The sequence below is a fragment of the Leptodactylus fuscus genome, chromosome 4 (assembly GCF_031893055.1).
Source record: "Leptodactylus fuscus isolate aLepFus1 chromosome 4, aLepFus1.hap2, whole genome shotgun sequence".
Lineage (NCBI taxonomy): Eukaryota > Metazoa > Chordata > Amphibia > Anura > Leptodactylidae > Leptodactylus > Leptodactylus fuscus.
In genome coordinates this window covers 96,559,899-96,694,252 of record NC_134268.1, presented here as the reverse complement: position 1 = coordinate 96,694,252, position 134,354 = coordinate 96,559,899, and the positions used below count along the sequence as shown (strand labels likewise).

Genomic DNA, 134,354 nt, shown 5'->3' with positions numbered 1-134,354 from the left:
AATCTTCACCAAATTTAGCACACAGATACATCAGGTGTCCTGGAAAATTTTAGACCGGGCCTCAACTCTTTTGGACGTATTCCCAAAACAATGACCTGCATTAGCCAGTACATGCCTGCAAGTCTTTAGCCGGGTTCACACAGAGTATTGTGGCTCGTCATTTGGTATGTACACACCGCGGGATCTTTTGCGGGCCATATACGCTCCCATTGTTTTCAATGGGAGCCGGTACCGTACACGCAGCGCTATTTTGCGGCCATGCGGCCGCAAAATAGCGCCACATGTACGGTACCGGCTCCCATTGAAAACAATGGGAGCGTATACGGACCGCAAAAGATCCCGCGGCGTTTACGTACCAAATGACGAGCCTCAATACTCCGTGTGAACCCGGCCTTTCACTGATATTCCAACTGTCATACACATGGTCACTCTACACGCACAATCTAACACTGATATCCAAACTGAGATACACGCATCAGAGGATTAGATACACGGCTCAGAACACACCAACACACAGATAATTAGATGCACAGTATCGCACATCAGAGGATTAGATACTCAGGTCAGCAAACAGTATCACACATTAGATACACAGCTCAGCACACAGTATCACACATCAAAGGATTAGATACACAGATCAGCACACATCAGATGATTATATATATTATAATATATTATATAGATACATTATATATATATATAATATTCTTATACATTATAGATTATTATATATAGATACACAGCTCAGCATACACCATCACACATCAGGGAATTAGATACACAGCTCAGCACACACTATCACACATCAGAGGATGAGATACACAGCTCAGCACACAGTATCACACATCAGAAGATTAGATACACAGCTCAGCACACAGTATCACACATCAAAGGGAGGTGACTGAAAATAAGAAATTCTTATACTCACCTATCCTGGGCTTCTGACAGCCCACAACCTCTTGTCCAGGGCTCTTCCAGTACCTGACTGAGGCATAATGACATCATTGCGTCATCTCAGTCAGAAGAGGAACCAAAGAAGATGATGAAGACAGAGTGAGGATGCCCAGGAGAGGTGAGGGAAGGTGAGTATACATGAAAAGTGTTTGTTCTACTTATTATACTCTGGGGTCTGAGGAGTCCCCAGAGTATAATAATACCACCAAAACGGAGGGCCCAACCTCACGAAACAGAGCCATCAGCTTAGAACTGTACCCCACTATCAGTGTTTGGGTTTGTTCCCCAAAGAAGTAGGATTAGTTGGGGTCATAGGAGGTCATAAGGGGGTCATAGGAAGAAGATGGGTCCATGCATTGTTTTGCTTATGTGTCTGAGTAGAAGGAGCACAACAGTCAGCTGAGGGTCTTTGCCCCCTTTGTTTCTGCAGTGGGCGTGGGTCAACATTAGGGTCAACACCAATCAAAATTTCACTTTATCACCATAGCTCCCAACTGTCCCGGATCCGGCAGCACATGCCCGATTTTACACTTCTGTCCCGCCGTCCTGGATAGCTTACGGTTTGTCCCGCTATGTCCCTGAACTGTTTTGCTGTTAACAAACTTTGTTAGGGTAGGGTAAAGGCTAAATGGTAGATGCTAAAGCCTAGTGGGTTACAGGACCTTTGATGATGTCATGACCATGTAACCAGACTCTTGTGTGGGCGTAGCTATTCTGGATGCTACAGGACTGTGCGGTGTTACACAGAAAGAGGAAGCTGCTGGGAATGGAGACTGATGGAAGGTAAGGAGGAGAAAAGAGACAGCAAGCGTGAGCAAGAGAGGGGAACTAGAGGCAGATGTAGGGGGCAATTAAACTGAAGGCAGATGAAGGATGAAATTAAACTGGGGGCAGATAAAAGGAGACATTAAGCTGGTGACAGATGGAGGGGGACATTAAATGGGTGGCAGATGAAGGGTGCATTAAGCTGGTGGCAGATGAAGGGGGACATTAAACGGGACAGATGGAGGGGGGCATTAAATTGGTGGCAGATGAAGGGGATATTAAACTGGGGACAGATGGAGGGGGGCATTAAAATGGGAACAGATGGAGGGGGGACAGTAAACTGGGGAGGGCAGATGAAGGGTGACATGAAACTTGGGGCAACTGGAGGAGGACATTAAACCATGGGGGTAGCTGGAGGGGGACGTCTGCCTCCATTTGCCCTATAGTTTAAGGTCCCCCTCCAGCTAACCAAGTTTAATGTGGGACAATTGGAGGAGAACATTATAATGTGGGGGCATATAATGTTAGGGTGAGTGTAGGAGAAATATATTGTATGGAGGCACATGGAAAACTGGATGAGAATGGGCAGAGTCAACGTAGAAGTAAGTGGAGCTAAATTTCCTGAGGCGCACATAGAGCACCACGTACTTGCCCCCCTTTCTCTCCTTTGAAAGATGGGAGGTACACTATTTGATCAAAAGTATCCGGACCCCTGGCTGAAAATGACATTGTGGCGCCCTCCATCGGTAATGCTGGAATTCAATATGGTGTTGGCCCACCCTTAGCCTTGATGACAGCTTCCACTCTCGCAGGCATACGTTCAATCAGGTGCTGGAAGGTTTCTTAGGGAATGGCAGCCCATTCTTCACGGAGTGCTGCACTGAGGAGAGGTATCGATGTAGGTCGGTGAGGCCTGGCACGAAGTCGGCGTTCCAAAAGATCCCAAAGGTGTTTTATAGGATTCAAGTCAGAACTCTGTGCAGGCCAGTTCATTACAGAGATGTTATTGTCGTGTAACCACTCCGCCACAGGCCGTGCAGTATGAACAGGTGCTCAATCGTGTGGAAAGATGCAATCCCCATCCCCGAATTGCTCTTCAACAGTGGGAAGCAAGAAGGTGTTTAAAACATCAATGTAGACCTGTGCTGTGATAGTGCCACACAAAGCAGCAAGGGGTGCAAGCCCCCTCCATGAAAAACACGACCACACCATAACACCACCGCCTCCGAATTTTACTGCTGGCACTACACACGCTGGCAGATGACGTTTACCGGGCATTCGCCATACCCACACTCTGCCATCGGATCACCACATTGTGTACCGTGCTTCGTCACTCCACACAGCATTTTTCCACTTTTCAATCGTCCAATGTTTACGCTCCTTACACCAAGCGAGGAGTCGTTTGGCATTGACCTGTGTGATGTGTGGCGCCCAATCACCTGACCACGTTCGAAGTCCGTGAGTTCCGCAGAGCACCCCATTCTGCTCTCTCACGATGTCTAATGTCTATTGAGGTCGCTGATTTGGAGTACCTGGCAGTAGGTGGCAGCACAATGCACCTAATATGAAAAACGTATGTTTTTGGGGGTGTCTGGATACTTTTGATCACATAGTGTATGTATCACTATGAAAGTTCACAACCTTTTGATTGTACGGTATAGAGACTGCGAACAGTCACTGTACCTCTGTTCTTTTGTTAGTGTGGTCCTAGCGATTGAGGCAGCATAAATCAGGAAATAAGGCAAATTTAGTATCTACAGCTATTGTGTGTGGTGAACAATGCAAAATCCAGTCCAAACAAAGAACAAGAGTGCCATCTAGTGGAGCAACCGCAGACTGCAAAACAGTGGATTATGTAACCTCTTATTGTAAATCACATATTAGCTAATGTGCCTACTTCTGTAATCTATAAGAATAGCTGTCACCAAGAATTTCTGCAATTATATAGATTCATACAGGGCTTGTTCATTTATAAGGATAAGGATATCTGAGGTGCCTTCTGATACTGGTATAATTTTATGTAGGGCAGCATGTGTGTAACTAGCAGGATAGCAGACATAGCAGCTGTTTGCGGTTTGCATTGTCCCAGTAATATGACCTCACTGTGTGCATTATCTCCATACTGTGACATCACTGTGTATATTATCTGTACTGTAAAATCACTTTGTGTGTTATCCCTGTGTGTAAAAGAGGAATAAATAATACACTTTTCAATTCTTGCTGTTTAAGGTGGCCCCTCTACAAATTTTGCTATAGGGCCCCATGCAGGGCCATCTTAACATATTGGAAGGCCTAGTGCAATATGGAGTGGACACCTCTTACTTCACCACATTCTTCTCCCTATGCTCTGGCCCTGTCACTCACATCATGCCTGCAGCCCCCTGTACACTCCAGGTGAAAGGACAGAGCAGCAGGGAAGCGAGGAGAGGTGAGCATCAGTGATTTTATTATGTTAAACATTTTGGGGGATATTAGACTGAGGATAGATGGAGGACATTAAACTCATGGCATATGAAGGGAGACATTAAACTGGGACAGATGAAGAGGCAATTAAACTGGGGACAGATGAATGGGGCATTGAACTGGGGCAGATGTAGGGGGAAATTAAATTAGGCAGATAAAGGGGGACATTAAGATGATGGCAGATGAAGGGGGATATTAAGTTGGTGGGAGATGAAGGGGGACATTAAACTGGGGACAGATGTCAAGGACATTAAACTGGGGACAGATGGATGAAGAGACATTAAACTGGGGACAGATGAAGGAATGGACATTAAACTGGAGGGGCAGATGGAGGGTGACATTAAACTGGGGGCAACTGGAGGAAGACGTTAAACTGTGTGGGTAGCTGGGGGAGACATGTCTGTCTCTAGTTGCCCCCAGTTTACAGTCCCCCTTCAACTTCCCCAGTTATTGCCCCCCTCCAGCTACCCTAGTTTAATGTCCCTCTCAATTTGCCCCCAGTTTAAACTGGGGCATGAGAAGAAGGACTTCATACAGTGGGGCAATTGGAGCGGAACATTATAATTTGGGTGCTTATAATGTTAGGGAAACTGTAGGAGCATTATACTGTCTGGGGGCAGAAAGAAAAATGGGTGAGAATGGGCGGAGTCAACATAGAAGTGGGCGGAGCTGATTTTGCTATGACATGCATATCATCCCACCCATTTTGTCCCTCTTTCTCTCCTTTGAAAGTTGGAAGGTATGGATATATGGCTATGCAAGGATGCAAGAAAGCCCTATTACAGTATATGATAGAGCAGAAAGCACAGGTGCAAAATGCGAATAGAGCACCCACTCACGCACCTTCAATCCATGAGGGGGGTGGATGATAGCACTTGAAATGCACACAAATGAGACTTATACATGACACTGTCACATGATAATATGAGGCACACTGTTACATAGTTACATAGTAGATGAGGTTGGATGAAGACATCAGTCCATCAGATCCAACCTATAACCCTACACCACGGCTGCCGATAGGCCAGTATTACTGCTACTGGCGTCAGGGGCCCCGCCAAATTGAAAAATGGAGGGGGCCCGGCCCCCTGGCGCCCGCAGCAGTCATTGTATGTCCGATTTCAACTCAGATCTGCGTCCAGAGGACGCAGATCTGAGTTGAACACATACGCGGGCCGCGGCTACAGCAAGGAGCTGACACAGTTCAGCTCCTTGCTTTGCCGCGGTGTCTACACTAGTCGCTGTGTAGACGCGATGTGATGACGTCACATCGCGTCTACAACTGTGTGCGAATGAGAGGCGCGCAGAGAGCGGCCACGGCGAGGGAACGAGGAGAAGGTAAGTGTAATGTGTACAGTACATTGAGGTGGAACGTGAAACTGGGGGCAGATGAAGGAGAGGACGGCATGACACTGGGGGCAGAGATGTAGAGACATGAATCTGGGGGCAGAGATGGAGGGGCATGAATCTGGGGGCAGAGATGTGGAGACATGAATCTGGGGGCAGAGATGGAGGGGACATGAAGCTGGGGGCAGAGATGTGGGGACATGAATCTGGGGGCAGAGATGGGGGGACATGAATCTGGGGGCAGAGATGGGGGGACATGAATCTGGGGGCAGAGATGGAGAGGACATGAATCTGGGGGCAGAGATGTGGGGACATGAATCTGGAGGCAGAGATGTGGGGACATGAATCTGGGGGCAGAGATGGGGGGGACATGAATCTGGGGGCAGAGATGGAGGGACATGAATCTGGGGCAGAGATGTGGGGACATGAATCTGGGAGCAGAGATGGGGGGGACATGAAACTGGGACAGAGATGGGGGGCATGAATCTGGGGTAGAGATGGGGGACATGAAACTGTGGGCAGAAATGGGGGACATGAATCTGGGGACAGAGATGGAGGGGACATGAATCTGGGGACAGAGATGGAGGGGACATGAATCTGGAGACAGAGATGGAGGGGACATGAAACTGGAGACAGAGATGGAGGGGACATGAAACTGGGGGCAGAAATGGAGGGGGAGACATGAAACTGGGGGCAGATGAAGGGTGTATATGAAGCTGGGGGAGAGATAGATGGGGGACATATAATTTACGGGTGACTGTAGGAGGATTATACTGTGTGCGGGCACATGGAAAATGAATGAGAATGGGTGGAGTCAACATAAAACTGGGCGGGGCTAAACTTGCCACACCGCACATTTTGTCCCTCTTTTGGTTCTTCAAAAGTTGGGAGGTATAGGTACAGGGGTCAATGGAAAGATGTTAGAAGGGGGGGGGATTGTTTGGGACATCGGGTGTGCGGCACTGCGAAGAGGGAACTGGAGCAATAATATATAATATATAAGTTTTTAGCTGGAGAACTACAAAGCACACAATACCTCCAAAGGTATGTGTGCTTTGTATTAATAATGATGTAGACTGCTATGCTACTAGCATAGCAGCCTGTTTGGGGGTGGGACTTTCACTTTAAAGGAGTGTTCACATTGCGTTTTTGGCCTCCCTTGCCGGGATACGTTGGTAACCAGTCACAATCAGCTACCCACTTATCCCTGCACAGAGAATTGCAGGCCCCCCTTTTTTTTATTGGCCAGTTCTTCATGCAGGGATAAGTTGACAGCTGATTCTGACTGGTTACCAACGTATCCCGGCAAGAGAGGCCAAAAACGCAATGTGAATAAGCCCTGAGGATTTATTAAGAGGGCTCTTTTAAATTGTTTTGGCTCTCTATAGGCGCTTTCACACGTAGCAGATTTTACGTGCAAATAGAATCTGATTAAGCCTTGTAATGCTGCTAAATAAAGGGAAATGTAATACAGAATTGGTATGTCGCAAAATAAAGTAGTTTGCCGGGGGGGGGGGGGGCAGACACTTAGGCTGTATGGGGCCCCAAAATTCCTGATGGCAGGGGCCCTACACTCCCCTACAATGTTGATAAAGGGGAAGGCAAAAAACCCCATGAGCCTTATGCCAATTGCCCCATTTCAGGGGAAAAAATTCCTTCCCGACCCCAATCTGGCAGTCAGTATAAAAACCCAAAGAACACCCTACTGGTGACACACATAGATGTGTGAGTGGATGTTTCATTAGCATTTTGCACCTGTGCTTTTTCTATCATATCTAATATATTCTGCTCAGCCATGCATCATCTGGACCTGGATAAGTGTGGCCGTTTTCTGTGATATGTTTTTTTGCATATTATGTACTTTTTTACCAATATGTTTTTTAGTGTGATGCTGAAATAAATTACTGAAATGTTTTGGGACATTTCCGAAAGCTTTGAACGTTACCTTAAAGGGCAAGAGAAAAAGCAATGCTATTATATTATGCTGGTGAACAAGTCTACGATGTATTTATAAGGAGGAGGACTGTGAGTATGAGATATGCAAAGCACCGATAAACAAGCACTTTTGTCTACATGCAATTGAAACTTTTGAAGTTTTCAGGTTTGGACAGGCAAAACAGTCACCAACAGAAAGCATTCGTGAATATCAGGTATCCAGTTTCTAGTATTGATGACCTGTAAACTGTAGTGACAAGTGTAGGTACTATACTGTTGATCGGCTGTCTTGAAGAGGGTTAATGTCTGTGATCAGTGCAGGCATTGATCATGGGCATTGTTGCTAGGTCTCCACTGTATAATACAGCAGAGACCCAGCGGCTATGGCAGCTGCCATATTTAAACACTATATTTAATGGTTAAATATTGGATATGTTTTAAAAATGTCCAGATGGAATTAGTCATGAACACCCTCTATTATTTTGGTGACGCTAAAGTGAAGTGTGTGATTGCCAGTACTGCTAAGAACAAAGCACCAGAAATAGATGAGATACTTTCTGAATTTTACTGAAAATTTGTAAACATTGAAGATCTTGTGGGATTATGAAGACTTCTTTTACCAAACAAAATACTTGTTGAGATAAAATAAGGCATGGTGGTACTTCTCTTCAAAGAGGATATGAGCAGAAACTGGCGATCTATAACTTTACTAAATACGGACTATCATATTTATGCTAAACTTTGGGTGAACCATACGAGAGAAGTGGTTGAATGTGTCGCCCAAGAAGACCAAGTGTATGCTGTGCCTAGGAGAAAAACTTGTGAAGATCTGGCATTGGTAAGAGATATGTTGGATGACTGTAAGAATAGTAAGAAGAGTGTTATTGGATGTGTTGGATTTTGAAAAAGCTTTTGAACAAGTGGGACGTAAGGTTTTGAAGAGGATGGGGTTTCCTGCTAGTTTTGTGTGTCTCTAAGAAATTTATATATGGATTCAAATAGTTGTGTGCAAATCAATGTTTTTTTTTCACAAAAACTTTCAACATTTTGTCTGGCATAAGACAGGAGTGCCCATTGTCCCCCATATTATTAATTTGGTCAGACTGAGGTGCCTTGGGCACAACAGAGGAACTTGTTCTGGTGGTCCACCCAACAGCTTCCTGGTAATAGCCTACACCACGGCTCCTTCACTGAAATATTACATATGTGCCGAGTGCGCTGTCACTAGAGATGAGCGAACACTAAAATGTTCGAGGTTCGAAATTCGATTCGAACAGCCGCTCAATGTTCGTGTGTTCGAACGGGTTTCGAACCCCATTATAGTCTATGGGGAACAGATACTCGTTAAGGGGGAAACCCAAATCCGTGTCTGGAGGGTCACCAAGTCCACTATGACACCCCAGGAAATGATGCCAACACCTCTGGAATGACACTGGGACAGCAGGGGAAGCATGTCTGGGGGCATCTAACACACCAAAGACCCTCTATTACCCCAACATCACTGCCTAACAACTACACACTTTCCACATTCAAAAAAACCTCTATCAAAGTGGGAAAATACCTGGAAACCTTCTTTACTCCCCAAATGGATGGACACAAACCCCAATTTAAGCTCAACAAACAGTAACAACCACCCCTTTAAATCACGTTCCCCATGACAACCACAAATGGAATAGGCAATGGGAATTCCAAAAGCCCTCACCCTTAACTGTCATTTTGAGTGTGTGTGTGTGTGTGTGTGTGTGTGATGTGGTAAGACCTTCCAAAATTCACTTTTCTAGCCCTTAACATGAGCCCTTCCAAACAAAGTTACATGACCTTAAGCTGAGCTACCAGCAGAGATTGAGGCCCTTGGCATGAGTAGAGCCTTGCACCAGCAGTGTTTTTGGCACTTAGGGTGAGTTGAGCCTTGTACCAGCGTGTGTCCCTTAACATCAGGCGGGCCCTAAGTTCTGCGCTTTGCACAAAAGTTCCACATTAACTAGGCTGAATGGTACAAAGATTAGTAGGCCCGAGAACCAGGAACAGGTCTTGCAATGGCTGTCGGATAACGCTTAAAGCACATTGTCCACCAGCCAGTCAGCCTCTACCTCCTCTTACCCAACAGTCTTGTCCTCCTTCCACCCAAAATTCCCAATCTTCCCAGAACAATAACCCCAACTGTCCCTGCTCCCCAGAGCTGTTCTCCCTTCCTTTGACTGTACCGCAACCTGCCCCTCCATTTCGCGATTCCACGGACCTAACAGACGAGTATCTGTGTCCAGATGCTCAAACACTAGAGTCTCCTCCATTCCATCTCCGGTCGATTTGGTGGCGGATGACCAGCAACCCACCCTCATCGACGACGATGAGACGCAGTTGCTGTCAGGGCAGCCAGTTGACATGCGCATTGTGCAGGAGGAGGAGGCGAGACAGGAGTTGGAAGAGGAGGTGGTGGACGACGAGGACACCGACCCCACCTGGACAAGGCAGATGTCAAGCTGGGAAAGTAGTGTGGATGTTGAGGCAGGTGCAGCACCAAAAAGGGTAGCTAGAGGCAGAGACATGTCCAGAGGCAGAGGTCAGCTGCTTTGCCGAAGCCAGGCCAGACCCGGAATGTCCGAAGATGTTCCCTTTTGTACCCAGCCCAGAAAAACTCCCCCATCGAGGGCACGTTTCTTGAAGGTGTAGAGTTTTTTCAAGGAATGCGCCGAGGACAGATATAGTGTCGTCTACACAATTTGCCTCTCGAAATCGAGTAGGGGCCCTGAGAAGAGCAACCTGTCCACCACTTCAATGCACCGTCATTTGGAATCCAAGCAATGGAATCAGTGGCAGGCAGCAACGGCAGGACAAACGTCGCCCGCCGTTCATGCCACTGCCTCTGCTCACAGTGCTGGCGATGCACTCCAGAGGACGAGCCAGGACATCACTTCATCTGCCTCCGCCACTTTGTTGACTTCTCCCTCATCCTCCCCTGTTTCTGTCTTATCTCCTTCTCCTGCACCATCAAAGGCACCATCAGGCGCTTCTTTACAACAACCCACCATCTCTCAGACATTGGAGCGCCGGCAGAAATACACCGCTAACCACCCACCCACGCAAGCCTAGAACGCCAACATCGCTAAACTGCTGGCCCAGGAGAGGTTGGCGTTCCGGCTTGTTGAAACTCCCGCCTTCCCGGACCTGATGGCAACTGTGGCACCTCACTATGCCGTCCCTAGCCGTCTCAACTTCTCCCGGTGTGGCGTCCCCGCCTTGCACCAGCACGTGTCACTCAACATCAGGTGGGCCCTTAGTTCCGCGCTTTGCTGCAAGGTCCACTTGACCACCGACACTTGGACAAGCGCCTGTGGTCAGGGATGCTGCAGTGCTTATCTTTAATGACAGGCAGGGTGAATGTGGTGGAGTCTGTTCCCCGGGTGCAAACTGGGGTGGCCTATCTCCTCTCCCAGGCCAAAATTCATGGCAGGAGTAGACTGAAACCCTACGACGCTGCAACCTCCACCACAGCTACTAGCGGCAAACGCTAAAACACTGGTGTGGGGAGACGTCAGCAGGCGGTGCTGAAGCTCATCAGCTTGGGGGACAGACAGCACAGTGCCTCCGAGGTCAGGGATGCCATCCTGGCTGAGATGGCATTTTTTTTTCCCTGCTACACCTGGGGCCTGGCATTTTTACGCCTGTGATAATGGCTGGAACCTGGTAGCGGCTCTGGAGCTTGCCAGCCTCCAACACGTTCCATGTTTGGCCCACGTCTAACCTAGTGGTGCAAAGTTTTTTAAAAACATACCCAAATGTACCGAAGCTACTGTTGAAAATGCGGCGCTTGTGCGCCCACTTTTGCAAGTGCACAGGAGTCGCTGCTAGCCTAAAAACACTCTAGCAAGGCCTACATCTGTCCAAACACAGGCTGTTGTCCGTCATTCACACACGCTGAAACCCTACAATACCATATCTTGAGCAGGGTGTGTGAGCTGCACAGACCTTTGATGGAGTTCCATCTACAAAACCCAAGGGTTCCTCAAAGTCAGCAACCAAAGTTTCTGCACCATGAGTTTCCAGGGGTGGCAGAGTTATGGCTAGGGGAAGAGGCATGGATAGGGATGATGTCTAGGGGCAAAAGCAGTGTGGATGTGGAGGCAAGCTAAGCAGGAAAAACTGGGGGTACAAGCTAAGGCATGGACTGGGGTGATGTCTAGGGGCAAAAGCAGTGTGGATGTGGAGGCAAGCTAAGCAGGAAAAACTGGGGGTACAAGCTAAGGCATGGACTGGGGTGATGTCTAGGGGCAAAAGCAGTGTGGATGTGGAGGCAAGCTAAGCAGGAAAAACTGGGGGTACAAGCTAAGGCATGGACTGGGGTGATGTCTAGGGGCAAAAGCAGTGTGGATGTGGAGGCAAGCTAAGCAGGAAAAACTGGGGGTACAAGCTAAGGCATGGACTGGGGTGATGTCTAGGGGCAAAAGCAGTGTGGATGTGGAGGCAAGCAAAGCAGGGAAAATGGTGGCTAGAGGCAAAGGGATGTCCATAGGCAGCAAGGGCAAAGATGCAAAACTCTCCCGTTTCAAGAATTTTCCTGACTTGTTTCCCCACAAAACATTCCTGGGAGGAGGGCTGAAACACCACCCTCCTCCTCCTCCGCTGTTAGATTGACCCCAGCTACGAGCTGAAAACGCTGCAACACTGGTGTGGGGAGACGTCAGCAGGCTGGGCTGAAGCTCATCAGCTTGGGAGACGGACAGCACATTGCCTCTGAGGTCAGGGATGCCATCCTGGATGAGATGGCAATTTGTTTATCCCCGCTGCCCCTGGGGCCAGGTTTTTTAGCTTGTTGGAGGGCTCTGGAGCTTGCCAGCCTCCAACACGTTCCATGCCTGGCCCACATGTTCAATGTAGTGGTGCAATGATTTTTAAAAACATACCCCAAATTAGCTGAGCTAAGGGTGAAAGTGCGGCACTTGGACACCCACTTTCCCAAGTCTACAGTACCTGGAGCTAGCCGCAATACACTCCAGCAAGGCCTACATCTGCCTGAAGCACCTACTGTTGTGCGAGGTCACCACACGCTCTAACCCTAGATACCGTATGTTCAGCAGGGTGTGTGAGCAGCAGAGACCTTTGATGGAGTACCAGCTACAAAACCCAAGGGTTCCTCAGAGTCAGCTCCCTCACTTTCTGCACCATGAGTTTCCATGGGTGGCAGACTTATGGCTAGAGGCACAGGCATGGATAGGGGTGATGTGTAGGGGCAAAAGCAGTGTGGATGTGGAGGCAAGCTAAGCAGCAAAAACTGGGGGTACAAGCAGCCGGTGACATCATCACTGACAAGCACAGCTGTCTGTCAGCTGACAGGCTGACTTTCACCAAAATGAACAGACAATGGATAGACTCATCATATACATGTCAGTTACATGACAAATTTAGTGCAATTTGCAAGTCCAAGATGGTTTGGAGATCTGCGGAGAGGAATCTCACCACCTCTTGCGGGTGCCATCATTTGGAAGGCAAGCCCTGGGCTCAGTGGGTGAGAGCAAGCGCAGGATAATCGTCGTTTGGCCTGGCGGCCACTGCCTCTTCCACTGTTGACAGGGCTGGCGCTGCAGTCCAGACCAGGAGCCAGGACACCTCCACATCTGCCTCTGACACTTTGGGGAGTTCACCCTTATCCTCACCTTTTCCTGCCATTTCTCCTTTTGCCCGCGCCATCATGCGCCTCTTCCCAGCAACTCCCCATCTCCAAAGCCTTTCATTTCATGCTAAAGTACAGCGCAACCCACCCACATGCCCAAGGCTTCAACGGCCTCATCTCAAGAAATCTGGCCCAGGAGATGTTGGAATCCCGGCTGGGGGACACTCTGCCCTTTTTGGGCAGAGTGTCTACTGCGCCACCGCACTGTGCCGTCCACACCAGCACTTTCCCCCAAACATGAGGCGGTCCCTAAATTCAGCGCTTAGCCCTAAAGTTCCATGTGACCAGTTACGAATGGACAAGTGCATGCGGACAGGGACGCTAACTTTCAATTTGGGCACAGTGGTTGAATGTAGTTGAGGCGTGGACCGGGTCGCAAAATGTGGTGGCCTGACTTGTCTCCCCACACAACATTCCTGGGAGGAGGGCTGAAACACCACCCTCCTCCGCTGTTAAATTGACCCCAGCTACGAGCTGGAAACGCTGCAACACTGGTGTGGGGAGACGTCAGCGGGCCGTGCTGAAGCTCATCAGCTTGGGGGCCAGACAGCACACTGCCTACAAAGTGAGTCATGCCATCCTCGATGAGACGGCAATGTGGTTTTTGCCACTGCACCTGGGCCCAGGCATGTTGTCATGTGTGATAATGGCCGTAACCTGGGATTGGCTCTGTAGCTTGGCAGCCTGCAACATATTCCATGCCTGGGCCACGTTTTTAACTCATTGCTGCTAATCTTTTGAAAAAGGTACCCCAATGTTCCTGAGCTACTGGTGAAAGTGTGGTGCTTGTGCGGATAGTTTTTAAAGTGTATAGTTGCCGCTGCTAGCCTCTATGCACTCCTACAACGCCTGTACCTGCTGGAACAACGGCTGTTGTGCGACGTCTCCACACTGCTGGCACTAAACATATCATGTGTTGAGCAGAGTGTGTGAGCAGCACAGACCTTTGATGTAGTTCCAACTCCAAAACCCTCGGGTTCGTCAAAGTCAACTCCCTCAGTTGCTCAACCATGAGTGGCCATGGGTGGCAGACTTATGTGAAATCCCATCCATTGCACTGGACACGAAATATTAGCATGCGCTCAGCACAACTTCGGATATGGCAGATGCGTTAAGCAGGGTGCAGGGTACAACACAGACCAGGCCCGAGCACCAGGAACAGGTGTTAGAAATACTGCAGCATCTGCCATTTCCTTCCAATTTTGGGGTTTTGGACCCGCCACCGACTTGTCTGGACCTAAGTGGGGATCATGAGACACAGTTGCCATCAAGGCAAGCTGTGGTCATGTGCGGTTTGCAGTAAGGGGGCAGTGCGCAATTGGAAGAGGAGTTGGTGGATGACGAGGCCACCGACCCCACATGGACAGGGGTGATGTCTAGGGGCTAAAGCAGTGTAGATGTAGAGGGAAGCTAAATCAACAAAAAACCTGGGTAGAAGCAAAGGCATAAACTGGGGTGATGTTTAGGGGTGAAAGCAGAGTAGATGTGGAGGGAAGCTAAGCAGCAAAAACAGTGGGTAGAAGCAAAGGCATGCAAAACTCTACCCTGTTGGAAGACTTATTCCTAGGCCTGGAACACGTTAATGGCCCCCCTGGACAAATTACTGCCACTCAGGGGCCTAGTGTCACCAGGAGGGACAAGTATAGGCGCATGTTGTGGGAATACCTGGCCGACACCAGCTCTGTCCTCTCCGATCCCTCTGTGCTCTACAGCCTAAACTTATTTTCTCATCTTTTTTTCTGAACTGCACATCTCTTGCCTGCTTCCTTTGGGATCTTAGAAATGGTGGTCCACTTCCACAGATGGTAACTTCAATAGACAGTGTAACGGGAGTAGCTGAGGGATCGCTGTCTTAACCACTTTTTGGCACAAAATTAACTTCCAAAGCCAAATATGGTGCAAGTATATGATGCAAGGACACCTACACACCTATCTCTGACACATTGGGGAGTTCACCCTCATGCGCCCTTTTGGCCTGCACCATCATGCGCCTCTTCCCAGCCACTCCACATTTCCCAAGCTTTTCATTGCAGGCAGAAGTACAATACAACCCACCCCCATGCCCAAGCCTGTAACAGCCTCATCGATAAACTGCTGGCCCTGGAGATGTTGGTGTTTGTTTATGCTTCTGGAGACCCAGGCCTTCCGTCAGCAGATGGCAGCTGGGGCACCTCCCTATGCTGGGCCTAGCCGTTACTACTTCTCTTGGTGTGCTGTCTCTGCCTTGCGCCTGCATGTGTCCCATAACATCAGTCGGGCCCAGAGCTCTGCGCTTTGCTGCAAGGTCCACTTGACCACCGACACATGGACAAGCGCCTGTGGTCAGGGATGCTGCAGTGCTTATCTTTAATGACAGGCAGGGTGAATGTGGTGGAGTCTGTTCCCCGGGTGCAAACTGGGGTGGCCTATCTCCTCTCCCAGGCCAAAATTCATGGCAGGAGTAGACTGAAACCCTATGAAGCTGCAACCTCCACCCCAGCTACTAGCGGAAAACACTGTAACACTGGCATGGGGAGATGTCAGCAGGCCGTGCTGAAACTGATCAGCTTGGGGGACAGACAGCACAGTGCCTCCGAGGTCAGGGATGCCATCCTGGCTGAGATGGCATTTTTTTTTCCCTGCTACACCTGGGGCCTGGCATTTTTGCGCCTGTGATAATGGCTGGAACCTGGTAGCAGATCTGGAGCTTGCCAGACTCAAACACGGTCCACACATGGCCCACGTTTTCCAACTTGTTGGTGCCATGTTTCTTTGAAACCTACACCATTGTGCCTGATATACAGGTCAAAGTGGGGCCATTTTCGTAAGTGAGAACTAGCCTCTGCTAGGCAGAAAACATTCAGAGCACACTCCTCTCATCTTCGCACCGTTGGCTGGCGGAGGAAGACGAGGGGGTTGGAGTGGCATCTGATGTCCCTATCCCACACGAGGCTAGAGGGTGCACTTCAGTGCATCCCATTGCTTCACCACAAATGGTGTGAAGGGGAGTGGAAAATGGAGGAAATGGAGAGTGACCCTTACAGTTGGGGCCAGCAAAGGCATGCCAAGTAACACACTGGCACACATGGCTGACTTCATCTTGGGTTGCTTTTCAACACATATTTCACATCATGAAGAACAAATAATACTGGATTTTTTCAAGCCTCGAACCCCGGTCTAGGTCTAATGTCTGTTCCTTTCTTATATTAGGGGAGAGGGAAAAAAAATTACTTCAGTGATACGTTTAGCGTACATAGACTGACTATTAATGTGTATCCCACTTAGTGTTGTTAGGGTTACACACCGTCACAACCTGGCTAAAGCTTCTATAGCTGTTAATAAAGTCAACATAACTTTACGGTATCCAAAAAGACAGCTGGTACCGACAGAGAGCAAGACAAATGTCACCCAAAGCTGTGAGCTCTGAACACCCACAGTGACTTTGGCGTCATCATCATTATAAGGGAGCGGGTGGTAATAAATAACTTGGCAGTGCCTAAAACCCAAAAAGCTTATACAACTATATTTACATTAAGATACACAAATGAAACTTTTCAGTAGCATGTCATGAGACAAGCTGATAAGCTCTTCCTTTGTGCAGTGCTATTTGAAAGTTAAACGCTGCCTTTATTTTAATTCTGGAGAAGGTGCAGACATTAGATTTAGAACATGTTGTCTTCATTGTCCAAATCCTCTATATAGGTAACGTGTTTTTCGGGCCGAGCTGTCTGGGAACGAGCTGGTGCAGCACTGACAACCTGGGTGAATATGGCAAGAGCCTGAGATGTAGGGTGAATGAATCCCCAAATTATTTGTGGAATTCCCAGTGAGACAATGGCACTGTATACCAGTAGCAAAAATTGTGGGTGCACGTAACCCCCATATATTCTTTGAATTCCCAGTCAGACAATGGCACTGTATACCAGTATTAAAAATTGTGGGTGCACATAACCCCCATATATTCTTTGAATTCCCAGTCAGACAATGGCACTATATACCAGTAATAAAAATTGTGGGTGCACATAACCCCCATATATTCTTTGAATTCCCAGTCAGACAATGGCACTGTATACCAGTATTAAAAATTGTGGGTGCACATAACCCCCATATATTCTTTGAATTCCCAGTCAGACAATGGAACTGTATAGCAGTAGCAAAAATTGTGGGTGCACGTAACCCCCATATATTCTTTGAATTCCCAGTCAGACAATGGCACTGTATACCAGTAGTAAAAATTGTGGGTGCACATAACCCCAATATATTCTTTGAATTCCCAGTCAGACAATGGCACTGTATACCAGTATTAAAAATTGTGGGTGCACATAACCCCCATATATTCTTTGAATTCCCAGTCAGACAATGGCACTGTATACCAGTAGCAAAAATTGTGGGTGCACGTAACCCCCATATATTCTTTGAATTCCCAGTCAGACAATGGCACTGTATACCAGTAGTAAAAATTGTGGGTGCACATAACCCCCATATATTCTTTGAATTCCCAGTCAGACAATGGCACTGTATACCAGTAGTAAAAATTGTGGGTGCACATAACCCCCATATATTCTTTGAATTCCCAGTCAGACAATGGCACTGTATACCAGTAGTAAAAATTGTGGGTGCACATAACCCCCATATATTCTTTGAATTCCCAGTCAGACAATGGCACTGTATACCAGTATTAAAAATTGTGGGTGCACATAACCCCCATATATTCTTTGAATTCCCAGTCAGACAATGGCACTGTATACCAGTAGTAAAAATTGTGGGTGCACATAACCCCCATATTTTCTTTGAATTCCCAGTCAGACAATGGCACTGTATACCAGTATTAAAAATTGTGGGTGCACATAACCCCCATATATTCTTTGAATTCCCAGTCAGACAATGGCACTGTATACCAGTATTAAAAATTGTGGGTGCACATAACCCCCATATATTCTTTGAATTCCCAGTCAGACAATGGCACTGTATACCAGTATTAAAAATTGTGGGTGCACATAACCCCCATATATTCTTTGAATTCCCAGTCAGACAATGGCACTATATACCAGTAGTAAAAATTGTGGGTGCACATAACCCCCATATATTCTTTGAATTCCCAGTCAGACAATGGAACTGTATAGCAGTAGCAAAAATTGTGGGTGCACGTAACCCCCATATATTCTTTGAATTCCCAGTCAGACAATGGCACTGTATACCAGTAGTAAAAATTGTGGGTGCACATAACCCCAATATATTCTTTGAATTCCCAGTCAGACAATGGCACTGTATACCAGTATTAAAAATTGTGGGTGCACATAACCCCCATATATTCTTTGAATTCCCAGTCAGACAATGGCACTATATACCAGTATTAAAAATTGTGGGTGCACATAACCCCCATATATTCTTTGAATTCCCAGTCAGACAATGGCACTGTATACCAGTAGTAAAAATTGTGGGTGCACATAACCCCCATATATTCTTTGAATTCCCAGTCAGACAATGGCACTGTATACCAGTATTAAAAATTGTGGGTGCACATAACCCCCATATATTCTTTGAATTCCCAGTGAGACAATGGAACTGTATAGCAGTAGCAAAAATTGTGGGTGCACGTAACCCCCATATATTCTTTGAATTCCCAGTCAGACAATGGCACTGTATACCAGTAGTAAAAATTGTGGGTGCACATAACCCCCATATATTCTTTGAATTCCCAGTCAGACAATGGCACTGTATACCAGTAGTAAAAATTGTGGGTGCACATAACCCCCATATATTCTTTGAATTCCCAGTCAGACAATGGCACTGTATACCAGTAGTAAAAATTGTGGGTGCACATAACCCCCATATATTCTTTGAATTCCCAGTCAGACAATGGCACTGTATACCAGTATTAAAAATTGTGGGTGCACATAACCCCCATATATTCTTTGAATTCCCAGTCAGACAATGGCACTGTATACCAGTATTAAAAATTGTGGGTGCACATAACCCCAATATATTCTTTGAATTCCCAGTCAGACAATGGCACTGTATACCAGTATTAAAAATTGTGGGTGCACATAACCCCCATATATTCTTTGAATTCCCAGTCAGACAATGGCACTGTATACCAGTATTAAAAATTGTGGGTGCACATAACCCCCATATATTCTTTGAATTCCCAGTCAGACAATGGCACTGTATACCAGTAGTAAAAATTGTGGGTGCACATAACCCCCATATATTCTTTGAATTCCCAGTCAGACAATGGCACTATATACCAGTAGTAAAAATTGTGGGTGCACATAACCCCCATATATTCTTTGAATTCCCAGTCAGACAATGGCACTGTATACCAGTATTAAAAATTGTGGGTGCACATAACCCCCATATATTCTTTGAATTCCCAGTCAGACAATGGCACTGTATACCAGTATTAAAAATTGTGGGTGCACATAACCCCCATATATTCTTTGAATTCCCAGTCAGACAATGGCACTGTATACCAGTAGTAAAAATTGTGGGTGCACATAACCCCCATATATTCTTTGAATTCCCAGTCAGACAATGGCACTATATACCAGTAGTAAAAATTGTGGGTGCACATAACCCCCATATATTCTTTGAATTCCCAGTCAGACAATGGCACTGTATACCAGTATTAAAAATTGTGGGTGCACATAACCCCCATATATTCTTTGAATTCCCAGTGAGACAATGGAACTGTATAGCAGTAGCAAAAATTGTGGGTGCACGTAACCCCCATATATTCTTTGAATTCCCAGTCAGACAATGGCACTGTATACCAGTAGTAAAAATTGTGGGTGCACATAACCCCCATATATTCTTTGAATTCCCAGTCAGACAATGGCACTGTATACCAGTAGTAAAAATTGTGGGTGCACATAACCCCCATATATTCTTTGAATTCCCAGTCAGACAATGGCACTGTATACCAGTAGTAAAAATTGTGGGTGCACATAACCCCCATATATTCTTTGAATTCCCAGTCAGACAATGGCACTGTATACCAGTAGTAAAAATTGTGGGTGCACATAACCCCCATATATTCTTTGAATTCCCAGTCAGACAATGGCACTGTATACCAGTATTAAAAATTGTGGGTGCACATAACCCCCATATATTCTTTGAATTCCCAGTCAGACAATGGCACTGTATACCAGTATTAAAAATTGTGGGTGCACATAACCCCCATATATTCTTTGAATTCCCAGTCAGACAATGGCACTGTATACCAGTATTAAAAATTGTGGGTGCACATAACCCCCATATATTCTTTGAATTCCCAGTCAGACAATGGCACTATATACCAGTAGTAAAAATTGTGGGTGCACATAACCCCCATATATTCTTTGAATTCCCAGTCAGACAATGGAACTGTATAGCAGTAGCAAAAATTGTGGGTGCACGTAACCCCCATATATTCTTTGAATTCCCAGTCAGACAATGGCACTGTATACCAGTAGTAAAAATTGTGGGTGCACATAACCCCAATATATTCTTTGAATTCCCAGTCAGACAATGGCACTGTATACCAGTATTAAAAATTGTGGGTGCACATAACCCCCATATATTCTTTGAATTCCCAGTCAGACAATGGCACTATATACCAGTATTAAAAATTGTGGGTGCACATAACCCCCATATATTCTTTGAATTCCCAGTCAGACAATGGCACTGTATACCAGTATTAAAAATTGTGGGTGCACATAACCCCCATATATTCTTTGAATTCCCAGTGAGACAATGGAACTGTATAGCAGTAGCAAAAATTGTGGGTGCACGTAACCCCCATATATTCTTTGAATTCCCAGTCAGACAATGGCACTGTATACCAGTAGTAAAAATTGTGGGTGCACATAACCCCCATATATTCTTTGAATTCCCAGTCAGACAATGGCACTGTATACCAGTAGTAAAAATTGTGGGTGCACATAACCCCCATATATTCTTTGAATTCCCAGTCAGACAATGGCACTGTATACCAGTATTAAAAATTGTGGGTGCACATAACCCCCATATATTCTTTGAATTCCCAGTCAGACAATGGCACTGTATACCAGTAGTAAAAATTGTGGGTGCACATAACCCCCATATATTCTTTGAATTCCCAGTCAGACAATGGCACTGTATACCAGTATTAAAAATTGTGGGTGCACATAACCCCAATATATTCTTTGAATTCCCAGTCAGACAATGGCACTGTATACCAGTATTAAAAATTGTGGGTGCACATAACCCCCATATATTCTTTGAATTCCCAGTCAGACAATGGCACTATATACCAGTAGTAAAAATTGTGGGTGCACGTAACCCCCATATATTCTTTGAATTCCCAGTGAGACAATGGCACTGTATACCAGTATTAAAAATTGTGGGTGCACATAACCCCCATATATTCTTTGAATTCCCAGTGAGACAATGGAACTGTATAGCAGTAGCAAAAATTGTGGGTGCACGTAACCCCCATATATTCTTTGAATTCCCAGTCAGACAATGGCACTATATACCAGTAGCAAAAATTGTGGGTGTATATAGCCCCAATTCTATTGCTAGGGGACTTGCAGGGTATTTCTGAGGTGAAGGTGGGGGGGCACACCGTTGGAACGGGGATTTGGGGTGTATATATGGGGTATACGGGAATACACTGTCAGTGTGTTCCATTCAGGATCCTGGGAAAGCTGGGTTGCGGCGATTGAGCCCGTCAGTGCCACGTTACACTGACAAGCTTCTCCTTGGAATTGAAGTTATATGTAAGCCCAATATATTCTTTGAATTCCCAGTGAGACAATGGCACTATATGGCAGTAGCAAAAATAGTGGGTGTATATAGCCCCAATCCTATTGCTAGGGGACTTGCAGGGTATTTCTGGGGTGAAGGTGGGGGGGCACACCGTTGGAACGGGTATCGGGGGTATATATCGGGTATACGGGAATACACTGACAGTGTATTCCATTCAGGATCCTGGGAAAGCTGGGTTGCGGCGATTGAGCCCGTCAGTGCCACGTTACACTGACAAGCTTCTCCCTGGAATTTAGCTCTTATAAGAGCTGTTGGTTGTCTTCTCCTTCCTATCTAGCCTGTCCCTGCCTACCCAGAATCTAACCCCTAGCTAACTGGACGGAAACCTCCGTCCCCGGTGAATTGCAAGCTCAGAATGACGCGAAGCTGGGCGGCGCTGTTCTTTTAAATTAGAGGTCACATGTTTTCGGCAGCCAATGGGTTTTGCCTACTTTTTTCAACGTCACCGGTGTCGTAGTTCCTGTCCCACCTACCCTGCGCTGTTATTGGAGCAAAAAAGGCGCCAGGGAAGGTGGGAGGGGAATCGAGTAATGGCGCACTTTACCACGCGGTGTTCGATTCGATTCGAACATGCCGAACAGCCTAATATCCGATCGAACATGAGTTCGATAGAACACTGTTCGCTCATCTCTAGCTGTCACTAGCACTGCAAATTACTGGGTATTTTCTCTGTATTGTCATTGCCTATAGTACTGTGCATGACCTAATAGTTCCATTGTCACTTCATGTACAGTATTGTATGGGGAATGACCTAGTCATTCAGCACTCTACACTAGTTTTCAGGTATAGCAGTGGGTTGGCCCCAACTAGCAAAGAACTGAAGCTTTGCCCTAAGTGAAGAAAAACCTAGCTACACCTCTGGATTGGAGTACTGGTTGTCCTTCCATAACATAAAAACAGCTAATAGATAAGGTAGATGCAAACTCATCAAACCAGGATCAAACTTTAATTTTGAAAAATGAAGATTTATTGCATCAGCAATAAATGTGAAGTTATTTTATGGTGCCCACATAAAGTGCATACAAATGGTGTATAGTTTTATCTGGTTGTTCCTGTCTCTGTGTAAATCAGTTTAACCATGACTTTACCAAGCACCTGGGAGAACTGCAGCACTGAGCTGGATTACTTGTCTCTGTGCTGCTTAAAAATATATTAACCCATTAACTGCCTTTTTTTTTTCAATAATTGGGAACTGCATCGTGAAAAGACCTTGTGTGCGCAAGGCAATGCATGCATGTGATCAGTTTAGGTTTCCTATCACGGGCGACATCCTGCTGGAGCACATAAATGTCCTCTTTCTATTCCTCAATGACAGATGTCGTTTGTAGGCAGGTTAAAGTACCCGATCTCCAATTGGGGATCATGGCAGTTAATGGGTTAAATAAATAAATTTTCCATTCTTTCCTCTGTAAAGCCACCAGAAAGGGTATAGAGTACTCATTTAATTCAGCCTGATGCAGTGCCCTAAAAACACTGGCTACCACCAATCCAATTTTAACACTGGTAAGAACTATAACCATAAAAATTTACCTCTCTCCTCTCACTGGGCTCATGGTATCAGCTCGGGGATTGGAGATAGTTACTAGACGGAATAAGGACATCAACTTTTAATCTATGTTTGTATCACATTTTATGCATCTGGTAAATGGACACATTTTTATAAAGGATTATGCCTATCCAGTTGCTACTGTCTTCCATTAAAATGTATATGGCAGTGCATCTGTTTAAAGGCAGGTTTCTAGTAAAAAATGTGAAAATAAGAGTTAGTTTTCATAAAGAATGTGACTTTTTTCGTCTCCTACTATGTGTAAAACCTGGAAAATTGCTCATGTGTTGGAGTGAGGGGAAAAGAGAAGGTTCCACTCCATAAAACAGGGAGGTCCAAGGTTTGGGCTGTTTAACCAATTCCGGACCGCCCATAGAGTATATACGCCTGGATAGTGGTTGCCTAGTTCTGACAGGACGTACCTGTACGTCCATCAGAACACAGCAGCTGCACGGAGATCGTGCAGCTACTGAAGCTGGGAGCCTGCTGTAACTTCAGCCGGAGCTTCCAGAGAGATGGCAGGGAAAATTTATTACCTCCCCTGCCTTCTCGATCGCTGTGTATACAGGGCTCAATGAGCGCTGTACACACAGCTATGGGTGCCGCCATGATGCGGCCGTCCTCTGACCCGGCAGTCACGTGATCCGCCGAGAGTAGCGTCTTGCAAGAGTTGCTGGGTCCTACAGGACCCAGATCAGCTCTGCATACTGTGTATACAGCGTGCAGGAGGCTGTATTCCTCCTGCAACTGAGCCTAAATGTACCAGCCTCAGTTATAGGGGAAATCAGCCTCCAGTACAAAAAAAAAGTGATCAGATGTCCCCAAAGGTCTCTTATCACCTTATGGGGACACAATCTGTAAAATAAAATAAAATAAAAATATAATAAAAAAGTTTTTTAATTTTTTTTAAATAAAATAATAATAATAATAATAATAATATTAATAATAATAATAAATAATAATAATAATACGCTAACGGAGAGGAAAAACTATTTTATAAAATTTTTCAGTAACACTTTGTGTTATTAAATAAAAAAAAAAAATTGAAAACCAGACACAATTTCCCTCCTATTTTGTTTATATTGTCCCGGATATAAAAAAAATTAAAACACATTTGAAAATAAAAACAACATAAAAATAAAGCCCTATATGTCCCCGAAAAAAGACGCAAAAATTAGTTGACTGAGACATACGAGAAAAATGTTACTGACCTCAAAACCGCACATACAAAATAAACCTAAAATGTGTCTGGTCCTGGACCACAAATTGACCCGGTACTAAAGTGGTTAATAAACCTCACTAGGTGTCAACTGAGGAGACTCTTGAATAAAGTTGTTCAGGACTCTCAGCCTGGGGATGGAAAGAGGACATGTCTCCCTGTTGAACAAGTATATCTGGTTGCTGTTCACCTTCTGACTGTGTTTGGTCTGAGATAAGCTCAGCCCAGTCCAAGTAGTCAGGATCTACAGTATTTTCTGGACAAGGCTAGAAGTTTGTATTTATGGTTTGTTTTCATTGTACAACTTGTGGAATAAACTGGTTGAAGATGGTTTAAAGCAGAAAATGGTTTAAAGTTGAAAAAAGGAAGTAAAGCTTTATTCACCTATCTGGGCAACATTTCAGCTTTTCTACAGAGCTGGTCTGTCATATCAAAACACAGAATCCAGATAGATTTATTACACTGTCTACCAATAAGTATTTGGATACCTGTGGTCCGAGCGGCACAAGCTGCACGAGTGGCAATTACAGCCTCAACCCTCCAGGGCATGCTTTGCACAAGTCCTTGTATGACGACTAGTGGTATTTTATTCCATTGGGCTTGGAGAAGACAGGTAAGTTCTTTCACCGATTTTGGACAGCTGCTCCACCCTTTAGTTCGGCGATCCAACTCGTCCCAGAGGTGCTCGATAGAGTTCAAGTCTGGGCTCTGGGCAGGCCAGTCCAGTCGGTTAACCTGATTGTCACTGTACCAAGCCATGGTAGACCTCGCTACATGACAGCTGGCACTGTCATCCTGGAAGTAACATTGGTCTGACCCATAGAACCACCATAATGTAGGAAGCACGCTGTTATATAATAGTGCAATAGGTGGCGGCATTGAGTTTACCATGCACTGGGACCAACGCCATACCAGGAGAAACACCCCCAGAACATAACTCCATCTCCACCGAACTTTGCTGGGTATCCAAATACTTATTAGTAGACAGTGTATAAGTCAGTGGGATCATTACATCCCTTTTGAATCATGAAAAAAACAGAAGAAATTATACTAATGTGAAAACCTCATATGCTTGGACCAAACGTGCTATGAATACAGTGTTAGACATACAGCAGAGGGTAAATGGTGTAACACAAAGTGAAGAGCCACAAGTCATAAAAACTCATCTTTTTATTTTATCTTTGAGACATACATCAGATTTTTAAAGCAATGATTTTAAAAACAAATAAATTGAAGAACAGGTATCCGGTATCCACAGGTCATATAGGAGAACTTTACTGCATCATGACACTAGAATGGTCAAAGGTGCTTGTATATAACGTAAGCATCTCGCAGTGTGACACAATGATATATTAGATTTCTCTGCATTAAGTACATGAGATCTATGTTGTTCAAGCCTCCTGCTTTCAATGCCAGTTAATCTCATAGCATTCACAAATGTATATGGATAAGTTAGCTGTGCGCTTCAGATTTCGCAATCTATTGTTCTAATAAGAATTTGTTTGGTGTTGGCTACTTCCTACATGCAGAGTCTGAATTGCCATAGATCTCATACCGTAGTTGGTAGCATTGTTGCTTTTGTGTCTATGAGCAGGATTTTAATTTATTTTATCCTTTCAAATCCATCATTTCAGATAATGGTAACCATAGATATAGAGACCCCTACCCCATGCAAATACCTTAGTGTTCTTATTTTTGTTATTGGAATAATAGTTAGAAAGGGGGACATTCATGAACATATATACATCATTTTTTTCTCCATGGTAGAGTGTTCAAATTGTGAGAAATATTGTGCATTTGCTTCCCCCATGGATTTTTTTTTTTATTATAGGATATAAAGTAAGTGCAAACACTGTGGCATGTAATGGTCAGATAAATGATTGTAGCATGAATACATTTAAAATGAATAAAAGTAACCTGCATATTCACACCATTTCCACAGTGGATATTTGGTATATATTCTTGTAAAATGACTGGTAAAAATTTGTATCTTTTTCCAAGAAAATTGCAATAAAAATGTCATGTATGAGCATATCCCTTATATTCAAGCCAACAGAGCAAATATCTTTTAGATGGTACCATTGACTTAAAGGTTATCATTACTACTAATGAAATTGTCTGAATAGTTAAAAGGGTTGCCTCAACAAACCTTTTCCATATTCTCTATTACGACATATAGATGTTATAGAGTGAGCACTGGTGGGTTGAACAAATGCCCATATGTAATACCACATTCCCTTGTAAAGACCACTGCAGGGCAAATGAGCAGGTACCAGCACTTGTCCAACAAAATAACTGGTTGGCTATGGGTTCAAGCAGCCTCAGCTCATATAAAGGGGTTGTCTGTGAAGAAACAACTTCTTAAAGGGATCCTATCATTCAGACGACATTTTTTCTAAGTACCACATCGGAATAGCCTTTGTCTCCTCCGTGCCGCCGTTCGCCTACAATCCCGGTTCTTGCCGATATTTAAATTAGCTCTCTCACAGCACTTGGGGGCGAGCCCCAGCGCTCAGACAGCACTGGAGGCGTCGCCAATGCTGCGAGAGAACTTTCTCCAGCGCCACCTCCTCTTCTTCAGCAGTGTCATCTTCAGCCTCTTCTTCCGGCGGTGGCTTGTAACTTCTAAGGCCTCCGGCCTTGGGCAGAGCAGACTGTGCATGCCCATAGGCCACGAGAAAATGGCCGCTTGAATAGTATTGTAAGCGGCCATTTTCTCGGGGTCTGTGGGCATGCGCAGTCTGTTCTGCCCGAGGCCTAGAAGTAAGAAGACACCACCGGAAGAAGAGAATGAAGAGTCAGTTCCTGACGAAGATGGAGGCAGCGCTGGAGAGAGTTCTCTCGCAGCATTGGGGCTGCCCCCCAGTGCTGTCTGAGTGCTGAGGCCCGCCCCCAGTGCTGTGAGAGAGCTAATTTACATACCGACAAGAACCGGGATTGTAGGCGAACGGTGGTACAGAGAAGACAACGAAAGGTAGGAGAAGAATAGCCTTTCTTAAGGCTATTCCGACGTGGTACTTAGAAAAAATGTTGTCTGAATGATAGGATCCCTTTAAATGATCATTATTAAATCTATGGCCAGTCAAGGAAATCTTTCACAACGAAATAACATACTGTGAAAGATTTGCATTTTATTAAGGATGATGGCTACATATGAAGTCGGTGCATAAACTCTGTTGATGTCAACATCATGTGAACTATAATTTTACTTTTCAAAGGATATAAAGAAAGTGAGTTTGTATTTTTATTTATTTAGAGCAAATTTGATTTTTTTGGGGGGGGGGTTCAGCTAAAACACATAGACAGAAGACAATACAAACCGGACTGTAAGAGTAACTGGGAACCTACTATACTGACAAGATCACAACACATAGTAATCCATACATATCCTTCACATATTGTATTAGCAACTTACTCCTTTATTCTATATTTTACAGCAACAAAACGATTGTCCAACCATTTGTAAAATCCTGTATTCACCTAAAAACTTTTTATTAATGATGTAATAGTTGTTCCAAGCTTTATAATGACAGTGACCATGTGACTAGTTACTTGGCTAATATTCTAGTTATTGTATATACATTATCATAAATGTGCTAGAAATGGAATTCTACATAAATATACCTTCTCTGATTACAAAGAAATCTTATATATTGCACATTTTTGCACCTAATGATAGTTGTGTAATTTCTCATCTGGCAGAAACTTTTAACTTGCTTTTGTGTGTATCAATCATTATAGCATGTACAGTATACAGTGATACAGATCCAATGCAAACTTTGACTGTGGACCCTTACCACTTCCCAACTGTGTACTCTTGATGGCGAAGGTTATGGGTGTTGCAGAAATATCCCAGATACTTGAAAGGGATACAATTATAGCTATCAAGAATACAATGAATGAGTAGCGCAGTGCCTGTCATGGAAACAATGTTGGGAATTGCGTACTCTGGGAAACAGATGATCTGCAGGGGTCCTCGCAGTCTAAGAGATTGGCAACAGTCCAAATCACAGGCACATCATGTCTGTTGCAGGCTGGAAGAGGCCCGCAGAGGATGCTGGGACCACAGGATGCCCAGGAGAGGTGAGTATAAGTGTGTGTTGTTTTTACTCACCTTCCCTGGGAAGGCCTCTACTGGAAAGAACCCCAGTGTCGTACATACATCACATGTAACTGGGCCCCTTTCCATTAGTGGTGCTGTCCACAGACAGCAGAGATGAGTGTTAATCTCTGCTATCAGAGGTGTATGGTGGAGATTTTGGTTGGGATATCAGGCTTTCCCTGACCACTGTGATACCACTTTTGTACAGGGAGTACATTGAGGGCATTTTTAAATCAATGGCAAGGATTTTTAATTCAAATAATTTTATATAAAGAGGCCCAGTGGGGATTCTGTAACCTAGGAAATATGCTACATAGTACCTTCTTCATATAACTCCTTTTAAAAGATGGTAAAGCTTGAGGTGATATAATACCATTGACAACAGTCCCTGTAACCGACAGTAAATGTCCGGATGATGTGATGGCACTTATATAGAATGGGGCTGCATATATCCCTACAGTGAAACAAATTGCAAACATACTGTTAGCTTTCATCTGCCTTCATGGCTGACCTCATGTCAGTCGGTTCGATTCACTTGAACTGCTTTTGTATGTAGGCTCAATCTGAGGCCTATATAAGTAAGATGTGTCCACTAGAATGTACTTGCACCAATAACATAATACACTGTAATAAATTCCAGTCACACATCTGTGTTTTAGTCATATTAATAGAAATACAAAAACTGCAAATATTTAAAAAAAAATGAGCAAAATGTATGTTAACTACTGTACTGTAAGGCAAATCACAATACCTGAAGGCCACATTATATGGTGGCAACTGCAATGTATTCACTGTATATTAGGTATATATATATATATATATATATATATATATATATATATACACCCTGTACACAATCTAGTCAGATTGTCTATGCTGTTATTGAATTAAAATATATACAGAGGACATTCACCTTTAGGTACATGTATACAAATAGTATAACGAAGACCTTTACCATAAATATACTCAATGCAATAATAAACTCATATGCATTAAGGAGGATCTGTCAGCACTCCTTTATAGAACGCTGCACTATGCATCCATGTATATATGAATAAACTGACAACTAGCTGTGATCTTACACCTCGTCCATGGGGTGTGTGTTTACACAATGTAATACTGTTCAATCTGATACAGGAATGGTAGCACACAGTTGTCAATTTATTCTTATGTTTCCATAAGTCAATAACTAAGTAATAAGGGACAATACAAAGCTTTAAGAAAACTTTCTCCGGAATTGTTATTTTATTGGGAATACAGTTATTTCACTTAGACATGTCAGGAGACCTGGCACTTCTCTGTCATTTTTGAGTGTCGAAATTCTTTTTCTTGATAAACTTAATAATGTATAGTATACAAAGATAAAGCCTTTGTCTTCTGAACAGAAGCATGTGTGTATCTGATTTAGGCTGAGGCCCCACATTGTGGAAACACAGCTTTTTTTTTGTTGCAGATTTTGCTGCGGTTTTTTGAGCTAAACTCAGGAGTGGGTCTAACGGATAAGAAATGTCTAAGAGCTTCCTTCATATTTTCCATTCCTTTCCGGTCCACTCTTGGCTTTGGCTAAAAAAAAACGCAGCAAAATCTACATTGTTTCTCTAAAATGTGTTCTGTGATGCAGTGGTGCACTCATTTAACAGATATGGCCTCTGGTGGGTTATATGTAAATTAGCTTCTGTTCTCAAAGTGGTTTTTTTAGACCGATTGAGGTGCCATAGAGAGGAAGCTAACTTATGTAAGTGATACTTCACCAGAGCTGTAGCTAGCTAGGTCTTCCATCACCTGGGCCAAAGATTAGTTTCACTGCCCTTAATCTGCATCTAAATACAAAAAAGTGGCTTGTGACCCGGGGTTAACCTACTCCTTTCGCCGCCCAAGGCGAACTACAGAAAGCCGCCCCCCCCCCGGAGGAGGGGACGGAGCGAAGGGGCGTGGCGGAGCGAAGGGGGCGGGGCTTAGCGCCGTTCGCAGGCAGAGAGCAGGCACGGAGAGGACTTGCTCTCTGCCTGAGCGTGAGGGGAGGCTGCTGGAGCAGCGCTGCTCCAGTGGCCTCCCCAAACCACGGCTTGGAGCTAAGCCAGTCCAGGACAGCTTGTCCTGGACTGGCTTAGGTAATAAAAAATGCCGCCCTCCCTGGGGTCCTTACATAGCGCCGCCTGAAGCGCTCGCTTCAGGTCGCCTCATGGGAGGTGCGGCGCTGCTTGTGACACACCCCGACTATCAGCACCTGAAGAACATGCTACATTTGCCATCCCCCGGAATTCTCTTTGATCTCATAGTTGTTAAAACAATGACTTATACGGGCATACTAAAACAGTAAAGGTGTTATGTGGGGACAGACATCCTACACTGGATAATCACTCTAACTCTATAGATAAGGTATCCTGACTTTGCTCAGTGTAGAGGGGTGCCTTAAAGGGGTTTTCCCACAAAAATAAGCATATTTAACATTTTACACAATTAAAAATTAATTATTTTCGTAAATCTAAATAAACTTGAGTTGTGACTAAGTGTTTCGTCTTAATTAGTTACCAATGGATACAACTTTGGATACAGAAACTTTCTATGGTCTGGCACTAGTCAGAAACTCAGCTATGAAACTACATGCTTAACCCCTTAACGCTAAATCACGTACCTGTACGTCAGGGAATGTGGTTAGTTCCCGCATTCCCACGTACCTGTACGTGATAGAGATCGCACGGGTTCAGAAGCAGAGCCCGTGCGATCTCCATGGGAGGCCGGCTGTATCTGACAGCCAGGCTTCCCCTGTAGCAGCAGGGACGGTGATTGCACCGACCCCCGCTGTTTAACCCTTAAGGTGCCATGATCCATAGTGATCATGGCACCCTAGGGGTTTGGCCGGGCTTTAAATCATGTTGCCAGCAGCAGGAGTCTGTGTGAGCTGTAATTTACAGCTACGCTGCTCCTTAATCCCTCCCCCCATCGGAGCGAGCTCCGATGGGGGGAGGGTTAACCCCTTGGATGCCAGGACGAGGGGAAGCTAGTCTATGCATCTGCATAGCTAGCTTCCTCTATAGACTGCAATACACGTGTATTGCAGTCTGTAGTTAGTAGTCTGTAGTGATCAGAGAGGATCGCTGGTTCTAGTGTGCTTGCAGCACAAATAAAACAATGTAAAAAAGTTTAAAAAAAAAAAAAAAAAGTGTAAAAAAAAAAAAACAAACATAGTTACATTTCTTGTAAATCTGGAAAATCGCTGTTACACTTGTAAGCCTTATAACGTCCAAAATAAAATTAAAATACAATCAAAAGATGATGCCGATATAAAGCAGAGATATGGGAGATAATATTTATTACTGTATTTGGGTGGTATAACTATCTGCCTGAAAAACAGAGAATTTCACATTTTGAAAATTGTAATTTTTTCCAAATTTCCATCAAATTTCCTATTTTTTTAATAAGTAAATACAAAAATATTGATTAGTGTTTACCACTAACATGAAGTATAATGTGTTACGAGAAAATAATCCCAAAATCACTTGTGTAAATTAAAGCGTCTCAAAATTATTGCCATTTAAAGTGACACATGTCAATTTTGAAAAAAATAGGCCTGGTCCTTAACATACATTTGGGCTGTGTCCTTAAGGGGTTAAGAAGATAAACTGGCCGCAAGTGTTAGCAGGGAACGTAGGGGAACAAGATTTCCAGCCTTGTTGTGTTCTTCAAAGTTAATACTTGGGGAACCCACACCTACATATTAAGGATGTTTATCCAGTGCAGTGAATGTACTGTTAAAAGTTTTCTATCTCCACATAACCTCTTTAAGGACAAGGTATTGTGCGAGGCTGCAGGAGCGGATGTCTACTTGACACTAATACTTAATACCATAGCATCCACCAATAATAGCTCGTACAAGAAAGTAAACTGCACAGAGGTCTAGAAACTAGATTTTTGCAAAGTGTGAATACATGCTAAAAATGGAATGCACATAGAAAATGTAATCAAACACATAAGAATTTTTCATGGTAAAATGCTTTCAATACAAATTAATTTTCCATTTACATTCTTTGTAATGCAATTGATATGTATGAAGAAAAAAGTATAACAGAGAAAAAACATGGGGTACAAATCGAAATTTTGCTGATGCCTATAAAACAATCTATATTTGTGACTGGTAACAATAACAATAACCATTCTATCTATAAGTCTATTGTATTAAAAACAATAATTTCATACAGATAAAGACTTGTTCAGCTAGTCAGAATATTGTAAACCTTTCATCAGTTGTAGATTTTATTCATAGAGTAATAATAAGGATGTACTAGCAGTAGTATACAGAGATGTACACTGAAACTACGTATTGGAACCTTTGGACTCACGGCTTTCAATTGGCAGAGAACTGAAGCAAACAATGGCTCCTGCTCTGGAGAACTTAAGCTGAGGTCACATGGAGGTTTTTGGAGCGGATTTTGTCGCAGGAATCTGCTCCAAAAAAGCATTCCACGGCTCGCCGTGACTGGATGCCAGTGCAGTGGCGGAATTCTGCTCAAATTATAATGGGCCTAGTCGGAAGGGAATCTGTGGCAAGATAGGGCAGCTTGCTGGCAGGCATTTTTTGGACCGCATCCAAATCCGGTCCAAAAAACCCTGTATGAACTTACCCTTAGAGTGATAATGTGTTACATGGTTTCAATCCGCCTTTTGGTTTGGTTGAACATGTATATTTATTCCTAGAGTTTACTGGGGGCTATATAGAGCTACTTATATAAGTAAAAGAAACAAGATAGGCTGTGAGAAATGGATGAGCCTTTGCTTCTGAAAAATTTAATGTCTACGGATAGCTTTGTTACTACTTGTATTAAATCACCCCTATAAGGTCTCTAACATTTTGTAAAATATCAGAAAATGTAAACACAAAATGCATTTATTTTTCTTGTTTTTGTGAGATAGAGAAGGATTTACAATATACTTAATCGGATCCCTTGTCAGTTATTTAACATCATGAGCCCTTGATACCATGTTAAGTTTGAAGATCACTATAGAAACTCTGCTGATGTGTATTGCAATGGGCTGATCCTTTCAAATATCTCACAGTGCAGAGTACATAGACCGATACATAGAGGAAGTTAAAAAAAGCATATTAAAACTTAGACCCCAGAGAACAATAAAAAGTGCAAGGATGACGCTACTTTATTTTGTGGACATTTAAAGCGTAAAGCATCTCCTCCCATAAACAATTTAAAATAAAGACAAACTGAATAAACTCGAGCAGTGATCCTTAATTATTTCTAAGTGTGGTTTTACTAACTATCCATAATAAAAACTAGACTGAAGTGGAATTAATCAAGATTAATAAAATAAAAAAGTATTACTATTTATCTTACTTCACTGTGATATAAAAGTCCATACTAGTGTTTATTTTCTACATCTACATAAGTGAGTAAACACTATCAGATCTCAAATTACGATTACTAAAAACATGTATATAGTTGTGGTTTATTACATAGTTTTACACAAAAGTAACAAAGTAATAGTAATTATAGTAATAGTTTTACATAAAAGTAATTATAGTTCCTTATGTCTAGAGCAGTGGATCTTAACCTTGTTTGGGTACCGAACCCACCAGTTTCATTTGCCCATTCACCGAACCCTTCTTTAGTGATAAATCAAATATGATTTTTTTTCCAAATTCAAGACATAGGTTTATATGTTTTTTTACTAGTACACAAAATGAACCGTGCATATGGCCTAGGGTTCGAACCCTGGTTAAGAACCACTGGTCTAGGGTCAATGACAAACCCCTTTAAACAGTGCTGGAAATCTAACACTAGTTCACCAGTGGCCATAATATAGCACATTAAAGTAGCAGCTAGAATCTACCTTACTGATTTATATTGTCCATGTCTATATTATTAGTAAATATTTTGCTTCTGCATGTAAGCTGGGTGTACCCAGGCCATGAGAGAAATTCCACAAGTTACAAGGAACCAAAAGGACTCTAAGATATCAGATTTATTCTATTTTCTCCTTTTATTTTAAAACTGTTTTGCTTGTTGTGTCATGCCTTGTCTTTTTCATATATAGCACTGAACCCTTTGGGTATTAAATCATTAAATCTTTTGGTACTTTGTATTTTCTTTATGAACCCATTACCCTTTTGAAGTGTATAGGCGCCTGCCTGTTGCAGAGATGCGTGCGTATAAGTTAGGTTTCTTCTGAGCCTGGCATGTGGTGTGGTAGCGGCATGTATTTGGGGTGCATGGACTGTGTTGGGGTATGATTTATACTCAATTTGCAGCCTAAGTGAAGAGTGCATGCAAGACTGAGTTACTGAAGTGATTTGATCCCTGACAGCTGCACCAACGTCACGTAGAATCTATCTTATTGTGAATGGTGCCGTGTGCTGTGCCTTCTGTTGGCACACTTCAGTAATGTGCTCTCATACAATGTACAAATAGCCATAACATACAGCTCCTCATTAACAGAATCACACTGGATTGTGCAGGCATAACAGTGCCATGAACTAGCCAAATAACACATCCATGCAGCTGCCTAAGGGTAGAGCTACATGGCACCTTTGGCCACAATCAAAGATCACATGCCATCCTGGAACTCCGTAATCACTGTATGTGAATGGAGTTGCATTGTGACCCTGAGGTTCTGTGACTGCAACTTCTAGAGACAAAAAAATTCTGCAATCTTAGTTATGGTACCCTTGGGGCCACAATAGCGACTCTAATCACTTACATTAGGAAGGAGTTGCACGACAAATTGCCATGTAGACCTAGCCTGAAGAACAATGTTATACAGTGCCACTACCACCATACGCAGAAAGAATAATATACTATACAGTGTCTAAGTATAAAACAGTAATAATGTGGCACTAATCGAAATCAGATTGTAGAAACTCAGATAAGTATTAACACTGGACTACCTCATACGCAATGTGTGATATTAGTAAGTGTTTAGCTTAAACTGTGTACATCTCAGATGTCAGATTTATTATAAATTGTCTCTTGGAGGATTTTATGCCACAATAAATGCCCACTAAAATACTTTTAGGTGATTTTGTTCGGCATACTACATGGATACATGCAGTGTGCCACAAGCACAGTCAGCATTCTCCATCTGGTGAGGCTGAAGCATGTACACAATTACAGTATTACATTAGCCCATCATTTCTGCAGGTTCAGTGACCAGCTTGGAGCCATCCCATGATGTCTTAAACTGCTCAGGAACAGGAAATTCTTTCTGCAGAGACAAAACCAACAAGGATTATATAAACCCCAGGATACAATACAGAAAAAGGGGAGAATGTGAGTGAAACTGTATGAGGGATTAGGTCTTTACAAGTCAGACAAGCATGGATTACGGACCTTTGCCCATTATATCTCCCAGGAAGTTGTTGTTCTAGTGCGCAGCTATAAATCACTGGGTTCAGAGACAGTACAACCACTATAGGCAAGCATGGAGGCTCCACGTAACGAAACGTTGTGAAAAAAAGTTTTGTTTTTTTCCATAGCATTTTTCATTCCGTTTATGCTTTTTGCCGCAGCCTTACGCAAATGTATGCATTAGAAAACCGCATCATCACGGACTTTAGTGGAGAGAAATATTGCCCCGATATGAACCTGACCTTGTAGAAATTTTTGAAAAATGAATTACAAGTATGTGTTACCAGCTGCAGATCTGAGATGAGCCTGTGAGCAGATGAGCCGCCGAACAATCAGCATCATTTAATGGTGTTTCTCTTTGACTTTGTGCAGACTGCTGTGTGCTGTTATTTGTGCTGTGATTTGTGCATGTACTTGCACGGATTTTTGAGCCACATTGTACATTATATTACACTGTGCCTAAAGATTTCCATAGACTTGTACTAGACTATCGTCAGGTGGAACAGGTAGCTGCGTCTGTGGGTGCTGTAATTTTTGTTTGTAATCTGTAGTGGGCACTTTAGACTCTGGAGCCAAAAATGTACCCCAATATGCCTCAGGCTGCTGTTTATCTATTACATATCTCATCTTTTTAATAATGAAAAGTGACAGCACATGTGTAACCATCTCTCTGCTGCAAACATTGAATGAAATTGAATGCTTGTATCCAAGGCCTCCATAATGTATTGGGTCGGCCACTGCTGCTGTAAGGCTAATTTCATACCCATAGTTTTAGAGGATGGAATATTTTATTGTGATTGTTTCTATTACTAGTAATATTTATTGTATTGTGATTTAAGTAGGGCCAATGTGCAGGTCTATGTCATCTATAACCAATGTATAAATCAATACACTCTTTTAGTGCATTTAGGGTCAGTTCACACGGAGGAATTTTCCGCGGATTTGGGGGCAGATTTCCCAGAATCCACCTCCCATTGTCTTCAGTAGGAGGAAGATCATAGCAGGATGCAGAAAAAAGAAGTGTCCTGCTCAATCTTGCCGTGGATTCCGCGGCTCGAGACTCCTTCCTGATTAGGCCCATTCATCCGGGCCTAATCAGGAACGGGATGTCGCAATGGAATGCCGATGCACCGCATCAATATCCCGTCGCGGCTATACCGCAGCAAAAATGCCGGCGGTGGAAAATGAGGAGAATTCCTCTTCAATTACTGCAATGTGAACTGACCCTTAGGTGTTTTTTTTCCCCCTCTTTTTAATATTGCTCTAGATCATCATACAAAACAAGTAATACAGAGAAAAGGTTCATTATAAAAGACACACAGCATTTTTACTTACATAGTCACCATTGTGTGGGACGAGAATATTCATCTCTGATGATTTGGCACTTACGATCTCACAGTCTATTGAACTCTCACTCAGGTAAACATGGCAGCCATCTGTCTTGTTAATGGAAATTGTTGGCACTTTACCCATGACCTTTGTAGTAGTAAAAATATGGAACAGTTTATAGCAGAACAAGGACACTTTACAAGTGAATATTTTTCATAAATAACTAAAATGCACATTAAGGTTAAAGCCCCATGTTTTGGAAAAGCAGCGTTTTTTTGTTGCAGGTTTTGCTGCGTTTTTTTGAGCCACTATAGTAATGGAAAATACAAAGGAAGCACTTAAGACGTTTCCCTTCTGTTAAATCCACCGCTGACTTTGGCTACCCCCCCCCCCCCCCCCTGCAAAATCTGCAAAAATAGCTGCAATTCCGCAACATGGGGCGTTAGCCTGAATTTCCACAACCTGGGGTCTTAGCCTTAAAGTCATTTGAAACTTAAAGAAGCCATGCAAACAAGAGCAATGCATTTGGACAGTACCTAAAGAGGGCATTCCTTATTAAAGAGGACCTTTCACCACTTGGGGCACATGCGGTTTTATATAGTGCTAGAAATTCGACAGTGTGCTTAATTCAGCACACTGTTTGCTTTCATGATCGGTGCCGGTGCCGATAGCGCTTCACTGTCAAAAGGGCGTTTTTGACAGTCAATCAGGAACACCCTTCCTCACAGCAGCATCTATAGCGCTGTACTGTGAGAGTGCGGAGGAAAGCCTCCAGTAATCTATGGACGATTACTATCAGGAGGGGAGGGGGTCGTTCCTCACCGCTTTCACAGTAAAGCGCTATATGCGCTGCTGTGAAGAAGGGCGTCCCTGACTGACTGTCAGGAACGCTCTCCTGACAGTGAAGAGCTACCGTGTCAGCAAGCAATGAAAGGTCCTCTTTAACTGCACAGTTTAAATGGGTTGTCCAGTCCATGGGTTTAATCTGGTATTGTAGATCAGCTCCACTGAAATAGATAGGGCTGAGCTATTGTGCAACTCACAACCTGTGGATAGGTATGGCACTGTTCAGAAGAAAGCAGGCATATCTTAAAACCTGGACAACTCTTTAATGGACAGTGTATTCTGCAAGTGATTATTATTTTTATATGGTTGTAGATATAGGGGGAATGTATGAAGACATGTACAACAGTTTTCTAGGGTTGAGTCGTGAATCCTTGCTGTTTTACATAGGGTGCACCAATCATGGGGGAACCTCACCCGGCACCTACTGTCAGAAACTGAGAGGGGGGGGCTTTTTTTTCTTTTAAATCAGCCACTAGCTGTTTGATTCTTCCAGCAGGTGGCGCCAATATTTTCCTGACACTAAAGAACACTAGGACATAACATCCTGCCATTTTTCAGTGTAACAATGTAACGTGCAGCACCCTCTAAAGGCTGAAGCAGGGTCCAGCATGGACAGGAGTGGAGCTGGATGAGTAGAATATCAGCTGCTACCTGCTTGAATAAGACCTCCTTCACATCTACGTTCGGTATTCCGTTCAGGGAGTCCGCATGGGGACCCCCCGAATGGAATACCGAACGCAACTGTAAGCGGTGTGCCAGTGAAAGCACACAGACCCCATAGAATATAATGGGGTCCGTGTGCTTGCTGCCAGATCTCCACAGGGATCATGCGAACAGAAAAGTAGTTCACAATCTACTTTCCTGTCTGCATGATTCGTGTGGGCAGCGCGCGGCAAGCAAACGGATTATAGTCTATGGGATCCGTGTGCTTTTACTGCACAGCGCTTGCAGCTGCGTTTGGTATTCTGTTCAGGGGGTCCCCAAATGTGAACAAACGGTAAGTAAAGGGGATCTAGTAGCTAAAATGTTTTATAACCTATTGTGTATGCTTGTTCTGTGAAACTATTAATGTGCACATTTTTTATTTTTTTAGTGAGGGTGTACCTTCATACAGATGGGCCCAGGCAACAAAGAGGCTGGTTTCACCCCTGGTTTTATGAGACAATACTGCTATGATAGTGTCACAGCAAAAAAGGAAAATAGTTCAATGACACCAAGCAGTTTGATCCTTACCTGTATCTGGACATCTTTAGAATTAATAACTTCAACTATTCCCACAACATCATCAAACACCAGGCCAAGTTTTGTGCAGTTGTCTGAAACACAATACAAAGGAATCATAGAAAATTGCTATATAAATATGTACATGAATTTTTAGGCCTCATTCACACACTCATTCTCACAGATGCTGTCTGCGTTTTCAGTTATTTTTATGGAAGTATTTTATCAGTTGTTGATCTGTTTTTGTACTGTGTTGGATCTGTGAAGTGTGGATAGTAGATGGTAGGTATCTATGTTCTACCCATCATTTTCATGGACTACTAGATTACATTAGTGGTGTATGGTCTGCAAAATGGAAAACAAAAGAACATCTTGAGAGAAGCATGGAATTAAATGGATCTCTGTGCTGTTCATGCTCAACACAGATGTGTGAATGAGGCCTATGGATTCTATAACTGAGGTTGAAAGAGCCTTTGTTCAAGGGTGTTTGGCAGGGTTTGCTTTCTTTTTGATACATTGAATAGCACAATACACTGAACTATGTTGCTCCATCAAGCAAAAAAAAAAAAGTGTGTTTTTTTAACACGGGAGATGGATTTGAGACACATTTGACATGAGCTTTTCCAAAGTATTCCTTAAACTGATGTAAAATCCATGATGTGAAAGAAACCTAATTCAGTGATTGTGAGAGAAACTCTTCACCCAGTGGTGCAGTGATGGCTAACCTTTTCAGCTTGGAGTGTCAAAATTTGTAAAGAAAAATCTAGCTTAACGCAGGTGCCGTGTCACATCTTTTTGTTGCCCCCACACAGTATCTAACCCCCTTTTCTTTAACCCCCACACAGCATATGATCCCCTATATATGGACAACCACACAGTTTATTATCCCCTTTTATACCCCCAATAAAGTATACCTCTCCCTTTTTAAAGCCCACCCGCAGTATATGACATCCTTTTTTCCCCCCACACAGTGTCTGGGGCTGATAGTTTTTACTCACCTGTCCATGCTCCTGTCCTGGCTGCTCTCTGTTACCACCTCCAGGATGTGCTTTAGCCGACGCTGAAGAACGCCGGGACACTACGTAGTATCCTGGCGTTCTTCACTGTTGTGACGTAAGTCTAGCACCGCCTAGAGGATGCAATGGAGGACAGCCAGGATGGACAGGTGAATAACAATTATTGTCAGCTGCTTACGGCAATAACACAATAAGTAATAGCAGATTAATTTAAAAAATGCCGCCTCTCAGTCTATTCCATGTGTAGCCAGCCGCCGGAGGCCATCTCCTCAGGTTGTGTCATAGAGATATGCCCCTGCCCCCTGCATCTGCCACTTGGTTCGGACAATGTGTGTTACCCAAAATGTCTTGGAGTGTTACCTTTGACACGCGTGTCATAGGTTCAACATCACTGCACTATCACTGTTACCCATGAAAACACCTTTTTACTGATCTCTGATGATAGACTCCCTTACCTATTATTATGGAATTTATTTTTCCTTTAATTTGCAGTGTACTTTTCTTGCACTTGAAGATGTAAGCCACTTGCTTCAGTTCAGTCTCCGAAATCATTAAATTGTTAACTCCTTCCTGGTACTCCTACATTTCAAGGACAAAATTATTAGAAGAGGCGATTGCCTTGAGCTTTGTTGTGCCAAAAATGGCATAGATTAGAAGAATAGATCTCAGCCATGTGTTAGCGGTGAGAGAATTCTGATTCTTTCAAGAAAAACATTTCACTACAATCACAGCAAAGTCCAAGTGTTTGTGCTGCGTCCTTGATGGCAGAAGCTGCCACTGAACGGAATGGCAGTTACATAAGGGCTCCTTATTGGCAGCTCCAGAAAGCGGCATCATTACAAGACATGGAAGTAGTCTAATAATGGGCCCATTTGTATCTAAATTCACACTCTGGCAAAAAGATTTATGTCTTAGCCTTGTAGTACATGGCATACTAATACATAGAGAACAATGTACTTACTCTCCAACCACATTGTTCACTTTTTTCAATCTTTAAATGGTGACCCGACTGGTCATGTGATCATCAGACTGACCTGCTGTTTCATGCTCCAGCTGGTAGTTACAGTTTTCTATGTAAGTCTATGAAATCATAGAATCGGCGATCAGTCTGCTGATCACATTACCAACTTTGTCAATGTTCAGAGACTATATAAAGTGAACAATGCACTCGGTGAGTGGGCACAGCATATACTCTGTAAGACAATGACCCCAGTGTAATATAGTGCTAGCCATGTAATACCATGTACAGTGCTAGCCATGTATTTCCATGCACAGTGCTAGCCATTGATGACCATGTAGAGAGCTAGCCATGTATTACCATGTACAGTGCTAGCTATGTATTACTATGTACAGTGTTAGCCATGTATTTCCATGTACAGTGCTAGCCATTGATTACCATGTACAGTGCTAGCCATATATTACTATGTACAGTGCTAGTCATGTATTACCATGTACAGTACTAGCCATGTATTACCATGTACAGTGCTAGCCATGTATTACCATGTTCAGTGCTAGCCATGTATTACCATGTACAGTGCTAGCCATGTATTACCATGTACTGTGCTAGTCATGTATTTCCATGTACAGTGCTAGCCATTGATTACCATGTAAAGTTCTAGCCACTGATTACCATGTACAGTGCTAGTCATGTATTACCATGTACAGTGCTAGCCATGTATTACTATGTACAGTGTTAGCCATGTATTTCCATGTACAGTGCTAGCCATGTATTACCATGTACAGTGCTAGCCATGTATTACCATGTATAGTGCTAGCCATGTATTACCATGTTCAGTGCTAGCCATGTATTACCATGTACAGTGCTAGTCATGTATTACCATGTACAGTGCTAGCCATGTATTACTATGTACAGTGTTAGCCATGTATTACTATGTACAGTGCTAGCCATGTATTACCATGTATAGTGCTAGCCATGTATTACCATGTTCAGTGCTAGCCATGTATTACCATGTATAGTGCTAGTCATGTATTACCATGTACAGTGCTAGCCATGTATTACTATGTACAGTGCTAGCCATGTATTACCATGTATAGTGCTAGTCATGTATTACCATGTACAGTGCTAGCCATGTATTACTATGTACAGTGTTAGCCATGTATTTCCATGTACAGTGCTAGCCATGTATTACTATGTACAGTGCTAGCCATGTATTACCATGTAGAGTGCTAGCCATGTATTACCATGTTCAGTGCTAGCCATGTATTACCATGTAGAGTGCTAGCCATGTATTACCATGTTCAGTGCTAGCCATGTATTACCATGTACAGTGCTAGCCATGTATTACCATGTACAGTGCTAGCCATGTATTACCATGTACAGTGCTAGCCATGTATTACCATGTTCAGTGCTAGCCATGTATTTCCATGTTCAGTGCTAGCCATGTATTACCATGTACAGTGCTAGCCATGTATTACCATGTACAGTGCTAGTCATGTATTTCCATGTACAGTGCTAGCCATTGATTACCATGTAGAGTTCTAGCCACTGATTACCATGTACAGTGCTAGTCATGTATTACCGTGTACAGTGCTAGCCATTGATTACCGTGTACAGTGCTAGTCATGTATTACCATGTACAGTGCTAGAAATGTATTACTATGTACAGTGTTAGCCATGTATTACCATGTACAGTGCTAGCCATGTATTACCATGTACAGTGCTAGTCATGTATTTCCATGTACAGTGCTAGCCATGTATTACTATGTACAGTGTTAGCCATGTATTTCCATGTACAGTGCTAGCCATGTATTACCATGTATAGTGCTAGTCATGTATTTCCATGTACAGTGCTAGCCATGTATTACCATGTACAGTGCTAGCCATGTATTACCATGTACAGTGCTAGCCATGTATTACCATGTACAGTGCTAGTCATGTATTTCCATGTACAGTGCTAGCCATTGATTACCATGTACAGTGCTAGCCATGTATTACCATGTACAGTGCTAGTCATGTATTACCATGTACAGTGCTAGCCATTGATTACCGTGTACATTGCTAGTCATGTATTACCATGTACAGTGCTAGCCATTGATTACCGTGTACAGTGCTAGTCATGTATTACCATGTACAGTGCTAGAAATGTATTACTATGTACAGTGTTAGCCATGTATTACCATGTACAGTGCTAGCCATGTATTACCATGTACAGTGCTAGTCATGTATTTCCATGTACAGTGCTAGCCATGTATTACTATGTACAGTGTTAGCCATGTATTTCCATGTACAGTGCTAGCCATGTATTACCATGTATAGTGCTAGTCATGTATTTCCATGTACAGTGCTAGCCATGTATTACCATGTACAGTGCTAGCCATGTATTACCATGTTCAGTGCTAGCCATGTATTACCATGTACAGTGCTAGCCATGTATTACCATGTACAGTGCTAGCCATGTATTACCATGTACAGTGCTAGTCATGTATTTCCATGTACAGTGCTAGCCATGTATTACTATGTACAGTGTTAGCCATGTATTTCCATGTACAGTGCTAGCCATGTATTACCATGTACAGTGCTAGCCATGTATTACTATGTACAGTGTTAGCCGTGTATTTCCATGTACAGTGCTAGCCATGTATTACCATGTACAGTGCTAGCCATGTATTACTATGTACAGTGTTAGCCGTGTATTTCCATGTACAGTGCTAGCCATGTATTACCATGTATAGTGCTAGTCATGTATTTACATGTACAGTGCTAGCCATGTATTACTATGTACAGTGTTAGCCGTGTATTTCCATGTACAGTGCTAGCCATGTATTACCATGTATAGTGCTAGTCATGTATTTCCATGTACAGTGCTAGCCATTGATTACCATGTACAGTGCTAGCCATGTATTACCATGTATAGTGCTAGTCATGTATTTCCATGTACAGTGCTAGACATGGATTACCATGTACAGTGCTAGTCATGTATTTCCATGTACAGTGCTAGCCATGTATTACTATGTACAGTGTTAGCCATGTATTTCCATGTACAGTGCTAGCCATGTATTACCATGTATAGTGATAGTCATGTATTTCCATGTACAGTGCTAGCCATGTATTACTATGTACAGTGTTAGCCATATATTTCCATGTACAGTGCTAGCCATGTATTACCATGTATAGTGCTAGTCATGTATTTCCATGTACAGTGCTAGCCATTGATTACCATGTAAAGTTCTAGCCACTGATTACCATGTACAGTGCTAGCATGCCATGCCAGCCAATGGTTGTCAGGGCATGCTGGAAGTTGTAGTGTTAAATCAGCTGGAGAACCACAGGTTGATGAACACTGGCTTAAGTAATACTATGATGTTTTTTTAAGGGGATGAATGCCTAATTGTTATCTATAAGTCAATCTTACCACTCTCCATTTTTTTCCTTCCAGCTCTAGAAGAGGAGAATAGGATTGTTGTGGTGTAGATTTACTAGACACAGACACATGACTTTTGGTAGGCGATCGAACTGGTGCTCCCTGTCCACGCAGTTTAGGGTTTTTATGAGTCTTCTGAGCATCAGAAACATGCTTTAGCCCTATAAAAGAAAAAGGAGAGTACAATGTAATTTGCATGCAAATGTATCCTATTTCTAATTATTTGTATATCTTTCAGTGGGAAAAAAACATCTACCCATCCTTCTCTCTGCACTTATCAGACACCATTTTGATTTTCAGGCTTCACTAGCTCTCTCTTTCTTTCTGTTTTGGTGTCAGTCCCATGATTCGTCAGCACGGTACCACTTATATGGCTAGATACAGTATCGTCTTTGTCTGTTGGGAGGATAATGTGATCATTCTCCCCTCTATAGACTCCTAAATAAGCTCAGAGGCTATAGATACACAGTTTGGGAGGCTGCACTACATCTACATCATCTATATGATTAGAACTGTGTGTCAGAAGATGTTTAATCATCAGTAGTAACTGTGATAGCAGCTTGTGTTCCCCTGTGGAGAGTTTCTGTCACCAAATCCTGATTCAGACTGTTTCTATGCAAAAACCTCAGTGTAACATCATACATATGTTTTACTCACTTTGCTGTAACCAATTGTCATGTCTTAAAGAAAGTTTGATGAAAAGTTCATAGAATTGTTTCTATGAAAGCAGTAAATATGTATCCCCCCCTCCAAGGATTTCTTTTGATTAGCAGCTGTGTAAGGTTTCTTGGCCTTCTTAAATGTATCTCACTAAATTTAGAATTATAGATTGGGAATAAATGTAACAGCAACCACATTTACATTGCAGAGAAGACAATGTTCTGTGTCTAAGTAAGACACATAGGTTTTTCTTATTAGCTAACCTTTTGTAATTTCTTCTCCTTGGTTGAGCTGGGCAAACAATGCAGATCGATCTTGAGAACCATCATCTTTGGGTTTAGTATTAAATATATCACAACTGGGTGGTGGTCCTGGAGGTGGAGGAGGTGGTGGGGGATGACTTGGCATGGGTGTTGTGTTGTTATGCTGGGGTTCATCTTTTAATAGGAGCTAAAAAGAGATTAAAAAATTAATAACTTTGAAAAGTGCAAGAGATTTACTATAGAAAAAAAACTATGAGAAATGCATACTTACATAGGTTAAGACATTACATACATTATATGGAGGCTTTACAGTACATACTATAAGTATTGGATGCTGATCAAGTTATGACCTTTTACCCATTGTATTTATTCATGTGATGACCCACAGGTTCACTGTTCTCTTCTACCACCATTGCTATTGTAAAGTGAGTCTAAAAGAGGTCATATACATTAGACTAAAACTGGCCAAACCAGCTGCTTTTGGTGGGAGCAGCCAAGTATCTGCTTACATTTATACAGAAGACATCTGAGAAAAAAAGAATTTGGTTTGTTAAATTCTTAAGGGAGACAAACTGCTGTCAGAGGAGTATGGCAGAATCTTACTCTCCCCTCCTCATCTACAGCACAAGTATACTTGGCTGAATCATGCATGCATGTATATGGGGAGAACAAGAAGAACAGCCATTGAATGTCTCATTTTAGGATATGACAAACAGAATAATAAAAAAGATCATCATAAACAATAACAATGATGGAGATGGTACTCCCTGCCCATGCAGTATAGGGTTCTTATGAGCCCTGTAGAAGGAAATGGGGAGTACAATGTATATTGCAATGTATTATTTCTATTTATTTATATATTTTGAAGACTTCCAGTGGGACAAAAAACACCTTTCCATCAGTGAACCCTCCACCCGTTTATATATCACATTCTTTTATGAATACTTTACTTATTTACTTACAGTTCCGCCTCCCCTCTGCTCTTACCAGACACTATTTTGATTTTCAGGGTTCACTAACTTTCTCTTTCTTTCTGTTTTGCTGTCAGTCCCAAAGTGTCATTGTTAACCAATGATGACAATGCTATTTTATATATATGGTACAAAAATAATCTGTTCTAACTAATGGAAATTTGTTCCACTACATGTTCTAGTTCTATGTACTGGACTCTGGAGCAGAGGATTTATAATCTCCCTTTCAATCCCATCTTGTTTTTGCATTTAGCGCAGGACATTGCACTACACTGAAACTTTTACAATGACTGTGACACAAAGGGTAGGTATCTGTGTTATGAATTCATCTTCCTGCACCTTCTCGGACATGCTATAAATGTAAAAAAATATACAGTATATTGTCTATGATTAGGAATGATTCTTTTAGCAGTTATGTAGGGGAGTGTTATCTAGGCATTATACAGATATCCGCATTTTATGTACATATGGCATCTGTATTTGTTGCGCCCATACATAACTATTAACGTCAATGTGTTTATTCAGATGTCAGTGTCAAAAAGAAATGGAACCAAGTCCTGGTTTGTTTGTTTTTTTTAACATCTATATCACAGGTGCACCGCATCAAAAAAAGTCTATAGGTCCATTAAAAAAAAATGGATGACATCCATGTGCCATCCTTTTTTACAGACCCAGAGACATTCAAAATATGCAAATGAGAATACACAAAGGAAGATTGATCTGTTTTTCATGGAGGTGAAAAGAAGATCAACCACTGACCATACACCATCTGCAAATGAGCAAGGTGGGGTGCAGTCTGTGAAAAGCACGGATCATGAATGCGGATGTGTGAATAAGGCCTTAAGTAGTTCTCTAGTACTTTGTGTAAAATAACTTCACACATAATAACCTTGAGGTGGGGCCCCACGTGGCGTAAACTCCGTGGTTTGGCCAGGGGAGAAACTGCGGCATTTTACAGTCTCTGCAAAGGAAAGAGATCCCATCCACACACTGTGAAAAAATATGAACAGCAGGAACACTGCAATTTCCACAACTGTTGCGGTTTTGGAAATCGCAGCATTTCAATTATACCTATGGAAACGCCGGTGGTTTCCCTATGGGTATAATGGGAGCAGAAAGTCTGCAGAGGAAACCTCTGTGCACTTACTGTGTAAAACACTGTGGGAAAACCATGATGTGTTGCCGCCGCATTTTTTCATGCAGCGCTCTCTGGGGCCTTATCATAAGACTGTTTTATATTACCTGTGTACTTGCCAGTGCAAACGATTTTCAACTTTTTATAGTACAAAATATTTAATAGTATTTTATATAAAAGCCATAATAGATATTATATGCAAGGATGAATTTTTAGTAATTTTCTACTATAAAATAATACTTTATGCATTCACTCTTTCTACCATACTATGCTACATGTTTTCTGTGATATTATCTTTATATATGTTTTATGTTTGTAGTGCACATGTAATACAATCACAATTCACATGTCATCTGAGAAGAACAGGTGGAAAGTCGCCCAGACACTGATCCTTTGTTAAGGTGCGTCTTCTGTAAATGTACATGCTTGTCTTATTGAGCTGGATCTTACAGCCACCTGTCTGCCTGCAGCCCTTGTGTGCATTCATGTAGAGAAATTACAAGACGAAGCAGCTGACTTCAGACTTCTGCTATTGTCACTGAAAAATGAGAGCGCTGATTCTCCCTATGAAGGCAACCTTGCTTGTGTATCCAGGAGCTGGTGCTGTGTATTCGTGTTATATGGCCACAGCAATAACCTCCCCACGGCTAATGCTGTTATAGTGGTCAATTTCATCACAGGCCCTGAATATTGTCTTTCATTGTATTTGTCATATTTTTTACAAGTTATTTGTTTACCCATAACTTTAGCTCTGTTTCATACATATCCAGCACTTTTATTGATACATGTGACATCAGACAAAGCAGTTCTAAGCACCAATGCTGTTATATATGGCATCAGTTGTGATATTAATATACTTTGCATTTGATGTGGCCCAATACATGAGTTATTTGACGTGGGTTGAGACTTTTTCACTATTACATCAGGCGCAAGAAAATAACAAAAAAAACCAAAACAAAACCCCAATAATACTGTTATAATATCCATCATGGCTAACTTTTTAAAGGGATTCATGCTCCATCCTGATGTCCCATAAACCTCAAATCAATCATCATAATCATGATCATATAAGGCCCTGCTGTAACTTCAAAAATATAAGTTCATGTAGCTACTTACTTTATATATAAGTGATCTTGTAGGCTTAGACCATGTAACATATAGACATTTTTTTTTTTTAGCAAGCCCACCATTAATTCCGCTATACCGTGCTATCAGCTGTCTTTATATTTCATGGAGTGTGTTAGGTATCATAAGGCACACGTGCCTATACCAGCTAAGCCTTTGTTTTTGTATAGCTTTTTGTTCCATGAATATATCCACAAAACCGCTCTATGCTTCTACCACTACTGACTGTCATTTCCTTAACACTTGCCTTTTGGCTGACACGTGTTTAATGCTATTAAGAACCACCAATCGTCCAGTTGTCTTCTGCAAGTGTGACGATAGCCAAAATGACCAGCTCTGAAGTTTTTCTAAGCCCTTCTTGTTAGGATGTGGCCCAGCTGTTGGGTTTCTTCCTCTCTTCACTTAGCAGTCAAGCAAACTACAATTTAGTAACATCACTAAAGGAAGTCTTTTACTTTTTTGGCAGGTGCTAATAAAATAAAAGGAACAGTTGCACTGTACAGCTGTTAGTGTCTTAGGGGGGTCAGCTATGGTGAGCTATCCATCTCTTTATTTCACTGTCTGACATGTATAAACAATGCATGCTGGTACAAGAAACCTATAATGAAGTCTGCCATGATATACAAGCCATATGATATTTAATATTATAATACCTGATGAAAAATAACAAGTTAGGGTCCATTCACACGGAGTAACGCGAGGCGTTTTTTGTGCTTATTTTTACGGCCGTAAAAAGACGTTTCCATTGAGTTCTATAGTAAAATACGCCTGTATTTTTACGTCCGTAATTTTACGTCCGTGAACCAACCCTAACAATGACTGTACTTTGCTATTGTGGTGGATCACACTGTTATATTGCACATTTTGTAACATTGACTGATAGGAAATTGTATGAAATTACACATGTAAATGGATTTTGCTGTGGAATTCAGAATAATAATCACAGCGTGTCCGTAATTGCTTTTAATCTTTGCAGAGGGCGAAAGTTGCAATGAAGCCTGCAGCATAAATTGACATGAAATTGAGATAAATCTGCACTACAGTTAGTTGTTATTGTACATAGCAGCGGATTAGCTTCTGGGAAGTCTGTGGTAGCTAATATGATGAGTATGTCCCACGAGGACCTAAACATTGTGGATTTCTTTTACATTTTTTGCAGTAGAGTTCACCCTGTGTTGTGTAAAGAGTGAAGTCTGATTCAAACTTTGCAAACAGGTAACCTCACCCCACTGGAGACCGGGTAACTTACATACATCTCAGCACTATATACCAGGTATCATTTGCATCATCCGTATTGTAAAAAAAAATGTGAATTACTTTTTTTTAACCCTTTACATGATGTATAATAAGCCATTTACACAAACTGTAGTCATGAAAAAAATATAAACTTGGTAAATACTTACACTAGTCCATGCAGTTCCAGTAGTATGATACTCCTTAATGTATGCCTGAAGATCTGTCCAAATACTCAGGTATGATTTTACCCAGTCAACATGACGCACATCACTATGGTAAAATACATGGCAAATAATTATATTCAATGACTCCCCAAATTAACTATGTACATCAAAATCATGACATTATAGGAAGTCTGATATCAGAACAGTCCCTATGGATATAATGATTATAAAGCACAGTCAGATAGCTGTGGTTCATACTTTTTTCTACTTCTCGATTGGTGCTTTAGTTGCTAAGATATTACATTTTATCCTGATAGGCTAATATGAGGGTGTCACCATTGCTCTCATTGCGCCAAAGACATATACATTGCAGTGCCCAGTCCCTGCCTCCATGCTATGATTCACATGTATGTTGTCTGGCCCTGTCAATCATAGTAGGATGGTAGTTCCTGCGTGCAAACAGAGCAATGCTGACGCACTTGTTGCACTAAACAGCTTATTAGAATATCAGGATAAAAGCTAATATTTCAGCAACTGAGACACCGATCAGGAAGTAGAGGCATGTGAACGTCTACTATCTGAATATACTTATCAATAGGGAATGTTCTGTGGCAGATAGAAACTACAACAGCAAATCCATCCAAATCACATCCACCTTATGGTCAATTTTACTTACGTGTTACTACAGTGCTTAAAGATAACTGACCACTAATGAATATTAACTTAGTTTGTTTCCAAAAATACCAATTTTTCCACTGAAATCATTTAAACAGAAAACTTTGGCTAAATATTGCTGCTACTTATAGGGTCGAGCGATCAGGATCGGGAAAGATCAGATCCCGATCGAAGATCAAGCAAATTTCACGATCACGATCAGTTGGAAAATGATCGAAAATCATATTTTAAAAACGATCCTGAAATCTCAAGGTTGGCTCAACCCTACCCCATAAACATAAAGTAACTAGAGTTGAGCAATCGGGATTGGGAAAGATTGGATCCTGATTGACGATTAAGCAAATTTCACAATCGGGATCGGCTGAAAAATGATCGAAAATCGGATTTTAAAAACAGGTTTAATGGAAGCAAAAAGTCCATAGAGGAAAACTTTGTGGGCTTGGGGAAAACCATTGAAGGTCAGGGGCTCCACCGATTTGCCCCTGGTGGAAACACCGCAGAAAAAAAATTGCATCATTTTAGAGTCAGAGCACAGTGCGGATTTGGAAATCACAGCATGTCAGTTATATTTACGGAAGCCGGCGGTTTTCTTACATATATAATCGAAGCAGAAAGTCCGCAGAGGAAGCCTGTGTGAACTTTCTGTGCAAAGTGCTGCGGGAAGAACCATGATGTGTTGATGCCACGACTTTTCCCCCAGTCCTTTTTTGCTGCAGGACGCTATATGGGGCCGTAGCCTAAAGGGGTTGTACATAGTTAGAAAAACATGTGCGAGGCTTCTTTAAACAGTGCCCCACCATTCCAAGTACTGTTTCTGGTATTGCAGCTTGGCTGGAGAACCAGGAGTAACTGATGGCCAGGCTATGCTTTATAATGCTCTACAACCCCTTAGGTTATTGTGAGAACCACACGCATAGTTTGATTCTTTTTCAGAAATGCGTTTCCATAACACAAAAGTATTGTTGGCTTGCCAGAAGATAATAGAAAAAAGTTTTTTCTTGCTTGTGTGTGGCCTCCAAAACACCAAGATCCTGATATATTTTATTTGACTGAAGGTTTTAGGCAGTACTGAAATACTTTGTGTTTAAGGCTAAAGTTTTCTTTTTCTGAAGCTGAACTAACAAGATTACCAGCCTAGTGATACATCCCCATCACAATGTTTCTATATTGACGTTGCTGGGATACATCTAACACGCTACTATGATTTCTGTCTCAAACTGCTTTTACTGGAAAAGTCAGACTGTTGGCATAATGTCAAATCTTCAGTTATATACAAAGAGTAAATCTAAACTACAGTTAACTCGCGTCAGTCATAACAACTCACTTACAAAAACTTTGCTGAGAAGCTTTCCCCATTAAAAATAAAACAATTATATTCTTTTGTCTTAGTTATATCGGTGTATAAGATGGTTGCATGACAACCAATATGGCTGCTATTACTGCTATCACAGCAACTGCTAGCGGGCTTCCTCCGATGCTTGAATGGGATATCTGTTATGAAGTATTCCAGAAAAATGGGTTATAACTTGAAAGATCTGTCATTCAGAGTACTGGAAAGCTTGGTGACAAGACTTGTGTGAGATGTTATGACGTTGCATATCACACTTGCATCTTATATTCAATATTGCAAATAAATCGGTAAATATAAAATTAAAGAGAGTCTGTCACCAGTACCCAGAATATCATCCCAGCCCAGCTGATAAATAGGTTAAGGTCACCTGAATTAAACAGTATTTACCTCTTGAGAATCAGAGCCTCTGTTGCTGACATATTGCCATATTTGTCACTATACAGATTAGCTCTTTAGAGCAATGGGACCTTAGCTGCCCCCGTGTCATACCTCTTTGGTGCCACAGCAAGGACCTTATTGCTCCAAAAACAGGAGAACAACAACATCATCTGGTTCAGGCACCCTGACCTGCATGCATATAATCTATATGCAAATTGTCTTGATTTGCTGGGAACAACTCTATATAAGATGATAATTAAATTATTTATATTTGCATGTGTCTTATTTGTATTTCAGGTGGCTGTACAAATTCTATATATTTATTTTTCACTAGGATAAGCCATCACTTCCTGAACAGTGGAGATCTGACTGCCAGTGCCTCCACTCATCCATAGGCCACCATCAATTGTAGAGGGGAGCGTTTAGTAAATGGAAGACCAATTAGTAGAGTGTCAATAAAGTACCAGGTGGAAACCCACGCAAGCATGGAAAAAACTTAAAAACTCTATGTAGAGGTGACCACTGACCTACTGTGTGGCCCATATTGCCCATAGAGAGCCACCACAATAAGACAAAACTGCTGTCTGGTCACTCACTATGCAAGAAAATGCAGCATAAGCCCCATTTACTTGAATGGAGCAGTGTTGTAGTTCCTTGTAAAGTAGATGGGAGAGGGGTCCACTGTGCAGCAGAAAAGTCAAAGGGAGCCTTTGAATCTTTAGATCAGTATTGTTTAAATAGTGATCCCTACAAATTATAATGTTACAGCAAATCCTTACAAATACCTCTTTGAAGCTGTGGACATGAAGACTTTTGTTGGTGGTTCTCTAGATCTTTTTTTAACTTATAATACCTGCTCCATAAATAATTTCATTTTCTGAATGCATTAATGGTGTGCCTTGGTGACATTATCCATTTAAATGTAAGGTTGCACTACCCTACATGGCCAGCAGCTGGTGCTGTGGTGCTCACCAAGCAGGCAGTTTGTGGTATTTGGTATGCAAATAGTCAACTTACAATGTGTGTATTTTGTCTGGTAGTTACTAAACAGCCGAAGCCAAAATACACAGGTAAACGATCTGTGGAAACAGGTGCTATTGCTTACTAATACTATTCAGGTCTTATGGATACTCATACAATCCACTAGTGCTTCAAGAACATGGCCCCAATCTGCTGATTTTGCCAAGGTTTGTCTTCTTTATCCTTTTCTTTTTTTTTTTTCGGGGTTGCTGTTTATGTAAATGGGTAAACAGAGTTCAGGGTTACAAACATAACTTAAAGTGAAACTCCACTTTACTCCTGTCTCTTATAGGATTGTGGACCACTGCTACCAAACTGGTTTGGCTAACCGGTTTCACCCTTTAATTCCCACGTGGGGATCTGGGCTTTGCTGCAGGAAGTCTGCCAAGTCTGACGTGGTCCTGGTGATGGTAAGAACTGACCGGTCAGGAATTATGGTGCAGTGCACCACACCGTAGTGACAGTCAAAAACGCTTGGGTGTGAGTACAGGCTAAAATCAGGACATACAGAATACATACACAGACTAAAACAGACAGGATCACAGGGACAGGACAGAACATCAGGATAACATACACCTGTCAAAGACAGGAATCAGGGAAACAGGAACAGGACAGGTAGCAAAGATACAAACATAACAGAAGTCTGATGGCCACAGTTAGCAGAGATAAAGACATAATGGCAGGACATATGTCTAAACATGGCAGGCAGAACCTAGGATAAAGTTTAGACATGGCACACAGAAGGAAATATACATTCACATGACAGCAGAGATACAAACATGGCAGAAGGACAAAGCATACATACAGGAATAGTTAACAGAAGGACAATATGTTAATACCATAATCGATGTATACAGGGCAGACGTCATACAGAATGGAAAGACAGGCAGAGACTATGACATGGTTCAGACAAGGCAGATGAAAGCAGCATCCAAACAGCTAAAATAGATTAGAACATAGTTCAGACTTAGCATACAGAAGGACTAGTATCCAGGGCAGACAGTATAGGTTGTAGTTCAGAAATAGCAGATGGAAGGGCTAACATAACAAACAGGGCATAGGGCATCAGACAGGAGAGCAGCATATATGAATCCAATCTCTGTGGCTAGAGAAGCTGACTTATATACACACAGGAAGGCAGGGGTTGGCAGGAGAAAGCTTAGCAGGTGAACACATAAATCCTTAAAGAAACAGGAGTGCTCTCACAGAAAGAGACAAGCAGCTAGGTCTGCTGGAATGGCAATAGCAGAGTGCCAGCATTATAATTGGTGCATATTTTCAATGCAGGAAATTTTCTGCAATTGTACATAGGATAGAATAATGACAACATAAGCATTATACATGTTTAATAAAATTTTGACACAGACATGCAAGTAAAGTCTAAACTGTGCACTGGGCATTTTAATGTATAAGAGTAAGTGTGAACCAAGATGATAGGATTGGAATGAGGGGTAAATGCATATGGCATCTCCTTACAAATTAACAAGAAATAGTCTGGCCTGTTACTTTATAACCAATGGTTGCTTTCTTGAGAGCTGGAGGCTCTTTTTGGTACAGGAGGCTTGGGGAGCAGTGAGCATGGTTGGTATTACCATCCTACACTGCATTACTACCTGGCACTTCTATCTTTCTCCATAGTACTTCTGAATGACACCATCCTACAACTACTTTATCTCCCCTGAAATTAAGCAACCAGCCAAAAAAAATGTCTTAGCAGCAAAGTCTGCAGTCTTTGGGAGAAGTCATCATGGCAGTCTGAGCCAAATGGGGAAGAAAATTACTCCAATCAGAGAACTGTGAATTGTAAGTCACTAATTTTAATATTATGTCTGTATCTTTTAAAATATTTTAAAGTAACGGTGTGCGAGGTCCAAGTGATTAATATTCTTAGGGTACTAATCTAAATGGGCACAGATATACTAATACTGTCTAAAAACTATACAAACTTAGTTTGCAAACTCAGACTAGACAATCTTAAACAGGGCCAAATTTATCAGAGTGCCTGATGCTGTTTGATAAATCTGGTGTATGATTCTTAGACTGTCTAGTCTAAGTTTACACCTCTTATTAGTTGGCTTAAAAGTTCTTGGCGCATTTGTTGCACAATTTTTTCGCACAGAGGTGCAAGTTAGACCAAGTCCTATTACCACATTCCCATTTGGAAAAGTGTCTAAAACACTTGATAAATGTGACACACAGCATGCTACACAGTTTTCTGGGGCAAAATATGCCAGAATTCTGCCAAACTTTGCGTAATAAATCACCCCATTGTCTTTGCATTGCAAGCTGGATCAGTACAGTGACTTTATTGCACCAAAGCTTTTAGATATAAGGATTCTTAATATTCTAAAACAGTATTGTACATTCTGTGTAAACTAAAAGAAGTAAAATACATTCAAAATCATCATCTTTTTTTTCCTGATTTATTTGGATTTTACAAACACTTAAAATGATACAGGTGAAATGTTTTACCTATTCTTGTAGTCCTTTAATACCCTGTTTGTGTAAAATGCAGCAGCATCAGCCATCTCCTTTACAAAGGGACCTGGAGCTGGTGCCTAAACAGTGCACAGAAGTAAAAGTTATTTAATTCCTACACATAATATACAAGGCAATAAAATAAGTTTTTGTATACGTTTACTTGTCGATTTCAGACTACGTCAAATATGTACCAGAACAATGGAGGCTAAAAGGACATACATGTTTCTCCCTCAGTAAATAAATCAATATCTCTAGATATGTTTTATATATTAAGTTATTAATATGGGCTGTCAACATAAAGCCACAGTTCAAAATGGAGGCAGATTAGTAAAGCGCATGAACATCTTAGATATATGGACTTGTATACACTGCATTTTACTTTCTGTCTCATGTTTTAGTGAATACTTGAAGCACTTGGCCCAGTGTTAGGCTACATTCACACGACAGTGGTTAATGGCCGTGTGATGGCCACTTGTTTAACAGACGTCATTAGTTTCAATGTCAGTGAGTGGGAGCTATTCTCAGGAACATTAGTTTGACAGTCCATTGTCAGGGACCATTAAAATATAGGTCCTGTCCTATTGCTGGCCGATTTCACGGATCCCTCCATACACTGAAATGAATGGGGAGTCTGTGAAAGTGGCCGATCCTCGGTTGCAAGATGGCTGTGAAAAATGTATGTTTTGCATCTTGGTCATATGAACGTAGCCTTAAATTCTGTTCATTCTATGGAATTACTTCCACTAAATCTTTCTAGATCCCTCGTAGGTTTAGTAAACTGGAAAGTCATCTTTTATTTTTTTTAATTTAAAATTAGTCTGTACTAGAGATGAGTGAATATACTCGATCGAATACCTGCACCGCATAGCTCCCATTGCAAAAACACTTCCGGGGCTTCGAATTTTTACTGCCCCTCCCACCTTCTCTGGCGCCGGCAGCTATGCGGCGGAGGTATTCGATCGAGTATATTTGCCGCTCTTCTCTAGTCTGTGCTATTACCTGGATAGATCAGAGATCAAAGCACACAATTATGTGAGATATATCAAAAATTCTAATATGTCTTACCATAGTGCTTATTTTATGACGCTATAGGATTGAATTTATTAAGACTGGTGTTTCCTATACCAGTTTTAATCAATTCACCCAGAGGCGCGAGAATTAAGAGACTCCAGTCTCCAGCCAGAATGGAAATGATTAGTATAGATTTCAGTGCCAGTTTTGTTATCCCTGTCCCATTTCTTCTTCACTGTCTTAGTAAGTGGCAAGTGGGTGGGAAGATGACATTATCTTTGAAGCAAATCAGAGCTCTACGACAAAGATCTGCCACGTCTATGCCAATTTTCTGACCTATATAACATAGTAAATTCCCGCCATTTTTACCTCACTGTTAACCAGTGAGAATTTTACAATTCCTTACATTGGATGTTGAAAATAAATATATCTCACCACTGCAATCCAGCCAAGTGCTGGAATACTCTCGCTTATCGCTGAAAGGTGATTGAACATTTGACTTCCTCGATTTTTCTCTCGGAATGTCTGTACTTCAAGAATTTTTTCTGATATGGGTTTTAGTAGCAATGCCAGCTCTGCCTATTAAAAAAACAAACAAAAAAAAACATATATAGTTAAATCATGGCACACCCATTCAGTTTTCCTTTAAAGGAAATCTGTCAACAGGAAAATTGGTATTAATCTTGTAGGGCTGCTTCTACACTTTCCAAAGATGCCTTTCATATTCAACATTGCAGCTCCATTTCTGTGAAAAATCATTGTTTTATTCTTATGTAAATTAGCTGAACAGGGCAAGTGGAAAATGTCACTCGGGCAATGAAGGGCTGAGCTCGGTGGTTATTGGGGATGATTATGTAGAGCAAAGAGTGTAGCCCCAGCATGAAAAGAAAAGCCCTTTAGGCTAAGGCCCCATGCAGAAAATCCCTGCAAAAAAACCCTGTGGACAAGACTGTGGAAGAAACGCATTGTGTTTTTTTCCGAGTTTTTAACAGAAAGCCTGCATAGTTTTCCTTTGCTGACTTTCTACTTCGATTATACCTATATGGCAATGCCAGCGTTTCCATAGGTATAATTGACAGGCTGTAATTTGAAAAAAAAAAGATTTTTTCTGCAATATATAGATAGGATTAGTCAGAATCCCATCCACTTTGCAGGTAAGTTAAAACGCAACATTTTTTGCCAAGGTGTTTCCACCACAGCCAAAACGCTGTGTTTTCACAATGTGGGGCCCCAGCCTAAAACCCCTTTTAACTCATTTGCATATAGATAAAATCTGTTTTTCACAGAAATGGAGCTGTGTAGATGCAGCTCTACAAGGTTCTGTCATTAGTCTGATACTGAATTTCCTGCTGACAGACTCCCTTTAAGGGCTCCTTTGCAAACACTATAATTTCAATTGGTTTGAACTTCAAGTGTTTTTCACAATATTCATTTGTGACAATTCAGAAACCTCTGTCAGATACATTTTGTTTCTGCCATTTTTAAAGTCCAAGCGGGAAGCCTGTGTGAAAAACCCCATACCTGACATTATTTTTAAAACATGTCACTGACCCCTACCTTTGTCCATTTTGCTAGATATAGCTATGTGAATAGACCCATAGGCATTTATGGGTTTTAATGTGGCCGTTATTCACTGTTTTTTAAACAAAACATCATTCATTTACACGTGATTGTCATCCCATTGATTCTAACTTCACCTTCAAATTATCTGGTAAAGCTACAGGTTCACATATTTTTGCCAATTACAGATATGTGATATTTTAGATTATTCTCTTCTATAAATAAATGAACAAGTCTAATATTTTTGACTTATTTGACTTGGTTCTCTTTATCTACTTTCAGGATTTGTGAAAATCTGATTCAGTTTTGGGCCACATATACAGAAATACAGACAATTTAGAAGGGTTCACAAACTTATATTATTATTATTTATTTATTATGCTTACTTATATAGCGCCATCATATTCCGCAGCACTTTACAGATATTGTCAGTCACTGTCCCATATAGGGCTCACAATCTATATTCCCTATCAGTATGTCTTTGGTGTGTGGGAGGAAACCGGAGTACCCGGAGAAAACCCACACAAACACGAGCAAGATTTGAACCCAGGACTCCAGTGCTGCAAGGCTGCAGTGCTAACCACTGAGCTTATATTACTTTCGATATTTCACCATAGACAATAGCAAAATTTATATTGCACCTTTTATAGCACATGATATAGTGGTTTAGCACTGGGGTCCCAAGAGCTTCAATTTCATGTTATACATACAGATAAAGTGCTCATAACAAGTGACAAGCAATGATGTATATGTATGTTACAATAATGGTGATAAGTTTTGTATGATAGTTTGTTTCCCTCACATTAGTTTCAATTATTGTTGTCAACAGGTCCTTACGGATCAGTTTCCTAAATATCCCTATAGAAAGCCTGCCCATGCCCGTTTTTTAAAAAAGATGCATTTATATATTTCCCGAGAGACTAGTTTGATACGACTGGTGCTTTCAGCATATGCACAATACATCTCAGTGTCACCGTGTATACGTTGATCAATGGGTACTTGCATACTGTAGTCAAGGTATATTGCCCCAGCTTTACTGCAGAATTGCACATGTTCTAGGAAAATTCATCAATGGGGAAGTATAATTTTTCTAAATTACATTTTTTTAAACTGAGGATACAGCAAGACTTTCTATAGGGATATTTCAGATACTAAAGCACCACTCCATTCCTTTCTTAGTGATTAAAAATATGAATAATTATGAATAAAAGCGGGCTCATTCAAAAACGACTGAGGGGATTAACATACAAAAGGGATGTGTAGAATAGCCTTTCTAAAGGCTATGCAAGTATATGTTTAGTTAAAAATGAGTTTTCCCAATGATAGAGCCCCTTTAAGTTTTAGGTTTCTAGTCCCTCAGTGAATACTAAGGTATACATATATGACCATGTTTTATTGCTCAGTACATGATACTAAATTACATTTCTGTTTCCGTGCATTTATTTCATGGTGACTGGGCTGAGCACAGCACAGAGGTAACGTTTTCCAGGCAATGTAATGATTTAACTCCTCTAATGATGACAACTTCACGACCAAGAATTTATTTTACTACTGCTTTTCCTTCTGTTTGCATATATTCACTGTGCCAGGGTCAGACTGTTTGAACAGACAGAGGGTTGTGGTGGGAACTGTGTACACTATCCCCCCAGGTTCATTTTTAAAGAGTTTATTTGCAGCCTTAACTATATTAGGGTTCCTTGCTTTTAAACAACCAAAAAGCCATAATATTTTGGTAGTGTTGTCAATTTGATGAAGACCAAAGGCATAAAAATGATGGTGACTCTGGCCCTGAGCCACTTATCCAGGAAGAAAATTTGTCTTGAAAGCGTGCACAGAAGCATAGCTGAACACTGTGTCACTCGAAGAGAGAGAGAGTTCTTTTTCTTCTTTTAAGAAATTGTTTCTTTATAATTGTTTGATATGTTCTTTATGGCTCCTGATGAAAAAAACACTGTGTTTTCTGTTGAACAGTAGGAGAACTTCAGTTTCCCAGACATTGCTGATAAGGCCACTCTCATCACAAAACCTATTAGGGAATATTCACAGGCAGGAAATTGGAAATAGGCCAGAGGTGATATGTGTACTTGATATTAAAACAACTCCACTAACGCTAGGTTCACACCTGCGTTCAGGTTTCCGTTCGGGGGGTACACCTAATCCACTTAAAGTGGTTACCTGTGGAAAACCGCATAGGCCATAGACTATAAAGGAATTTGCCAGGTTTTGCCCTGGTTTTCGCCCAAAAAGGCTTTTTGCAATGCATTTTTTAAGCGAGTTCAGTGATGGAAACCCCAAATAGAGTTCAAGCGCTGGTGTAAACCCAGCCTTAGCTGAGTGGAACTGATTTTCAGAAATTTTTGCAACATATCTGCAACGTGTGTAAATATAACCCTATGGGGTACCCCAGCAGACCCAAACGATGGAGAACCTGGGGCAAGTGTGAAACTAACCTTATAACCTCAAATTATGACCATTATTCTAATTTCTTGTCACCATGTGATAAATTCACTGATAATGACATTTTATACATTGTGTCAAGGCCCTTAAAGTGGAGTGGAACCCCTATAACATGATTTCACTACTTGGGAATTTTCAGATCTACCTCAAAGAAGCTTCCGGTTGGTAAAACTTGTTATGATTTCACATTTATGAACGCCTGCTAGGAACTTAATTGTATAAGGGAATACTGGGTTATATGGGGATGAAGAAGTTGTTTTTTTAGGACCAGCATATTTGCACTGAGAGGCAGCATCAGTATGCAGGGCTTTGCAGGTTCACCATCCTAAATTCATGTAGATGATAATATGGTATCTGTGTCATGACACAAGTGAACTCTAGAGATAAAAAAGAAGAGGTTGTATCCATTAATACACTGCAGTACAATAGCTACTTACAGATGACAGTGACAACTGACAATCACAAGTCACCAGCAGACAGTGTAACCCAGTACAAGTGCAGGACCAACAGCTGTGACTCCAGAAAGAGCCTATCAGTGATTGATAATGAAGAGTCACTCAGCTCAATATATTCCAGTTGTAAATGAGAAATCCCAGCTGCTGCTCTTTTTATCACCGAGATGTCTATGTGTTGTACATTCTCTGCACCTGTCACGCAGTCAGAGTTTTATGGCTCAGTTTCATACCCTTGTCCCAGATTCTTTACTTAAAATAGCATGACTACAAGTGACATGGCAATTTCAGCCATTGAGCCCTGTAAGAAAACATACATTAGTGCTTGTAAGAATGGATCATTTTGCAAACTTCACCTTTTAATGCACGTACTGGAGGTCATGTGCTGAGCGTGTCTTCTGGATGTAATTTTCTTGGTGCTAATGCATCACAGTCATGTAATATCTCCTCATAAATGTAGCACAACTTATAAACATATGAGAGACCACTAAGCTGTTATTTTAACATTTTTAGTTCAGTTGGTTCCTATCACAGATCCTATTACCTCTAAAACAACATACATGATCTAATTTGGATGACAAAGAAGGGCACATGTATACCGTGTCAGATGTGTCAGTCCTTATAGGTAACATCAACCCAACCATTATTGGATGGATCATGGTTCATTGATCTAATGTAAATGGTGGACAGTAATGTGAAGCTGGCCATATACATTAGACTTTGAATAACTGACGTGGCCATATGAACGATTTCAACATTAACAACTGAACTACTGGATTGGGGGAGGGGTAAATAGTTAAAAATACAAAGTGAAATGAGTCTGCGCGAAACACTGAAATTTATGGCTTTTCGCCACTGTTGGCCATGGCAAGCATTTGCTTATGCTACTTTCAATTTGCAGCTATCAGCCATTCCAGGCAGCGGCATATTCCTCAAAGCTAGTAGTGAAACCCATCTATCATAATATATATATAACCTGGAATGTTACAGCGTATATTTTTATGTAGAACTGTGTAAAATGTTCATTTATACTACAGCTAATCTCAAGGCAAAAAGCCCATTGTAGAAGAGATGCAGAAGTGATCTGGAAAAACCTCCTGCATGACTGAGGCATGTGCTCCATGAAATGTCTTGTCATTTCAGACAGGGTACAGTTGCTTCAGATTACTTGAGGATTCTTTGAGGTAAACACTTCTGCTTTATTACAGAGTTTGTTAAGATTGTTTAGAACAAGAGGTAAGTGCTGCTCCACATGGTGACTCATTGTAACCATCCATTGATTTTTACAAATTAACCCTGAATTTTGCCCAAGCTTGTTCAATAAGTATAGGACAATTCTTTATGAACCAAAGCTGCAGCTTAGTTATAAAGGAAACAAGGTTGTAATATTTTATATCCTGATTCAGGGACAGGGAAGAATGTACTCACTAGTGTCCTGCAACCTCTTTTTTATAATGTTTAACCATATGAGTAGGTGTAGATCCTTATGAAGGTCTAGAAGTCAAGATATGCTTTATATATACATGTATGTATACACTGAATATGCATGTATAAAAAAAATATATTTATATATTGTATCTTGAATTTCATACCCTCACAAGGATATGTTCAAACATGTTGCATTTACAATTTACACTATAATACATATGAATGTTTTTAATTATCATAATCTACAAATATATAGCAATATTTGTGTACTCATGTAAAGTCCCCTTAATATGGGTGTACCTTTATTCTTCCATTCATCAGTGCAAAAAGGTTTCCCCATTGTTGCTGGATTGACCATGTTTGCAGTTTCAACAAGCAAGATCACATAATAGACACTGTAAATTCTAAAGTAAATAGGTTCACTGAAAGTACAAGATGTCAGAGCAGACAAGAGACTGACAACTACATTTCCTGATACTAAACACTGCTATTCTCAAGCAATACTTGAGATTCAGAGCTGATTTCTTTAGTTTTGATGGCATTTCTGGGTGGTCTGTCTGGATCCTAATAGTAGATAGAAGTATCTCAGACATTTGGTGACATTTATCCATCGCAGCAGAATATTTTTCATTTGTATACTACTTAGACTTTTAAGGGTGTACAGTATATAAAGGTACTACCTAGTTTGTAAAAAGTTGGATCCTGGAAGGACATGTGATAGAAGAATGGTGTACTAGCAAGCGGGTCATGTTGGGATATAACAAATGTTTTTACAAAGTGCCCTTCCACTTCTATTTATAAACCGCTTTCATTACAAGAGAGCAGCCTGATAATGATAGGAGATTATTTCATATTAAAATGTACTCGGCAGGAATGTCTGCCTTTTACAGTGCTTTATTGTAATGGCTGGGAGTATCTCTGTTTTGTACTTCAAGCAACTACTAGTTGGTACACATAAACATTTGTATCAGGTAAGAAAGCCATCTGACTGTTCCCATCGCACATACAAATATAGAACATGACCATAAAAAGTCACAGAGCAGGTCCTCTGCACAGTAACTTATTACAGTTGCTGCAGGATTGGTATGCCAGCTGGAATTATATTAGCAGCGCAGGATCATTTCGCAATGTATGCAGGACACAAGGTCTCTGACAGAGGCACACTGTACTCTTTATTCTCAAAGGCATATAAACATGTTTCATTTTATTATGAGAGAATCAGTGCATGAAAACAAAGAATGCAAAACAATTAACTAAAAGGGGTAATGTAGCTACAGAAGCCGGACAAAATAATGTGAGCACCCCTATTTAAGTTTAACACTTGCTGCCATATCAGCTTATATCACTATTGATAAATGTTGTTACTTGTTCTATTCTAAAGATCTGTTTACTTGATTTAGGGGTGTGATATGTCTGACCTGACAGAGTTCCAAAGGGGACCAATTATTGCTTGCCTAGCAGAGCCGTCTATGACCTGAGCTGATGGGTGTGTCAAGGTTACTGGTTCTTTGACCAGTTCTCTGTATGTATGTACTGGTAAAATATCCTCAGACAGAAGCAGCTGTGGTCAAAAGTCAAAGCTTGACTTTGGTTTGGCTATTGCAGCATGGATATCATCTTTGTGCAATACCTGCCTGATGCATTTCACTGTAGTAATTCGAAGGACCAACAATTCAACAAAGTGCTCTTCTGTCCCTTGCATCATCCTTTGACTTTTCACCATTAGCTACTTCTGTCTGGATATGTTTTGCCTGGCTTTGCATACTGAGATGTGATCATGGAGCCAGTGGACCTCGACACAATCATCAACTCAGGGCAGAGAAGTCCTTACCAGGTGTACAGCAACAACAAACATTCCCTGTGGAGCTCTGTAGGGTCTGACATATTACGCCCCAAAAACAAACAAACTGATTCTTAGAATGGCACAAGTAGTAAATGTTATATGAAGCAATATAGACTATGTAACTGAGAAAAAAAAGGGGTGTTACCAGTGTTGGCTGGTGTGTCATGAACAGTTACATTTGACTATGAAAAGCTAGGGGCGATCATGTTTCATCATATGTTACATGGTTTCAGCACATCAAGTGTACATTGGGGAAACTTAATAAAGACTGATATTTACATTTTTCTGGTGTAAGCTATAGTAAGGCTGGGTTCACACCAGAGCTTGGTTTCCTCTCAGAGATACTGTCCCTGAATCCACTTGAAAAAATGTGGAGAGAAAAGTCCTGCAAGCAGAATTTTTCTTTCTGCATTTTTGAGCAGAAACGCAGTGGTAACCCGTTGGAACCCACTATAGTGTAAAGGGACTGTGGGTTTCCAGGGGTAACTGCTTTTTAAGTGGATTGGGTTTGTGTTCTATGTGTCCCGAAATGGATTCAATGAACAGAAACCCAAGCCCAGGTGTGAACCTAGAGTAAATCTGTCAGGCTGAGGCATCCCAGTTCCAACCGTCCATGTTCTGCACCCTGCTGATTCCACAAAGTGGTAGGAGTGGCAGAAAAAGGACAAAGTTGCACATTTTTGGGTACAAAATGGCTGTGCAATAAAAGTGTCTCATGTGTTTATAAGTTCCCCCATTGTGATAAAATCTGGACTTTACAAGCAGTGACCTGTACAGCATAACAGACAACTTTCCGAGAAGTTGCAGGTATAGCAACCTTATATACCTCTTAATGGATGTAGTTGTGTCTGCACAGGGACAGACCTGAAGCCACTTTAGGCTAAGGCCTCAGGTAACGGGCCGCAGCAAAAAAGCACCACGGGAAAAACTGCAGCGGAATTACATCGCAGTTGTATCCACAGCGCTTTTTACAGAAAGTCTGCAGAGTTTTTCTCTGCAGACTTTCTGCTTCAATTATACCTACAGGGAAACCACCAGTCTTTCTGTCGGTATAATTGACATGCTATGATTTCAAAAAAACGCAACAGTTTTGGAAATCGCAGGATTTCTGCTGCTGGTATTTTTCTGCAATGTGTGGATGGGATTCTCTAGAACCACATCCACTTTGGAGGGACTGTAAAACGCCATTGTTTATGCCACATGGGGCCCCGGCCTTAACAACTCATTATCCAATGTACATTGTATAGCTCTGTGTTTGCATACATGGCCAGGCAGAAGTCACTAAACACTAAGGAGGACAGGGAAATTGCAGAAAAAATATTCGTGAAAACAGTGAGCATACTGGCATACATGTAAGCTATAATTTATGGCAAACTGCAGCAATTTAGATTAGATTTGGTAGGCACAGCCTATGCCTTTAGCCATCTACATTCTGTCTAATTTTCAGGACATTTGTAAATTGAAAAAAATTGTGAGAAAAAAAGGTTCCTGTAAAAATTAGAATTTTATACTCCATTTAGGGGAGATCATAAATTCCACCTATTCAGTTTTATCACTATATGGGGTCACCTACTCAAACTTAGTTATTTCATTTTCATTGTGATAGAAACAGGTTCATAAATGTTGTATATAAAGCAGCTGGTATAATCCAACATGCTCCATTGTTTGTGGCTAAAAATGAGAAGACCTTCAGAAATAAGGACTCTCACGATTCATGCTCCTAAATATACTGCATGATCTACTAAGGAATGCCATATCTAGTTACACCATTTATTATAGAAACGTGTAACATGACAAGGATGTATTTATGGGTTATCATATGCTAGTAGGTTATGTCATGTCTATGCTGTTATTATTATAGTAATGGTGGTATTACATCTGCTACATGTGATGTCTTTAAAGGGAAGAAATAAACTCTCAGCATTTCAAATGGTCAAAGAGATCTACAGATCATTATAGAAAACAATGTGAAGCAGGTCTCTATCATTTAATGTGTTTTCCTCATATGCATACTCATTTACATATTATACAGTAGATAGTAATAAGACCCACACTGGAACAATATTAAAGTATATTACTAGAGATGAGCGGACACTAAAATGTCCGAGGTTCGAAATCCGATTCGAACAGCCGCACACTGTTCGACTGTTTGAATGGATTTCGAACCCCATTATAGTCTATGGGGGGGAAAATGCTCGTTTCAGGGGTATGCAAAATTCGATAAAATTATACTTACCAAGTCCACGAGTGGCGGTCGGGCTGGATTCTCCTTGAAGTCTTCTCCCGACGCAGCGTCCCCGCGTCTTCTTCCGGCTGGAATTCACTCTGCCTAGGCATCGGGGCCTAGGCAGAGCCGACTGCGCATGCGCAGGCGGCTCTGCCCGGCCCGACGCCTGAGCAGAGCCGACTGCACATGCGAGGGCATGCCGCGCATGCGAAATCGGCTCTGCCTAGGCCGCATGCCTAGGCAGAGTGAATTCCAGCCGGAAGATGCCGCGGGGACACTGCACGGAGAAGACTTCTAAAGGTAAGAGAAGAACCAGTGTTGATTGGCAGAATGTATAGCATTCTGCCAATCAACGCTGGTTCTGCATCGAACCTTAAACTTCAAACAGCTAGTAGTGTTCGATCGAGTACGAGTATTTCGAATACCGTAGTATTCGATCGAACACCTACTCGATCGAACACTACTCGCTCATCTCTATATATTACGGTTTTTGCATATAAAGGCTATTCTTTCTAGAATAACATGTATATAATGTTTACAATTTCTGTATCAATTCCTCTGTGCTTGCAGTCATTTATGTTCAGAGAGTTTTTTACAGGCTGAAAAAATCTGCCTCAGGAATTAGGAAAGTTTTCTTAGGGTTCATTCACACGAAGTAAATGCGTAGTCATTTTGGAAAAATACATATGTAAAGAGTACACGTGTAAAAATAAGACTCCCATTGACTTCAATGACATTTTACATGTGTATTTTGACGTGTTTTTTTTTTTTTTTTTTTTTTTTTTTTTTTTTTACACATGTTAAAAAAATGTAATTGAAGTCAATGGGAGTCTTATTTTTACACGTGTATTTTGCCAAAATGAGTGCGCGTTTACTCCGTGTGAATGGACCCTGACGCTTTTTTTTTTTTTTATTTAAATGTGGTTTTTGACACTTTTTTTTTTCTCTCTAGCACACTGTACGGACCTGGAAACTTCACTTTAAAACAATATTAGTGTTTTATGATGTTTTTTGCAGAAACCGCATAAAGAAACACAACAAAAACCCATTGAAATCAATGGGATGTGGAAAAAACGTTATGTGAAATTTTTTTTTCAAGAAAGGTCCTGCTGATTTTTTTTACCCCTCTAGCTGATTTTGAAACAAATTTGCTACTGACTTGTATTGAAATGAATGAGAGGCATTATTTGAGGAAGATTGTGAGGCAGATTCTACCTCAAAATCCTTCTGCAAAAACCTCTGTTTGAACTCATCCTCAGGCTAAAGCCCCACGGGCCGCATCCACAGCACTAATGCGCTGCGGGAAGAACCGCTGCGTGAATGCATTGCGGTTCTTTCCACAGCGCTTTTAATAGAAAGTTCAGTTTTTCTCTGCGGACTTTCACTTAACATTATATCTGAGAGAAAGCCACCAGCGTTTCCGTAGATATAATTGACATGCTGCGATTTACAAAGCCGCAACGCTGCAATCTTTTCCGCAAAGTGGGGATGGGATTCGCATGAATCCTATCCACTTTGCAAGCACTGTACAACGCCGCAATTTTTCCCACAGCGTCTCTGCTGCGGGCAAATCGCGGCGTTTCCAGCCCGTGGGGCCCTGGCCTCAGGCATAACCCTTTTTCCTAGTGTGCTTTTCACAAAAAGCCTGCAGCAATTTCCTCTGCAAACTTTATGCTTCAATTATACCAATAGGGAAATTGATGGTATTTCCATAAGAATAATGACATACATTGTGATTTCCAAAACCATTGTGGTTTTGGAAATCTCAATGTAACTACTCCGCATATATTTCAACAATGTGTGGATGGGATTCACCATTCGCCATGGCCAAATTGTGGCATTTACACAACGTTGGGCCCCGGCCTTAGGGTATGTTCACACGTAGGAATTTGCTGTGGAAAAAATAAGTGTCCTGCTTGATCTTGCCACGGATTCTGCAGCCAAGGCTCCCTGCTGATTAGGCCCATTCATCTGGCCAATACCCTGCATCGGTATGCAGTCATGGCTATACTGCAGTGGAAAATGAAGTCATATACCAGGATGCATTACTGCTGTCTACTTTGCATGCTCATGTAGGAGAATCTACACAGGACATTGCTATGTTCTAGCATCTCGTGTATATTCTCATCCATCACAGGGACCATCTGGCACCCGGATTTTGTTTAGCAGATGACTCTATATATTTTAAAAAATTCTCTGCCTATTTTGCACCTCATCTCTGCCAGGACTCAATCCCTAGACCTACTGCAGGAGAGGGAGGAATATTAATAGTGAGTCACAGGCAACTGTTTGAGAAAGTTTTCAGTGCCTAAAAATCTCATTAAACTGAAAAGTAAAAACTCCAGCTTTTTGTTTAGTCACATTTATAAAAAAGATAATGGCACAATGAATTACCATAAACACATTCTTAATAATACACCTTTTAAATAGAGTTTGTTAAAGAGACATCGCAACACCATAAATAAACATATTTGTTACATTTGTTGCATTTGGTACAACCTGTACAATACAGTGAACATGGTGAACAATAAACTGCATATATAAAATTGGCGCACTTGATTTTGTGCATTTATCGCATAATAAAGGTAAATATCAAATATTTATTTCAGCTCTCCTTGTAAAATAAAAAATCCCGTATACAATGATATTGATATATAAATAAAAAAAAGTTATGGCTGCACAGGCTATGAATGTGGGAATGTAGAAATAAAATATTTTTTTTTTGTCTAAAGCACAATTTCTATCTATAAAAGTTCACTTTTGGTAGAAATGACAGTAAAATATATTCATATCAGGATGACATGGTGACCTTTTCTTGTGCAACACGTGTCCAAAACATTGTGTAACTATATAATGAGTGGATGAAGTTAATGGGGTTATCTTATTTAAAAGAGGTCGGTTAGTGCTATTACTGGATTAATATGTGCACCCAAATACCTTTAGTGGTGTTTTGAATGATTTCTGGGTTTCTCTGGGAGTTCCTGGCATCCTCTCCATTTGTTTATATGGTGTAGCTTTCTGTTGTCTTAGCTCATGCATTGCATTATGATAGTTGAAGGCTGACTCACACTACCTCCCTCTAACTTCCTCCCTCTCTCACTCTCTAACACCCCTTCCCTGTCTCCCTAGCTATCCCACCCACTACTAGACCTTCCAAACTAACCAACTCAGCTCCCCATCACACTTACCTGTCTACCTTTTCAGACTTCCTTCTGTAGAGATGGCTGCTCCTCTTCTTCGACGTCTGCCGGTGCATGCGCAATAGTCCCAGCATTGCCCTGTAGTCATTACTCTATCTTTACTATGCTGGCGTGGGAGGCAAGAAAAATGGAGTGCCGGCTACAGCACAATGCTAGGACTCTGTCTCTATTGTGTCTGCACCTACAGATGTCAGAGAAGAGAAGAAGCTATCCTCACAGAAGGAAGTCTGGATAGGAAGACAGGTAAGTATGATGGTGGGCGGAAACGGGGAAACATAACGTCACCGGATAATCAGAACATGTGCCTGGGGCAGTCACATGACCGCCCCAGGGATATGGGTAAATATACATTTTTGCTAAAGTAACTAGAAAGTAGTCAGGGGGGTCGGGGGGAGGGTGTTCAGATTACTGTAAAATTAGCATTTTATCCCGGACAACCCCTTTAAGGCATAATGTGTATATATCATACGCAAAGTGTATTGGAAAATTTTCATTCGACCAATCTTATTTTCAGCAACTATGTTAACTTATTTATATGAGGTCATGGTTTCAAATGCAAGTTTATGGTTCTTTTCCAGAGAAAAATGTAGTTCTAAAAACAGAACAGGATGGTTATACTGATAAGCTATTAACTGGAGCTGGAGTGAGGTCACACCAATGACTAATCTATTCTAAGTGGACTGGACTAGAACATGCTATTGTTAATATACAAAGAATTCAGGACAGTTGTACTGTAAATTGTAAGGTTATGGATTATATAGAGATGGTGGAAGGTCACCTTTAAGTGGATAGCCATGGTATGCAGGCTACACGTTCCGACAATAAACATTCTATTATTAATTATACTAATAATAATCTTACCGTATGTGCTGTAATAATAATCAGGGATTAAGGAATATTATTGGTCTGTCCCAAATGATGGGCTTTGAGGGCACTCTCTAAACTGTAGATGTTGGGGAAGTAATGTGATTGGGGTGCAGCACACAAAAAGCTTTGGATACTGAAATGTGAGGTTTAGACAGAATTAGAGACATATTTAGATTTGGTTTTGTTTTAATATATAATATGAAGTCACCTTGTGTGACACTGAACAGCACAGCAAATCCTCTCAGTCTCCACTCTGCTGTCTATGAATCTGTGCAAAGCTTCTCGGCCTTAGCTCTGACTCAATGGTTCATTCACAGCTTTACATTACTAAAGCAAACAGTCTAGACAGCTGAATGACAGAATTACCCCTTTTCTCTGGCATGCGCACATGTGCTGTCATCTTCATTAGCTTTTCTCATCCCTCTGAATTTTGATAAGCTAATGGTTAGTTTTCCTGTTTGGGTTCAACAAAGACTCTGTAGATTAAGCCATTAAGTTTAGGCAGAATTAATGAGATGACCATATATTTCCACATTGGCACTATACTGAGAGTGGCACATGGAAATCTGTTTCCAAAAAATAAGTATCTAGTATTAAAGGTGATGTCCATCTCTGCTCTCACCATTTGTTACCCTAAAAAGTCACAGTATAAAATATCCTAGGACTTTGTGTCTACAGCTCCTAATCAGATTTATGTGTTTCCATGGTAACAGACTATAAACACACCTTGTATTATGTGACCCTTCAGTCATACTCCCTATAGTTGTCTTCTACATTTTATTAACACATTAGATGCTGAACCTGCCCCTTATATAAATATATAACCCAGTTTTATGTGCATATATTTGTTAAATATGTCAGTCTGAAAAACGGCGGAGGAAATGCACAGAGCACTTTTTCATCCGCTGGTATCAGTTTTAAAACGACAGACACATGATGGATCCCATTATAATCAATTAACCTAGCATCATAAGTGACCCCATATCCAAAGCTTGAAGACCCTCTCCACCATGACCACCTTACAGGGAACCGGATATCGAGAAAATGCAGTCAGATCTGTAGGCAGTATATTCTACAGCAGGAGCTAACCCGAACTTCTGCAATGGATAAACTGCTGCAGCATTAAATCTTATCACAAAAGACATCAAAAACCTAAGAAAATTCATTGGAAAAACATTTTTCAAAGACTTTTTCATTGTGTTTGTTGTCTTCTGTGATATCGCACTGCAACAGTTTGACCAATTGCACAAGTTCAGGTTAGCTTAGGTTATAGCTTTGTAGAAAAAGATTCAGTTTACTTGTCATTTATTCTGAGTTGTCAAGTGGGCAGTCTTAGTAAATTTTCTTCTATAATGGCTGTATATGTGAATCTGCTTACCATCTCCTGTTGTGCAACATAATACCTGCAGATCAGCTCCAGAGAAGGGATAAAGCATTCTTTATGGGCAACCATAAGGTATGTCCCCTTAAATTATCATCACTTATCACCATCATTTATTCCCATGCTAAGGGTGATTCAGTATGTAAATGGAGGTTAAGAAGAGCTGATCGAGCACCTAACCAACAAGCTACAATTTACAGGACTATACATTGTATGTGATATCTGCAACATCCATTAACGGTCACTAGAAGGCCAATGATATCCTAATACATTAGTGCATTGCACTTGAACATATCATGGTATCTTACCTCTGGGGGCTGCTGGTGCTGGGAGGCAAAAACCAAAAATACTCGTTCAGCTTTAAAAGCATTTTCTACTAGTGTAGCCTGGAAGAGATAAGGGAAGAAGGTAACAATCACCAATGCTATTCTCTGCGTGTATCTTTCATTTTCAGGAGATAATATCACATTCTTTGAAGCATTGATGCATCTAGTATTATATTATACGTACTCTCCATTCATTATACTGATGCAACTAACTATATGGACAAATACTGTGTATGAAATGTAGCAAGATGAAAAACACTGATGTATGTTTTTTCCTATGGCATGCTGAACTCTTTTATTAGGCTTATGGCCCCATGGTGTGGAAACGCTGCTTTTTTAATGCAGATTTTGCCACTTGTTTAAAGCCAACCCAAATAGTGGCTGCAGAAAGGATGGGAAATAGTTATACTTCTCCCATCTGCTCAATTCACACCTGGCCATGGCTCAAAAAAAAAACTAAAAAAATTTGCAACAAAATCAGCTTTTCCGCAACATAGCGCCTTTACCTAAGACCCCTTGCAGACAACCATGGTGTGGGTCAGTGTGCTATCCATGCATTTCATGGATAGCACACTGACCCATTCTTTTCTATGGTCCTGCACACATGACCGTGATTTTTACGGATCTGTGTGCGGGCCAACTGTCTGGGCCAAACCAGATAGGACAGATCTTATTCCTGAACTATTTTTCAGCCCATGTTTCCATGGCTCCTATTCATTTAATTAAAGGAGCCGTGGAAGCACAGCCCGTGTATTGGCAACACACGGGGGCAGCCAACAAATCAAGTGAAGCATGAAACAAGAGGGTCAGGAGAGCTATGGGTTAACATGTTAGTTTGGTGGGGAGATATTTTGGGGGTCAAATAGATAGAGAAACATTAAAAAAAGAATAAGTAAATTCTGCCTGAACAACCCCTTTTAATAAAACCTTATAGATCAATAATCTTAATCAATTTCATTTATAGAATGAAATGCAACAAATTTATTAGGATGTGAAGATCTTTTAGTAATTTTGGGGTGGCTATTTTTCAGAAACTAAGAGTTTGTGTGGATGTCAGCAGTTAGTTACCACAGTTTTCTGAAGCAAGGTCTTATTTCCACATTGGGGTTTTGGTCAGTGACTTGAGTGAGTAGAATCTACAGTAAATAAAGTCATTTTGAAAAGATCTGCACCTGTTCTGTGTCTTCAGCCCTCTCCTGGGTTTGACTCACAATCACTGATGCAAATCACTGACCAAAACACTGAGGCCTGGTTCACATCTGCATTCAGTATTTCGTTCGGGGAGTACACTTGGGCACCCCCCGAATGGAATACCAAACGCATTGGCAAGCGGTGAGCATGAAAGCACACGCACCCCCATAGGCTATAATGGGGTCCATGTGTTTTCTGTGTGGTGTCTACACAAGTCATGTGGAGATGAAAGTAGTTTATGAAGTACTTTTCTCTCCACATTTTCCGTGCGGACACCGCGTAGAAAACACATGGACCCCGCTATAGTCTATGGGGTCCCCGAACGGAATACTGAACGCAGATGTGAACCAGACTTGACATGTGAATAAGACCTAAATAATGTTACATTTGTTTGGGTTTTCTTTTTGTAGCATTTTTGTAACATGTTGGTGCTATTTGCAATAAAATAAAAACATAGCATTTAATGTCTGTGATATATAAGTTTATATGATTTCAAACAGCAATTCTAAGTAAAACAACAAAGCGAATCCTAACAAGCCTCTTAAAAGAGACAGATAGTCCTACTTACCCTTGGTTCACATCTGCACTCGGTAATCTGTTCCGCGAGTCCACATGGGGACCCCCGAACGGACTACCGAACGCAATTGCAAGCGGTGTGCAGTGAAAGCACAGGGATCCCCATAGACTATAATGGGATCCGTGTGCTTGCCGCGAGATCTCCCCACGAGTTATGAGGAGAAAAGTAGATTGTGAAGTACGTACTTTCCTGTCTGCTTGTTCCCTGCGGAGATCTGGCGGCAAGCACACGGACCCCATTATAATCTATGGGGATCCGTGTGATTTCATTGCACACCATTTGCAAATGCGTTCAGTAGTACGTTGGGGGGCCTCATGTGGACTGCCCTGAACAGATTACCGACGCAGATGTGAAAGAGGCCTAACTCTTCCTACACACAGTTATTGAGAGCTCTCCCTATATCAATGTGTGTACACACAAGTCTGTCAATCACCGTGTGTGGGCAGGGTAAGCAGGACTCTCATTCAGGATTTTTATTTAGCAATCACACTTCACATCACATAAAGCTACATATCACAGAGCTCAGCTTCCCTCTCTCTACCATATCCTGTTCTCAAATAGGGCTGCAGAAAGCATCTGACAGGTTCACTTTAAATAGCTTTTTCCTTTCTGAAGTCGTACGAGGAATACTGCTATTTTCAATATTGGGGTTCCCATTTATATACACTGTAACAATAGCAACGATTTTCTGAAAAAAGTAATCATAGTAAAACCTGTATGTAATTCTTCTATAATATTGAGGACTGAGACATCAAGAAGAGGAATGACTATTACATAACTACTACAATCAGTGGCGTAACTAGGAATGGTGGGGCCCCGTGGCGAACTTTTGACATGGCCCCCCCCCCAACCGACACCGACGACCTCAACCGACCCCCTCCTCCGCACTCTATTATGTCCCTTAGTAAGCCCTGCACACAGTATTATGTCCCTTAGTGGCCCCTGCACATGGTATTATGTCCATTAGTGGCCCCTGCACACAATATTATGCCCCATAGTGGCCCCATCACACAGTATTATAGCGCATAGTGGCTCCTGCACACAGTATTATGACCCCATAGTGGTCCCTGCACACAGTATTATGTCCCATAGTGGCCCCTCCACACAGTATTATAGCCCATAGTGTCTCCTGCACACACTATTATGTCCCATAGTGGCCCCTGCACACAGTATTATAGCCCATAGTGGCCCCTGCACACAGTATTATGTCCCTTAGTGGCCCCTGCACACAGTATTATGTCCCCATAGTGGCCCATGCGCACAGTATTATGTCCCATAGTGGCCCCTGCACACAGTATTATGTCCCTTAGTGGCCCCTGCACACAGTATTATAGCCCATAGTGGACACCCATAAACAATTATTATACTCTGGGGTTTTTTCAGACCCCAGAGTATAATAATCGGAGACCCGGGGGAATAAAAACCTGTCCCCGGCTCCTACGCTGTCTTCTCCGCTGCCGTCCTTCTTCTATGACGTCGGACGTCATAGGACCCGGGAAGTATGCCGGGTTCATGTGATGTCAGAGACGGCAGACAAATAGGAAGGAGGCCTGGCAGGATCGTGGAGAGGTAAGTAACAGTGTTTTTTACGTTCTCTTACCTCTCCTGGTCCGCCGATCGTTATACTCGGGGGTCTGCAAAGACCCCCGAGTATAATGATAGCAGCAGTAGCGGTTGTCACCTGGCCCCTAATGTCCCGGGCCCTGTGGAAGTTGCCTCCGCTGCTATGGCGGTAGTTACGCCCCTGACTACAATACAATATAACATTACAATATAGGACTACAAAATAGCACAAAATACAAAGAACAAATGGAGGAATTGCATCATGAAACAAGCATGGAAAGCATACAGAACGGAGTAAGCTTTAGCTAGAACACAAACCGTGCTGTACAGTTTTTAGGTAGTGATGTACCTAAAAATGTCACATTGGTGCATGTTGGCTGAGCTTTTGTATACAGTTATCTCACTGGGCCCTCCTGGAGGGAACGGGTTATATGTGCTACTTGTTCAGTACAATAGAGCAACAAGCTGTAGTTCAGACCTCATTGTTTACATTTCTGCTGACAGCTAGCTATGAACGTATTCTCTGTATTCCAGTTCACTAGGCTCTAAACTCTCCCTGACATATCTATGGGTCAGCAAGAGGCACAGAATGCACAGTAAGACCTAATATCATATGGGTAACAGAGGAATGGTTACCCTTTTAACTGGTAATATACTGTATATTTACTGTTATTTACTTGGCTTCCCTCGGGGTGTTATGTGCAACAGACTTATTTTTTACTGTATAAGAAACTGCAGCAGATTATACCTTCCTGTACTGTAGACGGCTGCATAAAACTACAGCATATACATTTTATGCTTTTTTTATGTCTATAAAGTGCTATATGTCCTATGTGTTCTCATTAGTGTGTTCAAGTGGCCTTCAGGCAACACAAGATAACATAAAATAACTGCTTACTTCCCATTATTTCACAGAAAAAAAACCCTGTGATTGACAAAAAGATAAAGAAGAACAGATAAGAAAATCCCTAGACATGGGAAAACTAAAATCTTAACTAGTTCACTCAACTTACTTCTAAAGGAGGCCATACTCATTAGATTAATGGCGGTGGAGCCGATTTTAGTGGGGTCAGCTGACCATGTGTATGGGGACCTCTGACTCTTTCCCAATAGCAGATGTGGTATTTCAACAAGCCTGATGTTGTAATTCTCAGGGAAGATAAGTTACCATCTGAAAAATGAATCTGCACAACTGCGTATGTTGTGAACTGCGCAAATGCATTAAGTATCATGCGAAATTTAACACAGTGCAGCAATCCTGTCTAATATATGTAAAGCATAAACTTAAGCGCTTAACCCATTGCCCAAAGACACCTTAAGGACCAATCCCCATTTTTCAAATCACTTTATATGTGGTAATAACTTAATGCTTTAACTTATCAAGTGATTTTGAAATTGTTTTTCATTGTCCTTCATGTTAGTGGTAAACTTTAGTCAATAATTTTCACATTTATGTATGAAAAAGTAAGAAATTTGGTGAAAATTTAGAAAAACTAGCAGTTTTCAAAATCTAAAATATTCTGCTTTTTAAACAGATAGACACGCCACCAAATTAGATAATAAATATTCCTTAACATATCTCTGCTTTATGTAGTCATCTTTTAGTCATCCTTAAATTTATTTTGGACATTAGAAGGCTTACAAGTCTAACAACAATTTTACAAAGTTACAAGTAAACCCATCTTTTAGGGACCCTTTCAAATCTGAAGGGGATTTTAATAGTAAGGCAGATGTCTGTTTTTTAAAGATGGCAGCTACTCAAACCTGACCCAGGCGCTATTTTGGGGTGCCGCATGGGTGCCACCATTTTGCCATGGATCGCTGGCCACAAGATCCGGGGATGGAAATTCATTGCCAGGAAGGCCAGGAGCCCATAGAAGGCTCACACGCTTATCTGGCATTCATTTGTATTACCTATTGCTCTATACAGTCTGTAATACAAATGCTGTCATTTTGCAAAGCATTTGTGATCAGACTCTCTGCAGTTCGAAACTGCTAAGGGGGTCTAACAATTACAGTAAAAATTAAAGTAAATATAAAAAAAAAATTAAAAAGTGAAATAATTCCCTTTCCCTACAACACATATAAAAATACATTTTACCTGTCTTCAAAAATGCCCCTACAAACTTCTAAAAATATTTTTCCCATATCGTGAACATCATAGCAGGAAGAAAAATCAAAGAGCCAAACTTCATCCCATTCTCAAAACTGTAACACTCATATGATTCAAATCAACATTTGGGAAGTTTGCTAACCCTTTAAGCATTTAAAGGAAATTAAAGCAAACTGGAGGTGAAATTTAGACAATTGTTTTTAATATGTTCATTTAGCCTTACAATTTGCACAATCTTAAGGGGAGAAAGGAGAAAATGCATCACAGTACCCCTTATATGGTAGTAAATTGCTGTATGCTTAGAATACTATTTGTACTTTGGAGGGCAGAATTTGCTGGAACAATTTTCTGGTGCAGAGCCCGCTAAAGTGTCAGTTCAATGGATACATGACCGCTAGAGATGAGCGAACAGTGTTCTATCGAACTCATGTTCGATCGGATATTAGGCTGTTCGGCATGTTCGAATCGAATACCGCGTGGTAAAGTGCGCCATTACTCGATTCCCCTCCCACCTTCCCTGGCGCCTTTTTTGCTCCAATAACAGCGCAGGGTAGGTGGGACAGGAACTACGACACCGGTGACGTTGAAAAAAGTAGGCAAAACCCATTGGCTGCCGAATACATGTGACCTCTAATTTAAAAGAACAGCGCCGCCCAGGTTCGCGTCATTCTGAGCTTGCAATTCACCGAGGACGGAGGTTTCCGTCCAGCTAGCTAGGGCTTAGATTCTGGGTAGGCAGGGACAGGCTAGGATAGGAAGGAGAAGACAACCAACAGCTCTTGTAAGAGCTAAATTCCAGGGAGAAGCTTGTCAGTGTAACGTGGCACTGACGGGCTCAATCGCCGCAACCCAGCTTTCCCAGGATCCTGAATGGAATACACTGTCAGTGTATTCCCGTATACCCGATATATACCCCCGATACCCGTTCCAACGGTGTGCCCCCCCACCTTCACCCCAGAAATACCCTGCAAGTCCCCTAGCAATAGAATTGGGGCTATATACACCCACAATTTTTACTACTGGTATACAGTGCCATTGTCTGACTGGGAATTCAAAGAATATATTGGGAATACAAATACCCTCATTTCTTGCTACTGCCATATAGTGCCAGTGTCTGACTGGGAATTCAAAGAATATATTGGGGTTACGTGCACCCACAATTTTTACTACTGGTATACAGTGCCATTGTCTGACTGGGAATTCAAAGAATATATTGGGAATACAAATACCCTCATTTCTTGCTACTGCCATATAGTGCCAGTTTCTGACTGGTAATTCAAAGAATATATTGGGGTTACGTGCACCCACAATTTTTACTACTGGTATACAGTGCCATTGTCTGACTGGGAATTCAAAGAATATATTGGGAATACAAATACCCTCATTTCTTGCTACTGCCATATAGTGCCAGTGTCTGACTGGGAATTCAAAGAATATATTGGGGTTACGTGCACCCACAATTTTTACTACTGGTATACAGTGCCATTGTCTGACTGGGAATTCAAAGAATATATTGGGAATACAAATACCCTCATTTCTTGCTACTGCCATATAGTGCCAGTGTCTGACTGGGAATTCAAAGAATATATTGGGGTTACGTGCACCCACAATTTTTACTACTGGTATACAGTGCCATTGTCTGACTGGGAATTCAAAGAATATATTGGGGTTATAAATACCCTCATTTCTTGCTACTGCCATATAGTGCCAGTTTCTGACTGGTAATTCAAAGAATATATTGGGGTTACGTGCACCCACAATTTTTACTACTGGTATACAGTGCCATTGTCTGACTGGGAATTCAAAGAGTATATTGGGAATACAAATACCCTCATTTCTTGCTACTGCCATATAGTGCCAGTTTCTGACTGGTAATTCAAAGAATATATTGGGGTTACGTGCACCCACAATTTTTACTACTGGTATACAGTGCCATTGTCTGACTGGGAATTCAAAGAATATATTGGGGTTATAAATACCCTCATTTCTTGCTACTGCCATATAGTGCCAGTTTCTGACTGGTAATTCAAAGAATATATTGGGGTTACGTGCACCCACAATTTTTACTACTGGTATACAGTGCCATTGTTTGACTGGGAATTCAAAGAGTATATTGGGAATACAAATACCCTCATTTCTTGCTACTGCCATATAGTGCCAGTTTCTGACTGGTAATTCAAAGAATATATTGGGGTTACGTGCACCCACAATTTTTACTACTGGTATACAGTGCCATTGTCTGACTGGGAATTCAAAGAGTATATTGGGAATACAAATACCCTCATTTCTTGCTACTGCCATATAGTGCCAGTTTCTGACTGGTAATTCAAAGAATATATTGGGGTTACGTGCACCCACAATTTTTACTACTGGTATACAGTGCCATTGTCTGACTGGGAATTCAAAGAATATATTGGGGTTATAAATACCCTCATTTCTTGCTACTGCCATATAGTGCCAGTTTCTGACTGGTAATTCAAAGAATATATTGGGGTTACGTGCACCCACAATTTTTACTACTGGTATACAGTGCCATTGTCTGACTGGGAATTCAAAGAGTATATTGGGAATACAAATACCCTCATTTCTTGCTACTGCCATATAGTGCCAGTTTCTGACTGGGAATTCAAAGAATATATTGGGGTTACGTGCACCCACAATTTTTACTACTGGTATACAGTGCCATTGTCTGACTGGGAATTCAAAGAATATATTGGGGTTATAAATACCCTCATTTCTTGCTACTGCCATATAGTGCCAGTTTCTGACTGGTAATTCAAAGAATATATTGGGGTTACGTGCACCCACAATTTTTACTACTGGTATACAGTGCCATTGTCTGACTGGGAATTCAAAGAGTATATTGGGAATACAAATACCCTCATTTCTTGCTACTGCCATATAGTGCCAGTTTCTGACTGGGAATTCAAAGAATATATTGGGGTTACGTGCACCCACAATTTTTACTACTGGTATACAGTGCCATTGTCTGACTGGGAATTCAAAGAATATATTGGGGTTATAAATACCCTCATTTCTTGCTACTGCCATATAGTGCCAGTTTCTGACTGGTAATTCAAAGAATATATTGGGGTTACGTGCACCCACAATTTTTACTACTGGTATACAGTGCCATTGTCTGACTGGGAATTCAAAGAGTATATTGGGAATACAAATACCCTCATTTCTTGCTACTGCCATATAGTGCCAGTTTCTGACTGGGAATTCAAAGAATATATTGGGGTTACGTGCACCCACAATTTTTACTACTGGTATACAGTGCCATTGTCTGACTGGGAATTCAAAGAGTATATTGGGAATACAAATACCCTCATTTCTTGCTACTGCCATATAGTGCCAGTTTCTGACTGGGAATTCAAAGAATATATTGGGGTTACGTGCACCCACAATTTTTACTACTGGTATACAGTGCCATTGTCTGACTGGGAATTCAAAGAATATATTGGGGTTATAAATACCCTCATTTCTTGCTACTACCATATAGTGCCAGTTTCTGACTGGTAATTCAAAGAATATATTGGGGTTACGTGCACCCACAATTTTTACTACTGGCATACAGTGCCATTGTCTGACTGGGAATTCAAAGAGTATATTGGGAATACAAATACCCTCATTTCTTGCTACTGCCATATAGTGCCAGTTTCTTACTGGGAATTCAAAGAATATATTGGGGTTACGTGCACCCACAATTTTTACTACTGGTATACAGTGCCATTGTCTGACTGGGAATTCAAAGAATATATTGGGGTTATAAATACCCTCATTTCTTGCTACTGCCATATAGTGCCAGTTTCTGACTGGGAATTCAAAGAATATATTGGGGTTACGTGCACCCACAATTTTTACTACTGGTATACAGTGCCATTGTCTGACTGGGAATTCAAAGAGTATATTGGGAATACAAATACCCTCATTTCTTGCTACTGCCATATAGTGCCAGTTTCTGACTGGGAATTCAAAGAATATATTGGGGTTACGTGCACCCACAATTTTTACTACTGGTATACAGTGCCATTGTCTGACTGGGAATTTAAAGAGTATATTGGGAATACAAATACCCTCATTTCTTGCTACTGCCATATAGTGCCAGTGTCTGACTGGGAATTCAAAGAATATATTGGGGTTACGTGCACCCACAATTTTTACTACTGGTATACAGTGCCAATTTCTAACTAGGAATTCAAAATGCGCAAGGCTCCCGGAAAGGGACGTGGACGAGGCCGTGGGCGAGGTCGGGGGAATGGTTCTGGGGAGCAAGGTAGCAGTGAAGCCACAGGGCGTCCCGTGCCTACTCCTGTGGGGCAGCAAGCATTGCGCCACTCCACAGTGCCAGGGTTGCTTGCCACATTAACTAAACTGCAGGGTACAAACCTTAGTAGGCCCGAGAACCAGGAACAGGTCTTGCAATGGCTGTCAGAGAACGCTTACAGCACATTGTCCAGCAGCCAGTCAGACTCTGCCTCCTCTCCTCCTATTACCCAACAGTCTTGTCTTCCTTCCTCCCAAAATTCCGAAGCTTTACAGAACAATAACCCAAACTGTCCCTGCTCCCCAGAGCTGTTCTCCGCTCCTTTCATTGTCCCTCAACCTGCCTCTCCACGTCACGATTCCACGAACCTAACAGAGGAGCATCTGTGTCCAGATGCTCAAACACTAGAGTCTCCTCCATCTCCGTTCGATTTGGTGGTGGATGACCAGCAACCCACCCTCATCGACGATGATGTGACGCAGTTGCCGTCAGGGCATCCAGTTGACCGGCGCATTGTGCGGGAGGAGGAGATGAGACAGGAGTTGGAAGAGGAAGTGGTGGATGATGAGGACACTGACCCGACCTGGACAGGGGGGATGTCAAGCGGGGAAAGTAGTGTGGATGTTGAGGCAGGTGCAGCACCAAAAAGGGTAGCTAGAGGCAGAGGCAGAGGTCAGCAGCTTAGGCGAAGCCAGGCCACACCCGGAATCTCCCAAGATGTTCCAGTTCGTACCCAGCCCCGAAAAACTCCCACCTCGAGGGCACGTTTCTCGAAGGTGTGGAGTTTTTTCAAGGAATGCGCCGAGGACAGATATAGTGTTGTCTGCACAATTTGCCTCTCGAAATTGATTAGGGGCTCTGAGAAGAGCAACCTGTCCACCACTTCAATGCGCCGTCATTTGGAATCCAAGCACTGGAATCAGTGGCAGGCAGCAACGGCAGGACAAAGGCCGCCTGCCGTTCACGCCACTGCCACTGCCTCTGCCACTGCCACTGCCACTGCTGACTGTGCTGGCGATGCACTCCAGAGGACGAGCCAGGACACCACTTCATCTGCCTCCGCCACTTTGTTGACTTCTACCTCATCCTCCCCTGGTCCTGTCTTATCTCCTTCTCCTGCACCATCAAAGGCACCATCAGGCGTTTCTTTACAACAACCCACCATCTCTCAGACATTGGAGCGGCGGCAGAAATACACTGCTAACCACCCACACGCGCAAGCCTTGAACGCCAACATCGCTAAACTGCTGGCCCAGGAGATGTTGGCGTTCCGGCTTGTTGAAACTCCCGCCTTCCTGGACCTGATGGCAACTGCGGCACCTCGCTATGCCGTCCCTAGCCGTCACTACTTCTCCCGGTGTGCCGTCCCCGCCTTGCACCAGCACGTGTCACTCAACATCAGGCGGGCCCTTAGTTCCGCGCTTTGCACAAAGGTCCACTTGACCACCGACGCGTGGACAAGTGCATGCGGACAGGGACGCTACATTTCACTGACGGCACACTGGGTGAATGTAGTTGAGGCTGGGACTGCTTCCCAAACTGGCCCGGTGTACCTGGTCTCCCCGCCTAACATTCCTGGCAGGGACACGAGAAGAACACCCCCCTCCTCCTCCTCCGCCACCGCCTCCTCCTCCGCCACCGCCTCCTCCTCCGCTGTTAGATTGACCCCAGCTACGAGTTGGAAACGTTGCAGCACTGGCGTTGGTAGACGTCAGCAGGCTGTGCTGAAGCTGATCAGCTTGGGGGACAGACAGCACACTGCCTCCGAGGTGAGGGATGCCCTCCTCGATGAGACGGCAATATGGTTTGAGCCGCTGCACCTGGGCCCAGGCATGGTCGTTTGTGATAACGGCCGGAACCTGGTAGCAGCTCTGGAGCTTGCCGGACTCCAACATGTTCCATGCCTGGCCCACGTCTTCAACCTAGTGGTGCAACGTTTCCTAAAGAGCTACCCCAATGTTCCAGAGCTACTGGTGAAAGTGCGGCGCATGTGCGCCCACTTTCGCAAGTCGACAGTAGCCGCTGCTAGCTTAAAATCTCTCCAGCAACGCCTGCATGTGCCACAACACCGGCTTTTGTGCGACGTCCCCACACGCTGGAACTCAACGTTTCAGATGTTGAATAGAGTGGTTGAGCAGCAGAGACCTTTGATGGAATACCAGCTACAAAACCCTAGGGTGCCACAAAGTCAGCTGCCTCAGTTTCACATCCATGAGTGGCCATGGATGAGAGACCTTTGTGACATCCTACGGGTCTTTGAGGAGTCCACAAGGAGGGTGAGCTCTGAGGATGCGATGGTGAGCCTTACAATCCCGCTCTTGTGTGTTCTGAGAGAATCCCTGATTGACATCAGGGATAACTCAGATCACACAGAGGAGTTAGGGATAGCATCCGATCCGTCACAGCTGGAGAGTAGGTCCACACATCTGTCCGCTTCACTGCGTTTAATGGAGGAGGAGGAGGAGGAGGAGGAGGAAGAAGAGTTGTCCGATGATGTGATGGTGATACAGGAGGCTTCCGGGCAACTTCGAATCGTCCCATTGTTGCAGCGCGGATGGGTAGACATGGAGGATGAGGAGGAAATGGAGATTGAACTTTCCGGTGGGGCCAGAGGAGTCATGCCAACTAACACTGTGGCAGACATGGCTGAGTTCATGTTGGGGTGCTTTACAACCGACAAGCGTATTGTCAAAATCATGGAGGACAACCAGTACTGGATCTTTGCTATCCTTGACCCCCGGTATAAAAACAACATCTCGTCTTTTATTCCGGTAGAGGGGAGGGCCAATCGCATCAATGCTTGCCACAGGCAATTGGTGCAGAATATGATGGAGATGTTTCCAGCATGTGACGTTGGCGGCAGGGAGGGCAGTTCCTCCAGTAGGCAACCAAGTTCTCACCGGTCCACACAAACGAGGGGCACACTGTCTAAGGTCTGGGACACCTTGATGGCACCCCCTCGCCAAAGTGCCGCCACGGAGGGTCCTAGTGTCACCAGGCGTGAGTATAGGCGCATGTTGCGGGAATACCTTTCCGACCACAGCCCTGTCCTCTCCGACCCCTCTGCGCCCTACACGTATTGGGTGTCGAAGTTGGACCTGTGGCTTGAACTTGCCCTATATGCCTTGGAGGTGCTGTCCTGTCCTGCCGCCAGCGTCCTATCTGAGAGGGTGTTCAGTGCAGCCGGTGGCATCATCACTGACAAGCGCACCCGTCTGTCAGCTGAGAGTGCCGACCGGCTCACTTTGATAAAAATGAACCACCACTGGATAGAGCCTTCATTTTTGTGCCCACCTGTGTAAAGCACCCCAACATGAAACTCCATGTCTGTACTCAACCTCTCCAATTCCTCCGCATCCTCATACTCATCCACCATAAGCGTTGCACAATTCTGCTAATACTAGGCTCCCTCCAACATGATTTCCCCCAACTCTGCTGGTTAGAGGCTCCCTCCACCCTGCTTTCCCACAACTCTGCTGGTTAGAGGCTCCTTCCACCATGAATTGGTCCAAACTGGGTTTTTTAGAGGCTCCCTCCACCATGAATTGGTCCAAACTGGGCTGGTTAGAGGCTCCCTCCACCATGAATTGATCCAAACTGGGGTGGTTAGAGGCTCCCTCCACCATTAATTGGTCCAAACTGGGCTGGTTAGAGGCTCCCTCCACCATTAATTGGTCCAAACTGGGCTGGTTAGAGGCTCCCTCCACCATTAATTGGTCCAAACTGGGCTGGTTAGAGGCTCCCTCCACCATGAATTTGCCCAAACTGGGCTGTTTAGAGGCTCCCTCCACCATGAATTTGCCCAAACTGGGCTGGTTAGAGGCTCCCTCCACCATGAATTGGTCCAAACTGGGGTTTTTAGAGGCTCCCTCCACCATGAATTTGCCCAAACTGGGCTGGTTAGAGGCTCCCTCCACCATGAATTGGTCCAAACTGGGGTTTTTAGAGGCTCCCTCCACCATGAATTGGTCCAAACTGGGGTGGTTAGAGGCTCCCTCCACCATTAATTGGTCCAAACTGGGGTGGTTAGAGGCTCCCTCCACCATTAATTGGTCCAAACTGGGCTGGTTAGAGGCTCCCTCCACCATTAATTGGTCCAAACTGGGCTGGTTAGAGGCTCCCTCCACCATGAATTGGTCCAAACTGGGTTTTTTAGAGGCTCCCTCCACCATGAATTGGTCCAAACTGGGCTGGTTAGAGGCTCCCTCCACCATGAATTGGTCCAAACTGGGGTTTTTAGAGGCTCCCTCCACCATGAATTGGTCCAAACTTGGCTGTTTAGAGGCTCCCTCCACCATGAATTGGTCCAAACTGGGGTGGTTAGAGGCTCCCTCCACCATTAATTGGTCCAAACTGGGCTGGTTAGAGGCTCCCTCCACCATTAATTGGTCCAAACTGGGCTGGTTAGAGGCTCCCTCCACCATGAATTGGTCCAAACTGGGTTTTTTAGAGGCTCCCTCCACCATGAATTTGCCCAAACTGGGCTGGTTAGAGGCTCCCTCCACCATGAATTGGTCCAAACGGGTTTTTAGAGGCTCCCTCCACCATGAATTGGTCCAAACTGGGGTGGTTAGAGGCTCCCTCCACCATTAATTGGTCCAAACTGGGGTGGTTAGAGGCTCCCTCCACCATGAATTGGTCCAAACTGGGGTGGTTAGAGGCTCCCTCCACCATGAATTGGTCCAAACTGGGGTGGTTAGAGGCTCCCTCCACCATTAATTGGTCCAAACTGGGCTGGTTAGAGGCTCCCTCCACCATTAATTGGTCCAAACTGGGCTGGTTAGAGGCTCCCTCCACCATGAATTGGTCCAAACTGGGTTTTTTAGAGGCTCCCTCCACCATGAATTGGTCCAAACTGGGCTGGTTAGAGGCTCCCTCCACCATGAATTTCCCAAAACTTGGCTGTTTAGAGGCTCCCTCCACCATTAATTGGTCCAAACTGGGCTGGTTAGAGGCTCCCTCCACCATGAATTGGTCCAAACTGGGGTTTTTAGAGGCTCCGTCCACCATGAATTGGTCCAAACTGGGGTGGTTAGAGGCTCCCTCCACCATTAATTGGTCCAAACTGGGCTGGTTAGAGGCTCCCTCCACCATGAATTTGCCCAAACTGGGGTTTTTAGAGGCTCCCTCCACCATGAATTGGTCCAAACTGGGGTGGTTAGAGGCTCCCTCCACCATTAATTGGTCCAAACTGGGCTGGTTAGAGGCTCCCTCCACCATTAATTGGTCCAAACTGGGCTGGTTAGAGGCTCCCTCCACCATGAATTTGCCCAAACTGGGCTGTTTAGAGGCTCCCTCCACCATGAATTGGTCCAAACTGGGCTGGTTAGAGGCTCCCTCCACCATGAATTTGCCCAAACTGGGCTGTTTAGAGGCTCCCTCCACCATGAATTGGTCCAAACTGGGTTTTTTAGAGGCTCCCTCCACCATGAATTGGTCCAAACTGGGCTGGTTAGAGGCTCCCTCCACCATGAATTGGTCCAAACTGGGGTGGTTAGAGGCTCCCTCCACCATTGATTGGTCCAAACTGGGCTGGTTAGAGGCTCCCTCCACCATGAATTGGTCCAAACTGGGCTGGTTAGAGGCTCCCTCCACCATTAATTGGTCCAAACTTGGCTGTTTAGAGGCTCCCTCCACCATTAATTGGTCCAAACTGGGCTGGTTAGAGGCTCCCTCCACCATGAATTGGTCCAAACTGGGTTTTTTAGAGGCTCCCTCCACCATGAATTTGCCCAAACTGGGCTGTTTAGAGGCTCCCTCCACCATGAATTGGTCCAAACTGGGTTTTTTTAGAGGCTCCCTCCACCATGAATTGGTCCAAACTGGGCTGGTTAGAGGCTCCCTCCACCATGAATTGGTCCAAACTGGGGTGGTTAGAGGCTCCCTCCACCATTAATTGGTCCAAACTGGGCTGGTTAGAGGCTCCCTCCACCATTAATTGGTCCAAACTGGGTTTTTTAGAGGCTCCCTCCACCATGAATTGGTCCAAACTGGGCTGGTTAGAGGCTCCCTCCACCATGAATTGGTCCAAACTGGGGTGGTTAGAGGCTCCCTCCACCATTAATTGGTCCAAACTGGGCTGGTTAGAGGCTCCCTCCACCATTAATTGGTCCAAACTGGGCTGGTTAGAGGCTCCCTCCACCATTAATTGGTCCAAACTGGGCTGGTTAGAGGCTCCCTCCACCATGAATTTGCCCAAACTGGGCTGTTTAGAGGCTCCCTCCACCATGAATTTGCCCAAACTGGGCTGGTTAGAGGCTCCCTCCACCATGAATTGGTCCAAACTGGGGTTTTTAGAGGCTCCCTCCACCATGAATTGGTCCAAACTTGGCTGTTTAGAGGCTCCCTCCACCATTAATTGGTCCAAACTGGGCTGGTTAGAGGCTCCCTCCACCATGAATTTGCCCAAACTGGGCTGTTTAGAGGCTCCCTCCACCATGAATTTGCCCAAACTGGGCTGGTTAGAGGCTCCCTCCACCATGAATTGGTCCAAACTGGGGTTTTTAGAGGCTCCCTCCACCATTAATTGGTCCAAACTGGGCTGGTTAGAGGCTCCCTCCACCATGAATTGGTCCAAACTGGGTTTTTTAGAGGCTCCCTCCACCATGAATTTGCCCAAACTGGGCTGTTTAGAGGCTCCCTCCACCATGAATTGGTCCAAACTGGGGTGGTTAGAGGCTCCCTCCACCATTAATTGGTCCAAACTGGGCTGGTTAGAGGCTCCCTCCACCATTAATTGGTCCAAACTGGGCTGGTTAGAGGCTCCCTCCACCATGAATTTGCCCAAACTGGGCTGGTTAGAGGCTCCCTCCACCATGAATTGGTCCAAACTGGGTTTTTTAGAGGCTCCCTCCACCATGAATTTGCCCAAACTGGGCTGGTTAGAGGCTCCCTCCACCATGAATTGGTCCAAACTGGGGTTTTTAGAGGCTCCCTCCACCATGAATTTGCCCAAACTCTGCTGGTTAGAGGCTCAATCCACCCTGATTTTCAAAACAAATGTTGGTGCCAACCTCAACTTACTACAAGGGCCAAATTCACTGCTGGTGACAAGCTCTCCTCACTGCAAGTGCCAAATACACATGTTTCAAGGTGTTTTCCTACTGTCAGAGAGGTGGTATTGAGTGTGTAAAGTGTGTAGTTGTTAGGCTGTGATGTTGGGGGTAATAGAGGGTCTTTGGTGTGTTAGATGCCCCCAGACATGCTTCCCCTGCTGTCCCAGTGTCATTCCAGAGGTGTTGGCATCATTTCCTGGGGTGTCATAGTGGACTTGGTGACCCTCCAGACACGGATTTGGGTTTCCCCCTTAACGAGTATCTGTTCCCCATAGACTATAATGGGGTTCGAAACCCGTTCGAACACACGAACATTGAGCGGCTGTTCGAATCGAATTTCGAACCTCGAACATTTTAGTGTTCGCTCATCTCTAATGACCGCATTTTGGAAACTACATCCATCTAAAAATTTATCAAGGGGTGAGCATTATGACACCACAGTTATTGGGGCATGCAAATAAAAAATTACTTTTTTTGCAATTAAATGTCAATTTAGTCACAGATTTTTCATATTCACAAGTTGGTAAAGGGGAAAGAGTACACCTTCAGTTTACATTACAAAATTTCTTCTGAATACAGCAACACCCTATATTTGGTCATAAAGTGTGGTATGGGTACATGGTGAAGCTTGGAACAGAGAGAGTGTAAAGCTAAGGCCCCACGGGCCGTATCCGCAGCACTAAAGCGCTGCGGGAAGAACCACTGCGTGAACGCATTGCAGTTCTTTCTGCAGCACTTTTAAGAGAAAGTTCACAAAGTTTTCCTCTGCGGACTTTCTCTTAACATTATATCTACGGGAAAGCCACCGGCTGAAAAGTGCTGTTTGGGCATGCAACAGGGCACTGAAGACAAGGATTGTCATTAATGCTTTTGGAGCGTAGAATGGTTTTCAGGTGGTGTGTAGTGGAGAATTGACCAAAAAGTGACCTTGTTTTGTAAACTATATCCCTCAAGAAATTATCAAGGGGTACAGTAATTATTTTGACCTCAGAAAAGATTTCTAAGAAGAAATGCACAGTGGTTGGTGCAAAAGGAATTTTGCAATTTTCCCAGATATATGCTATTTCAGTGCCCGATATGTCGAGCCAAATTTATGGCACTGTGAAAAGTTAACTCTAGTTATTACGCTCTGTTTCCTGATTATATCCTATCATGTGGCTCTAATCTTTCATGGAAATACAAGGTTCAGAAATGAACCTCAATCAAACCAAGTGCTGTGTCCTCTACAATCATCCACTATTGAGGGCAGTTAAATATGGTGCCTGATATGCTTATTAGGTTCCCAACCATCACGTGGGCTGTCTGAGTAAGGAGCAGTAAAGGGGCATGATTCTGAGCTTTCTGATACTATCCAATCAGAGGTGGACAGTATCCCTCTGGTTTACTATTCACTTGACTGCAGAGAATCTAATTATTGTCTCTTCTCGTTTAATCCGCTCTCTTTCCATTAACTCTCTTCTTGACGCCTTATAATCTGGTTTCCACACCCTGCACTGTACTGAAATGGCCCTCACAAAATTCTTCAATGATATCTTCATGGCTAAATCTAATGGTGACTTCTCTCTTCTTATTGTTCTGGATCTCTCATCAGCATTTGACACTGTTGACCATCATCTACTTCTCACTATGCTCCACTTTGTCGGCCTCGCAGACACTGCGCTCTCCTGGTTCTCCTCTTATCTCTCAGACCGCACTTTCAGTGTATCATTTGCGGGCTCTGTCTCTTCCCCTCTCCCCCTTGCTGTTGGGGTTCCTCAGGGCTCGGTCCTAGGCCCCCTGCTCTTTTCTCTCTACACAGCCCCCATTGGACAAACCATCACCAGAATTGGCTTCCAGTACCATCTTTATGCTGACGACACCCAAATTATACACATCTTCCCATGACATCACCCCTGCACTAATACAAAACACTAGTAACTGTCTCTCTGTTGTCTCAAATATCATGTCTTCGCTGAAGACATCTGAAGCTGAATCTCTCAACGACGGAACTACTGCTTTTTCCACCATCTAATAGATCTATCCCTGATATATTTATTGCAGTGTCTGGTCTTACCATAACTCCTAACCAGTATGCCCGCTGCCTCGGGGTTTTGTATGACAGACTTTTCCTTCACCCCCCATATTCAATCATGCGCACACTCATGTCATCTCCACCTCAAAAACATCTCTAGAATACGCCCTTTCCCTACCACAGATACATTAAAGACATTTATTGTTGCCCTGATCCTCTTGCGCCTTGACTACTGTATAATCTAATCTGAATGCAGCGGCCAGGCTCATCTATCAGTCTAGACACTACAGTGATGCTTCAAGTCTATGTCAGTCACTACATTAGCTGCCTATTCAATACATTATCCAGTTTGTGAGTTTGGATGTTTGTGGGTTTGTGTGTTTGGATGTTTGTTCCTCAATCACGCAAAACCCGCTCCACCGATTTGGCTGAAATTTTCCACAAACATAGTCGCTACACTCGATTGCGCAATAGGCTACTTTTCGTCACAATAGCGCACATATGTTTTTCCCAGGACCCCCACAAAACCCAAACTCACATCACTATCTCTGCAATCTCACACACTTTGGACCATAGCAAACCACAAAATTCATATTACCCTCTACAGCAGAGGTCAGCAACCCCTGGCACACGTGCCAAGAGTGACACTCCTGCCATATTTCACTGGCACACCAGCAGCACAGGACCTGCAAGAGTTAAATGAAGTCCAAGTGTCCCTTCAGTGCTCTGCTAGAGCTGAGGCATAAGGACACTCCCCTTTGAGAGGGGTGCAGGAAACCCAGGGGGTGGAGCTTAATCGCTCAGGTCTCTGCCTGCTATAGTGATAGCTCCTGCCGTCTGCATCCTGCAAAGATTCCCCGAGGAGGACAGGAAGCTGCTAGCAAAGTGAAACTGAAAAACACACAGGTACATAGGATTACTATTCTCTTTAATGTCAGGCATTTGGGGTTATTAGTTTAGTCTTAGTAACTCCATGTGCCTCACATTAATAGGAATAAACCCCATCATGTCCCTTATATTAACCCCTGTGTGCCCCATATAAAGGTTACTAATATGTGAGACATATGGAGGTACTAATAAAAGACCTCAATAATGAAGATACTTAATTATTACCTCCAAGTCTCTCACATATCAGTAACTCTTACACGGGTTAATGTGAGGGATATTATGGGGTTAATTGCTATTAATAAGAGGCACATGGAGTTACTAAACTGTCATGCACAGGGCCAGACTTTATGTTGCTTGCTCAAGAGTATCCTGTGCCCAAAACTTACATGTACTGGCGGAAAATAACAAATCATACAATGTCGTATATCGAAGTATATTCACTTGAAATACCTCTGTCATAAACACACTATGTACAGTTTATAACAACACCGTATAGCAGCTGAAATACAAATTAACTTCAACACAAAAGTCTCACGTATTCTCAACAACAAGATACAAAGTTACATTTCATATCCCATACCTTACTTATACACAGTACGAAAACCTTACCCATGCATGTATTTACCCACTTCTACAATCGCTGCAGACGAAGTCGCGGGTACCAGCTAGTACGATATAAACTTATCTCTCTCATCCACAAGGTTCTCCATAATGCTGCACTTCCCTACATTTTGTCCCTCATCTCTGTCTATCTCCCAACCCATGCTCACCATTCACTCAGTTACCTAAAACTAATATCCTCTATTATCAGAACCTCCCACTCCCGTATACAAGACTTCTCAAGAGTTGTACCACGTATCTGGAGTTTTCTATCCCGGACAATCAGATTAACTTCCAATTTCTACAACTTCAAGCGCAAGCTAAAGACAGTCTTTTCAGACAGACCTATCATAATTCCTGATGTACACCCTTCCACAGTTAGAATGCCTAAAACGAAATCCTCCTATGTTCACATTCCCGCATTACCCCACAGGATATGATGCCGTATCAGACTGATAAGGATAGGTCTGATTGGGCATAACAGTGCTTCATGGAGCTTAAAGCCCACCTCCAGTGCACAAAACACCTCATTTGCATAAGACTTTGAAGTGACACATATAACAAAGGTTGTTTATCACTGTAATGTGCTCTGTAACATGGTGATGACAGCTGAATATGCTTGGGGAATAGGGCAGTCTCCCTTTAAATATTTATTTTCCAAGGGAAATACACAATCAAAATGGGTGGCATGGTGGCTCAGTAGTTAGCACAGCAATCTTGCAGTGTTGAAGTCCTGAGTTTGTATCCGACCAAGGACAACATCTGCAAGGAGATTGTACGTTCTCCTTGTGTTTGTGTGGGTTTCCAAAGACAAACTGGTAGGGAAATGTAGATTGAGAGCCCTGTATGGGACAATGTCTGTAAAAGGGCTGAAGAATATTTTGGTGCTATATAAGTAAGCTAAGATAAAAAAAAAATTAAATTAAAGTGTAGCATTCTACTTTTATCTAAAATAGGATAAGATATTGGACCTGACAGATCTGTATTAAGAACTTCTATTACAACACAATGCTTTATGTATTTATCACATCAGTGATCTAGAACGAGTTGATTCTAGGTCTACTGTAGATGGAAATGATATGATAAGATTTGTGTTTGAAAATAAAATCTACAAAAGAATAAATAAGTTAGTTCAGTTAATAATCACTGTTCCATATGCTCGTAAAGCATTCAATACAAAATCCTAGTAAATACACCCATTTATTATGTAAATGCTTTAGAATATATTTAGATATAAACTCAGCTCTCATTGAAGCATATGTATCTTTTTTATGATATATGACACAGCTATTTGTATGATAACAGATGGAGAGGCTGTTGTTACTGTGAATCTCTAATAACAGATGGTGACTACATCTGCACTATCACAGAGCACATAAGTGTAGTACAAGGCAGGAGAGTTGTATTTAGAACCTGGCATAGCTATAGACAATCAGATATATTTATACATGTTAGGTATGTATGCTGGTGTATTGCATGAGGTTAGTGAACTGGGCCAATAACGAGAAAAGATACGGAGAAGATACATCATATATCTACTGCAGAGAACAAAGGCTTTACATAATAACCATTATCCTTTGCAACGGTCTACTGAACGACTGATTAGCCTGACAGTTATCTTATGTGTCAGGCCAGCTATACAAGATCTATACTAGATTTCCCCTAATTTGCATATCTATACAATGTAAAATTACATGAAACATGGGATCCAAACCTGAAAAAGAGGTAGAATCACTTCTACAATGAGAGGCTGGGTTCACATCTGCGTTGGAGTCTCTGTTGCAGAGAAAATAGGCTGCGAAAAAGTCCTGCACAGGAAATGAAAGTGGTGCTCACCCAGTGATCCCAAATATGGTCAATAGGGGTCCAGCGCCGCACCTCCCATGAGGCGACCTGAAGCGACCGCTTCAGGCGGCGCTATGCCAGGGCCCCGGGGAGGGCGGCATTTTTGTGACAAGCTGTCCTAGACTGGCTTAGGGTCACCGTCACTGAGCGGTGGATTGGGGAGGCCACTGGAGCAGCGCTGCTTCAGCGGCCACCCCTCACGCTCAGGCAGAGAGCAGGTCATCTCCCTGCCTGCTCTCTGTCTGCTAAAGACGCTCGCCCCGCCCCTCCGCTCCACCCCCTCCTCGGGGGGGGGGGGGGGGGGCGCGCTTTCTGACGTCTGCCTCAGGCGGCAGAAACAAATGGTTCACCCCTGGGTCCGGCTCTCCTTTGTTCAGCACCCCCAATGGACTCGAATGACGGAGAGACCAGTGCTAGTGTAACCCTAGTGTAATGCTGAGTAGATGTCCTTTAAGTTGCATTAAAAGATACATAGAAACAAAACAAAGGCCACACTCTAATAACTGTGTAAAAAAGACCAGTCTTATTATTAGTGTAAATATGCTTTAGTCCAATAAAAAAAATAAGACTTACATGAATTTCCACATCTCCACCAAGAATCTTGCTGTTTTTGAGATACTGTTTTAAGGACCCAGTCATCAGGGCATCAAATGCTTCTACATATGGCGCAACACCTGAATGGTACACAACCATATAAGACATGAATAAAAAGTGCAAACAAGACTATTAACACCTTATTAGTTCCCATAAATACAGCAGTGTAAGGCTACTTGCATATAGAAACAAAAACATGACATTAAACTGCCTGGCGCCTTGTTCTCTAGTTCTACTCTCTCCTCTTCTAAACAATCTTTCAGGCTGATTTACACCCAAAATAAAGTTCAAAGGATTTGCTTGAGAACCCCATTCTGTAACTTGTATTGTAGTACATATTTATGCATCCTACAAAAATGTTAATTACAAACAATTACAATTGCTACAAAATACAGTCTTTGTAACGTATTAGCCAGTGAATATGAAATGTAAAGATTGAGAGTTTTCAGTAGTTGATACCTTTTTTAATGGCTAACAAAAAATGATGACATATTGCGAGCTTTCGGAACCACTAGGTTCCTTCATCAGGCTGGTATAACACAATATCTGAAGGCAAGCACATTCATACAGGAATACAGTGTTTGATGCACAATTGATGGAAATCATTACACAACAAATAAACAGATAAGTCCCAAAGAAATATGTAATTACCTAGACTAGAAGTGATGTCATTTGATTTGTCATTAATTGGAGGGGGGGGGGGGGTACACAGTACAATGATGTTATATGGTGTGCTGTATGTGTTACATCAGTCACATCTTGACTTGGTCACTATACCAAGGCTCTTTGTTAAACCCTTCTTCCATACACATCTAAGCTATCTTACCTCCATTTAGTCCATTGAAAACATCATTCTCTGTTGACTTTGAAAAACAAGAGGTTGCCAACGCTGTTTCAAGTCGGATCACAGCTTTCTCCAACCTGTCCATTAATCCGTGCACTTCTGCCATCTTGAACACCTGAAGTAAAAATGTACAGAGATATGTAAAATCATTAATTAAAATATTAATGTTAAGGGTTTTACCAGGATTTCAATGTTTTTAAGGATAATATCTAGGTCAATATGTGATCAGTGGGGGTCTAATACTACTTTCAGTTCACAGGCTGGTGACATCACATTCATTCTTCAAGTGAATGGGGGTAATCTGCAATACAAAGCATAGCTGATATCCAAATATGCTAATCAGTGGGGCGGTGGACCTCCACTGATCCGATATTGATGACCTTTCCTAAGGATAGGGCATCCATATCTTGGACTCAAGATACCCTTCTAATAAATGCCACAACACTATACCACTTGATGGCATAACATTCTACTTATTCCCTCTCTTACAGACATCAGATTCCCCCTAATTCACAAATAGCCCCATATAGTTTACTACAAGACCCCACATATGTAATTCATTCAACTAAAGGACCATTAAACCTAAATTAAATAAAGGATTATAGTAAACTTAAGAAACAACTGGCACCAGTGATTTTATGCCTATAGAATTTTCTGCAGCCCCTGGTAGAGAACTCAAGTTAAGAGTGGTGTAGGATGTACCGGTACGTCCAGTCAGAACACAGTAGCTGCACGGAGATCGGAGCTACTGAAGCTGGGAGCTGGCTGTAACTTCAGCCGGAGCTCCCAGAGAGAAGACAGGGAAGATTTATTAGCTATGGACACTGCCATAATTCAGCTGCCCTCTGACCCGGCGATCACGTGATCCGCTGGGAGAAGCATCTTACAAGAGCTGCTGGGTCCTACAGGACCCAGATCTGCTCAGTAAGCTGTGTATACAGTGTGCAGGAGGCTGGATTCCTCCTGCATCTGGGGTTAATTGTAGCAGCCCCAGTTATAGGAGAAATCAGCCTCCAATACAAAAAAAAAAAAAAAAAAAAAAAAAAAAAAAAAAAAGATCAGATGTCCCCAAAGGTCTCTTATCACCTTATGGGGACATAATCTGAAAAAAAAAATAAAAATATAATAAAATTTCTTATTAAAAAAAATGTAAATAAAATAATTTTTTTTTTATAATACGCTAATAAAACGCTGTTATTAAAGGTTATAGCCCCACCCCTGAATACAAAACAAAATAAAAATTACCGTAACGGAGAGGAAAAACTATTTTATAAAGTTTTTCAGTGACACTTTGTGTTATTAAATAAAAAATAATAAATTGAAAACCAGACAAAATTTCCCTCCTATTATGTTTATATTTTCCCGGATATAAAAAAATTAAAACACATTCGAAAATAAAAACATAAAAATAAAGCCCTATGTGTCCCCGAAAAAAGACTCAAAAATTAGTTGACTGAGACATACGAGAAAAATGTTACAGACCTCAAAACCACACATACAAAATAAACCTAAAATGTGTCTGGTCCTGGACCACAAATTGGCCCGGTACTGAAGTGGTTAACATCATTCAGAGAGAGGCAGGAACAGCTATCTAACAAGGGAAAGAGTGAAAAATGCAGGATTTCACAAAAAGGATCCAAAATGTGTTAATAAAGTATATTGCAAAAGTTATTAATTACACTATTATTATAATATCAGAAAATAAAAAGATGTCAAAATTTTAGTTACGCTTTAACACCAGGGACTATTATAAGCAGAGGTTAGCAATAATGAGAAGGGGTAGAGTGTACGTACTCACTTTGAGAGTTATACCTTCTAAAATAGAAATCCTTACAGTTGGGGGCATTTTAAGGCCTGCCACTAATACGCAATGGAAGACAGCCAGAATTTCCCACTTTTGTAGGCACATTTACAAACTGTAAGTCTCAACCATCTATTCTATGTACATATGGCATATGATGGCATATGATGCAGCATAAGGCCAGGGCCCACATAGCGTGAAGGCCACGATTTGGCTGTGGCAGAAACAGTGTTTTACAGAACCTGCAAAGTGGATGGGATTCTAACTAATCCCATCCACACATAGCAGAAAAATATTCTCAGCGGAAATACTTTGATTTTAAAAACGCTCAAATTTTAGGAAATCACAGCATATCAAATATACCTATGTAAACGCTGGTGTTTCACTATAGGTATAACAGGGACAGAAAGTCTGCATTGGAAAACTTTGCGTTTCTTTTCTGTAATGCTTTTCACAGAAAGTCTGCAATGCATTCCGCTGCGGTCTTTTCTGCAGCGTTTTGCTGTGGCTCACTACGTGGTGCCTAACAATGGAAGATTATGAAGATAATCTGTTTTCCCTTAGCCCAAACAGCAGCACAAAATGGGGTATTCCTGCCCCTGTGTGCTGTTAGGACAGGTGGAACTTTTAATTAGCTAACAGTTTTTCCCCCTATAAGAGGCCAGAGCGACCTCCTCCCCCCTGTGTTAGTCAAAAAGTATAAAAGGCAATATAACAATACAAACATTACCATAAACAATGGGAGGGAGCCCTGTGCTGCTGTTTGGGCTAAGGGAAAACAGATTATCTTCATAATCTTCCATTCCCCCCTACGCCAAACAGCAGCACAAGATGGGGATCTAGCAAGTAAAATCCCAACTAGGGTGGGAGATCTTGGCAAACAGATGCCAAGACAGAATGTCCGAAGGCTGTGGCCTCTGAGCTGCACCAGTCCAATCTGCAGTGTCTGGCGAACATCAGATGAAACCTCCAGGAAGCAGCAGAACATATCTGCTCTAAGGAGAGCGAGCGTCTCTCTGACCGGGAAGTTGGTCCAATTCCGGTACTGGTAGGTCTTGAGCGCGAAGAGAGCAAGCGATGGCCTCCCTGATCCATCTTGACAGGGTGGCTTTAGAGGCTTTAACACCTTTGTTATGGCCGTAGGTATTGATGAGCAGGTTCTTCGAAAGGAAGCTGTACAATCCAATATATGCGCAGATATATGCAACCCTAGGACTAAATCCCTGGATGAACCCAAGTTGAACCCCATCAGGGAAAAAGGTAATGAATGGCTCCGAGGCAGCCAAAGCTTGTAATTCTCCAACCCTTTTGGCAGAGGTAATTGCCAACAAGAATGTTACCTTGTAGGCGAGATATCTCCAGTCCACTTCTATTAAGAGTTCAAAGGGGGGGGGGGGGGGGGAGAACAAAGCCCCTGAAGAACCACAGCCAAGTCCCATTGCGGGACAGGGGGCTGCATCTGAGGGCGGAGCCTAGAGGCCCCTTTAAGGAATTACTTTAATAGAGGATCTTGTTATAACCAGGTCCCTAGAAGAGTGGAAAGTGCTGAAACATGAACCTTCAGGGTAGCTGGAGTTAGCCCCTTACCAAGGTCACTCTGTAGGAACTCCAAGACTGATTCGATAGCAGAGTTGTTAAGCTGCCTATCCGAGATCCTTTGGTAACTCCTGTTAGTTGAATCCGCTCTTGAATGGGCCAACGTTCTTAGAATGGCCTGGGATAATCGTCTATCTCCGTATACGATGCGGTCAACCTCCAGGCCATGAGGTTGAACCTGTCCAGGTCCTGGCAGAGCTGTCAGTTCAAAATTACCAGGTTTTGGACTTGTGGAAGCCTCCAGTAGGTCCCTTGACTCATTAGGATGAGGTGGGTAACCCATGCCCTTTTTTGGCCAGAACGGCATGATCACTATTGCCGAAGTCTGGTCCTGCCTGAGTTTCGCCAATAACTTCGGAATCATCAGAATAGGAGGAAAAACGTATGCCAGTTTGAACCTCCAAGGTATTGACAGGGCATCTACCGCCAAAGGATTGTCTTCCCGGTAGAGGGAGCAAAACCTCGTCACTTTGGCGTTGTACTGGGTGGCCATCAGGTCCACCTCGGGGAGACCCCACATCTCAGTGAGATGATGAAAGATGTCCGGATTTTAGGGACCATTCGCCTGTCGTCACCAGGCCTCTGCTTAGCTGATCCGCAAGGATGTTCAGCCCATCTCGAATATGAACCGCTGATAGTTGTGAAAGATTCCTCTCCACCAGGAGAATATTAGATTTGTCACCTGCAGAAGCGAGGGGGATCTGGTTCCCTCCTTGTTTGCTGATATATCGGACTGCTGTTAAGTTGTCTGTTCTCACTCTCACAGCTTTCCTTTGCAGGTGGGGTGCAAACATTAGAAGCACACGGTGCACCGCAGTGAGCTCTCGCCAGTTGGACAAATGAGCCTTCTCTAAGCTGGTTCCAGGTCCCACGTACCGGGGTCTCCCCCAGAAGCACTCCCCATCTTGTGAGGGAGGCATCTGTGGTCAACAGGGTCCAGGATGTCTGGACCGTGGATTTCCCATCTCTGAGCTGGGACCACCAAGCCAGTGATCGATGGGTTCTGATGGATAACTGGATAGGCCTCTGTAGCCCCGAAGGACTGTGGTTCCCGACTCTCAGGATCTCGCACTGTAAGGGGCGCATGTGCCATAGGGCCCACAGAACTGCCTTGATGGCTGCGGACATGAGACCTAGGACCTTCATGGCGGTCCTGATAGTAACCTTCCGGGTTGTGGATAGGTGATGAGCCGCTTGACCAATCTTCTCCTTCCAAGGAGGAGGCAGGGAGATCATCATGCTGAGAGAATTAAAGATAAACCCCAGAAATTGAATCGGGGTAGATGGAACCACTACCGACTTCTGCCAGTTTATTAGCCAGCCCAGCTCATTTAGGAAAGCCACAGTGGATTCCAACTGTGTAGCAAGCACCTCCTTTGACCGGGCTTTTAGGAGCCATTCGTCTAGTTATGGGACAATAAGATCCCTTGGAGGCGCAGGGCGGCTACGACCGGGGCCACTACCTTTGTGAAGGTGTGGGGGGCCAAGGATTTGCCAAATGGGAGAGCTGTCTAGATAAAGTTGCTTGATGCCCTGAAGAGGGAGGGTCCTTACGTATTTGTCTGGCTTGAACAAGTTGAAGGACCGATGGATCTTGGATAAGCCATGATCAGGCGGACATATGATGAGACCAAATAGCCTACCCAGCCGATCTAGATGTGCTCTCCTCAGAGAGGGAGGCATAGGTAGTCAACAGGTTCCGGCCTTATCTGGACCGTGGACACTCTCCACCAGAGAGGGATGCATCAGTGGTCAACAGGGTCCAGATAAATTGGACCGTGGACTCTACATTCAATTTCATGTTCCTCCTATGGAACGCTTATCTGGATGTGCTCTCCACCAGAGAGGGAGACATAGGTAGTCAACAGGGTCCGGCCTTAGCTGGACCGTGGACACTCTCCACCAGCGAGGGATGCATCAGTGGTCAACAGGGTCCAGATAAATTGGACCATGAACTCTTCATCCAATTCCACTTTATTCCTATGGAACTTTTCTGTAGATTCGCCCCACTAGTGAGAGAGAGGCGTTTATAGTCAACAGGGTCCAGCGCTAGCTGGACCATGGACATCCCGTCCTTAAGATGGAACCCCACATGGATGAAAGAAATTTTGAGGAATAACTAAAATTGGCTTGACCCAGACTGCTGAGTTTTTTGTCAGCTGGATGACACAGCCTCCTCCATCCAATTCCTCATTGCCCGTATGGGAATCTCCTGTAGATGCGCTCTCTACCGGAGAGGGCTGTCTCTGTGGTCAACAGGGTCCAGACTATCTGGACATGGACATCCAGCCCTTAAAATGAAGCCCCTGCAGGCCCCACGGGTTGTGATTCCAGGCCTCAGACTTACCTTCTGCAGGCCGCATGCGCTATATGGCCCAAGGGACTGCAACTGCAGACCCTGACATAAGATCCAGTAACCTTTGGCAGTTAGGATGGAAACCCGCTGTATCACCTATAGATAATGCACTGCTGATATGATCTTTCCCACCTAGAGGAGGGAGATTTTCAAGCAGAGTCCAGCATGAAGTTTAGAGACTTTCTCCATGTGAATGGACCATGAGAACCACAAGTACCTTATTAACTTTTTTTTTTTTTTTTTTTTTTTTTTTTTTTATATATCACGAATGCAAAGTGCAACTGGGATTGAACCCAGGATACTGTGGATTCAGGCATACAAGTCTGTAACCCTACAGATTGAGCCACTAGGGCTTCTATTTCTAAGTAAGACCTCTTATGAAAACTGGGAGAGGGAACCTTACCAGAAATCTCATGTACTCCTTCACCCAGGAGATGACAACAATAAATGAAGGGCTCCTAGCTGGAGGACCCCGTACTGACAGCAGTGCCGACATGCATAACCTTACAAAAAATTGACTTAGAGCATCCACCATCATGTGAGCAATAAGCAAATATGCACCTAATAAGTAATGACAGTACATAGGTATCTGAACCCTTCTTTTAGGTTCACAGCATATAGTCCCCGCTTAGGAATTAAATGCACATTGAAAAACCGCAAGAAATAAAAAAAAAATTTGGTTGGATCTTACCATAATGGCGGTGAATCGACTTCGATATTGTGAAGTTGACAGAGTGCCCATAGCAATAGAAATTAGTGCTTTTAGTCTCTGCAGTGAACACAGAGGGAAAGCTGAAAGAGGACACGGCTTACCTTACTGCAGGGCAGTAAATGAACTGCAGCTGAAAAAGTCAGTAACCTGCACAAGGCAGGTAAGACAAAAGACTGCAGTATAAACCTAGATCTTTCACTCAGAAAGAAGGGAAAGAGAAAAAAGGATCTAAGACACCTTATTCTAAACCATAGAGGAGGCCACAGCCTCCTCCACCTGTCCAGTCGCACAGGACAGAAAAAAACACAGGGGGGAGGAGGTCGCTCTGGCCTCTTATAGGGGGAAAAACTGTTAGCTAATTAAAAGTTCCACCTGTCCTAACAGCACACAGGGGCAGGAATACCCCATCTTGTGCTGCTGTTTGGCGTAGGGGGAAAATAAATTTCTGCAGGACATGTTTGTAATTCAGGAGGGGTTCACACTTGCTCCTGCTGTCCACCCACCATGATTCTGTCGAAATTGCAGAAAAACAGATTGGGGAAGGTTTGCATACAGTCAGTTTAAAAACCCATTAATTTCAATGTTTTTTTAAAGCAATCTGCATGTGTCTGTATGCAGCCTCTCCACCATAAAACCACTTTTTTTGCACGGACACAAAATCCGCAATCTGTTTTTCTGCAATTTTGGTGGAATCAAGGTGGACAGACAGCAGGTGCAAACGTGAACGCCCCCTCAGCAGAAAAAAAAACCCTTTATGTCACTATAGACGTGCTGTATACCATGCCACCTACTCTTTGTTATCGAATTTCATGGCTTTTTTCAATTTGCATTTCAATATACATTTGGATGCACAACTGAATAAAGATGCAAAACGAACGACTGAAGCCTACACTAAAACCTGGCTCTGCTGGTTTGAGTTCCAGCGCTCTGGGGAGTATCGGACACTCTTGGGCTCTGGACCTCCTTCGTAGACATGTGAGGTATACTCTACCTGTGGTTGCTATGGATAGATGCACCCTGACGCTGGGTTCACACCAGCGTCTGTTCTCCATTCTCAGGTTTCCGTCTTCTGCATGAAACCTGTCATGCTGAGTCCGGCTGTGAGCGCCGGTGAGCGTTTTGTGCGCTCCGCTGCGAAACCGTTTTTTTTTTTTTTTTTTAACCGGACACAGAGTACTGCATGTCCGACTCTGTGTCCGGTTTAAAGAAAACGGTTTCACTGCGGAGAGCATAAAACGCTCACCCGCGCTCACGACCGGACACCTTTCAAACCCAATCAAATTAATGGGTTTGATAGATGCCGGCAGGTTTCTGTCTTCTGCCCAGTTTTGTGCAGGAAACGGAAACCTGCAGAACGGACTCCCGGCTGCAGATGTGAACGAGCCCTAAGTGGCATATCTGGCGTATCTGAAACCACAATAGCTATTGTTTTTAATGTTAGCATACACACTATGCATGGAGATGAAGTTTTGAAGAATTTACTTTTGATATCTTTTGAAGCAAATCTATTATTTATGTGTAAATGCTAGGATCAGAGGGAAGCTTTGTTCTGATAATGTAGAGAATGCTATCAGCGACTTCCTGATCTTCCTTACATTGCTCAAAATGTACTGTGTGTTCTGTCTATAGATACAACTAAAATTCGGATACATTCTGCCAAGTAGTAACACCCTGTGTCAATTAACTCTACCATGAAACTGTCTTCTTCTACATACAGTGTTGGCCAAAAGTACTGGCACCCCTGCAATTCTGTCCGATAATACTCATTTTCTTCCAGAAAATGATTGCAAGCACAAACTCTTTGGTATTAATATCTTCATTTATTTTGCTTGCAATGAAAAAACACAAAAGAGAATGAAAAAAAAGTCAAATCATTGATCATTTTACACAAACTCCAAAAATGGCCCGGACAAAAGTATTGGCCCCCTCAGCCTAATACTTGGTAGCACAACCTTTAGACAAAAAAACTGCGAACAACCGCTTCCTGTAATCATCAATGAGTTTCTTACAATGCTCTGCTGGAATTTTAGACCATTCTTCTTTGGCAAACTGCTCCAGGTCCCTGATATGTGAAGGGGGCCTTCTCCAAACTGCCATCAAGAGATTTCTCCACAGGTGTTCTATGGGATTCAGGTCTGGACTCATTGCTGGCCACTTTAGAAGTCTCCAGTACTTTCTCTCAAACCATTTTCTAGTGCTTTTTGAAGTGTGTTTTGGGTCATTGTCCTGCTGGAAGACCCATGACCTCTGAGGGAGACCCAGCTTTCTCACACTGGGCCCTACATTATGCTGCACAATGTGTTGGTAGTCTTCAGACTTCATAATGCCATGCACATGGTCAAGCAGTCCAGTGGCAAAGGCAGCAAAGCAACCCCAAAACATCAGGGAACCTCCGCCATGTTTGACTGTAGGGACCGTGTTCTTTTCTTTGACGGCCTCTTTTTTTCCCTGTAAACTCTATGTTGATGCCTTTTCAAAAAAAGCTCTACTTTTGTCTCATCTGACCAGAGAACATTCTTCCAAAACATTTTTGGCTTTCTCAGGTAAGTTTTGGCAAACTCCAGCCTGGCTTTTTTATGTCTCTGGGTAAGAAGTGGGGTCTTCCTGGGTATCCTACCATACAGTCCCTTTTCATTCAGACACTGACGGATAGTACAGGTCAACACTGTTGTACCCTCGGACTGCAGGGCAGCTTGAACTTGTTTGGATGTTAGTCGAGGTTCTTTATCCACTATCCGCACAATCTTGCGTTGAAATCTCTTGTCAATTTTTCTTTTCCGTCCACATCTAGGGAGGTTAGCCACAGTGCCATGGGCTTTAAACTTTTTGATGACACTGCGCACGGTAGATACAGGAACATTCAGGTCTTTGGAGATGGACTTGTAGCCTTGAGATTGCTCATGCTTCCTCACAATTTTGCTTCTCAAGTCCTCAGACAGTTCTTTGGTCTTCTTTCTTTTCTCCATGCTCAATGTGGTACACACAAGGACACAGGACAGAGGTTGAGTCAACTTTAATCCATTTCAACTGTCTGCAAGTGTGATTTAGTTATTGCCACCACCTGTTAGGTGCCTTAGGTAAGTAACAGGTGCTGTTAATTACAAAAATTAGAGAAGCATCACATGATTTTTCAAACAGTGCCAATACTTTTGTCCACCCCTTTTTTATGTTTGGTGTGGAATTATATCCAATTTGGCTTTTTGACAATTCTTTTTGTGGTTTTCCATTGAAGACAAATTAAATGAAGATAATAATACCAAAGAATGTGTGATTGCTATAATTTTCTGGAAGAAAATGAGTATTATCTAACAGAATTGCAGGGGTGCTAAATACTTTTGGCCAACACTGTAGTCCCCCCTGCTGTCCACTTACCTGCACAGATCACTGGTCCGGTCCCCACTGTTCTCGGTCCTCTTCCCGCCTCCCAGGTTAGTGTTACAGACCTAGGAAGAAGGCGGTGCCTGTGGCTTAGGAGAGTGTAGGCGGGTACAGGGCGGGGAGATGTCCATTCATTCCTCTCGGACCTAGCTAACATTGTTAGCTTTTCCCACAATGCTTGGCCAGTAGCAAAGCATTGTGGGAAATAACCTCCGACCTCGATTCCGATCGCGATCGTGAAATTTACTCGATCGCCGATCGAAATCCAATCTTTTCTGATCCTGATCGCTCAACCCTAGTCCCCAGCCTTAAACACAGTTTTTCTTTCCTGCGGTCTTTACGCCATGTGGGGCCCCAGCCTTAGATAGAAATAAAGTCAAGGTTATATTACTTTAGTCCTTCCCCCCATATCTTTTTTCTTTCCTTTTCCCTGTTCGCACATAACTTGTCTCTCCCATCCACACTTCCCAGTAATTACTAAATGCCCCTTACCTGTGATGATGTGCCCCTGCAGCTGCCTGCCACTTTAGTAGTTATGCCCCTGGGGTACAAGTGCATGCTCCTATATGTTCAAATCTACAAACACTATAAAAAAATTCCTAATATTTACGGGTTTAGATTCTTGTTCAACATAGTATAAAGAACTAAAGCAGACAATGTCCACATGAAATCTCATCATGAGATATGTCTGAGGACAAGTAAAAGGACAAGTCATAAATATCAAAGCGTGTGCACTAGAGATGAGCGAACAGTGTTCTATCGAACTCATGTTCGATCGGATATTAGGCTGTTCGGCATGTTCGAATCGAATCGAACACCGCGTGGTAAAGTGCGCCATTACTCGATTCCCCTCCCACCTTCCCTGGCGCCTTTTTTGCTCCAATAACAGCGCAGGGTAGGTGGGACAGGAACTACGACACCGGTGACGTTGAAAAAAGTAGGCAAAACCCATTGGCTGCCGAAAACATGTGACCTCTAATTTAAAAGAACAGCGCCGCCCAGCTTCGCGTCATTCTGAGCTTGCAATTCACCAAGGACGGAGGTTTCCGTCCAGTTAGCTAGGGGTTAGATTCTGGGTAGGCAGGGACAGGCTAGGATAGGAAGGAGAAGACAACCAACAGCTCTTATAAGAGCTAAATTCCAGGGAGAAGCTTGTCAGTGTAACGTGGCACTGACGGGCTCAATCGCCGCAACCCAGCTTTCCCAGGATCCTGAATGGAATACACTGTCAGTGTATTCCCGTATACCCAATATATACCCCCGATACCCGTTCCAACGGTGTGCCCCCCCACCTTCACCCCAGAAATACCCTGCAAGTCCCCTAGCAATAGGATTGGGGCTATATACACCCACTATTTTTGCTACTGCCATATAGTGCCATTGTCTCACTGGGAATTCAAAGAATATATTGGGCTTACATATAACTTCAATTCCAGGGAGAAGCTTGTCAGTGTAACGTGGCACTGACGGGCTCAATCGCTGCAACCCAGCTTTCCCAGGATCCTGAATGGAACACACTGACAGTGTATTCCCGTATACCCCATATATACACCCCAAATCCCCGTTCCAACGGTGTGCCCCCCCACCTTCACCTCAGAAATACCCTGCAAGTCCCCTAGCAATAGAATTGGGGCTATATACACCCACAATTTTTGCTACTGGTATATAGTGCCATTGTCTGACTGGGAATTCAAAGAATATATTGGGGTGACATGCACCCACAATTTTTGCTACTGCTATACAGTGCCATTGTCTCACTGGGAATTCAAAGAATATATGGGGGTTATGTGCACCCACAATTTTTAATACTGGTATACAGTGCCATTGTCTGACTGGGAATTCAAAGAATATATGGGGGTTACGTGCACCCACAATTTTTGCTACTGCTATACAGTTCCATTGTCTCACTGGGAATTCAAAGAATATATGGGGGTTATGTGCACCCACAATTTTTAATACTGGTATACAGTGCCATTGTCTGACTGGGAATTCAAAGAATATATGGGGGTTACGTGCACCCACAATTTTTAATACTGTTATACAGTTCCATTGTCTCACTGGGAATTCAAAGAATATATGGGGGTTATGTGCACCCACAATTTTTAATACTGGTATACAGTGCCATTGTCTGACTGGGAATTCAAAGAATATATGGGGGTTACGTGCACCCACAATTTTTCATACTGGTATACAGTGCCATTGTCTCACTGGGAATTCAAAGAATATATTGGGGTTATGTGCACCCACAATTTTTACTACTGGTATATAGTGCCATTGTCTGACTGGGAATTCAAAGAATATATGGGGGTTATGTGCACCCACAATTTTTAATACTGGTATACAGTGCCATTGTCTGACTGGGAATTCAAAGAATATATGGGGGTTATGTGCACCCACAATTTTTAATACTGGTATACAGTGCCATTGTCTGACTGGGAATTCAAAGAATATATTGGGGTTATGTGCACCCACAATTTTTACTACTGGTATACAGTGCCATTGTCTGACTGGGAATTCAAAGAATATATGGGGGTTATGTGCACCCACAATTTTTAATACTGGTATATAGTGCCATTGTCTGACTGGGAATTCAAAGAATATATGGGGGTTACGTGCACCCACAATTTTTGCTACTGCTATACAGTTCCATTGTCTCACTGGGAATTCAAAGAATATATGGGGGTTATGTGCACCCACAATTTTTAATACTGGTATACAGTGCCATTGTCTGACTGGGAATTCAAAGAATATATGGGGGTTATGTGCACCCACAATTTTTACTACTGGTATACAGTGCCATTGTCTGACTGGGAATTCAAAGAATATATTGGGGTGACGTGCACCCACAATTTTTGCTACTGCTATACAGTGCCATTGTCTCACTGGGAATTCAAAGAATATATGGGGGTTATGTGCACCCACAATTTTTAATACTGGTATACAGTGCCATTGTCTGACTGGGAATTCAAAGAATATATTGGGGTTATGTGCACCCACAATTTTTAATACTGGTATATAGTGCCATTGTCTGACTGGGAATTCAAAGAATATATGGGGGTTATGTGCACCCACAATTTTTAATACTGGTATACAGTGCCATTGTCTGACTGGGAATTCAAAGAATATATTGGGGTTATGTGCACCCACAATTTTTACTACTGGTATACAGTGCCATTGTCTCACTGGGAATTCAAAGAATATATTGGGGTTATGTGCACCCACAATTTTTACTACTGGTATATAGTGCCATTGTCTGACTGGGAATTCAAAGAATATATGGGGGTTACGTGCACCCACAATTTTTGCTACTGCTATACAGTTCCATTGTCTCACTGGGAATTCAAAGAATATATGGGGGTTATGTGCACCCACAATTTTTAATACTGGTATATAGTGCCATTGTCTGACTGGGAATTCAAAGAATATATGGGGGTTACGTGCACCCACAATTTTTGCTACTGCTATACAGTTCCATTGTCTCACTGGGAATTCAAAGAATATATGGGGGTTATGTGCACCCACAATTTTTAATACTGGTATACAGTGCCATTGTCTGACTGGGAATTCAAAGAATATATGGGGGTTATGTGCACCCACAATTTTTACTACTGGTATACAGTGCCATTGTCTGACTGGGAATTCAAAGAATATATTGGGGTGACGTGCACCCACAATTTTTGCTACTGCTATACAGTGCCATTGTCTCACTGGGAATTCAAAGAATATATGGGGGTTATGTGCACCCACAATTTTTAATACTGGTATACAGTGCCATTGTCTGACTGGGAATTCAAAGAATATATCGGGGTTATGTGCACCCACAATTTTTAATACTGGTATATAGTGCCATTGTCTGACTGGGAATTCAAAGAATATATGGGGGTTATGTGCACCCACAATTTTTAATACTGGTATACAGTGCCATTGTCTGACTGGGAAATCAAAGAATATATTGGGGTTATGTGCACCCACAATTTTTACTACTGGTATACAGTGCCATTGTCTCACTGGGAATTCAAAGAATATATTGGGGTTATGTGCACCCACAATTTTTACTACTGGTATATAGTGCCATTGTCTGACTGGGAATTCAAAGAATATATGGGGGTTATGTGCACCCACAATTTTTAATACTGGTATATAGTGCCATTGTCTGACTGGGAATTCAAAGAATATATGGGGGTTACGTGCACCCACAATTTTTGCTACTGCTATACAGTTCCATTGTCTCACTGGGAATTCAAAGAATATATGGGGGTTATGTGCACCCACAATTTTTAATACTGGTATACAGTGCCATTGTCTGACTGGGAATTCAAAGAATATATGGGGGTTATGTGCACCCACAATTTTTACTACTGGTATACAGTGCCATTGTCTGACTGGGAATTCAAAGAATATATTGGGGTGACGTGCACCCACAATTTTTGCTACTGCTATACAGTGCCATTGTCTCACTGGGAATTCAAAGAATATATGGGGGTTATGTGCACCCACAATTTTTAATACTGGTATACAGTGCCATTGTCTGACTGGGAATTCAAAGAATATATTGGGGTTATGTGCACCCACAATTTTTAATACTGGTATATAGTGCCATTGTCTGACTGGGAATTCAAAGAATATATGGGGGTTATGTGCACCCACAATTTTTAATACTGGTATACAGTGCCATTGTCTGACTGGGAATTCAAAGAATATATTGGGGTTATGTGCACCCACAATTTTTACTACTGGTATACAGTGCCATTGTCTCACTGGGAATTCAAAGAATATATTGGGGTTATGTGCACCCACAATTTTAACTACTGGTATACAGTGCCATTGTCTGACTGGGAATTCAAAGAATATATTGGGGTTATGTGCACCCACAATTTTTAATACTGGTATATAGTGCCATTGTCTGACTGGGAATTCAAAGAATATATGGGGATTTTGTGCACCCACAATTTTTAATACTGGTATACAGTGCCATTGACTGACTGGGAATTCAAAGAATATATTGGGGTTATGTGCACCCACAATTTTTACTACTGGTATACAGTGCCATTGTCTCACTGGGAATTCAAAGAATATATTGGGGTTATGTGCACCCACAATTTTTACTACTGGTATATAGTGCCATTGTCTGACTCGGAATTCAAAGAATATATGGGGGTTACGTGCACCCACAATTTTTGCTACTGCTATACAGTTCCATTGTCTCACTGGGAATTCAAAGAATATATGGGGGTTATGTGCACCCACAATTTTTAATACTGGTATACAGTGCCATTGTCTGACTGGGAATTCAAAGAATATATGGGGGTTATGTGCACCCACAATTTTTACTACTGGTATACAGTGCCATTGTCTGACTGGGAATTCAAAGAATATATTGGGGTGACGTGCACCCACAATTTTTGCTACTGCTATACAGTGCCATTGTCTCACTGGGAATTCAAAGAATATATGGGGGTTATGTGCACCCACAATTTTTAATACTGGTATACAGTGCCATTGTCTGACTGGGAATTCAAAGAATATATTGGGGTTATGTGCACCCACAATTTTTAATACTGGTATATAGTGCCATTGTCTGACTGGGAATTCAAAGAATATATGGGGGTTATGTGCACCCACAATTTTTAATACTGGTATACAGTGCCATTGTCTGACTGGGAATTCAAAGAATATATTGGGGTTATGTGCACCCACAATTTTTACTACTGGTATACAGTGCCATTGTCTCACTGGGAATTCAAAGAATATATTGGGGTTATGTGCACCCACAATTTTTACTACTGGTATATAGTGCCATTGTCTGACTGGGAATTCAAAGAATATATGGGGGTTACGTGCACCCACAATTTTTACTACTGCTATACAGTTCCATTGTCTCACTGGGAATTCAAAGAATATATGGGGGTTATGTGCACCCACAATTTTTAATACTGGTATATAGTGCCATTGTCTGACTGGGAATTCAAAGAATATATGGGGGTTACGTGCACCCACAATTTTTGCTACTGCTATACAGTTCCATTGTCTCACTGGGAATTCAAAGAATATATGGGGGTTATGTGCACCCACAATTTTTAATACTGGTATACAGTGCCATTGTCTGACTGGGAATTCAAAGAATATATGGGGGTTATGTGCACCCACAATTTTTACTACTGGTATACAGTGCCATTGTCTGACTGGGAATTCAAAGAATATATTGGGGTGACGTGCACCCACAATTTTTGCTACTGCTATACAGTGCCATTGTCTCACTGGGAATTCAAAGAATATATTGGGGTTATGTGCACCCACAATTTTTAATACTGGTATATAGTGCCATTGTCTGACTGGGAATTCAAAGAATATATGGGGGTTATGTGCACCCACAATTTTTAATACTGGTATACAGTGCCATTGTCTGACTGGGAATTCAAAGAATATATTGGGGTTATGTGCACCCACAATTTTTACTACTGGTATACAGTGCCATTGTCTCACTGGGAATTCAAAGAATATATTGGGGTTATGTGCACCCACAATTTTTACTACTGGTATATAGTGCCATTGTCTGACTGGGAATTCAAAGAATATATGGGGGTTACGTGCACCCACAATTTTTGCTACTGCTATACAGTTCCATTGTCTCACTGGGAATTCAAAGAATATATGGGGGTTATGTGCACCCACAATTTTTAATACTGGTATATAGTGCCATTGTCTGACTGGGAATTCAAAGAATATATGGGGGTTACGTGCACCCACAATTTTTGCTACTGCTATACAGTTCCATTGTCTCACTGGGAATTCAAAGAATATATGGGGGTTATGTGCACCCACAATTTTTAATACTGGTATACAGTGCCATTGTCTGACTGGGAATTCAAAGAATATATGGGGGTTATGTGCACCCACAATTTTTACTACTGGTATACAGTGCCATTGTCTGACTGGGAATTCAAAGAATATATTGGGGTGACGTGCACCCACAATTTTTGCTACTGCTATACAGTGCCATTGTCTCACTGGGAATTCAAAGAATATATGGGGGTTATGTGCACCCACAATTTTTAATACTGGTATACAGTGCCATTGTCTGACTGGGAATTCAAAGAATATATTGGGGTTATGTGCACCCACAATTTTTAATACTGGTATATAGTGCCATTGTCTGACTGGGAATTCAAAGAATATATGGGGGTTATGTGCACCCACAATTTTTAATACTGGTATACAGTGCCTTTGTCTGACTGGGAATTCAAAGAATATATTGGGGTTATGTGCACCCACAATTTTTACTACTGGTATACAGTGCCATTGTCTCACTGGGAATTCAAAGAATATATTGGGGTTATGTGCACCCACAATTTTTACTACTGGTATACAGTGCCATTGTCTGACTGGGAATTCAAAGAATATATTGGGGTTATGTGCACCCACAATTTTTAATACTGGTATATAGTGCCATTGTCTGACTGGGAATTCAAAGAATATATGGGGGTTATGTGCACCCACAATTTTTAATACTGGTATACAGTGCCATTGTCTGACTGGGAAATCAAAGAATATATTGGGGTTATGTGCACCCACAATTTTTACTACTGGTATACAGTGCCATTGTCTCACTGGGAATTCAAAGAATATATTGGGGTTATGTGCACCCACAATTTTTACTACTGGTATATAGTGCCATTGTCTGACTGGGAATTCAAAGAATATATGGGGGTTACGTGCACCCACAATTTTTGCTACTGCTATACAGTTCCATTGTCTCACTGGGAATTCAAAGAATATATGGGGGTTATGTGCACCCACAATTTTTAATACTGGTATATAGTGCCATTGTCTGACTGGGAATTCAAAGAATATATGGGGGTTACGTGCACCCACAATTTTTGCTACTGCTATACAGTTCCATTGTCTCACTGGGAATTCAAAGAATATATGGGGGTTATGTGCACCCACAATTTTTAATACTGGTATACAGTGCCATTGTCTGACTGGGAATTCAAAGAATATATGGGGGTTATGTGCACCCACAATTTTTACTACTGGTATACAGTGCCATTGTCTGACTGGGAATTCAAAGAATATATTGGGGTGACGTGCACCCACAATTTTTGCTACTGCTATACAGTGCCATTGTCTCACTGGGAATTCAAAGAATATATGGGGGTTATGTGCACCCACAATTTTTACTACTGGTATACAGTGCCATTGTCTCACTGGGAATTCAAAGAATATATTGGGGTTATGTGCACCCACAATTTTTACTACTGGTATACAGTGCCATTGTCTCACTGGGAATTCAAAGAATATATTGGGGTTATGTGCACCCACAATTTTTACTACTGGTATATAGTGCCATAGTCTGACTGGGAATTCAAAGAATATATGGGGGTTACGTGCACCCACAATTTTTGCTACTGCTATACAATTCCATTGTCTCACTGGGAATTCAAAGAATATATGGGGGTTATGTGCACCCACAATTTTTAATACTGGTATATAGTGCCATTGTCTGACTGGGAATTCAAAGAATATATGGGGGTTACGTGCACCCACAATTTTTGCTACTGCTATACAGTTCCATTGTCTCACTGGGAATTCAAAGAATATATGGGGGTTATGTGCACCCACAATTTTTAATACTGGTATACAGTGCCATTGTCTGACTGGGAATTCAAAGAATATATGGGGGTTATGTGCACCCACAATTTTTACTACTGGTATACAGTGCCATTGTCTGACTGGGAATTCAAAGAATATATTGGGGTGACGTGCACCCACAATTTTTGCTACTGCTATACAGTGCCATTGTCTCACTGGGAATTCAAAGAATATATGGGGGTTATGTGCACCCACAATTTTTACTACTGGTATACAGTGCCATTGTCTCACTGGGAATTCAAAGAATATATTGGGGTTATGTGCACCCACAATTTTTACTACTGGTATACAGTGCCATTGTCTGACTGGGAATTCAAAGAATATATTGGGGTTATGTGCACCCACAATTTTTAATACTGGTATATAGTGCCATTGTCTGACTGGGAATTCAAAGAATATATGGGGGTTATGTGCACCCACAATTTTTAATACTGGTATACAGTGCCATTGTCTGACTGGGAATTCAAAGAATATATTGGGGTTATGTGCACCCACAATTTTTACTACTGGTATACAGTGCCATTGTCTCACTGGGAATTCAAAGAATATATTGGGGTTATGTGCACCCACAATTTTTACTACTGGTATACAGTGCCATTGTCTGACTGGGAATTCAAAGAATATATTGGGGTTATGTGCACCCACAATTTTTAATACTGGTATATAGTGCCATTGTCTGACTGGGAATTCAAAGAATATATGGGGGTTATGTGCACCCACAATTTTTAATACTGGTATACAGTGCCATTGTCTCACTGGGAATTCCACAAATAATTTGGGGATTCATTCACCCTACATCTCAGGCTCTTGCCATATTCACCCAGGTTGTCAGTGCTGCACCAGCTCGTTCCCAGACAGCTCGGCCCGAAAAACACGTTACCTATATAGAGGATTTGGACAATGAAGACAACATGTTCTAAATCTAATGTCTGCACCTTCTCCAGAATTAAAATAAAGGCAACGTTTAACTTTCAAATAGCACTGCACAAAGGAAGAGCTTATTAGCTTGTCTCATGACATGCTACTGAAAAGTTTCATTTGTGTATCTTAATGTAAATATAGTTGTATAAGCTTTTTGGGTTTTAGGCACTGCCAAGTTATTTATTACCACCCGCTCCCTTATAATGATGATGACGCCAAAGTCACTGTGGGTGTTCAGAGCTCACAGCTTTGGGTGACATTTGTCTTGCTCTCTGTCGGTACCAGCTGTCTTTTTGGATACCGTAAAGTTATGTTGACTTTATTAACAGCTATAGAAGCTTTAGCTTCTTGTTGTGACGGTGTGTAACCCTAACAACACTAAGTGGGATACACATTAATAGTCAGTCTATGTACGCTAAACGTATCACTGAAGTAATTTTTTTTCCCTCTCCCCTAATATAAGAAAGGAACAGACATTAGACCTAGACCGGGGTTCGAGGCTTGAAAAAATCCAGTATTATTTGTTCTTCATGATGTGAAATATGTGTTGAAAAGCAACCCAAGATGAAGTCAGCCATGTGTGCCAGTGTGTTACTTGGCATGCCTTTGCTGGCCCCAACTGTAAGGGTCACTCTCCATTTCCTCCATTTTCCACTCCCCTTCACACCATTTGTGGTGAAGCAATGGGATGCACTGAAGTGCACCCTCTAGCCTCGTGTGGGATAGGGACATCAGATGCCACTCCAACCCCCTCGTCTTCCTCCGCCAGCCAACGGTGCGAAGATGAGAGGAGTGTGCTCTGAATGTTTTCTGCCTAGCAGAGGCTAGTTCTCACTTACGAAAATGGCCCCACTTTGACCTGTATATCAGGCACAATGGTGTAGGTTTCAAAGAAACATGGCACCAACAAGTTGGAAAACGTGGGCCATGCGTGGACCGTGTTTGAGTCTGGCAAGCTCCAGATCTGCTACCAGGTTCCAGCCATTATCACAGGCGCAAAAATGCCAGGCCCCAGGTGTAGCAGGGAAAAAAAAAATGCCATCTCAGCCAGGATGGCATCCCTGACCTCGGAGGCACTGTGCTGTCTGTCCCCCAAGCTGATCAGTTTCAGCACGGCCTGCTGACATCTCCCCATGCCAGTGTTACAGTGTTTTCCGCTAGTAGCTGGGGTGGAGGTTGCAGCTTCGTAGGGTTTCAGTCTACTCCTGCCATGAATTTTGGCCTGGGAGAGGAGATAGGCCACCCCAGTTTGCACCCGGGGAACAGACTCCACCACATTCGCCCTGCCTGTCATTAAAGATAAGCACTGCAGCATCCCTGACCACAGGCGCTTGTCCATGTGTCGGTGGTCAAGTGGACCTTGCAGCAAAGCGCAGAGCTCTGGGCCCGACTGATGTTATGGGACACATGCAGGCGCAAGGCAGAGACAGCACACCAAGAGAAGTAGTAACGGCTAGGCCCAGCATAGGGAGGTGCCCCAGCTGCCATCTGCTGACGGAAGGCCTGGGTCTCCAGAAGCATAAACAAACACCAACATCTCCAGGGCCAGCAGTTTATCGATGAGGCTGTTACAGGCTTGGGCATGGGGGTGGGTTGTATTGTACTTCTGCCTGCAATGAAAAGCTTGGGAAATGTGGAGTGGCTGGGAAGAGGCGCATGATGGTGCAGGCCAAAAGGGCGCATGAGGGTGAACTCCCCAATGTGACAGAGATAGGTGTGTAGGTGTCCTTGCATCATATACTTGCACCATATTTGGCTTTGGAAGTTAATTTTGTGCCAAAAAGTGGTTAAGACAGCGATCCCTCAGCTACTCCCGTTACACTGTCTATTGAAGTTACCATCTGTGGAAGTGGACCACCGTTTCTAAGATCCCAAAGCAAGCAGGCAAGAGATGTGCAGTTCAGAAAAAAAGATGAGAAAATAAGTTTAGGCTGTAGAGCACAGAGGGATCGGAGAGGACAGAGCTGGTGTCGGCCAGGTATTCCCACAACATGCGCCTATACTTGTCCCTCCTGGTGACACTAGGCCCCTGAGTGGCAGTAATTTGTCCAGGGGGGCCATTAACGTGTTCCAGACCTAGGAATAAGTCTTCCAACAGGGTAGAGTTTTGCATGCCTTTGCTTCTACCCACTGTTTTTGCTGCTTAGCTTCCCTCCACATCTACTCTGCTTTCACCCCTAAACATCACCCCAGTTTATGCCTTTGCTTCTACCCAGGTTTTTTGTTGATTTAGCTTCCCTCTACATCTACACTGCTTTAGCCCCTAGACATCACCCCTGTCCATGTGGGGTCGGTGGCCTCGTCATCCACCAACTCCTCTTCCAATTGCGCACTGCCCCCTTACTGCAAACCGCACATGACCACAGCTTGCCTTGATGGCAACTGTGTCTCATGATCCCCACTTAGGTCCAGACAAGTCGGTGGCGGGTCCAAAACCCCAAAATTGGAAGGAAATGGCAGATGCTGCAGTATTTCTAACACCTGTTCCTGGTGCTCGGGCCTGGTCTGTGTTGTACCCTGCACCCTGCTTAACGCATCTGCCATATCCGAAGTTGTGCTGAGCGCATGCTAATGTTTCGTGTCCAGTGCAATGGATGGGATGGGATTTCACATAAGTCTGCCACCCATGGCCACTCATGGTTGAGCAACTGAGGGAGTTGACTTTGACGAACCCGAGGGTTTTGGAGTTGGAACTACATCAAAGGTCTGTGCTGCTCACACACTCTGCTCAACACATGATATGTTTAGTGCCAGCAGTGTGGAGACGTCGCACAACAGCCGTTGTTCCAGCAGGTACAGGCGTTGTAGGAGTGCATAGAGGCTAGCAGCGGCAACTATACACTTTAAAAACTATCCGCACAAGCGCCACACTTTCACCAGTAGCTCAGGAACATTGGGGTACCTTTTTCAAAAGATTAGCAGCAATGAGTTAAAAACGTGGCCCAGGCATGGAATATGTTGCAGGCTGCCAAGCTACAGAGCCAATCCCAGGTTACGGCCATTATCACACATGACAACATGCCTGGGCCCAGGTGCAGTGGCAAAAACCACATTGCCGTCTCATCGAGGATGGCATGACTCACTTTGTAGGCAGTGTGCTGTCTGGCCCCCAAGCTGATGAGCTTCAGCACGGCCCGCTGACGTCTCCCCACACCAGTGTTGCAGCGTTTCCAGCTCGTAGCTGGGGTCAATTTAACAGCGGAGGAGGGTGGTGTTTCAGCCCTCCTCCCAGGAATGTTGTGTGGGGAGACAAGTCAGGCCACCACATTTTGCGACCCGGTCCACGCCTCAACTACATTCAACCACTGTGCCCAAATTGAAAGGTAGCGTCCCTGTCCGCATGCACTTGTCCATTCGTAACTGGTCACATGGAACTTTAGGGCTAAGCGCTGAATTTAGGGACCGCCTCATGTTTGGGGGAAAGTGCTGGTGTGGACGGCACAGTGCGGTGGCGCAGTAGACACTCTGCCCAAAAAAGGCAGAGTGTCCCCCAGCCGGGATTCCAACATCTCCTGGGCCAGATTTCTTGAGATGAGGCCGTTGAAGCCTTGGGCATGTGGGTGGGTTGCGCTGTACTTTAGCATGAAATGAAAGGCTTGGGAGATGGGGAGTTGCTGGGAAGAGGCGCATGATGGCGCGGGCAAAAGGAGAAATGGCAGGAAAAGGTGAGGATAAGGGTGAACTCCCCAAAGTGTCAGAGGCAGATGTGGAGGTGTCCTGGCTCCTGGTCTGGACTGCAGCTCCAGCCCTGTCAACAGTGGAAGAGGCAGTGGCCGCCAGGCCAAACGACGATTATCCTGCGCTTGCTCTCACCCACTGAGCCCAGGGCTTGCCTTCCAAATGATGGCACCTGCAAGAGGTGGTGAGATTCCTCTCCGCAGATCTCCAAACCATCTTGGACTTGCAAATTGCACTAAATTTGTCATGTAACTGACATGTATATGATGAGTCTATCCATTGTCTGTTCATTTTGGTGAAAGTCAGCCTGTCAGCTGACAGACAGCTGTGCTTGTCAGTGATGATGTCACCGGCTGCTTGTACCCCCAGTTTTTGCTGCTTAGCTTGCCTCCACATCCACACTGCTTTTGCCCCTACACATCACCCCTATCCATGCCTGTGCCTCTAGCCATAAGTCTGCCACCCATGGAAACTCATGGTGCAGAAAGTGAGGGAGCTGACTCTGAGGAACCCTTGGGTTTTGTAGCTGGTACTCCATCAAAGGTCTCTGCTGCTCACACACCCTGCTGAACATACGGTATCTAGGGTTAGAGCGTGTGGTGACCTCGCACAACAGTAGGTGCTTCAGGCAGATGTAGGCCTTGCTGGAGTGTATTGCGGCTAGCTCCAGGTACTGTAGACTTGGGAAAGTGGGTGTCCAAGTGCCGCACTTTCACCCTTAGCTCAGCTAATTTGGGGTATGTTTTTAAAAATCATTGCACCACTACATTGAACATGTGGGCCAGGCATGGAACGTGTTGGAGGCTGGCAAACTCCAGAGCCCTCCAACAAGCTAAAAAACCTGGCCCCAGGGGCAGCGGGGATAAACAAATTGCCATCTCATCCAGGATGGCATCCCTGACCTCAGAGGCAGTGTGCTGTCCGTCTCCCAAGCTGATGAGCTTCAGCCCAGCCTGCTGACGTCTCCCCACACCAGTGTTGCAGCGTTTTCAGCTCGTAGCTGGGGTAAATCTAACAGCGGAGGAGGAGGAGGGTGGTGTTTCAGCCCTCCTCCCAGGAATGTTTTGTGGGGAAACAAGTCAGGAAAATTCTTGAAACGGGAGAGTTTTGCATCTTTGCCCTTGCTGCCTATGGACATCCCTTTGCCTCTAGCCACCATTTTCCCTGCTTTGCTTGCCTCCACATCCACACTGCTTTTGCCCCTAGACATCACCCCAGTCCATGCCTTAGCTTGTACCCCCAGTTTTTCCTGCTTAGCTTGCCTCCACATCCACACTGCTTTTGCCCCTAGACATCACCCCAGTCCATGCCTTAGCTTGTACCCCCAGTTTTTCCTGCTTAGCTTGCCTCCACATCCACACTGCTTTTGCCCCTAGACATCACCCCAGTCCATGCCTTAGCTTGTACCCCCAGTTTTTCCTGCTTAGCTTGCCTCCACATCCACACTGCTTTTGCCCCTAGACATCACCCCAGTCCATGCCTTAGCTTGTACCCCCAGTTTTTCCTGCTTAGCTTGCCTCCACATCCACACTGCTTTTGCCCCTAGACATCACCCCAGTCCATGCCTTAGCTTGTACCCCCAGTTTTTCCTGCTTAACTTGCCTCCACATCCACACTGCTTTTGCCCCTAGACATCACCCCAGTCCATGCCTTAGCTTGTACCCCCAGTTTTTCCTGCTTAGCTTGCCTCCACATCCACACTGCTTTTGCCCCTAGACATCATCCCTATCCATGCCTCTTCCCCTAGCCATAACTCTGCCACCCCTGGAAACTCATGGTGCAGAAACTTTGGTTGCTGACTTTGAGGAACCCTTGGGTTTTGTAGATGGAACTCCATCAAAGGTCTGTGCAGCTCACACACCCTGCTCAAGATATGGTATTGTAGGGTTTCAGCGTGTGTGAATGACGGACAACAGCCTGTGTTTGGACAGATGTAGGCCTTGCTAGAGTGTTTTTAGGCTAGCAGCGACTCCTGTGCACTTGCAAAAGTGGGCGCACAAGCGCCGCATTTTCAACAGTAGCTTCGGTACATTTGGGTATGTTTTTAAAAAACTTTGCACCACTAGGTTAGACGTGGGCCAAACATGGAACGTGTTGGAGGCTGGCAAGCTCCAGAGCCGCTACCAGGTTCCAGCCATTATCACAGGCGTAAAAATGCCAGGCCCCAGGTGTAGCAGGGAAAAAAAAATGCCATCTCAGCCAGGATGGCATCCCTGACCTCGGAGGCACTGTGCTGTCTGTCCCCCAAGCTGATGAGCTTCAGCACCGCCTGCTGACGTCTCCCCACACCAGTGTTTTAGCGTTTGCCGCTAGTAGCTGTGGTGGAGGTTGCAGCGTCGTAGGGTTTCAGTCTACTCCTGCCATGAATTTTGGCCTGGGAGAGGAGATAGGCCACCCCAGTTTGCACCCGGGGAACAGACTCCACCACATTCACCCTGCCTGTCATTAAAGATAAGCACTGCAGCATCCCTGACCACAGGCGCTTGTCCAAGTGTCGGTGGTCAAGTGGACCTTGCAGCAAAGCGCGGAACTAAGGGCCCACCTGATGTTGAGTGACACGTGCTGGTGAAAGGCGGGGACGCCACACCGGGAGAAGTTGAGACGGCTAGGGACGGCATAGTGAGGTGCCACAGTTGCCATCAGGTCCGGGAAGGCGGGAGTTTCAACAAGCCGGAACGCCAACCTCTCCTGGGCCAGCAGTTTAGCGATGTTGGCGTTCTAGGCTTGCGTGGGTGGGTGGTTAGCGGTGTATTTCTGCCGGCGCTCCAATGTCTGAGAGATGGTGGGTTGTTGTAAAGAAGCGCCTGATGGTGCCTTTGATGGTGCAGGAGAAGGAGATAAGACAGAAACAGGGGAGGATGAGGGAGAAGTCAACAAAGTGGCGGAGGCAGATGAAGTGATGTCCTGGCTCGTCCTCTGGAGTGCATCGCCAGCACTGTGAGCAGAGGCAGTGGCATGAACGGCGGGCGACGTTTGTCCTGCCGTTGCTGCCTGCCACTGATTCCATTGCTTGGATTCCAAATGACGGTGCATTGAAGTGGTGGACAGGTTGCTCTTCTCAGGGCCCCTACTCGATTTCGAGAGGCAAATTGTGTAGACGACACTATATCTGTCCTCGGCGCATTCCTTGAAAAAACTCTACACCTTCAAGAAACGTGCCCTCGATGGGGGAGTTTTTCTGGGCTGGGTACAAAAGGGAACATCTTCGGACATTCCGGGTCTGGCCTGACTTCGGCAAAGCAGCTGACCTCTGCCTCTGGACATGTCTCTGCCTCTAGCTACCCTTTTTGGTGCTGCACCTGCCTCAACATCCACACTACTTTCCCAGCTTGACATCTGCCTTGTCCAGGTGGGGTCGGTGTCCTCGTCGTCCACCACCTCCTCTTCCAACTCCTGTCTCGCCTCCTCCTCCTGCACAATGCGCATGTCAACTGGCTGCCCTGACAGCAACTGCGTCTCATCGTCGTCGATGAGGGTGGGTTGCTGGTCATCCGCCACCAAATCGACCGGAGATGGAATGGAGGAGACTCTAGTGTTTGAGCATCTGGACACAGATACTCGTCTGTTAGGTCCGTGGAATCGCGAAATGGAGGGGCAGGTTGCGGTACAGTCAAAGGAAGGGAGAACAGCTCTGGGGAGCAGGGACAGTTGGGGTTATTGTTCTGGGAAGATTGGGAATTTTGGGTGGAAGGAGGACAAGACTGTTGGGTAAGAGGAGGTAGAGGCTGACTGGCTGGTGGACAATGTGCTTTAAGCGTTATCCGACAGCCATTGCAAGACCTGTTCCTGGTTCTCGGGCCTACTAATCTTTGTACCATTCAGCCTAGTTAATGTGGAACTTTTGTGCAAAGCGCAGAACTTAGGGCCCGCCTGATGTTAAGGGACACACGCTGGTACAAGGCTCAACTCACCCTAAGTGCCAAAAACACTGCTGGTGCAAGGCTCTACTCATGCCAAGGGCCTCAATCTCTGCTGGTAGCTCAGCTTAAGGTCATGTAACTTTGTTTGGAAGGGCTCATGTTAAGGGCTAGAAAAGTGAATTTTGGAAGGTCTTACCACATCACACACACACACACACACACACACACTCAAAATGACAGTTAAGGGTGAGGGCTTTTGGAATTCCCATTGCCTATTCCATTTGTGGTTGTCATGGGGAACGTGATTTAAAGGGGTGGTTGTTACTGTTTGTTGAGCTTAAATTGGGGTTTGTGTCCATCCATTTGGGGAGTAAAGAAGGTTTCCAGGTATTTTCCCACTTTGATAGAGGTTTTTTTGAATGTGGAAAGTGTGTAGTTGTTAGGCAGTGATGTTGGGGTAATAGAGGGTCTTTGGTGTGTTAGATGCCCCCAGACATGCTTCCCCTGCTGTCCCAGTGTCATTCCAGAGGTGTTGGCATCATTTCCTGGGGTGTCATAGTGGACTTGGTGACCCTCCAGACACGGATTTGGGTTTCCCCCTTAACGAGTATCTGTTCCCCATAGACTATAATGGGGTTCGAAACCCGTTCGAACACACGAACATTGAGCGGCTGTTCGAATCGAATTTCGAACCTCGAACATTTTAGTGTTCGCTCATCTCTAGTGTGCACGGGTCACAGCTGAAACCTGATGTTTGCCAGAGGATAGGTTCCAGCGCGCAACAGGGACCATTAATCAGGTAGAACACACTACAGAGAACATGCCTTAGCTTCATATACTACATTGGGCTATTTTTATTTTTTGTGGCTATTTTTATTACAGATAATGTTGGTTCCTATAAAACACTACCCACTTCTAATCTGTGTTAATTAAATCCTGCAATGTGCCTGCTTGACGCTGGAAGCCAGATAGGCTAGCATCCCTCCTCTGCATCCTTCTGTCTCCAAACTGTCATTTTTCCTGTAGTACATGAATCTATGCCACAGGGAAACTGCTGTAATAATTTGCATGTCAATCACAGCGCTTTTTCCCTGTGAGATCTGCATTATAGCGCTCTACATTTAGCATTCATTCCTATACACCATTAGATGTAATCACCTTTTCTGAAGTGCAGTGCGTGCCATATAATTATATGTTACCAGCAGCTAAGCCCATTATGCAGTGTATAGTGCAGAACACAGAACATTTAGGAAGAATTATAATCAGAGAAATCTAAATTTTCTCAAACATCATAAAAGAAATGACTAATTCAGAGTTATAGGCAGCACGCTGTGTGCGGTTAGGGATTATTGTCTAGGTGACTGGGAAGGGATCACCCACACACGTCTATAAAAATCATTTTCTAAACCTTTTGTTCATACATATAAGAATGTTCTAATTTCATGGATGTTGTCAAATGGATAGAACAGGTGGTGGTACCATTGAAGTTGGTGCATGTGTGTAATGCACCTCTAAATCAGTGTTCCTTTGCTCCTATTAAACATCTTTATACGGTTGTTATTGCATTGTATCAAGGCTTGTAATAAGCTATGGTAATTATTAATGACAGAAGCAGTAACAAAACTGCATATCATTCAGTAGGTTTCCAGTTAGTTACAACTACTAGGAGTCCGAGGAAATCACACTTCAAGCAGCAAAAGATTGATAAAGAAGCATTACAAAGACGTGTCAAGTTAGGGTCATACCTGCGCCTGTATTCTATTCTGGGTTTCCATCCCTGAATCCACTTGAAAAATGCGGAGAGAACAGTTGTGCAAGCAAGACTTTTCTCTCTGCATTTTTCATGCGGAAACCCAGTGGACCCCATTATAGTCTTAAACTGATTAGGTTTCCATGCTGTAGGTTCCCAAGTGGACTTGAAGAACCTAATGTCAGTCTCTCAAAGCTTTACTTTTCTAACTAATACCAGTGGTAATGGCTGTTCATAGAAAGTAAAACTTACTTTAGGGCTAAGGCCCCATGTTGCGGAAATGAAAGCTTTTTTGTTGCAGATGTTGCTGCGTTTTTTGAGTCAGAACCACAACTGGATTGAGCAGAAGGGAGAAGTACAAGAGCTTCCTATATACTCTCCGTTCCTTTTGTAGCCACTTTTGGCTTTGACTCAAAAAAAAAAAATTAAAAAAAAATCTGCAACAGAAAAAGTTGCGTCTTCGCAAAGTGGGGCCTCAGCCTTACAATTCCAAGGGTACAGACAACTCATTACTTGTTTCTTCAGCTTCAGAACTCGCAATGGAGACACAACAGATTCATTGTGGTATAATAGGCCCAACAATAGGTCAATGGCAATATGACTGCTATGCTGTGGTTGGCACTGCACTCCTACATGGCCTGTCCTCTCCAAAGCTGCTGTCCAGACACTGACCCCTGCAAGTCACCTGAAGTTATCCACCAGTGATAAAAGACACACATAGATGTGCTCTTCCTTTACACTCTCCCTTTTACTAAGGTAGATGTTGAAGACATAGTAAATATAGCAGTCAGAAATACTTCAGTGTAATACAGTTGACATATGAAGCGACAGCAGTAGAACGTAAGGCCTAATTTGCAAGATTACAGGCCATGGCGAAGCACAACATACTTCTATGTCCTGGAGAAACCACTCTATGCTTCGTAGAACTGAATAGAATCTTTTTGGCTATGTTGCTCCCCAAGCTATCCAAACTCACTGTCCTCAGCTCCTACAAGCAGTTCTCCTCTTAAGCAGTCCTCCAAGCTGGCCCACTCGCAACGAGTGCAGGAACAGGCCCAATAAATAATATACAATTGAGTGCAGGTAATCCACAACAGATGATACAGCAACTCAACAATAAACCTTCAGTGTGCAAATCTGCTGAGCTAAACCATGTTAATGCAGTTCTACCAGGGACTTAACCCTTCCCAAACAACTAGTCATAAATTCAAGACATGTTTCTGTACCACCGCCCAGTGGGAATAACTCTTTGTTTTACATTGCTCTAAATACCATATGGTACAAGGAAATTTTAGATGGAAAAACGAACAATCCTGTACAGTTTTCGGTATCTTGGAAGCTCTGTAAACAAATGGTGGCTGCACATTACATAATAGGTAAAATGCAAGCTCAAGTTCAGCAGTCAAGAGGTCTGTGTTTATAAATGAAAGGTGCAAGAATGATTTTTATACATATCAAGTATTCAGTATTCAACAGGCATGATTTGTCTCTAAAAATAAAATAACTGAAATTTTTTTTGTAAAACTATATCACATATGGTGCTTATTCCACAAGCTTTTTCACCCCCTTTTGCTGTTCCCTACTTCTTGTAGTTCTTTTACATAAAGTTTGATGCATCCATTTGGAAATACTCCTTACATACCTCCAACATAAGTGATATATATCATAGAGTTGCCCATACTATGCCTGTAAACCTTGCGGTACTATCACCTAATGTATAGCAGTGCACAGTAGATTGTGCTTTTCTTTACAATATAAAAAAGTCTACTAATATATTCCTCACCAGCAGAATAGGATCTTTTGGCATCCATTTATCATTATAATCCAGCTCCATAGTATTTTATATCTCAGTTTATTAGTATGTTTACACTTGGTTGACAAGCTGAAGACATGGCCATGGCCAAAATGTTGTGTGTTCTGGCTTAAAGGGATCCTATCATTAGAATTCCTTTTTTTCTAACTAACACCTTTAGATGTCTTCTTCGCACTGCCGTTCGATAGATATTCTGTTTTCCGTATTTCTGTTTTATGCAAATGAGTTCTCTCGCAGAACTGCGGGCGGGCCCTAGCACTCAAGCAGCACTGGGGGCATCCCCATTGATACGAGAGAACTCTCCAGCACCGCCTCCATCTTCGTCAGGAACCGGCCTCTATGTGTCGTCTTCCGGCCCGGCTTTCAATCTTCTACACATGCGCAGTCGGCTCTGCCAGCGGGCCTTGGGCAGAGCAGACTGCACCTGCGTGTGGTCATTTTTTTGAGGCCGCTTACTACAGGAGACTGCGTTAGTGGCCACAAAAAAATGGCCGCGCGCAGGTGCAGTTGGCACTGCCCGAGGCCTGCTAGCAGAGCCGACTGCGCATGCTTAGAAGATTGAAAGCAATGTTGGAAGATGACGCGTAGAGGCCGGTTCCTGAAGAAGATGGATGCGGCGCTGGAGAGTTCTCTTGCAGCATTGGGGACGCCCCCAGTGCTGTTTGAGCGCTGGAGCCCGCCCCCAGTGCTTCGAGATAACTCATTGCATAAAGACAGAAAACAGAGTATCTACCGAACGGCGGCGCGGAGAAGACATCTAAAGGTAGGAGAAGAATAGCCTTTATTAAGGCTATTCCTACATGTTAGTTAGAAAAAAATGGATTCTAATGATAGGATCCCTTTAAACAAGTTATCTTTTACCAATAGAATAGGAGATAACTTGCAGATTGTTTGGGTCTCACTGCCCAGACCCAAACTGATCAGGAGGGAGTTATTGTTCTCATTTCTGAAAGGGGCAATGGTTGGGCCCCATCCTACTTGCTAAGATGGGAGTACCCCTTTAAGTCTGCATTTGTTATATTGGTTTCAAGGAAACAATACACCAACACTTCACTCTTCACGTTACTTTTGAGATGCAATCTACATACACATCACTGAATCTTGTATGAATCCTCTATACGTGAATTATTCATTGTGACATGAGCTTTGTCTCTCTCTTTCACCTGCATAGTGCTCAATGAGTGTCATTGGCCTTGTACAATGGTGCAACATTGGGGTAGGTAGATACAATCATATGAAGTAATTTTGGCCCCCTCTTCATGCCCACAACTTCTGATTTTTTGTCACACTATACAATAAGGTGTTGAGAATGTGGCATGTGTGGTGGGACACTTAATTTACATAGATGGTTCTTTTTCTTACAAGGGTCCACAGGTAGCTTTGGTACATTTTAAGCTAATTTTACTCTTGTGTCACAACCCAATAGTCAGTGTCATTTCTACTCTATTAACTTGGATGAAAAGGCAAGTAACCTGTGGCCAGGGAGCACTACTAGCAGGAAGATATAGGCCTCTACTGAATGTTAGCAGTTATATAGACTACCAGAGTACCTACTTTCCTGACAAGTAAGTAGCATGAAAGCCTGTGCTATTTATTCACATGATGTTTCTACATGCACTACATCCTTGACCACTTCTCTCCATAGCAGCCTAATACCTCCTTGCAATGGCAGTTGCACAGGGGCCCAGTAGATGAGCGAGCCCTATCAACCTTAACACCAGCTTTTATGCCTATTATTGGTGAATTGTTAGAGAGACATAGAGAGGTGCTCCAGAAAACCTATAAAAATGCTGCTATATTTAATTGGGTCCATGGACACTGCGTTATGTTCCATTATGCTCCAGGACAGACAGCACTAGAAATCCATTTAAGAAATGAATCCTGAAATATACACTCACCGGCCACTTTATTAGGTACACCTGTCCAACTGCTCGTTAACACTTAATTTCTAATCAGCCAATCACATGGCGGCAACTCAGTGCATTTAGGCATGTAGACATGGTCAAGACAATCTCCTGCAATTCAAACCGAGCATCAGTATAGGGAAGAAAGGTGATTTGAGTGCCTTTGAACGTGGCATGGTTGTTGGTGCCAGAAGGGCTGGTCTGAGTATTTCAGAAACTGCTGATCTACTGGGATTTTCACACACAACCATCTCTAGGGTTTACAGAGAATGGTCCGAAAAAGAAAAAACATCCAGTGAGCGGCAGTTCTGTGGGCGGAAATGCGTTGTTGATGCCAGAGGTCAGAGGAGAATGGCCAGACTGGTTCGAGCTGATAGAAAGGCAACAGTGACTCAAATAGCCACCCGTTACAACCAAGGTAGCCAGAAGAGCATCTCTGAACGCACAGTACGTCGAACTTTGAGGCAGATGGGCTACAGCAGCAGAAGACCACACCGGGTGCCACTCCTTTCAGCTAAGAACAGGAAACTGAGGCTACAATTTGCACAAGCTCATCGAAATTGGACAATTGAAGATTGGAAAAACGTTGCCTGGTCTGATGAGTCTCGATTTCTGCTGCGACATTCAGATGGTAGGGTCAGAATTTGGCGTCAACAACATGAAAGCATGGATCCATCCTGCCTTGTATCAATGGTTCAGGCTGGTGGTGGTGGTGTCATGGTGTGGGGAATATTTTCTTGGCACTCTTTGGGCCCCTTGGTACCAATTGAGCATCGTTGCAACGCCAAAGCCTACCTGAGTATTGTTGCTGACCATGTCCATCCCTTTATGACCACAATGTACCCAACATCTGATGGCTACTTTCAGCAGGATAATGCGCCATGTCATAAAGCTGGAATAATCTCAGACTGGTTTCTTGAACATGACAATGAGTTCACTGTACTCCAATGGCCTCCACAGTCACCAGATCTCAATCCAATAGAGCATCTTTGGGATGTGGTGGAACGGGAGATTCGCATCATGGATGTGCAGCCGACAAATCTGCGGCAACTGTGTGATGCCATCATGTCAATATGGACCAAAATCTCTGAGGAATGCTTCCAGCACCTTGTTGAATCTATGCCACGAAGAATTGAGGCCGTTCTGAAGGCAAAAGGGGGTCCAACCCATTACTAGCATGGTGTACCTAATAAAGTGGCTGGTGAGTGTATATGTTACAGATATGAAGTAGGATCAGGATCAAGGTAGTTGAGGACGGTCTATGCTACATACAGTTCACACTTGTCTTGGGCATTTAATAGGTCTATTAATATTACATAATAAAAGAGGCCGGTTTTGTTCACACATCATTTTGAAATACTGGATGACTTATGGACATGAAGTGGAGATATAGTCAAGGACACTAGTACAAATACTATAATAGGAGCCACCAGCTATCTGCTACTTATGTAATGCCCCATCATATTGTATAATGTCATGCAGTACAGAGTCTATATGAATATACTATGATGGCAGGACTAGATGATATTACACTGCAGTCTATAGCTCTGCTGCACACTGAGGGCTTGTTCTCTGGCTAGATGTCTGCAATATCCATAATATCCTTATTTCTACATCAATAAAGTGACATGAATACCATTTATAAAAAGTACTGTTGAGCAGCATAGACGTTACCCTTCCAAGGTGTGTTATATTGTTATATCACTAAATAGACTTTCTGTTACATTGTGTTAGTTTATCATTCACTCATGGATTATAAAGTATAATTCATTTCTATGTAATCCAGTATTGCTATGTCACGGAAAGACAAAGTCATCATCATCCAGCTCCAGATAAAAAAATTAAATACGAAAAAGTAAATGTAGAATAATACTGAATAATCTTTGTACAATTTTTGAAATATCTCAATAACAGAGAGCAATGTAACTTGTGCTATAAGACTGAACACCGATGATCTATTAGAAATACTTGGTGTAACAGAGAAACCTCCATAGTACTTAACAGCATCATGCCCAGTTCTCCAGGCAACATGGGAACTAGCAGGCCAGACTATGGCAGACTAAAAGGGAGGGAGTGGGTGGGAGCTAATGGCCATGCTGGATGACTTGAAGCATCTAAAAGGGGAGGTATCTGGATGTGACCCGTCAGTGTGATTGAACTTGAACATTACGATAATGGACCTGGATATGGGAATTATGATGGCTGTGCTCTCACATGCAGCCTACAAGTCATCTGCACATCTCCTCTACATGCCTGATATGACAGTAACAAGCAGATAGCAGCACTCACACAGCAGAAGGAGCCGGCATTACCTGCTTTCTGCAGACGGGCTGGTACAGATCCGACAAAATCCCAGTATTATCAATGGAGCAGTTATACGACAGATGCAGCAACGGGGATGGAAACGCACACACATAAACACCGGCTGCAGCTCAGTCCCTCCGTGTGTCAGTCATGAACGAGAGAGGTGGCTGGGGTTTCCGGGAGCTCCAAATAAAGACAAGTGTTCTGGAGGCTGCAGATGAGGGAAGGCGGAGGGGAGGGACATACTGAAAGGAATGACAGCTCCAGTCTGTAAAAAAGAATGCCATCTGATTATAGTGGAAGATAAAGACAGATCTCTGTATCTTCTGAAACATCTCATCCATACAGATTATAGCACCTAGTTTTTCTGTATTGCTCGCAGAATGATGAGGAGGAGATATAAACAATGAACCGAATTTGCACTGTGAATGTATATAGACAAAGATGTATGATAAGATCCTGGGTTTTTACAGAGCTCATATAATGCATCCACGTCATATATCCTCCACATTACTGTAATGTTATAGTAATAAGCTGATTTAGAGGAACAACGGCTTTATGGGCAATGAAATATTCAATTAGATTATGCCAGTCCCATGTATAGAAAGGGAAGCATGAGTTACATAATTCCGCCAAATTCCCCAGACCAACACAACATGTAGTGATGCCAACATACCTGATTTTACCGGCACTTACCCTATTTTTCAGTTTTAATCCAGTCTCCAAGTGGTAAAGGCCCAGCATAGGCCTCATTCACATAAACAAATCATTCCTAATCCATTGGATTAATTCCATAGATAGCAGTCTGTATACTTAGGCTTATTTAGGGGTTTTGCAGGACTGTATTATTAATGACCTATCATTAGAATTGGCCATTAACATCAGATAGGATGGGTCCTGATCAGCCGCTTCAAGAGACTGCAGCATTTGCATGAGGGCTATGGCCTTGTCATTGAATACAGAGCACAGGGCCAGATATTGTGCAAAGGGTGTGCTTGGCATTGCAGCTCTGCCCCATTCACTTGAGGTGAACTGCAAACAGGCCATGTGTCAAATACTCGTGGTTTCATTGGCGTGTGGGGCACACCTTAGTACAACTGGCACTTGTGGGTGTCTTGGCTATCAGACCCCCACCTACAGATAGGTAATCAATATTTAATTCCTGAAAAATCCCTTTAATCAGCTCAGATGCCAATGCCGGACCTGACTGCCTTTAGCATGAGGTTTTATTGCTGGATAGAGTTCATTTTTGTTCAATACATTTCTGGCAATACCTTTTTTTTTTAGCATAAGCAATGTCTACAACTTTATGCTACTGTTCTGATGATTTTTAGTAATAGAAGTGAATGGTGTGATGTATAAATACCTACCATGTATTACTATATGTTGCACAGTATTGCTTTTTCTGTGTATACGTGCTAAAAGTAATGTGAAAAGGATTCCGATTTTTAATCTACTCCTGAGTAAATACCCTTGCAAATGGTACTGCAAATAATAATAATTGAACATGAAGCTTAGTAGGCAATGACATTGATAAAATGCGCTTACAGGTATCTAGAACTTATGTCACATTATAAGGAACCCATGACCCAGAGTTTTATAAAACACAGAGGAATGGAAAAGAGAGAGGGCAAATAAGAAGAAAGAAGGAAAGGTGTTGTGGGAAAGAAAATACATGTAGACAGGAGAGAAAGGTAGCAATGGATTTGCTGGCATAGGTTCCAGGTCATTGGCAAGGGAACAGATTGCAGGCATTGCCAATGCAACTTGTACAACTGGTATTCAAAAAAGAAAAATACAATGAAAGGCACCTAGGTACCACATTTTCCCTCCCCTAAACTAATAGTAAACTGGTTTGAAGCAGACAATGGCTATGTGTATGTGGAAAAAAAAAATTAAATACTTTGAAGTACATGCTTAGTATCATAAGGAACTCATAGCCAAGTACATAGAACACTAATGATAACATTAGTTAAAACATACAGTATCATACTGAAGGTCATAAGGAGAGTTTGACATCCGTAAAGAGTGTTGGCAAGATTTGTACAGATTTTCCATATGGTTTTGTCCATATTTTAATTCAATATATTTTATTCATTCAAAATGTAGAATGGCAGAAATTTGTAAAATGTTACTTATGTTTACTAATGATCTTAAATTCACATGGGGATATGCATGGGCCTAGTACACAATACAGTTCAAGGGCCACATTTGTCTATGGGAGGCAATATTTGATTTTTTCATTAGGGAGAGCAGTTTACTAGCCATTAATATAACAAAACAAAGAGATTAAGAGACTTGTACTGAGACCATGAATTGACCAGCGCAGCGTTCTATGGTGTTATCTCAGAAACTGATCAATAATGGAAATTAGAACCAGCAGCAATGATTTACGGCTCAAGTTAAACTTAAAACAATGTTTTAGCAGATTTCCCGCTTTAGATACTTATCCCCTCTCCACAGGACGGTGATAAGTATCTGATCCCTGGCAGTTTGACCACCGGGAGCCCCAAAGATCAGGAGAAAAGGGATGTGTATGTGTGCCATACAAAAAAAAGCACTGGTGTCCATGCTCATCTACCATTCCATTCACTTCTATGGGACTTCTGGGACCGTCATCCCTGGCAGTCCCACAGAAATAAATGAAACGGTGGCTGAGCATGGGGCACTTGTGGACCTCCATTGAATCCTCTTCGTATCAGAGTGCCACTGATTTGCACAAAAATTAAAATCATGAATATTTGAAAAAGACAGTAATTTCATTTACATAAAGAGAAAGCTACTAATTTGCCTTGCACCAGTTGCACCATAGATGTTTTCAATTGTAACACTGACTTTTTGTGGCTGTAGATGTATAAAATATTAATAAACATTCAAACCCCAAGAGTCAGGTAGCAATATTTCCTTGGGTTGTGTTTGTATAGTACACATAAGCCCAGGGGCATAACAA

The 134,354-nt window shown here is 42.9% G+C and overlaps 1 protein-coding gene across 1 annotated transcript; it reads right to left on the bottom strand.

Moving 5' to 3' along the window:
- Positions 1–25,818: 25,818 nt before the first annotated feature.
- On the bottom strand, positions 25,819–132,246 carry CAP2 (cyclase associated actin cytoskeleton regulatory protein 2). Its single transcript, XM_075270837.1, has 14 exons — positions 132,101–132,246; positions 131,413–131,672; positions 96,662–96,794; positions 95,815–95,915; positions 73,111–73,188; positions 57,823–57,966; positions 56,368–56,453; positions 50,475–50,577; positions 45,841–46,027; positions 44,909–45,078; positions 40,991–41,114; positions 39,532–39,614; positions 37,459–37,599; positions 25,819–35,980 (listed from the first exon to the last, which is right to left on the bottom strand). Exons 3-14 carry the CDS (start codon positions 96,783–96,785, stop codon positions 35,897–35,899), a joined length of 1,425 nt encoding a protein of 474 aa, XP_075126938.1. The 5' UTR covers positions 96,786–96,794; positions 131,413–131,672; positions 132,101–132,246; the 3' UTR covers positions 25,819–35,896.
- Between the last annotated feature and the right edge of the window lie 2,108 nt (positions 132,247–134,354).

Coding starts and splice junctions, on each gene's coding strand:
- CAP2 (XM_075270837.1), bottom strand. CDS start 96,785: ATGGCAGAAGTGCACGGATTAATGGACAGGTTGGAGAAAGCTGTGATC. Junction 73,189..95,814: donor GTGGAGATGTGGAAATTCAT/GTAAGTCTTATT, acceptor TATCTCTTCCAG/GCTACACTAGTAGAAAATGC. Junction 57,967..73,110: donor AGCACCAGCAGCCCCCAGAG/GTAAGATACCAT, acceptor TTTTTTTAATAG/GCAGAGCTGGCATTGCTACT.